This window comes from Ylistrum balloti, unplaced genomic scaffold, assembly GCF_031769215.1.
Source record: "Ylistrum balloti isolate Yb309-2 unplaced genomic scaffold, AGI_CSIRO_Ybal_v1 Utg369916, whole genome shotgun sequence".
In the NCBI taxonomy this organism is placed as follows: domain Eukaryota; kingdom Metazoa; phylum Mollusca; class Bivalvia; order Pectinida; family Pectinidae; genus Ylistrum; species Ylistrum balloti.
The window spans coordinates 942,385-1,045,612 of NW_026782036.1; the positions used below are offsets into that span (position 1 = coordinate 942,385).

General features: G+C 35.3%; 2 protein-coding genes across 4 annotated transcripts; one reads left to right on the forward strand and one right to left on the reverse strand.

The window, feature by feature from the left end:
* Positions 1 to 40,499: 40,499 nt before the first annotated feature.
* Positions 40,500 to 63,433, forward strand: LOC132546828 (zinc finger RNA-binding protein-like). 3 transcript variants are annotated; one of them, XM_060210544.1, is made up of 23 exons: positions 40,500 to 40,575; positions 41,337 to 41,555; positions 42,993 to 43,074; positions 43,464 to 43,718; positions 45,047 to 45,106; positions 46,856 to 47,046; positions 47,382 to 47,564; positions 48,427 to 48,748; positions 48,986 to 49,048; positions 49,585 to 49,724; positions 50,124 to 50,251; positions 52,627 to 52,762; positions 53,095 to 53,178; positions 53,578 to 53,651; positions 53,818 to 53,880; positions 54,148 to 54,328; positions 54,620 to 54,761; positions 56,066 to 56,166; positions 58,809 to 58,904; positions 60,376 to 60,487; positions 60,989 to 61,086; positions 61,588 to 61,729; positions 62,170 to 63,433. In XM_060210544.1, the coding sequence occupies exons 2-23, from the start codon at positions 41,355 to 41,357 to the stop codon at positions 62,232 to 62,234; spliced, it is 2,919 nt and encodes a 972-aa protein (XP_060066527.1). In that variant the 5' UTR covers positions 40,500 to 40,575; positions 41,337 to 41,354; the 3' UTR covers positions 62,235 to 63,433. The 3 variants fall into 3 exon arrangements, with proteins under 3 accessions (XP_060066527.1, XP_060066528.1, XP_060066529.1); XM_060210545.1 differs by having other exon boundaries at positions 43,464 to 43,667; XM_060210546.1 differs by lacking the exon at positions 45,047 to 45,106 and having other exon boundaries at positions 43,464 to 43,667.
* A 3,728-nt stretch (positions 63,434 to 67,161) lies between these two features.
* LOC132546829 (ras-like protein family member 12) lies at positions 67,162 to 97,632 on the reverse strand. Its single transcript, XM_060210547.1, has 5 exons — positions 97,225 to 97,632; positions 74,630 to 74,686; positions 72,618 to 72,691; positions 71,201 to 71,388; positions 67,162 to 67,575 (listed from the first exon to the last, which is right to left on the reverse strand). Exons 1-5 carry the CDS (start codon positions 97,310 to 97,312, stop codon positions 67,263 to 67,265), a joined length of 720 nt encoding a protein of 239 aa, XP_060066530.1. The 5' UTR covers positions 97,313 to 97,632; the 3' UTR covers positions 67,162 to 67,262.
* Between the last annotated feature and the right edge of the window lie 5,596 nt (positions 97,633 to 103,228).

A 103,228-nucleotide genomic window follows, 5' to 3' on the forward strand; every position in this document is an offset into this window, starting at 1 on the left:
AACACAAAACAATGTTCTCCACCAAAACATAAAAACGAAATTTGATTTAAATGATTCAACTACAAGACTTAATAAAATCATGTCACAGTGTCTAGCCGTTACTTGGACTAACTAGATTTCAGAGGTCCTGAACGAACAACGAAGATATCGTGTTATAGTTTCTTTATCAAATGTATACAATTACCTTATTAGGAAAGGCAAGCATGCAATAATGCCCCATTACATCATATAATTATTTCAAACGAAAAAAATGTGTATTCATGGCAGATTACGAGCGACAACTTTCGTCATTCAAATATGTCCTTTGTCAAGTACCTGCTTGGCACTAAATTGGATTGATTTTTGTATCTATAAACTATCTTAATCAGATAGTACATGTTAAACGACGATACCAATTTGTTATTTGACTGTAACACGCTACATAATGTCTTACCTTTTACATCACGTGATACATTATAACGACTTAAATGGGAATGCACTTGACCCTATTGGTCCGTTTCACTACTAGAGGCAACCTTTATCAACAATAAGGCCTCTGTTGCACAATGAATTGGTGTAATTACTGTGATGTAATAATAAAGGTAAAAGTTTCCGAGTGATTGAAAAACAAAGTCTTTTATCAAAGTTTACCGACATAAACTGATGAAAGGTAAATTGATGAGAACCAGTATCCTGCAAGTTACCAAAATCCTTAAAACTATATTAATATATAGATTTTGAAATTTTGAACACCGGAAAGAAAGGGTGATTTTTTTTTTCAAGCAAAACAATTGTTTTTTAAAACTAGCAGCGTGATTACGTGTCCGGCGCAGTAATACACACTAATGAGGACATATAACCAAGAAAATATCAATATTATATAGCAGGATGTATCCAGCCCATCAGGATATTGAAAATGATGTAATCACCATAAACATGCTTTTCAAATGAGAAGCATAACATTGCCAAAACATACGCCGGACATTTGTTTTCCGGACTTCTCTCTTACAGTAGAATAGCTGATGTGCACTGATGTTTTATTTATAATTGTTTTTAAAATTACAAGGTTTTTTTGTACGATAAAGCCAATGTTTGCATGTTATACAACAATGATATAGTGGAACTGAGTTTATATCCGATACAGAATATAAAAAAGAACAAGTTTTCCTAGTGATTTACACTGGCTTCCATTTATTTTCTCACGTTTTCTTTCCATGTGAAGGCAAAAAATACAAATGGAGTTGGGTTTTCCATTTATCTAACATGATGGGTGAACTTCTTTCATGCAGGCGATGTGGTTAAACAGCGCCACCTAGATTCTCCATACGTACAAAAGTATCAGTGTATATAACCGATATATGTCAAGCTTGTAAAATCTCTCTACGATATAATTCTAGAGACATGTCTCAGGACGCCCAGTTATGGCAGAAAAAATATAGCATTTTTTATCTTAAATACCAAAAATTCTATGACTGCGCAGGCTGATGTTAGCTACGTTCATGAATTAGAAATAACAGTAACATATTTAAAAAAATATATATATTAAATGTTCTAACTACCACGGACAACGAGAGAACTGCGACATATACGTGATAAAATTGATCCCATTTAGCCAAGTGTATTGGAATAGCCTATAGTTTAACAAATAACCGACAGTTGTCACGTGAAGAAAATACTGTACTGTTCTTATAAATTTCAATTTGATTAACATTATCTGTATGCATTGTGATATGTATAGTGATAAACCTATCCGATAGATCTGAATCAGCAATGTTCTTATCACTATAAACTATATATATAAACTATAAACTTTACATATATAACATGCATAGAGACAAAAATAAAAATACCAACAAATACAAATTCGATGACAGCAATATCAGACAAAATGAAATGTTATGTCGGAAACTCTTGAAAAAGTGCAATGAGAAAAAAGCAAGGTTTTCAGTAAGGGAAGAATCTTCTGCGTCATCAACAACACCCGATCCTAGAAGGTGATGTCACATTCTCAAGTGAGAACAAGGTAAACAACAACGAAACTGAACATTAAACGACCAAGCTTCACATTACACAGACAAACAAAACAGTATTCTTAGTGGGATCATAAAGATTTTAAAACTTTCTCATGATCTTCATCAATCTGCATCCGAGTTTTCATCGAGACTTGTCCGTTATAAAGTGGTCCGTCCAAAACACATTCATTCAGTGAATAATGCTCATGAAACAAGATGCCACGATTAACACAATTGCAGAGAGGAATGACTCTCCGCCACACTTGTAGCCAAACGCTTGGGATTTCATGTCAAGTATCAACAGGCTTGCTGGACGCTTCAAACATACGGGTTCTGTTTCTGACAACTCAGGCCTTCGTAACCGGACCCAGCCTGCAACTAGAACAGCAGCTACTATCAGACTTAGAAGACAGTGGTGTACAGGGATGACGTATCCATGCCTTACGTCGTTCCCTTGTTAGCTGCACAGTTGCAGTTTTACCAGCAGGACAACTCCCGTCGCCACACTGCTCGATTACATATGGGTTTCCTTGCACAGAATAAAGTAAATGCCATCCCTTGGCCGTCTTTTTCACCGGATATGACAACGATACAACATGTGTAGGATAAAATTGCGAGAAGAATCGCTGCTTGAGGAGTTCCGTTGACATTGGAACAGCATTAAAAGAGACTCCTCCAGGAATGGAACAATTTGCCGAGGACATTCTTTCAGACTCACAGCAATTGCATAAGACCACGTTGTACACCCTGGTCAATATTGGTGATTTTATTTTCAAGGGGGTATCTTCATTGAATAGACAATAAAAGATATAAATGTTATGAAATGATATCTAGCCATATTTTGTTTAATTTTAACAAACTATTGATTAAATCCGTAAAGTTTCAATTCCTGTTTTAGGATTTTTTTTTTACAAAAACATATCTTAAGTAGGACTTGCGTTTCTTTTCGGGCTAAATACACTATGGACATGGTCCAGATATTTCCAGTTAATTAAAAACAATAAGTTATCCATATATCTAAAATGAAATTGAAGGATTTCGCAAGGTTTTATTACCTGTTTTGATGGAAACAAAAACAAGTCAGCACAAAGAAGGGCACAGTTATTCCAAAATGCATGCGAGTAGTATGTTGCGAGATCTTACCATCCAACTCGACGAAGGTGTTGTTAACCAGATGAGAGTGCTGAAATTGGTCAAAAGCTCTTTGGATTTCTTTAAATCCACATACCACTGATTGCACATCCTGAGTAAACAGTATCGCAATTAGACCGTGACCCAAAATTGAGAATGCTAAGAATGGTAGTAAGAAGTTGGGTGAACGTTTGGTTGATCAACTAGACATCGAGTGTTTGTATATACTAAACAACAAAAAAAGAAAGATAACACTACTTTATTCTGTGATTAATTAATTAACCCCTTCATAAATCCTTACCAATCATGTACGAATAAAGTAATTGATCAATTCTGATAAAACTGCAGTCATGGTTCATTATAAAACTTTGCGTTCAGTTGATTTTATTCGACTGTAAAGGACGTAGGGGTCAATTTCAAAGGTAACACCATTAGTAACGGGTATGGCCACCGTTTGCGAAGTAAACAGCATTGCAGCGTCGTCGCATGGAACTGTAAACCGGCGGATAATTCGAGGAGAGATGTTGTTCCATTCAGCGATCAAGGCTTGGGCCAGCTCCTACACGTTTGACGGCTGATTTTGACGTTCTCTCACGCGTCGCGCAAGAACGTCCCAGACATGCTCAATCGGTGACAAATCAGGTGATTTAGACGCGACTGGTGTGCGCTGGTGCATTATCCTGTTGAAAAATGGAGCCAACGCCATGGCGTCTTAAGAATGGCAGAACCACTGGTCTTAAAATTTCGTCCCGATATCGAATGCCGGTTAAATGGCCATTTTACACAACAAGCCTGGTACTAGCCCCCCAACAAATACCACCCCAAACCAAAGCGGTCCCGTTCTGCGACGCAGCAGTTCGCAAAACGCTCCTTCTGCAGCTTCCGTTCCATTGTCGTAAGGCCCAACGACGGTGAACACGGGTCCAGTTACGCCGATTATTACGGTGACGTCGCATCAAATTGGGTCCAGTGTAGGGACACCGCGCTTTCAATTGGTAGGCCCTCAACCTGTTGCGGACTGTTTGGGGAGACACACGACGCCCAAACAATGTCCTTGTAGTCTCTACTGCGGTTACGAATCGATTGCGCAAGTGTATCAATCATATACGACGGTCATCCCTGGCGGTCGTTTTACGGGGTCGGCCGCTTCGTGGACGATCCGATGTTGACCCAGTTTGGTTTAAACGACTTACCAACTGGCAAATTGTCTTAACACTGCAACCAAAATGCCGTGCAACTCGACGGCGAGACTCCCCAGCCTGTATCATGCCTACAGCCCTTTCTCTCTGTACTTGTGACAGCCGGGGCATAATGATTAAGTTGATAGATAACAAGATTCGGTGATTTCTAAGTCCTAAGGATCTAAGGAACAGTTGTCAGTTTGAATGTTTATGAAATTCAAGCGAAGATACAAGTTAGTCGCAGAAAACCTCGTGCAGCTCTTTCGCTAATACAGACTTTCACGCTTGAATGATTTTGGTAACCCCCTTGGAATTTGTAATGTAAAAGATAACCATTTTCTAATATTGCACAAACGTCATTTTGTTTTCACTCATTTACAGGTATTCGCCAAGGAAACATGTTAACCTTTCTTTTTTGTGTATATATTCTCGTTTAGCTTAGACATCGAATATAAACGATGGAAGTCCGTAGTTGTTTGAAAATCCCTTAATTATCTATTTTCTTAGCTTTCAATAACCAGAACAAAACATTTGAGTCTAGAGATTTTGGCAATCTGACCTTTACACATATCTAATCATATCAATATTTATATCATTGTAACTAAATCTTCTATAAAGAGAGAATTTCCATTTGCTATTTTCTAACGTTATCATCCCATAACATAACATGTTTGACGTCATTATGTAAAGTTTGATTGGCCAATGTGGTGGCGTAAGAAAATAGAGTTAATTATCATTATTTTTAAAGATTAAGATTGTTTTAATGACTGAATATCATCGAAACAATTAAAGTCAATCCTTAATAATCAATGTAAAGTATGATAAATTCACAACAATTCCATTTGATATCAATCTTCTAAACATCCCTCTCGAATAATTTCGAACCTGCACCTCCTCACTAAAGTCATCATTAAAATGAAATCATCAAAATAAAAAAAATAAAAAAGACTAATTACACAGAACGGCATGTACAAAGTACATTGAATTTCAGATACAGAAAAAGTCTATAAAATTCAAGATGAAACGGAAATAGAAATGTAAAACGATGGTCTGATCAGCCATACAATGGGCAAATTGTTTTTCAGATTCATTTCCACCTTAATTTGAAAACATGAATTGCCAATTCTTAACAAAACACGTCTTTCAGAGGCATCAAGTCAGGTTGACTAGATGAAGAAAGGAACAAATGCTAGGAAAAAGCAAAAAACATCTTAAATTTAAGAAGCGATATACCAACTGTGTCGGATGAAATTAACAATAACTTGGACAAAATGTAAATTTTATCTGGACCTGTCACGCCCTCGAACAGAAGTAATATCAATGCCATCACAAGCTTTCTCCTCAATCTTAAAATAGTATAGGTAATCTAATAAATCTAGAAGTGACACACTGCGAATTGGATAAGTTCTTCAATCTAGAAGTAAGACATCTCTCAAAAACCAAGCTCCTCAATTTTACAAAATGATGACAGAAGACGAAGAGTGTGGGCGCTGAGGGAGCGGTTTGTGAACCACTGCGTCACAGAATGATACCACGTTGATGGCTGAAATTAACTGGTTAAAGGCGGTATTGGTGTGGGAATTGTGCAAGACTTTTGGTAAACGGCAAATTACCAACAGTCAATACCGGAATAAAAATTTTACGATCAGCTGTTCAACCATCCTTAAGACGCAATGGCGACGGCGCCAGTTCCCAGCAGAATAACGTACCAGCGCACACCAATCGCATTGACATACCTTACCTGTGACAAAATAATATGCAGGAATAAGATGGGTTATCAAAATCGCTTGGTATGTCACCATCTGAGATTGTTTGGGACTTTATTGGGTAGCGTTAGAGAGAAAGAGCTGTGCTGACCGAAGAAATGCCTCTCCTTGGCGCTACAATGATATTTCCCTTGCAAACGGCAGTTATACCCGTTAGTTAAATTAAATGTCAAATAAAATCTAGTGAACGCAATGTTTTGCACTGAACCATGACACTTGTTTTATCCAAATTTATCCACTTCTTTATTCCTACATGATTGATAAGGATTTTCAGGGTCATGATTGATTAATCGCAACATCAGGTAGAGCGTAATGAGAACATCAATACACCTTAATACTTTCCTATATCGCAATATCTTTGCTTCAAGAAATTTTCTATCTTGATCAGGAAAACACAAAGATAATTTGAGGGCAACAAAATGAATAAATACTACAAAATATGCTATAATGATTTTCCGTCCAGCAGATTTTATACATTATAGGCTGCTGATATTTTACTTATTCGAATTTGCTATAGTCTGAAGCTGCTATACATTTCGTAAATACATTTCAAGGACGCCTATGTCCCTGTGATCCCAGCGATGTAGATATGGCTCTGCTTGTTACCCCCATAAGTAGTTCCTGGCCACCCTTACATTCTATCTGTCACGTGTAAAAAAGTGACGGTGGAAAATGTTAATCACCGGTTTGGTCAAAGCGTGGATTTGTGACACGACCCATGTTGAACAGCCGAGATGAAGACATCCTAAAGTAGGTAGTTTACAGTATCTGTAATTGGACGTTTGCAGGTAATAAGATAGGTATATTACGTTGTCAGAAGTATTGGCCTAGAAGTAAAACAATCTTATCTGAAAGCTTCAACGTTATTCAGCAATTGGGGTTTTATGATTTTATATTATAAGTTGATAACAAGTTTAAAGTGCCCGTCACACCAGGACAGTTGATAAAAGGCGTCGTTTGGTGACCGCTCTCCTTTACTGAAATGATGTTACTCTCCAACGTTACGTTGCTTGCAACTTATATGTGCGTTAGTTGCAAATTACGGTAGTAAATACTTGTACAATAGATTACAAAAACTTTCTTTTACCACGTGTGTACAATTGACCTTGTACGATATCAGCAAGATTTAAAATGTTACCTTACTGTTGTAGGAACGTTTCCCTGGCTATGTTATACTACTTATATATGTCTGCTTAAGCCTAAGTGATTACCCATTTTGATCTTAGTATACTGGACCGGGAGAGTCAAGTTTCGATTAAAATTCACAATTGAATTTCGTATAAGTTGGCCTGGTTCAGGTAGACCATGCTCTCAAATAAGCTAAATGTATTAAAATGACGTTGACCATGCAGAACCAAGCAATCGACCAGTATAAGTTGCAAAATTTTACACAATTGTCCTTTCATGCCCCATGGTGGATTTCAAAAGGAATAGATTAGACATACACAAGATATGTTTGGTTGTTTTCAAAGCGATCGAAAGATTGCTATTCTGTTTATTTATTCAGAATGAATTTTTTTGTTATTTCATTGTTTCGAAATGTTTACTGAAGCAAAATATTTGTCAACGCCGTCATTTTTAGATACTATTAAAGTGGTCTAACATGCATTTATATTATCCTGAGTCAATGTTGTAACAACGTCACAGAGTTCTTAACACAGACATTAATGAGGTCAACATTGAAATATCACCGTAAAAAGGTCTAAATTAGAGACAACATAGATTCGTCTTCATCAGCCACTTTCGTTGATATTTTCCTGCTGCGAAACCTTCCAAAATGTTGTATAAACTTGTTGTTTTGTATTCCTTTTATTGAAAACTCTGTTTCTATATAGTATTATTTTTGCTTCTCGAAAATTGGAAATTAAGGTGCCTACACCCACTTTCACGACTTTTTGTGAAAGATATTCACAGCTGACTAGTTAAATTACAACACAGAATTCCGTAGACGAAGACTGTACAGTTGCCACCGTGATTTAATTTGGAAAGATGTTTCCTTCTACGATATGAAGTTATATAGGTTCGATGCTAGTCTGTCTGCCTGGTGGTTGTTGACTTTGCACTCATAAATAATACGACATTATATATATGGTTTGACTATTCACGTTCAAAAGGGTAGAACTGCCTTAAAGGAGGGGGTGATGTATACGGCACAATGTATAGACGGGCTTACATGTCTATATAGATGCATCTTATCGAGCAAAACGAGACCCTATGTAGCATTCTATATCAGCTTAAGATTTCAGAATATACACCAACATTTTAGATAACATTTTAGGAGCTAAGGCATTTCAAATCAGATATATATGTGTGGTTTACGTTTTGTAGGATACCCGGATATATATATATTATATCAGTAGAGCTAATGCCAAGGGGGATGTTAACTATATAAAAAAAAAGACTTGTAATTTGTCTTCAAACATAAGGACTTTTAATTGTAAGAAAATAAATTCATGAACAATTTATTTACTTTCCTGATAAACGGCATTGTCATACCATTTGTCCTTGGTGATAGATAAAAATATTCACAAAGATGGTAATTTTAAGACTGATAACAGTGTGGTTTATAACCTTTTTAACGGTGTTTATAGATGCATTGATATGCATTACATTGTGAAATAATGTTCAAACATTCGTTTGTACTCTACATCAAAACAATTAATTTCACAATCAACGTTTGCTTTTAAACTGAGTTTCTTTCCAATATGAAATGTATGCCATCTCTAACTTTCCAAAAAAGCATAACGAAAATTAGGTTATGAACACGCATGACCTTTCAGGCACTTGTACAAAAGAGCTATATTGAATTAATTCTTTTTGATATCCCTTTTTTCTATATTCTAGAATGAATTATGTTTCCTCATATCAACTAAAGGGCATCTTGGGATATATGATACAGCGACAGTTTTTTAAATTTTATTCTACCCTTGGGATGAACATGGTGCCTTATCGTTAAATTGAGTTTATCGATCTGGTCATGTGAAGGTCATACTCTGTAACTATATTTCAGTTGGATTTGTTATTCGGTACAGAGATGAAATCTTTTAGAGCACAGCAATATTGTCTGTATCCAAGTGTAAATAATACATCGGTGTTTTTTGTTTCTTAATTATATAAATAAGAAACGACATTTTTATTTCCTGGATTACGATAAGATAAGAAAATATAGCTTCAATATATTCCCTCTGATTTATCTTAACAATGTTGACTGACGGTTGTTAGAATATGTCACTGGAGTCGGTTTCCAGCCCTGAACTTAGAAGACTCTCTTCCAAAGTAATAAGTAGTGTCTGGACTTCAGCGGAACACCTAATGTCTTAATGTGTGGTAAAACGTTTGGAGACACTTGTAACAACTGGTTTTCCGGACCGCGTCCAGTAATCACTTACCTTGTTATGTTACATACACCAAATATCGATAATTCAATTTGCCGTAATAATCATGCATAAAAACTAGTTATTCATTTATTAAGTTAATGGAGAAATATTCGAATTCATGTGAACAAACATAGCGCAATATCTACTTTTGAAAGCAGCATAGAGCTTCATTGCAATCAGACAGGGCAATTATGACGTCACAGACTAATAAATAATTACATTGATCATAATGGTGGCCGATAATAATCTAACTACCATATTTTTGTACTTCGGAATGCCAATAGATATAAATGCTCCATTAGAAAAAAATCGATGTCTTTATGATAACAAGACGAGAGAAATATTGTTTAAAGTGAGTTTCCTAAACATCTATTTTCTATGATTGAAAAATTCAACTATGCCTTACAATCAGTACAAACCTATTCATAAATATTCATTTTAGCTTAATTATTATATTTAAACCTCCAGATTGACAGTCCTAACCATAGTTGTGATATATAAACCTCCACATTGACAGTCCTAACTATAGTTGTGATATATAAACCTCCATATTGACAGTCCTAACCATAGTTGTGATATATAAACCTCCATATTGACAGTCCTAACCATAGTTGTGATATATAAACCTCCATATTGACAGTCCTAACCATAGTTGTGATATATAAACCTCCATATTGACAGTCCTAACCACAGATGTGATATTTAAACTTAAACAATGACACTCTTTACCATAGTTGTGATATATAAACCTCAACGATGACAGTTCTAACCCTAGTGGTGATATTTAAACCTCCACAATGACAGACCTAACCATAGTTGTGATATATAAATATCAATACTGACAGTCCTAAACCACAGTTGTTATATCTTAACCACCACAATGTCAGTCCTATCCCTAGAGGTGACATCCAAACCTGCAGATTGACGGTCCTTACCGTAGTTGTGATATTTACACTTAAACAATGACACTCCTAACCATAGTTGATATATCTAAACCTCCACAATGTCAGTCCTAACCCTAGTGGTGATATTTAAACCTCTAGATTGACAGGCCTAACCCTAGTGGTGATATTTAAACCTCCATTTTGACAGTCCTAACCATAGTTGTGATATTTAAACCTCTAGATTGACAGTCCTAACCGTAGTTGTGATATCTAGACCTCCACAATGACAGACCTAAATTATAGTTGTTATATATAAACCTCCACATTGCCAGTCCTAACCATAGTTGTGATATCTAAACCTCCACAATGTCAGTCCTATCCGTAGAGGTGACATCCAAACCTGCAGATTGACAGTCCTTACCGTAGTGGTGATATTTACACTTAAACAATGACACTCCTAACCATAGTTAATATATCTAAACCTCCACAATGTCAGTCCTTACCCTAGTGGTGATATTTAAACCTCTAGATTGACAGTCCTAACCATAGTTGTGATATCTAAATTTCCATATTGACAGTCCTAAGCCATAGTTTTTATATCTAAACCTCCACAATGTCAGTCCTATCCCTAGTGGTGACATTCAAACCTCCAAATTGACGGTCCTTACCGTAGTTGTGATATCTAAACCTTCACAAATCTGTCCTAAATATACTTGTAATAACTAAACCTCCGGATTGACAGTATTAACCATAGTTATAATATCTAAACCTCCAGTTTGACAATCCTAACCATAGTTGTAATATTTAAACTTAAACAATGACTCTCCTTACCATAGTTGTAATATCTAAACCTCCAGATTGACAGTCCTAACCATAGTTGTGATATCTAAACCTCCACATTGACAGTCATAACCATTATTGTGATATCTACACCTCCACTTTGACAGTCCTAATCATAGTTGTGATATTTAAACCTCCACATTGACAGTCATAACCATTATTGTGATATCTACACCTCCACTTTGACAGTCCTAATCATAGTTGTGATATCTAAACCTCCACAATGACACTCCTTACCATAATTGTAATATATATCCTCAACAATGACAGTCCTAACCACAGTTGTGATATCTACACCTCCACAATGACAGTCCTAACCATAGTTGTGATATCTAAACCTCCACTTTGACAGTCCTTACCATTATTGTGATATCTATGCCTCCACAATGACAGTCCTTACCACAGTTCTGATATTTACACCTCCACAATGGTGACATCCAAACCTCTAGATTGACAGTCCTAACCATAGTTGTGATATCTTGACCTCCACTTTGACAAGTCTTACTATAGCTATGATTGTTATAGCTTAAACTTAGATGTGATAGCTATATGTACAGTTCCTTACATTAACAATCATAAGAACTAAACAATTGTATGGTGCTGTTGAATTCATGATTTGGCTACGCCTATCTGTATCGAAAAAGTCTATTATTTTTTGCATCTTTCGTAGAATCTACGATAACAGACCTAATCACAGTTGTGATTTTTTTTTCAAATTGAAACCACCTCATAAGAAATTCTGAAAAACTTTATATCTATTAGTCAAGAGAACAGCTGAACGGAGCAAGGTAGTGCACATGACAAATTTCTGTATCATTGATGATTGTAATGAGACTTATGTCTAACTAGTGCTAAGCCAAATGATCAAAATATATATCTTCTCTAGATTCTCTTTAATTAACAACCAAACAGTATCTTAAGTGTGATTATTGTAAATATTCGCAAAGTTCGAGACTAAAACAAAGTAGCTAAACAGATACAAAGAAGAATAACGCCTTCGGTGAAGAATGCATATCTTTTGTTTCCTCTAAGTATTCTGAACCATTGAAAACTTGTTCAGTTCTCACGGGCAGTTAGTTGAAACATGATATAAAATGAAGCATCGAAGAGACAAGAATGAGGTCAATTGGTTTCAAAGGAATATCAAACATTAGTGGCTTGTCTATAGATAACCTGACTACCTTATTGTAGGCTCCTGTATATGTTCTTAAAGGTCAATAAAAAAAAAACGTCTAGAAAGCTTACTCCAAAGGTCAGCGATGGTCACAACACCGTTCGTTGACAGAAGCGATCTAATAACACTTGGTGTTTATATTCGTACGAGTAACCTTACCGCGCGACGTCCTATAATACTGTTACTCTGATATACTTACATACCTGGGAACTTGTTTATCTTATAAGGTTCCCAGCAAACATGTTTACATCAACAATAAAAGTAGAATCTTGATCAATAAAGAATGGATGACAAAACAAAAGAAAATCCGCCATGGTATTTAACCACCAGAGGCAAAACAAGGAAGAAAAAAGGGATGTTCCGTAAATGTAAACACAACCCACGCTTAAAACTAATGAGTTTACTTGGTGGTTTTGTGTTGTTTCCCTTGTTCTTGTTACTAACATTACTTACTTGAATTGACCAAGATTTACATTGAGTGTATTTCGGAACAGTTGCTACGGGTAGGTTATGTCAATAAAATAGAATTTCTCATAACACAAACAGTAGAATATTTGAGTGTTTTGATGTTTACAACTACTACAACCTTATATACACTAACGTAGGAGCAAGTGTGACTAGGCGGTGCAAATATTTAGAAAAAGAACATAAGATGGCAACATTCTTCCTTAGTCGATTCGACTGCGCTTGGTCACAGATGTGAAAGAGTCTACCCAGATTACCTCCTTGACCAGCGGCCTGAAAATGTTTTCCCTGTCGACTGTTTTTTTTTTTTCAATTTTTCCAGTTACTGATATAATAGCCGATTTCGCTTCGTAGAATAGAATTTCACAATTTCGTTCTTAGTACTTAATGTAAAAATACTCACCGCCATCAGTAATAAAAAATTGTGTGGAAAAAGAAATCTGACGCTGACGTTGTAACCAAGAGTAACCTCGTTCCAACCCGTCGTAATGATGATTTTCAGCAAACGTTATTACTTACATTGAAATATTCTAAACTTTAAAGTTACAAATCATAACCTCTTGATAATAATCATATCACTAAATCGCTTTGAAACCAATAGTGTATGAACAATTCATGGAAATTTGATTTTTTTCATCATTTAATCGAGAGTTTTAAGAATAAGGCACGGGCTTGCCTTTAAACCGACAATAGGTAGGACTAACAGGAATAGCAACAATTGTAACGAAAAAACCGCTTCAAAATTGTGTGTATCTTTTTTAATTAGCTCTTATTGAGTCAAATAATACTACAGAAATGTTCATTGATTTGAACAAAAATAAATCAGCTCTGTACGATTTTACACTTTAATGTATGCCGATGGAGAACAGTCCTTTTGACATTGGAATTGACAATGATGAACATGGAAACATAATGTGACACCCTTTACTCTAGATTCCATCAAATATCGATATGGATTAGCTTTGAACTATAAATAACCATTTCCTTTTTTCATATCTCAAAATCCTCTTCCATCTGAACTCTTAGTAATTGACAATGAAGACTCCTAACGCCGTAGCATGTACAATTTATGGAAGAGGTTAATACCCGAAAACTAGGCAATCCCCTTAATGGAACGGAAATGACTAAAGACATTTCGGTGTTTCAAAAACTGTCACTTTTTTAAAATTCTGTGATGACTGTTAACGAAAGAGTTAGGTTTATGTAGCTCTATATGACATCACATGTAAATCATCTTTGTCTTCTGTAATGTAAATCCGGGCGTTAGTATTGACTGGATCATATCTCCATCAACAACATATATGTTATCTGTCGTTTTATGACCAAACTGATCATATCTCAACAACATATTTGTTATCTGTCGTCTTATGACCAAACTGGTCATATCTCCACCAACAACATATATGTTACCTGTTGTCTTGACCAGACTGATCATATCTCCATCAACAAAATATTTGTTACCTGTCATTTCATGACCAGACTGATCATATCTCCATCAACAACATATATGTTACCTGTAGGTTTATGACCAGACTGATCATATCTCCACCAATAACATATATGTTACCTATAGGTTTATGACCAGACTGATCATATCTCCACCAACAACATATATGTTACCTATAGGTTTATGACCAGGCTGATCATATCTCCATCAACAACATATATGTTACCTGTAGGTTTATGACCAGACTGATCATATCTCCATCAACAACCTATATGTTACCTGTAGGTTTATGACCAGACTGATCATATCTCCACCAACAACATATATGTTACCTGTAGGTTTATGACCAGACTGATCATATCTCCATCAACAACATATATGTTACCTGTAGGTTTATGACCAGACTGATCATATCTCCATCAACAACATATATGTTACCTGTAGGTTTATGACCAGACTGATCATATCTCCATCAACAACATATATGTTACCTGTAGGTTTATGACCAGACTGATCATATCTCCATCAACAACTATTTGGTATATGTCGTCTTATGACTTAACTTATCATAAACATGTTTTGGTCTTTTTACTATATAATTTTATATTTCTGTAGTTTCAGGCTTGCAACCTATTTTTTATTAGTATTCTGTCTTTCTAATAAATACGCTTTAAGCGTTCCACTTTCCGTCAGATCCTAACATCGTACATGGCTTGACTTCAGTGGAACTATTTCTGGTGTCTGTAATAGCTCTTCGAATTATGACTGACTAATGCGTTTAGCGAGATATTTGCATTATGTCATTACTGAACCTATAAATTACACAAAATTAAATGGCACTCATAAGACATTCATTTATCAAAACTTTAAACCACATTCTGCTGGTAACCATGGGTTTCCACAAATATCAATTATCCTGAACATTTTGCCGTCGTCTCTCACTCTGTTACAGCGTAATATAAAATAGGAATGGATTCCAACAATTAATTGCATCAAAAATACTACATTGTCATCGACGCCTCTTTCATCGGAGAGTCTTCGAAATATCTTCTGGAAGTTCAAAGAAAGTAATCAATCACGATCTTAAAAGTCGGAATCTCTCGGGAAATTACGTTCATGTAAAATGCGATCAATATGGCATGGATACCGATATAATAATTACATTTTACACTTGTTAAAGTAGTAAGACACCGATACGGTCTGTAAATTCACAAACTTAAACGTATGTCATTACGTGTGATTTACGTCTAATGATGCACATCGTATATAACAGATACATTGTGACCGATGTCTATAAGGTATAGTTATGGCCTTCCTGCGGAATATTAAAAGATGTTTTCCTAGACACAAGTAATTGCCTTTATCAATAAAACTGACATAAAAGCAAAGCCAAAAAAATAAAAGATGAAATAAAAAATGTATTGTCATGCAAATAAAAGATGTATCGTGCAACATAGCGTTTATCGTAGAATATCTATATACATATATATATACTTAATATTGTCTAATACATGCATTTCTATTTAGTATTCGTCTTTAAAGTGTATATCTCTCTCTCTATCCCTCCCCCAACCTCTCTCTCTCTCCCTCTCTCTCTCTCTCTCTCTCCCTCTATCTCTCCCCCCCCCCTTCTCTCTCTCTCTCTCGTCTCTTTTTTACAATCTTACGAGACTGAAGGTGGTAGACACTGCTGGGATTGTAATCAACGATGTTTGGCGTTACCTGCATGCCAAGTTTTAAATCAACAGAAAAGTGGCACAGTTCATAATATACTTGATAGTCTTTTGAAATCATCAAATATTGAAAGTTATGAAGTTCGATGAAGAAAATCACCTCCCTGTATCGATCTGGTTCATTTCCTTCCTCCAGTTAGGATTTTTCTTGGCTGCTTCTCGGTTTCAGTGCTTTAAGGTCTGAGCCATAGCAGGACGAAATGGCTGCATGAAACAGTTTAATTCTTTATTTAGATCTACTCTTCCTTATGCTTTTCATAACTGACGAGTCCTAAACGGACGAAACGGCTGCATGGAGCAGTTTAATTCTTTATCTGGATCTATTCTTCTTTATTCTTTTCATAACTAACGAGTCCTAAACGGACGAAACGGCTGCATGAAGCAGTTTAATTCATTATTCAAATATGTCGTATCTTTCTATAGCTTGCATCTCATGTTTTAATCTATTTGAAACGTGGCATTGCTCAGATTATTCACTAGCACTTGACTTTTTCTTGAAAACATATTGAAATATGGGATGTATTTACCTGTCTGCCATAAATGGATTTTAATTTCCTCTATCCCCTTTCTAGACTTCAACACATTAGACCGTTAACTTCAATGCCGAGTCCTAGAAGGATTAAACAGTTGCAGTTTAGTTTACTATGTATATCTAATGTATCTTATTCTAAAGTTTGTATTGCAAGGTACTATTACATTATTCCCTTGTGTGTGTTTTATTCAGTCCTTAATTGTAGCGTACAATTTAAAAAGTATAAAGCAAATTAACTCCCAATATAACTATAACTGCATTGCTCAAGAATACTTACCTAGCCAATCACTCCTAACGACTGTTGAGGGTATGTTGTGAGTCAGTAGGACATAATATTGACAGTTTTATAAGGGATGGTTTCTTAGTAAGTCAAACAAAAACAATCATTCTCTCTGACGGACAATTTCAATTTCATTTCATTCCCATTTGGTCGAATTCTCCTCGTAACTACCTCATTGCTTCCCTTAAACGTTTACAAGGTCAGCGACATATTGTCTAAAGTCAGCTTATTCTATCTTACTTAAATGAAACGACATTCTATGTTGAAGATTGTACCAAATTCATGTCCTGTTGATATGATTATTTCGTAGGCCCACAAAATTCTTGATTCCGTTTGTGACCCCCTATACTTAAAGGTTAGAAGTATCACGTATTCGCCACATTTAAGGTCAGATGACGAAGGAACCATTGATTAAAGAACATGTGGTATTTTCTACAAAGAACCAAACACAAAATGTGTTGTGAATCTGTGAAAAAGAAAAAGCACTTTGTATAAATGTGACAAAAGAGATTTTTTCATCAATAAGTATAAGTCGTTCAGCGTTGTATAAAGTGTATAATGTTCTAGTGCTTACGTATCAAACGTAGCTTCTTCTGAAGAAATTGATTTATCTATTTATTTATTTGTTTATCTATTTATCATTTAGCTAAATTCAGTGCTGATGACGAGAATGAAAATCACAAAAGAATTGTTGTTTACAATGAAACATTATGTCTTCTCCCTCTAACAAAATTTACCAGGTTTTATTTTTTATTACGTTACAATATCCACTTATGATACATCCACATAATCCATTTCGATTAAAAATCAGTAATGCTGTATCCAATTCGAGGTTATATTGAAAAGTGTTATTCGCGTTTGTATTGTTTGCACTACACTTTGAGGTAGCGGGTGGTAAACTTTGATGGTCGACTTAAATCCCCGCAACTTGCCATAAACTGCATGCATAAATGTACATGACATTCGTTTGAAATTATTCAATTTGGAAATTTCTATGTCTTATTTCAGAGTTATTGTGCCTTTCCATCTGGTGTTTTTGCATTCCTTTCGACCAATTCTAATTTTCACGAATCTTTATTAAGTTTCCGAAAATTACATCCTTATCACCATTGACAAGTCATATAAGGACTAAACAGTTGAATGATGCAGTTAAGTTCAATGTCAATGGTTTTTTACACAAATATTTTATTATTCAAGCGATAATTGAGACTGCCAGGGTTGGGGCCCTGGGATCAGTCCCTTACAAATAATGCCCCCTCCACAGAAGTGTTCTCGCACATCACACACCATACACCATTCATACGTACAAAATATAAATATTTACATAGTCTATTTTACCATATTTTTTTCAAATATCTCCAGTCTTTTTTCACAACTTCTTCACACTACTTTCAAACAGTTCATTGTATAGTTTTGTTTTATACAAGTTGATCAAAATTTTCACACACCTTTCACACATAACACACACTAAATATCTTAAACAATAACAAACAAGGACCTTTGGACTGATGGAGGCCTTTATAGGAAAGGTTATGGTTTCTATTTCTTATGATTAAAGGAGGCTTTTAAGGGACATAAATCCATGTTATTACCTAAATGATGACACCTCAAAAACAAAAAACTGAAGAACTTTGATATCTGTAGATGAAAATGAAAATAAATTATGTCAAAGAAGACCTTGAAAAATTCCCCATGTTTGCTCAAAATCCCTCATAGTGTTGTTCTTTGAGGCAATAAATTTTTCAACGGTCATTACTTTTTTGAAAATAAATTTACATGCCAAAAAGTTTGGTATTAAATGATTAACTTGACTATAGTATATGTGTGGTTTTGTGAGGAGGAGAAAGTGGTTTAAAAGCTTATTGAACCGTTGATTGCCAAACAAGATGTCAATTTCTCTAAAATAATAATGGTCAATTGGATTATAGTGTGAACACCAGTGGTAAAGTTCCTCAAAAATTTGTACTGAATAAAAACATTTAGAAAAGATGTGTTCCACTGTTGCAGGTTCTCTTGACAGAAAGTACATTTGTTATTGGGAACAATCTGCATTTTATACAATAAATCATTGGTTGGTAGGATCCTGTGACATATCTTATACTGAAATGTTTGTAATTTTGTCTCCTGTGTATAATTGAATATATTTTTATATAAACTACTCCAATCCATGGGAGAGGTTTGCAAGTTTAATACGGATTGACATTTCTCTTGGCTTTTAACTGGTGTTTGAACATATTTGGCAGTAAACATGGAATATAAAAATTTGAAATTGTTTTTTGATAATATCATTGAAAGTATGTCTTTGCTTTTTAATGGCCTACCATTTATTCCATTAAGAAGATCTTCCCTATATTCTTGTTTCCATTTTCTATCTACTTTTCTGACTAGTGCATAATATTTTAAATAGTGTAAACCAGGTATTCCTTGGAAATCAATAAAATATTTAACATTACCATGATTATCAAAAATATCAGATATAGTCTTTAATCCATGTTGTTTCCATTGTGTGAAATATCTAAAAGATTCAAATGTTGAAAAATGTAAGATACTTTCCCCAAGATACTCATCAAGAGTTTTTGGTTCTGACTGTAATTCTGCTAGAGCCTTAATTACATCTTTCAAAAACAGTTCTTTTACATATCTTGCTTATTCTATTAACTTCGCACTGTCAAGATCAAACAAAATATCAGGATTAACTGGAAGAATGTTTTATATTATTGATTTTCAAGAAGCACTACACATGTTATAAATTTTCTTTATCCATTTCATTTCTAAATATTTATTAAATGATTATATATGCGTTACACTAAGACCACCTTCTTCCTTTTTACCTATAAGTATGCCTCTTTTAATCTTCTCTGTCTTAAAATTCCAAATGAAGTTGAAACTAAGTTCATTTAATTTGTCTAGAAACTGTTTTGGTGGATTTGGCAATGATGTGAATAAATGCACAAACTAAGAAAATAATAATGTTTTTACAACTGTGATTCTACCAACCAATGAGATATCTCTGTTTCCCCACAAATCTAAGTAATTTTTCTATTTGAAGTATTTTTGTTGCGAAAATTTATTTCAGCCATCTCCTCCAGATTTAAAGAGAATTGTATACCCAGTAATTTAAACCAAGATGAGGACCAATTTAAATTCAGCTTCGGACATATACGTTCCTCTGAAATTTTTTTTATTTCCAATCCAATATAAACTTGATTTCTGTAAATTTATTTTTAACCCTGAAATAATAGTAAATTGTTTTAAGAAATTAACGACTGATCTGAGGGATTTTTCAGAACCATCCATTAGTAAATAAGCATCATCAGCATACTGACTCAAACATAGATCCCTGTTATTAATAATAATACCTTTTACATCCTTGTTAGCTTTAATCGCTATTGATAAAAGTTCTACTCCTATTATAAAAATATATGGTGAGAGTGGGTCACCTTGACGACAACCACGCCCAAAATTGAAGAAATTAGAGAGATGGCCATTATTTATTATGCAACTTTTTAAATGTTTGTATAAAATTTCAAACCAATGGCAGCGAGAGGGACCAAAATTAATGTGTAGAGCTTTTTTGATAAAATTCCATTCGATAGAATTAAATTCTTTTTCAAAGTCTAACAAATATAAAAGTCCTGATTCATCATTTTCTTCTAATAAATGCAAGGTATCATATAACCGCCTTTTGTTGTCACCGATAAACCTACCTGTCAAAAAGCCTGTTTGAGAATCACTTATGATTTTTGGTAATACAACTTTCAGTCTATTAGCTATAGCAGCTGAAGCAATTTTATTGTCAACATTTAATAAAGAAATAGGTCTCCAGTTTTTTCAAATATCTACGATCTTTTTCTTCTTTTAGAATACATGTTATGATGCCCTGAGTCTGAAATTCTGAAAGTTGCCCCACCCTGTATGCATGATTTATAGATTTCAGTAAAAACACACCTAAATCTGCCCAAAAGAATTTATAAAATTCAACGCTAAATCCATCCGAACCAGGACTTTTCCCATTTTTCATAATTTTCAAAGCTTTGTCCATTTCCTCTAATTTCAGAATTCCTTCACAATTTAGTCTGTCTGAATCATCTAATTAAACCTGATGCTCAAAAAAAAATTCTTCTAGATCCTCCAAATCTAATTTTGACGAAGAACAGTTGCTGGAAAAAACTTACCTCCTCTTGCATAATATCATTCTGTTCCTTTAAGATATCTCCATTGTCATTAATTAGTTCACTCAAAGTTTTGTCAACGAAATTTCTTTTTTCTAAATTTCATAAATATTTTGTTGCTTTCTCCCCAATTTCATATTAGTTAGCTTTTGATCTTAACATTAACCCCTCAACCTTGTTTTTCCGTTTAGTTTCTAAGTGTTGTTTTTTTCTTCATACTCCTGATATAAGTTCTCTGTAGAATTCTTATTTATGCTTGTTGCTATGTTGCCTATTTCTGTCTATAGTTCTTTTTCAGCTTTTCTACTTTGTTTTGCTTTCAAAATGAAAAAGGATATTGTTTCTGATCTAATTTTCATCTTCAATAATTAAAAAAATTGTTGATCATTAATTCTAAAAACCAGTGACTGTTGCTTTTAGCATCTTCTGTATAGTAATCGTTAATAGTTTCATCGATGCACTCTTTAACTTTTTGAACATAAACTATTAACAATGATGCATTATGCTTCCAATATCCTTTCCCCCTTATATTGTTACTAAAACTTCTAATATTATGCAAGAGTGGTCAGCCTTATATCCAGGGATGATACTAGTATCTTTAATTCATGAAAATGTGTCTGTAGATATTAGAAAATCATCTAATCTGCTTTGACGAACAGGATTTTTTTGTCTCCATGTGTACTGCCTGGAGTCAGGAAAAATCTGTCGCCAAGGATCCACCAAATCATAGAAATTAATTATAGTTTTTATTTCCTGTTGGGCTTTAGAGTTATTATTGTGAATGATATTTTGAGTATCTATATCCTTATTCTGTATAACATTCCAGTCGTCATAGAGTATAATAGAAGTATTATTGAATACTCTAATAGTATTTAGGAAATTTGAGAAAAAAACAGGCGAATCTTTATTAGGCCCATAAACACATGCTAAAGTTAATCTGTTTTGGTTAACTGTTATATCTAACATAATAGATCTACCTGAATTATCAATCCTACTGCCATGTATTTGTTACATCTTGGAGTTTATAATGTCTCAAAAATCTCTCGCAATGTCTCTTCTGTTCTCCTCTCCAGGATCCGCTAGTTCCTGGAAGTCAATCATTTTTATGTTGTTGCATCGACTTTATTGTTCGTTGTAGCTGGATTTGATCACGCCCACTTCTGCCAGTTTTCTGATGTCCTGCATTTCTTTCTTTACTTCCTTTAATTCGATGCTTCTTTCTTCCTGTTGCTTTTTAAGTTTCTCTATTTCTTTTTGTTTCTCCTGAAGTGACTCCTGTAGTGTGTAATTGTGAGCATTCATACTTTCCACCTCCTCCTTGAGTTTAGCAGTAAGTTTCGCTGCTTGCTGTTTGAAGTCTTTCTCCCATTCTGCTTTTATCTCCTTCACTATTGAGCTTACTAATTCTTTCAGTTCTGAAATCTTAACCAACGTGTCTGTCATGGCCTTCACATCATTTTTCTTGGCAACACTTTCCAACTGTTCCTTTATAGGGAAAATATCAGTCCTGACTTCTTCTTCAAAAACGTTCTCAGATTACTTTCCTGTACTCTGTCCCAAAATACTCTGTCTCAACAGAGGCTTCTGTTGTCCTTGTCCAGAACTCATGATCAGCTTGATACAAATACACCACACACAGGCAAGTACAGGTAAGTACACCAGACTTGTGTCCAGGTAAGATCCCCACGTAGTGTCCACAAGTAAGTTCACACACTGTGTAGTGTATGATGAACACTGTTCACCAAGTTCAAATATATCCAAACTATCAAACTTTTTCTTCACAAAAGTCTCCAAAAACTACATTATACATGTTCCATAGAAATTCACCATTATTAGTACATTGATCTTAACTTCATGCCTACCAAAAATGGTTTTTCAAAAAAGTCCAGAGAAGGCATAAAATGATCAGGGCAGAATATGTGTGACTAGTCTACTCATTGTCCATGCTATTTCTGTATATAAATGTCATTCATTTTCAATGGCTCATGATATTTTTGAAATATTCTTATGTTTGCAAAGAAATCGCGAAAAAAAAACCCGGTTCGTGTATCACTATCATCATATGCAGTTGTCTAATACTTGACACAAACAAATTTTTCAACGACAAACATGAAGGCGTTTACTTCCACAAGTCCTTTTAATATTACGTATCATCCGTTAAATGTTAATATCATACTACTGTCATTATATCATGTCTTTTCTTGGATCTATAAACACATGCAAAGTGATTCCTATGACTAAAATTAAGTCATATTAGGAACAAACATTTCTACGGGAATATGATACTGAAGTGAAATTGTTGACGTTAATTGATTGTCAGATTAAAGTGGGGTGAGTGGGAGAGAATATGAGGAATGAAAGGATAATTCATGTGCTAGGGTTGTGTGAAAAAAAAGAATATTGATGGTTGCGAGGCGGATAGATCAAATAATATTTTTGGAAAGGGCAGAGACATACATGATTACGTAAGTTCATATAAAGTATCTGTAAAGGAGACGTAATTATTAGGTTTCATTGATGATAGACAGGACAAAAATTTAGAAATTTGTCAGTCGCGGAATTGTATAAAACATCCACGCAATATATTGATAAATTATGTCTGGTTTGTAGATAATCCGAGTCGTTGGAAGTAATAGGATCTACAATACTATAAAGTCTAAATATTGAATAATGTCATTAAAGCAATGTTACATACAGTTTCAAATAAAAATGTCCTGTGATTACAAGTACACAGTGAGTCATTCCAAAATCAATACATATCAATAATCATTTTAGTAGAGAAATAGATTTTAGTAGTCATCAATAGATGTGTCTGGTTTCTTTAATGAAACAAAAATGGCTTAAGGCTTTTATGGTGCATATCTAGATAAGGTTAAAAGCCAACTATCACATAGAACCACTATATAGAATTTAAACTGTCCAAGAAGGCAAAGACTTGGAAAATACGTTTTCACAGAGTAGTATTTTTCAAACCTTGTTCCAGGGGATTTGAATTGATTTTATTGGTCTTGTCATTCCTGGGAAATCCAGTGTCTTCAAAGCGATTTTCCTTATCGACTACATCTCGTTGTCAAAGAATCGATGCAAACTGGATACGACAGTCGCATTCGTATCTCCCTAAGCTTTCGGAACATCTCTGTCCTGATCTGAGTATGTCGAGGAGATTTCATAATTGTCCTCGCAAAAAAAAAATAAAATAAAATAAAAAAAACTAGTAGACATATCCTATTATAAGATATTAACCTTCCTTTGTTCTAAGATATAGAGATAACAGAAAAAAGCCATCTATGCTTATTAAACACTGACTGTAAGTTAACGTTTTGTATGTAAAAGTGTATTTTGATCTATAGCTTTAAAAAGTTACATTTCAGCAATCTAGGAAAGTGAATGTGACCGGAGGCAAATGATAAAACTCTAAAAGTATTTTAGAGGACAAAGATATTGAAGAAAATATTTCTAATCAGTTCGTTTTATGCTTGAAACATTAATTATTATTATCATCACTTATTGAAATAATGTCTCAAGGGAATTTTTCATTATCCATTTTTTCCGAAGTAGAGTAAGGCACAGCATTTGCAGGCTACATGGTCTTCCCTGATTTACATGTATATCCATCGAATGTCGCAGAAGTTAATTCCGTTTCGTTATTTCTTTTCTAAATTAAAGCATGTCGAGGATGCAGAGGACTAACAGTATTAATACCTTAAGGAAAATTGAAATAACTTGAAAATGTACTCTTGTCGAGAAGGAAAAACAAATTACAGAAGAACGGAATGGCAACGAACGAAATAGAATGTAATTAAAGTGGGTGCTCGTTCTGTTTGGGTCCAATTCCATAATGCATAGCCTGAAAATTTGAGGTTTCAATAGAATATAGCTATGAATGAAAATGCATTTTATTATCTTGATGTTAAATGTGATAATTCCACAATTGATATTCACATTTATTTTGCCTCAGTAACGAGCTCTATAAGTATTCAGAACACCTATGGAAGTGTCTGATGTTTTTGTTATAGTATGAAAGTACAATTAAATCGTAATTATAATTAAAGATAAACAAACAAAACAAAATGGTGGTTGTTGCGACACCAATATTGCTTTAGGGGCAGCTTACTTCGTTGTACAATTGTGATGTTGATGGATGGTCATAGCCAAACAGCTGTCGTCTCACGGCAGTTTGGCGTTACCCCGTATACAGTTAGCCGTCTCTATACACGTTTCTATGCTACTGGGTAAGTTTCCGATCGTCCAAGGAGCGGTCGTCCACGTGTAACGACCACACGACAAGACAGGGCGATTATATTATAGCACTTGCGCAACAGATTCTAGACAGCTGTATAGACTGCGTCGAATGCCTTAGGTACTCATGGCATGCCCATTAGTGCTCATACTGCCAAGAACCTCTTGCGTGCCGAAAACTCCATTGCGCGCCGGCCTTATGTCCAGCCACCGCTGACACCACGGCAGCGGTAAGTGCGTTTTGACTGGATGCGTAGACATGGCACGAATAGGTTTGGGATGCGTCGGTTGAGGCGTGGGATGTTCATCGACGAGTCAAGATTCTGTCGCTCAGACGGAAGGACAAGGGTATATCGCAGACGCAGTGAGCGTTTCGACGACGAATATATGGTTGAATGCGATAGATTCGGTGGGGCTTCTGTATTGGTTTGGAGAGGCATCTCCAATGGAGTTAAATACCCCTTAGTTGACATGGATCCAAACCTCAATGGCGTTCGATACCGTGAACAGATCTTCCAATCACATGTCCTTCCGCTTCTCAGACGTTATAAACTAATTTTTCAGCAAGACAATACTCGAACGCACTTTGCCAGAATCTGTCGTGACTTTATCACGGCAAACAACGTTCAGCCCCTGGAATGGCCCCCCATATAGCCCCGACATGTCTCCCATTGAGCATATATGGGATAAGCTGGACAGGCGTATTAGGAAACTTCCCCTCCCTTAACACAGACTTTTCTTCTACAGTATGGGAAAGAGTGAACGTGTCCCTTTACACTGATAAAATATTTTGTACCTTTCTCAATGCACCATAGGCTACTGATTGCATAATTGTGCCGGTTTTTTTTTTTTTTTTTTTAAGTATACACGTATTTGAGGCAGTGAACAATTTTAGCATATTACATGGCTTTTCATCTGATTCACGATCAGCAGGCGTTGCTTCGTCCCCTTACTCTAATTGTCTGTACAACGACAGTATCGAATTAAATATCTTGGGGGTTTTAGTCGTGGGTTTATTGTTCATCATCAAGGAAGTAGAGAAATCGTATAGCATTCTTTAACAAGAACAAGAATGACAAAAACCATGCTATGTATCCCTAACGGAAATAGCTACCTCAAGGTAACAATTAAGTGATCTCTGACATCGATATTATTAAAATAAAATAGTCTTCTTCGGTCGGCGTACAAATCTCAAAACCATCAACATGACACTGATGGCGACATCACTATCTTTATCGCCAAAGTGGCAAATATAAAAAATCAAAATTGTTCACTACCTGACGTCAGCGAAGAGTAAGATGTTTCGATTTCAGTATATTTTAGAATATATCAGCCAAAATTCCGTAGAGTATGTTGATGTTGTATGTTCCTGATGGTTGTATTTGACACACAAGTGAACAGTACGTTTCAATACCAATTTAAAAATAGTTACAGTGTAGCAAAATAATTGATACAGATATTTCGTCTGTGATGATAAGTGCCCGTACAGATGTTTCGTCTGTGATGGTAAGTGCCCATACAGTTGTTTCGTCTGCAATGGTAAGTGCCCATACAGTTGTTTCGTCTGTGATGGTAAGTGCCCATACAGTTGTTTCGTCTGTGATGGTAAGTGCCCATACAGTTGTTTCGTCTGTGATGGTAAGTGTTCATTCACTTATTTCATCTGTGATGGTAAGTGCCCATACAGTTGTTTCGTCTGTGATGGTAAGTGCCCATACAGTTGTTTCGTCTGTGATGGTAAGTGCCCATACAGATGTTTCGTCTGTGATGGTAAGTGCCCATACAGATGTTTCATCTGTGATAGTAAGTGCCCATACAGTTAAAATCGGTCAAAGTACATGTTAAAAACCTAATGGATTTAACATTTCAAAAAACTGTATACCAATATTGTTACATCATTATGAAATATTTGTATCATTACAATACTCATACAAGACAATACGTGGCAGGGAACTGAACTCTTTACAAACAGTGACACTACCATAGTACAGTAATAATTTGCTATTTTTTTTAAGTGAGTGGTATTGAGACTATAAAATGCGATCCACGGGAAGGATTTATCGGGACAAAATGTCATTTAATATGTAACAGAACATTGGGGACTCACAAAATTCAAACATTTGGGCATTCAAGTGGCAAACTAGTGATCAGGAGAAACACAACAGTCCCAGGCTTCTACTTCAGACTGGCATTAGCAACCATGACGTTTGTAACATGCAGGCCCGAAAAGGGGAAATTTCCATTTCATTGTGATAATAAAATCGAACAAGTAAAAGACTCTAGGTAAAAATATTAGTATATATTGGAAATTGATAGGTGCAGCAAATGTCAAAAAGCAATAAAAGTTGTTTTAAAAAGAAAAAATATAGGCATTCCTACTGATTTCTTATGATATATTAGAATGTATTTTGAATATGTAGATTTAAATGTGTAAAAACGGAAAATGGATTTCAAATTTTATATCATTTTGAAAGCATTGAAATGTCCTTTCAGATTTATTCCATATGTTTGATTCCATCCTTTTAGTAGATTATTCAATCCTTTTGGCAGTTTATTCAATCCTTTTAGTAAACTATTCAATCCTTTTAGTAGATTATTCAATCCTTTTAGTAAACTATTCAATCCTTTTAGTAGACTATTCAATCCTTTTAGTAGATTATTCAATCCTTTTAGTAGATCATTCAATCCTTTTAGTAGATTATTCAATCCTTTGAACAGTTTATTCCATCCTTTTGGCATTTTATTCCATCCATTCGGCAATTTTATTCCATCCTTTTGGCAATTTTATGCCATCCTTTTGTTAGTTTTATTCCATCCTTTTCGTAATTAATTTAATCCCTTGTGCAGTTTTATTCGATCCTAGAAAATCATGAAAACTGGAAAACTAGAAAATTTCTTTTACCGTTCACGTTAACGAAAATCACAAAGCATTCTCAATTTTCGTTAAAATTTTCGATTCGCTGTGTACTTGCATATAATAACATGCGGTACATAAGACACGTACTTGAGTAAGTAACGACATATAAGGTACACGTGTCCTGTTCTGAAAGCTGAAATCGTTTGCCGTTCGATAAAATGGTATAATCCTAGAGAGTATGTTTTCCGATATGGTCGTGATGGAATTGTTATTTTTTTCCCCTTGACCTAAGAGAAATGTGTTGTCAGTGTTTTCCTATCTACCCCATGTGGACAATTAACCCCTACCCCGACTAGATGAAGCAAGCGAATACTTGGACATCAGAGAAGGCACTTACCATGATCTTGTTTAAAACCAGACAGAAATCATGTGACTTTAAATGCAATACGTTTTCATTATTGGGCTATATTTATATAACCTTTGCTTGTGTTAAAATGTGTGATTATTCGTATACGTGAGGAGTGTTCTACATGCACATTTAGGAATTATGATACATTATACAGTGCATGGCAAGGCAACATCTTGTGGCTTGTGAAACCTAAATGGTATGGCGTGATGTGTGTACAATGTAGAGAAAAAAGGTATGACGTTATTATTTCTTCTTAATGTTTCCATTAATCAAAAAATAGATTTTATTCGCAACGCATGGCCGAAAATGAATTTAAGTAATCAAATGGAGTAACTGGTGAAAGGAAACCTATAAGCCTTACTATATTTAGCTTTGCTTGCAATCGTGTGGAGTGGTGGGTGGTGGGTTTACTGTAACATAGAGTGTTAGTCGGCTCATTATGAATCACGAAGTGATGTACCCAGTATATTAATTAAAGGCATGATGTCTCTATCTATAACAAATTTCCAAGCAGTTTAATGGACTTTCCCTATTCAATCTTTTATATTGCTTTATGTATCTGTGTATGCTTGTTAGTACTTATCAATCCGATTCTCATTTACGATCGTAGCATCACTTACCTAGATTGTCACATAAGTATAATTTGGGTGTCGTCGATGAAGCAGAGGACGCGTTCCCTTCCCTATCACATGGTATTGCGAATTAACCGTTAATATTTTCATATTTTGCTCTGGTTCCATCGATTCTTAGCTTTCATTAAGATTTTACTCTCATGACATTATTTTCTTTTATTTTTCCTTCTCTACAACATTTATAACACATCAGTATTCATTACATAAGGTATGTGTCTATCATTTTAAGCCCTTTGTATTATTACTATTAGTCCTAGCAGTAGGATGCAGCTCCTATTATGTAACTCACTATTTCAGTCTACTGTGTCTAATTCTAAATTTCTATCGAAAGATGTTATTTAATTTTTGTGTCTTTTAAACTATCATTTGAGTTACAGTAAATATATTTTGCAAAGAGGATTTAAGTCCGTCTCGAAGTCTGACGTAAGCTCGTACGCCACCTTTGAATCCATATGAATAGAAGTATGATTTTTAAACATCTAATGTTGGAAAAATTGCGAATCCATTATATGATTTTATTTAAAAATTCATTGCAACCAATTCCGATTTATCTTAATTGCCCGCAAGATGTCAGCACGTAATGCCTAGGTGTTGTTAGATTTGTCAACTTAGTTTACCAATCATGTGTTAAATACATTTGTATATCTAAATAAGGGTCCTAAATAAGATTTATACTTACAGATGAAAAATTTGGATAAAATTGTTTAGAAGACACGGGGAACACGTTAATCAATCAACGTAAATTCTAGACTATGTCCTAGAGCAACTGTCATTAGGTGAAAGCTTTGGACTCGTGTGGCGTTGCGGTATGGTATGATGTCTGTCGCACAAAGGGACAATTTTCTTTATTTGTATAACCTATTCTCAAAGGACCAAAATCCGTCTATGGAATCAGAACAAATTTACCTGTGGGGAGTGATCATCCACATTATCCCTTATAGTTTATGGGTTTACGTCACCATCTCTCATTGCTCTCATCGACTTTCTTAAACGATATTTGACCCAATGGAATTCTATACCATTGACTAGCCGACCTTCTGGAACCAACAAACAGTGTGAAAGTGTTCTATCATAATATGATAAGGAATAACGAGGAAATATAGCATGGATTCACGAAATCCTAACTCCAACAGATTGATATTTGTAGTTACAATACATATTTGATTTGTTAATTCTACTCTCTTAACTCCTATTGAATGATGATTAATACAGAGAATAAAATAACTACTTGGCAAATGTGAAAGAATAAGCATCACTTGTCTTTCAGCACTTGAATATGATTTTTACGGATACATGTACAACGTCTTGTATTAAACTGTTCACCTAAGATAGATATTTAACAAGAATTGTACAACGTCTTGTATTTAACTGAATATCTGTAAATGCGAAGTATAGTTTCTTCTTGGTTAAGTAATAAACAAACAAAAAAATAAAATGGAAATAAAGTCGATGTATGTTCACGCTGTCTGTGTATCAAAGTAGAAATTCACATTTGGATGATTAGAGTCTATATCGATCGATCAAGTACATTGTTATCGACAAAAATTACTCTAAGTGTACGTAATCTAGTTTTCTGTGTATCTGTAATCCAATCTGACAGCTCTGACAGTCAATGATACCTGCTTAATTAACGAATGATTTGCATCATTGTGTCTACCGCTTCTAGGAGCTTTGACTATTATCGTCACTCGTGATCCCTCAGTCATGATCTTAATCCAATCTATAGTCGTTTGATTAGAGGCATGTCGTTGGAGTATATGAGTTATCGATCCTTACTGATTGGTCATTATGTGTGGTATCTAGTGTGTTGTAATCATTGAATTTTTACTTTATATGTCACGTTGACATTTCCTTTAGAGTGAAGCTCAACTCATTACAAACTTTCAAGACGTGTACTTTATTGTTTTAAGAATCTCGTCGTCAAAAAAGTAAACGCATTGATGTGTGTGGATACTCATATAAACGGAGTAATGAGAACATTTCACCACTAATCGTGTCCTTTGTTAAACTGTGATACGTTTACCAGTGGTATCTTGTGTCATACTTGGCTGTTAATAAGTCGGTCATGATAGGAGTCATTCCACGTCTGCATGAAATGCGTAATTTCCAATACAGAAAAATATTATATTTTATATAATTGAATGTGTTTCAGTAATCGTTTAACTACATTTTCATTCCCTTTTTAGTGGTTTTAATAGAAATGCTTCTTTCTACAACAAAAACAAGAAGAAAACACAACAAAAAAAGACTTAATTCAACGTAAAACTTTATTAACACCTGATCTACACGGAGGCCATTGGTAAAGATTCGAGACTAGAGTTGTCCCTAAATAAAACGTTGGCAAGATATGTCCCATTCTGTCTACTTTAATAGGTTATCACTTAATGTGTGACACTCGTTAGTTTGCCTGTTGGTTTCGTTGTGGTCAATCTTTCTTTGGTTCATATACTAATGTTCAGATGTTGGTTATTTTTTATTCCAATGGTTTTTTTTAAATTTTTTTAAACTGAGAACTGAGAAAAATATATGTACGGAAATTTAGCTTACTGATTTGTGTATGTCAAGTATGGATTTAAAATATTGCTGTTTCAAAATATTCTTTATTATGGTTTATGCGCTGATTCCGTGATATTCAGTACTAATCAGAACTAGTAGAACGCAGCAAAAAAAGGAAATCTTAAATCTGTACCAAAGCTACCACATTAACTTATACTTCTATATACTAAAACGAATGTATGTTTTAGCAAAATGATTACTTTTCCCATATAAGCATGTGAGCGATGTCTGTATGATTTCTATGAGTGCTGGGTCGTAATAACTTCTGTTAAATTTTCTTGTCACTAATCAACACGTCACACTGAATGTAATTTACAAAAATGTTATGATGTTCTGTGTGAAGTTCATGGATACGGCCATGATCGACCGACAATGAATTATGATTTTTAAATCACAATTTTCATTGTATTACAATAAATCAGCATTTCTATCATTGAACCAGTTTGTATAGATCTCGGAGGTCAAGGCCATTTCAGGAATGTGCCAATATCGTTCATTCATGTGTGAAACAAATGTCATGATACCTATACAGAGAAAATTAAAACAAATGCCCCAATTACATATGATCGATGGAGATCAGACTCGCTGCTTATCGCAATTGTAAACGTTTCGCGAAGATTGATATAAAATGTCAATGTTCTGTTTGTGCTACGTCAAGGCAATAATTCTAAAGAGCAAATTTCTCGCTTTACTAGATGCTGGTGGCTTTCTAGTGGATATATTAAGAAGTATACTGAGACTGACAGCTAAAATGGAGTGTATTCTGTAGAAGCAACATGCCATATGCAGTTTTTCGAGCCTTTTTCCACATAACATTTCCAATAAGAAAGGGGTATTAAATTATTTTTTCTTGTAATCTTTTGTCAAAATCTTAGAGTCAATAAACTACACTGAAAACGTTCCTTCTACAATTTTTGCACGGAAGGCAATACACAGACAGGCTAAATTACATTTCTGCAATTGTTATGACGCCACAGTTTTCAAAAAGACCAGGACAAAATATTAACAGCAGAAAGGGTTACACAGAGCTCCTATAGAATAAGACCCGGTGTTCCGGAAGGGTAAGTATCTTCTGCTTCGTCGAGCCATATAAATGTTGGTCAATCAAAGTAAGTATGTGCTATTCCCAAATAAAAACAGGGTATACAACAACGGAATCAAAATTCATTCTGCAAGTAACTAACGAGCATCAAACACGTCTAGCTTGAAAAAGTTTATTTCTCGATTAAATTATTATTAAAACTTACCTGTAACCTTCATCAGTCTGTGTCTCTAGAAACCCTTTGCTGTACAATTTTCTCTCAGATGTCGACATGTTGATGAAAATTGGTTTATATGAAACAAGCCATTCAATATTGAATCCACAGCGACATGTAAATGCGGAGACTGGAGTGTTAAAACCAATGTAAGTATACGTATGTGATGTATATGTGTATTCCGTGTCCCCACTGACATATTTAGAATAAATCCTGAGATAAAATGTTTGAAATGTTTATATTCTTGCGTGATTGTGCCTGTTTGCGTGTGTTTTATTCGCTCGTCCCCGAAATAAGATCATAAACTCGATTTTAATCCCCAAGTGTCAGGAGATTTTAACGTTCGGAAGCATAATAGTATTGCTTTCGCGATTATATGTTTAAAACTTGAAACTTGAATGTTGTCTTATGATCTGTTACATGAAGTATTTATGAGCAAGGCACAAAACGACATTTAAATGACCCCACACAAGTAACCCAAAAGTCTTGTAGAACGTTTTAAGTATCATTGTGTATCATTTTGTCGTATGTCGTATGTAAGCAACCGAATACCCCGATCTCCAGTAACTTGTATCATAGAAGTTAACTAATTAAAAGAAGGATACGTTTTATTCCACTGGTTCGGGTTAAAACAATACTCCAGGCAAACATTTGATCGCTGACACAGCCGTTTATAGACTGACAATTTCTTGGCAATTTTTACACCTAAACCTATGCTACTGTTTATGAAATTGAATTTCGACATTTCCTGGAACACGAGGAGAAATTAAACCGTTAGTTTACTGTTTCTATTACTTATCTTTGTATTTGAATGATATTTGTGAGCACGAAGTCTGTACCAGATATACTTTAATATGATACAAGTCTTAAATTGAAATTTCAGAGAATTCTCCTTCACAGAAATTCTGTCTGCAATATGCTAGACATAAATGTTCATTTCAATGCGTTTATAAGAATGCAATGTAAATCAGTTTTTGAAGAACATATCCATTTGTACAGTGCTAATAACTTGGTGTTTCTTCTTTCTTTAAATATTTTTTGAGAATGTCGGTTATTCACATGTGGGCGTACAAGTACTTTAAACATTTGATGAACACGCTTTAGCATTGAAATGCTTGCAACTGACATGATGGCAAATTTAAGTGGAGCTTTAACCATGTGGCATTCATAACATCTATGAAAGTCTATATAAATACTATGCTGAAATTTGTATCTTGACAAAAGTTATTTCAACTTACGAAACGCCCTTCCAAGAGTGACTTCCTAAGTTTACACCATAGCAGTGGAAAGTATAAAGATTAAAAACATCCTTTAATGAAAAATGAGAAAACGAAAAACAAAGACAAAATAAAACCACGCAGAAACAAAAATACCAAACAAAACATAACAACTATGTACATTAGAAATCCCTATGATACAACAGTCTCCAAAGCATTAATGTATAACAACATCAATGCTTCAGCTGTGGCGATCAACAGAGCAAATGTATGTTACTCTATGTATCTTGCTGTTTCTCAAGGCGATCGTTAACGACATCTTCAGTGTAAACAATGGCATCATTTTAACAAAGGCTCCAACGGACGTTTTTGTGTACGAAACGTAAATTCCACAAGTAAGCGTCGTTATCTGCTGTCATACGTATAAAAATCATTGTTATAAGTACACCTACGCCGTGTTTAGAATCCAAGACCATATCTAGCGTGATTATGATTTATATCCTAAAAAGGCAAGTTCAATATAAAGCATGATTAACGACAGTGATCAACAAATATACATGGGTGAATGTTTGTTCAAGCTTGATATCAGGTTTGTTTTGTATTCATAGACTTACTAGTCACCTATACCTTAACTATACATATTTATTGTTTGACTCAATTATACCAATCCGGTAAAGGTATGGCACAGGCTGCACAAAGATTCAAGGTGATGGAGATGGATAAATCCAAGGTGATTCCGAAGTATCAGACCTTGGCCATGTTGTATACTTGTTTACTGAATCATTGATTTGAGATGCTTACTCTTCATAATATGGAAGCACAGATAACATCTTTGTAAATCTTTCTTCTTAAATTCTTGTTTTTTTTTTTTTTTTCAGAGATGGACTAATCGAGTCCTGTCAGAAATGAAAGATTATCTGCATTCCCGGTGTATTTATCAATGTCATATAATGTTTATTTAAACTGTAAATCATTTTTCTAACACGTTTATCATAGGTAAGCTGAGATTTGATTTATTTCCCAAGGTTGTGAGTGTGTTGTCTGGAGGTAAAATTGATGATGGATGTAGTATGATGAATGACGGCCGTAGAGCTACTCTCCCTTCAATAATTACACTGGCTAACTTCATAAGATTGCCCCCCGGAACGTCGTCCACTGTATCCGAATATCGACTGGGAAGTCAGAAGGAATGATTGATATACAGGTCGCGACTTCCTGTAGTCACATCCAAGACGTTTCTTTGACAATTAATCTATAGTAATCACTTAATCTATTAAGATGATAAAAGATAGACTTATATGAAATATTAACTGCCCACCAACAATAACATATGTCTCAAACCAGTACAAACTGAATCTTTTACTTCTCTTTAACTTTACCATTTATGTTACTGACGTAATATGTTCTTTTATAGATGATGATGGTAAATAACTTCTCCTTCATTAAAGAAATGTATAAGCTCACAAAACTCTTAACAGGATATCATTTAATCGTATCTTACCAATGTACATAAATTATAAAATCTGACATGTGATCAGCACCTATGTTACATTAACCAGACAATGTGATTTCTCCCTATTTTACATTAACCAGATACGTGAATAGTGCCAATCTTACATTAACCAGACACGTGATCACTACCGATCTTACATTAACCATTATTAGTACCCCAATCTTGCATTCACCACATATGTTATCAGTACCCCAATCTTGCATTAACCAGACATGTTATCAGTACCCCAATCTTCTATCTTACATTAACCAGACACGTGATCACTACCGATCTTACATTAACCAGGCACGTGATCACTACCGATCTTACATTAACCAGGCACGCGATTAGTACCAATCTTACATTGACCAGGCACGTGATTAGTACCAATCTTAAATTGACCAGGCACGTAATCAGTACCAATCATGCATTAACCAGACACGTGATCTGTCCCTATCGTACATTAAGCAGAGATATGATCAGTTCCTTTGTTACATTAACCAGACATGCGATTATCCCTTACCTTACATTAACCGCACATATGATCAGTCCATATCTTACATTAACCGGACACGTGATGAGTACCGGTCTTACATTAACAAGTGAAGTTGTTTATCACCGTCTTATATGTACTTATTAATTTTGTAGATGTAAAGTGATGTTATAAACTATATCCTTTGTAAAATAATCCCACATTCCCAACAGAGTTTGTCTAATCCCGATCACTGCTGAAGGAAGTTCGACCCCTTTCACAATTAACCTCTCGATTTGCTTGAAACATTAACATAATGATTAGGCTTGATCTGCTTGGGGGCTTCAAGAAAACAATGGAGGAGATCGGAAGCGTCGACAGTTCGTAAAATCTAGGAAAGTAATACACTGATTACGCTGACTGTAGGAAGACGTTTCTTTTGTAGTGTTCATTATACGTACATCAAATGTTCTTGTCTGCTGGCGTCACCTTATCTAATATGTCTTATAGTAAATTTAATCAATATTTCTATAAAGAGGGACGTTTATTTCACAGATGCGTTCAAAGTGAATTTAGGTTCATCTGTACATTAAGGTTATCGCTCGGAACCTGATATAATTCCATCAAGATTCCACTCCTCTTCATAATGACTGCAATGGCATTTAGATGCATTAGCATTTTTACGGGGTAAGGGAGACAACTGCAACAAATACACTTTATCATGGCGAATAGTGTATAGCGTGGTGTATAAGGACATTCACTAAACACGACGGATAACAAAGAAACGAAGTAACAACCTTATTACGTACATCCTGTGTTTCATGACATATTGTAAATAACCCAAACATTTTGATAATACTTGGGAAATTACAGCAGCGATTTGGAATCAACATTTTTTCTAAATCTTTTAACAAATACGTGTTCACACTTTAACAAATAATGCTATTCGTCACCAATTTCATTAAAATATATATTAAAAGCTCTGTTTTCTTTCGGAATTCCAACCTATCTTCAAGTCCCAATAGATAAATGTATATTCGATGTTCTTAACTTAACGATAAATTGTCTTTCTTTTGGCTTAATCTTCGCAAGATATTTTTTTGTTCAAAATGTGTTTTCAAAGTAGAATAAGTAAGTCCTCATGAAGAATTCTTTAAATCATTATACCATTGTTGGATAAACTGATCTAAGAATCTTTGTTTTTCAACTACATTTAGATTATCTCTACTAAACGTACATGTTTTCTGGTATTCCCAGATAAACTGGATCCAGTTTCAGTAAATATATTACCAATATTCTTCATCCATTTACATTCCACACCACCATTCGTTTGTAAAGTAACAATTAAGTTATACATTATGGTTGACAGATTATGACGTGTTAGCAACTGAAACCGAAATATAATTACTCAGCTTGTAACGTCTATATATAAAGGAAATCTCCCAATCTCTCCATAAACCGTGAAGTTTGGTGTACTTCTTTAAATACCCAATGTAATCTTACAGAGTTATAAACGTAGCTTTTTAAGAGAATTCTATTCTCAAATCCCATACTTCCTCTGAATAGAGAAGATTATCTACAGGTAGGGAAATATTTATTTTTGTAGACTGCAGTCATAATTTTTTGGACTATTATCATAATTTCATTTTCTTCTTTGAATAACATTAAAACATATTACGACACCCAATTAAGAAACTGATTATTGAATCTCAATCTTGTCATTGCATATAGTGAAATGAAACTCGGTTCGACATTTTCTCTTTAAAAAAAATAACAATTGTGGTTTTGCCGGTTTTTACGTCAAGCTTCCTTCCAAGTTTTACAATATACGTTGTAGTTCGAACTTATCGAGAGCAAATTGAAGTCCTTCAGCTGATTTAGACATTATGATAGTGTCTTCTGCATATTCTGATATCTTCACTCAACATCTGTATTTTTTTAGACAATCAACACTGTGTTATGCAAGAAAACCCTTGAGATCATGAAGTCAAATAGCAAATAAAAATGGCGATAGATTTTCCCCTTGTTTTACGCCGACGTTACATTTGAACATTTCAGATGGTTAATTTCGATTTTTAACACAAGGTTTAGTATTTGCAAATAAATTGAAAATTACTTTGAACATTTCCTCTCATAGTGACCTATTGCAGTTACCTCCGGCGCCTGTCGTGCGACCGTAAACAATTTCGACTTCTTCTCAAAAACCCCTGAACCGATTTCAATGAAATTTAGCAGAAACATTTCTTGACCTTCTTAAGGTGCTATATCAAAATTGTGAATATCATGACCCCAGGGTCTCACATTTCCCGCGGGGAGGGGTAAAGTTTACTATAGTTTATATAGAAAAATAGATATTTGAGCATAATTTGTTGAATTTCCATTGGAAATATTTCAAACTTGGTTAGAATTTTGAGCAAGGGATTTCAAAATATTCTTCTCACCAGCCAGGTACGATAGAATCAATTGCTCTTCGTCGGTGGAAGCGTCTTACATTACCAAAATGGGTCTCACATTTCTTTCTGTGGGTGGGGGGGGGGGGTTAACTTTACAGTAATTTTTATGGAAAAATGTATTTTTGAGCATAACGTTGTTTATTTCCTACTGGAAAGGATTATTATTATAGGATAACAGTTTTGACGGTATGCATGTATTGACACGTGCTTACTAGCATCAATGTCACCATTTATTTTACGTGACATTTGAAAGCTGCTTAACTTTAAACATTTATAATCAATATTGCTTATTTCAGATGACTGTCAAGGCTGTTAGGCCTCATGTTATATAACTGTTCTGAACTTTTCTCCGTACCCCAAGTCTCAAATCCTATTCAAACACCTATCTGAAAACTATAAATACAGAAATACTTTCCCGTTGGAAAGTAAATGGAAGTTAAGGCAAGTAGAATGAAAATGTTGTCAGCGGTAGAATGGTTTTTCCTGAAGCTAGTTTGAGTCCAACTTATTTAAAGCTAATATCTTAAAGTTGCTTATTATGTTATTATCCACTGAAGCAAAAACTTTACCAAGACATGAGGCCAGACTTATAGCTGTGTACTTATCATGACTTCCCGTATCATCTTCACATTTATACACAGGTTTACTTACATCTATCTTTCAAGAATCAGGTATGTTACCTGTATCATATAGAACTGGTTTGAATAATCCTACAGTATGTTTAAGATACTCAATCATGATTCTATTACAATATCATAATATTACTTAAGTAAGAAATGGATTCAGTTCTTTCAATTTCCATATTGTTTCCATTCCTCATCGAATCTTCCATCTACATGTACCATTTCAGTGTCATAGACTAAGTACTTTATATACCGGCATTTTGAAGAGAATTTTTGTTCGAGTGGTTGTTATCGGCATTACACATAACCACGTTTATCTTTGTGAAAATCTAGTCTCTTGATATGACATTCTCTTGTAAACCTAGGTTTGCTAACATTCCATATTCCAGAAAAGAGTAAGTTGTCTTTCATTAACCTGGTTTGTCGTTCTATAATTATCTCCCTTTGCAGACTAAATTCTTCGCTCGCCCAGTCCCTTTCCTGTTCTGATTATGTATCATTTCTTCGCTTGCCCGTCCGGAACACCTGGTCTTTTTCACCTTGAACTTTTTCAGGATCTCCGTGTAAATCTTTCTTTTGTTCATATTTTGCGCGGGTTTTATGGAATTTCAGATTGAATTATGATAATATTGCCCTGTTGGTATTTGACTTTTATTTATTTATTTATTTATTTATTTTTAATAACTGAACCCGTCGATAAACATATATGTGTTATAGTGTTTGCCTTACTGCCTTATTGTAATCATATGTGTATGCATCTACATTTTCATTGACTATGCTCATTTTAGAGCATAGTCATTAAAGAAATAAATTTCAATAAGAGCCCATTTTAATTAGAGTATGGTCAATAAAAATGTAAATATCAACAATAGCATAACTAAATGTAAATATACACGGATGTAGACATTAAATTATCATACTGAAGACTGAAATTTTCGGTCTAGCACAATGAACTGCTAACTGTATAATAAGAAGTAATTCGTTCGCATACTTTTTTATCATAAGTTCAAGTTTAAGTAATATCTTTCCTAAGCTGAATGGTATATTGGAGGCCGCGATCGGTCGTCAGATCGGAAATTTACCGGAAAAACCCGAGTGATGATTGTTTAGTACCGTGTGCAAAAATGTCTCGAACCCAACATGCTAAACAATAAACATGTTTTTTTGTTACAATTCATTTTCCCCGTCAATATTAAACTTTCAAATGACAGTTCGTAAAGTAAAAATATCGACCATTAACTGCCAATTTTGAGCGATAGTTTAATTTATGGTTCTTAAGAATGACGTCATTGTGTGAAACGAACGACCTTGCCCTTGTGTTACCGGACGCAAAGCGGCGAAGATAATACCAAAATAAAGACCGAATCACTGAGAAAATAAGGAAGGAGTGACTTCGGTGAGTTGCGAAGATCGTGTATATGGTATATTGTGCTTACATGCATTCCCCAGGCGTATTTGAGGCGCCCAGAATGGTTCAGCTTTAAGATGTCAAAGTTTCATTATATATGGCTGTTGATGAACAAAGATGGCGGGCGAATATTATTGGTGAAAACACGTGCTATATTTTTAATGAGAAATTACAAGCGTAGTTACACGTTTACATATCAACCTAACACACGATATCAAAATCAAAATAGTTAGATTCACTAACTAACAACTCCTTCGTCAAAGTCGCCTTATTGCATTGAAATACACTTTTTATGTTCGCCATTTCCACATTACTTGTATAGCCAGTTTTAACTGATAAAAAGATATAACACCCAGGGGTATAATCCTGAAACCAATAACTACACTTTCAAGATTTATCATTTTTACACGTTATATTAAAGACCATCTTAAAGCGCCCATGATAAGATCTTGTCAATGGAAAAAACAACTCTTATAATATGTTATGAACACAGAATGTATGTTGATACACAAGGGCTTGCCTAGATAAATGGTTTACCTTTGTGTCAGGAAATAAAGGTTGATATACAAAAGATGAAAAGTCTCAATTTTGTAGTATTTCAATTTTGGGTCCAAAACATGGAATAAAGGGGGTATTTTCATAACTATAAGGCCTGAGTAAGGATGTCAAAGTTATTTTTATCTATAAGAAACTATAAGAAAAATTATTAAGCATGATATAATTTTGACTATATCTCATTATTTTTCCAGGATTAGTAGTTGTCAACTATGGCACATTTTGTGTATCCGGCAGCCAATGCTCAGCCAGCTGCCGCTTACCCAACTGTCCAGACAGCGTATGTGGCTGCAGCACCCCAAGCAGCTTATGCCACTGCTGCCCCTAGAGCTGGACAGGCATACGATAGCTACCAAACAGCACATGCTACACCTCAATATGCATATACTACAAGAACACAAGTGGCTGTAACGGTTAGTCTGTGTAATTTATAAATCATCTCTGCATTTAAATTTTTTTTTTTTTTTTTAATTTAAACATTGTATTTACAGAATTCAGGGGTCACACCAGCTTTCAAAATTCTTGCTTCAAAAATTTTGCCAAATGTGCTATTTTTTTTCACAGAATAAATTTAGGAGCCACACATGATTTGATCAAAAACTATCTTTAAATAAAAGAGCTTCTTGTTTCAGTATGATTTATAAATATTTATATGAACTTTAATAAAGAAATCACCTTCAGTTTCAGTACTCGTTTCAATAAGGTCTTAAAAATACTAATTAGCTCAGGAAAAAAATAAATACCTGGTAGTATTGTCATGTACATGTAATTCATATCTTATGGGAAAATCCAGAATTAAAAATCATTTAAACAAAGAAATTGAGAATATATTTTAATGGGAATGAGCGGTATGGAAATGAACAAATTAAGCACAAAAATGTACCTGTATCTTTTTACTATTAATATCATAAAACTAAGATATAAACTGCCATATTGATTTCAATACTTTTCCAACTTGTTGATTGCAGATTTGGATATATTGATTATTCATGGTATTGTATGTCTTTCACTGATAAATGGGGGGATGGGTGGGGGAATACATTGATGTTAGATGTTTTCAGTGTGAAATATTAGATTGGAGGTTTTATCTAAATTGAGTCAAACAAATTTGGTTTATTTCAACTGAAAAAAAAAGGCAAAAATCATTCCTGAATTTGGGCCCAGATTCGTTTTGTGGTACTAGTCACATTTACTAACTTCTGTAAGTCAACCACTATGATTTTGATGGAGATAGAGGACAAATATATTGAATGATTGCATTAGAACTGCAAAATGAAGTTTTCTAGTAAGTGTTATTGAACTTCATACTTAAATTGCAGTTGTGTTTACTACATAGGCATTAATTCATGTCAAAAAGACCTTAGTTTGAATGGAAAGTGCTTCGCTATTAACTATTGAACATAAAGATTTTTTTTATCAAAACCAAGTGTTTGTTCGATGTGCTATTTATAGGTAGGTTGCTTATAACTCTTTTTAGTGATCTCTGTGATGACCTCAATGCACTAGGCTACTTGTTAGAGGCCTAGTCTGTTTACATACCAATCGGCCGACGAGGATTAATGGTTGTAGCATGACACTAATTATTTAATTATTAAAACTCAATATTTTATTGCAATTAAAATCTTTAATTGCAATGCAACATTTGTGACAGCTGATGTGAACCCTGGAATTTGTAGAAATCTAGGTTGAATATGATCTGTTCGTAATATTTCAAGATTCGCTAGGTTATTTTCATTTAGTTTTGACAAATATTTTGTTGGTCATTTCTAAATTCACATTTTCTGCAACTGATCATTCAAATCCTGCATAAATGTTTGGGTTGACTATTAACAAATTGACATGTTCCACAGCCTGCTGCTACATATGACCAGAAAGCATATTACCAGCCAGCGGCGCCTTCTTATACAGCGGCTGAGACACATTACCAACCAGGTAGAATCTAATGGCAAATCATGGAAACTTTAAATTTATCAGAGGATTCATAATTATCAATGGAAGTTTTGAAAAATTAGAAGTTCATAGACATGGTTAAAAGAATTCTTTGTTATTACAAAATCACAGATTTAACACACAATTATAATATGTTTGTTAATACTTGGCTATTTTCCAGACTTCGATTACACAAACAGGCAGAATATGCATTACTTGTCAGATTGCTTATACATTTGAATATTTATTATAATCAAATTTTATATGTAATTTATACAAGAAAGTACTCTATAAAAATATATCTTTCAAGTACAAATGATTGAATTGTTGCTATAATTTACCAACTGGAAATGTACGAAGATTATTTTTTTTATTAGCATACACTGTTTCAGCTGCGGCTGCCAAGCCAGTGTATACTACTGGTGCTGCCTACAGCACCCAGCGTGCTGCTGCTCCCAAGGCCCAGACGCAAGTCCAAGTGTCAAGTGCTCCAACCTATGTGTATCCTGCCAACTCCACACCAGCCGTTACCACCTACGCCAGCAATTATGCCACAAACACAACATCCAGCAACACAACAGCATATACAACAAAGGGTAAACATCTGGTTCCACCTCTTACAATGAAAAAACAAATATTTCAGGTCGGTAAGTATATATGTCAATAGAGTTTCATTTTCACCAGTAAGAAATTCTTGTAACATTTCAGTGACTTCACTCTGTCGCCTTTATACAATTAGTTTGGTGATGATGACCGAGTTTAGATATGAAACTCTATTCACATATGGATAATATTTCAATTCAGTGAAACTTCTTATAGAGCCACCAAAACTTTTTTTGAATTTTTGTATGACAGTAAAAAGCACTTTATAGGGCTTTGAGCATTGTTCATGCATTTTGTAGTGTTTACGTTTAGGAGTAGATGAATTTGCTTAACATATTTGTTTTATTTTGAGTGTTACATCAAACCATACACAGAGTCAATTTGCTGTATTATCAACATAAAATTCTAAGACTGATTATGATGATAATCATTTGATTATTGACATGTGGGAACCGTTTGCAGTTGTAGATATGAAGCTAGTTCGAGTCTGTGTACCTTGATGAATACTTGCGTCAGAATAATTGTTTAACTCATTATACAAGAAACAATTGTCCAAAATGGAGAGAAAAAAATATAAAGAAACAATGTAGTGAAGTTTCTAGTTATGTTGTTTTCTGTTTCTTTTACTAGTAGTACCAATAAGTGAATGAATTTGTTGAATTTTATGAAAAAATATTTGGACAATTACAAAAAATGGGTTAGAAATGAATATTCTGTTTTGGTGTTTAATTTGATATCAACTGCAAAAAATCACAGTCAGTTTTGCACATCTCTTGTTACCTTAATAAAATTTTGATATCATTATGGTCTTATGCTATATGTGCTGTGTCATTATCACAATTAAAAACACTTTACTGAGCATGCATCAAGGCAAAGTCAGGTTCATGCAATGTTTCTTTCCATGTTTGGTGTTTGTATTATCTGTGAGTCCCGAGTTCAGCTTAATGAGCATGGCACTCTTTAAGTATGGCCAATAGAAGAGATGTTTACCAAGTTATTTCTTTGAAAACATTGTTACTGTATTTCTGTACATGTGAAGTCAAAACTGTCTCTGATTCAGTACCCAGTTAGTCAATGTCTGTATATACTAGTTAATAGAAGCCTATGCTTTCTAAACATGACCATTTTTCTATTGCAATATGATAAGACTATTTGATATCCAAACAAAAATATAAAAAAATAGGACTATTTGACATCAAAAAGGGGAAAAAAATGTTGGAGAAGAAAAGATAAACATCATTATGATATTTGAAGAAGGCTCGTTATCAATGTACTGACAGAAGCTTAATGTGAAATATTTAGGTGTTTTATCACGGAGGCTGGCTGACAGAGACAACCCTGTATCCTACTCAATGCTGTGTTCATATTTCAGCCTCCACTGGTTCCAACTACAACACCATTAAACAAACAGTACAGCCTGTTGTTATTAAAGGTATGAGCAGGATCTTTCTATGGCAGACTGGTTATTTCTACACTTTTGTGATCTAACATATAAATATGTGTCTACAGACATAAGATAGGCCACAGTATACAAAATTATCAACCTTGTTTATACAGGCAAAAGTAAGGACATGCCACAAAACCATTGATTGCTAGAATGTAATTTTCTCTTCTTTATTAAGCTTGATGTACACGTATGTAAAATACTTTTTATGGTAGACTTTGCATGTCCAATTTTCTCTTTTGCATTTGCTGTAAATTTGTTTTATAGTATGATCAATTTTTAATGCCATGGTAGGTAATATTGAGTTTAAATTTGTTGATGATCGGTACTATTTTGATTCATTACTGAAATTCATTACTGTTCTGGTCACTTTCCATTAGTTAACAACTCCCATGACAAAAATGATCAGTTTTTGTCTAAAGTTTTGAAATTCTTGTGAATTTCCATCTTTTTACACACCGTGGGTGCTTACTTGTCTGATTTTAAAAGGCTTCCTAGATATCCACTGAATGTGACTATGTCAAAGCTTAAATATTCATCTAAATGTGGCTTTTGTGCGATTCACTCACATTCTATGTTGAAAACTTGTTTGAAAATTTTGTTTCGCTAGTACTTTTGTGAATAGTGAAGCATACATAATAAATGACATGTGCTGTGGGTCTAATAAGAATCATAAATGAATTTCCCAATTTGGGCCTTTGCTTCTACAAATTTTGAAAATATGTATTTAAAGTTTTTTTGAAAATTTCTGATAAGAATTTCTTAGACTTCTAGGATAGGTGACGGTCTTCCTTGTCTTTCCCATTCTGTTATTGATCTTTAACCCTCTGACTTTTTTCTTGTCTCTGCATTGAAGTTATGGATGAGAGAAAGGAGATAAATTATTATGAAACATCCGTTATATGTGAGTTTGTTGCACATACCGAGTAGTGACTATCACTCTTGACTGAACAAATATGGATAAAAATGTGATTCTGTTATATAGCCCCCATATTCAAGACTAGGGTCTCTTACTATTTGAAGTTTTTTAACCAATACAATGTCACTATTATCAATTGAGTGACTTCATTCAGAGTTTTTTATCAATGTTAACTGGGAGACATTATTTAAAACTCCATTTCAGATGACCAAAAAAAAGCCAATCTGTGGCAAAATAGTTTGTCACTGCTCAAGAAACTTCATTACTGTACCAAATTTACTAAAATCATACAAAAATGCCTTGATTGATGAATAAATTTCTTACTGTTTATTGCCATTTTAAAAATCACTTGCTGTTTATAGAAGATAATCTTGATAAACCTACAGTACAGTGTCATTTCACGTCAGCTTAGGCTTTATTAGCTCAGATATTACTATGCATCTTTTGTCTTTATATTTCATGGAGGAATGCCGTTGATAAAAAAATTTTAAAAATCGTAATAATCTCAGTGTTGTCGCTGTTTAATATTGATTTATGCTGCCCTGTCCTAACAGCATTTCAATTGATAACCCACTACTATTAACCTTTGGCTGCTTTTGGATATAATTTTTCCGATTTTTCTCTATACAAATAATTAACTATCAGAAAAATAAATTTGCTTATGGTATTGAGTGTAGGGTATGTTGGCACCAGTTTATTTGAGAATATTTATAAAAAAATTTATCCACAAAGTAAATAGCTTTGAATATGAAAAACAAGAGACTGAGAAAAATACATAAAGACATGATAATCATGCTTTTTTTTCTTGTATATTCTAGGGTATGATGCTGCTCTTTACTCTGCAGCAACATCCTATTACCAGCAACAGCAAGCAGCCAAAACTCCAACTGGCACTTGGCAACTCAAGAAACAGGGCCAACAGGTTGGCAAACCAAAGCCAAAAGTCCCCCCAAAACAGCCACAGCTTCATTACTGTGATGTGTGCAAGATCAGCTGTGCAGGGCCTCAGGTTTGTGCTGCTGCAAATTTTAAACTATGTCCACTATTAATGTTGCCAGTTTTGAGTGAATATTTCTCACAAAATGAACAAAGATGCTTTTTAAAGATGTAACACCTTTTCATGATACACAGTGACTTCGTTTCAGTGAAACAGGAACTTTTATACCAGTTATGCATTCAAAAAAACCAGTGAGGATAAAGTTTAATGAAGACTAGTCCTTGTTAAAGTTATGTCCATTTTCCATAACAACTATGAAAGCAATTATAATGGTGAATATTTCACAAAAACTTCTATGGATAATTGTCAAAAACTCGCTGTATTTGTACTTTGATGTGTTGTTGTAGACCTATAGAGAACATTTAGAGGGACAGAAACATAAGAAGAAGGAGGCTGCGATGAAGTCAGGAAACAACTCCCAACCTGTTGGACGTGGTGGACAGAATCAGCTACGCTGTGAACTATGTGATGTCACATGCACAGGAGCTGATGCCTATGCTGCCCACATAAGAGGCTCAAAGCATCAGAAGGTAGAATGGCTTTTGTTGGTATTCAGACATACTAATTTGACTTCAAAGTCTAAAGCCCACTTTAAATGTAACCTTCTTGACAGTGAACTTCTGTGTAGGTGAAGGGTAGTTTTAAAATGATTTTAAATTACCCCATGTATTATAGTGAGATGCATAGATTGTTTGCTGGTTACTTTACATAAGCATGTTACCAGTGTCCCAAAATGCAAGATTGCTGCCAGTCAAGAACACTATCACTAAAAAGGGAATAGGGATGTTGATTGTTAGGATTATCTGGCCCCACTTGTATAAAATATCTCAATTTCAGATTTCCTCAAGCCCAGATTTTCCTCAGCTAATATCTCCTTGAAAATATCTTGTATGAAAATTCCTCAAGGAATTTCAGGACATCCTAGCTGATGACTTCCTCCTGTCCCTTGAGAAAATGTTATACAAGCCGTTTTTGAGGAGATATCAGCTGAGGAAAATCTCGACTTGAGGAAATCTAAGTTGAGATGTTTTATACAAGTGGGGCCAGGTACTCAAAACTGACACAGAAAGGATTTTCAAGTTTTTGACATTCTATCATTGGTCTGACATGTTACATTGTAGCTTTACATTCTGAGATTGATTTCTTGGCTCCTGGAAATCGATTTTTACTGAATTTTTGGGTGCACACATTATATAAAATGAAGTATTTTTTTGTCATTTTCAGCCCCAAAAAGTATTTGTGCCCATTATGTAGGTGTGCACATTACATAGTATTTTACGGTACTTGGAATTCATCATCAAATTTACACCTTTGTTCCAAAATAACAGTGTAGCCTCTGCTTAATGATTATAAACCTGTAACACTACATTGAAATGATTTTTGTATTTTTAGGTCTTGAAGCTGCACACAAGACTTGGGAAACCAATTCCTTCTACAGATCCAGTAATTGTTTCCCCAACTTCTGCTGGGTCATCCACTACTGCAAAAGCTGGAACGTCTGCCACATCTACTGCTGCTACAGCCACCAAGCCCACCAGCAAGCCTGCCCCTGTGGTCACTGCACAACCGACCATCACCAAGAAGGTGCTTTCCACTCCCAAGATCACCTTTGTTGGAGGTACTCAACTCAAGACTCTAGGAACCAAGCCTGAGGAGGTCAAGGTGGAACCTAAGATTGAACCCATTACATCATCCGCATCACTGACAGATGATGGTAGGTGTACACAAGGCTCTTAAGTTTTGTCTTAAGGTTTTGATAAAAAAATAACATCCAACATAAATGAGTTTGATCAATGCCTCTACTTCGAAAACTGTGTATGATAAATAAACTTTAAAGGTATATTGAGATACCTTTTTGATTGTGCCTTTTGCTAATAGAAAAGTTTCTTGTATGGTATTTCTTTTGTGATAGTAAGTGGCTTCTGTTGTACTTTTATTATATTTTTTGCAGACAAAGACGATGAAGATGGAGACAAATTGAATATCCTTGGTGAGAAAGATGTGGCACCAGTTGGTAAGTGCTGGTTCTTAGTATGTTTCATTATGAAAAAGCTGAACAGGTCTTATAAACTTTGTTGGTATGAATTTCGAAAAGCTATTTAGTAATGTAACTCTAATAGTGATGCCCAATGTCATAAATTATCTTGAGTTAGGTTATAAGATTGCAAATGCATTTTGTCTGTAGTGAAGGCCTGCACAGCTCTTAAAGCGTATTTGTCATGTATGCAATTGATTTCATCAATTTATTTACCACTGAACCTTTGCCCTTTTTAAACACAATTACCTTATAAAAGTACAGTCAAACATTGTTACCTCAAACTCTGAAAACTCAATACCCTGCTTAACATACAGTACTTTGTCAGTGCTGACAAAATTCTCTTTATCTTATCTTTATTTTAGTGCTATAGACTCTGGGAGGGGGGTATATTTTAGAACTGCTTGTCATTTGAATATTCTTATATTAATCATTTAAGCATACAAATATTTGACAAATTATGGCTAAAAGATTCATTTTACTGCCAGATTGATTGTTATATTTTTAAATCGAAGGTCATGAGTACATTGAAGAGGTGAAGAATGAACAGGGAAAAACCATCAGCTTTAATTGCAAACTGTGTGAATGTAAATTCAATGACCCCAATGCAAAAGAGATGCACATGAAGGGACGCAGACACAGACTACAGTACAAGGTGTGTATTGTAAAGCAGGAAACGATGCTCTCTGTTCATCTATTGATGAGTCATACATCACTTTTAAAGCTGTTACTTCAAATTGAGAATTCCAGACATTACCAAATAGTGTAACAGCAGCACCAGTATTTCCAGTTGAGATTTTTTTTATGGATTAATAGACTGAAAAGACAATTTTATATGTTTTCCTTCTTTGTCTTCTTAATCTTTAAAATATTTTTGCTAGACCACACATGCTTTAAGCAGATATGTCATGATAAGGCTGTTGAATTTGGCACAATATTGCAATACCAAGACTAGATAATCAATAAATAATAATTATTAGAACAGGGGCATATCAAGGTTTTACGAATTTTCTCTAGTTTTATGGACAGCTAAATTGAGGTGTTTACTTTGTAGAAAAAAGTGGACCCAAGTTTGAATGTGGAGGTAAAACCAAGCATTAGAGCAAGAAAGATCCAGGAAGAGAAGATACGGCGACAAGCACAGAAAGAGGAATACTGGCGACGTCGGGAGCAGGAACAAAGGTGGCGAGACGAGATGAGGTACAGTGTACAGGATCTGTACACACCAGCTGCCTAGAACATCATCTCTGATAGGGTGTAATTACTGCCACACATAGGGAGTAATTACATATTGATTCCTGTCACAAGAATATTTGAAATCAGTTTTAATGAGGTTTTTGATAAGGGTGTTTGGAGAGAGAAAAAAGAAAGAAAAACCGTACATATTCATAAATAATGATAAAAATATTTTTTCAAAAACATCTTATAGAATGCATATTTATCATAGAGATTGTTTGTGCTTTTTGTAATTTTTTGTTGTCATGACGGCTGAGTTTTTATTTCAGTTGCTTTTCTTAGCAAACAGAAAGCTTAATTATTCTTTTTAAAAAAAAAGAAATACAGTTTCTAAAAAAGGAGCCATTTCTTATTTGGAACCATGGCCATTTCTTGTTAGTCAGATGCAGTACTTTGGTATAAGTGAAAAGGAATCCAGGCTGGTTTGTGCAAGGTTCTGTGTACTGTTTTCTCCTTTTGTAGATTTTAGCATGGTGTTTGGAATGTCTTTGTCATTGAATATATTTGCACTTATTTCCTTGACTAGCTAAACTTTTAGATACTAACATCATTTCTGTTTCTCTACAAGGCTTGTTGTGTGATGTAAAATTTGTTCTTCTTGACTGCACATCCGTTCATATAACATGTATAACACATGCAATTTATATGATCCTGCTTACACTTTCGTATACATCACTTTATCTTTTTAACAATAACATTGTGTATTTTAACACTTAATCAGTGTATTTAAACACTTGATCAGTATTACCAAAACAAATCAAAGTATACCTAAAAGCACTCCTCAATGGACAAATCTCGAGAGGAGGTGTTCTGGAGCTTGCAAAAACATTCTGAAAATGTCTAATTTAGAAACATCAAATTAGAAACATATTCTTATGTTATTCAATGATCCAAAAGTTTTATAGAAAATGAAAGAAAATTGTGAATAATTTGATTGGATAAAAATGTTAAAGCTCTAATGTTGGTTATTCAGTAGCAGCCCTCACTACCTAGAGCAATAATCAGACACGAGCTTAAGACCAAGGGACATAAATCTCCTATCTCCTGATAAAAAGCTATTTGGCATTAAATCATACCTTGTGTTAAGCAACATTACTGTCAACAGGCTTGGATGTAGGGGTAGATAGTAATCAACCTTATGGTTACAGCTGTGTAATATACCATCCGCACTGTAACCAAGGTAATGGTGCCATTATTTTAACTCTGCTTTTAGGAGTTATTCCCTATGTTTGATCCTTCAGATTTTGTGCATTATTGTAAATTTTACAATTGATCAGGAAATCAAAATGGCTGGCAAACAGCTATCTTTAATTAGTACAGTTAAAGTTTTTATCGCTATTTCTTGAAAAGTATGAGATGGATAATTCTGAAATTTCATATTTAGGTTTCTCTTGGACCTTATTCATGCATTGTTCATGTTAGGACTGATAAAAAAGACAAAATGGCTGACAGTTGGTTATTTTGAACTTGACTTGTACAGTTTATTATTGCTTTATCTTAAAAAGTATTTCCATTGATTATTGATAATTACATTAGTAATCTGTCAGTAAAACCTACATTGATTATTGATAATTACATTAGTAATCTGTCAGTAAAGCATACATTTAGAAAACATCTATGAAAATAAGGGAAAATATCCATTCTACAAAGATCATACAGTGATGGGTACTTAAATCCTTCTTGAATATTCTTTATTTGGGAGTGGCACTACTTATATAAGTCAACTTTTGGCTTGCAAGTCATTTGTAGAAACAACGAAAATTGAACCCAACGAAAATAAATGAATCCACAGTATGAAAATAAGGGAAAATATCCATTCTACAAAGATCATACAGTGATGGGTATTTTATATATAAGTCAACTTTTGGCTTGCAAGTCATTATTAATGGTGTTAAGTTGAAACAACAATGCTTTCCTCCCTAATGCATATAATGTTTCTCTATGTGTTCATCTATATGTAGTGGTAGAAAGATCGCACTCTTATGTCGCATGTATTTTTGATTTTGTTACTAACACCATACAATATGAATATGAAATTACATATTGTACTTAAGTGACTTAAGTTACCAAAGTTCAGCAATATTAAGCAAGAATTTCTATTTTTCTATGAGAACAGTAATGCTTTGATAATTATTGAAATACATGTATTTAATTTCATTTCATGCTGTTATCAATTTTAAGAAAATAAACTCTTGAAAGTCACATAATGTTACTTCAAATATTTTTCCTTGTGCAAGTTCTTTTGAAACCTTTGCTTTTGTCCCATCAAGTGACCAAAAAGTCCACAAGCTTCATGTTTGATTTATCTTTGTTGCATACAGGATGGAAGATGAGTTGTACTGGGAAGAGCGAAGACGATATGAAGACCAGGAATACTTTGAATGGCAGAGACAGGGTGGAAGGCCAGGAATGGGACCCCCAAGGCCATTCCTGCATGGGCCTGGTGGACCACATATGGTAAGAATAATAAATGACAGCTAGTAAATGTTCTGGTGATGTTTAACACAGAGGAGCTTTGAATGAAAAGGGACACTTGAGTCTCTTTAATAGGGTTAATTAATGTAATTTTGCATAGTTGTGGACTTCAGCATTGAATGTGCTGAATCTTTGTTAGCTATAAAGATGTAAAGGTATTGTCTGTCAAATTTTTTTACATAAGCATATCTCCTTTTCCTTAACTGGAAAACATGTAAAACCTGTAATGTACCAAGAACACTTAAGCAGTGTCAACATTGATAAATCTGTTATACTAGTCAGAAAAGATAACCATTCTTGCTGTGTTTATATAGTTCCAGCCTATGAGAAGACCAGATTCCTCAGATGATCGCCACGTAATGGCTAAACATGTTGCTATTTATCCAAATGAAGTAGAGGTAAACTGTTGTTTTTTATATACTTATATCTGAAAGAAATAAGATTTAGTTATGTCATTATACAACAGAACATTACCTAGATGTACGCGTGCATTGAACTAAAACATAGATATGTTTCTGTTTGTTTTAACTGATTTGAAACCGCAGAAGTATTTCTTGACAGCTGTCACTGATAGGGCTGGTGTTTTAAAATGAAATGTTTAAAGTAGAACTCTGAAAATAACACGGCATAAACTTTTTGATAACAAAAAGGAAGAGAACTAGGATAATTTGTATGGTTGATACACCAGTCTTACAATAGAGGTTAACAGAAAATTCCTACCAAGACTGCTTGCATTGATTATCTATTCAGCATGATTTGTATGTAAATGGAATTTCTTTCTTGTTTTTTATTTTTAGCTTCAAGCTGTTCAAAATATTGTATCTTTGTGTGAAAAGTCTTTAAAGCAAGTATCCGACTTCTTAACTGACAGGTGAGTTTGTATGATATTATGTATATTAATTTCTTGAATGCATCTAATGCAATGTTAGATGATTTCTTTCCTGTTCTACTGTTCATTAAGTTTCCCGTGTAAATAAATTGTGGAGTTGTAACAATTTTATTATTTGTTTACTGTATTATGTCTGTTACTTCTTCAGCATTAATCCAAAGAGCATGGATATAGATAAAGACGTAAAGAAAGAAGCTGATAGTAAGGAAGGGTAAGTAGATGACAGCACTGTAACTCAAGTTTGTAAATCTTGGAAAAGAGAAGGGAAAGGAAAATAGCTTTCAAACCTGCTCTAGTTATGAAATTATGAATGCAAACCGAGATGTCTTGTTTAAAACCCGAGATGTCTTGTAAAAACAGTAATATTGAAAATTGTTTCCTTTAAGTTTAAACATTTCAACTGCAGTTGAATTTTAATATAATTGTATGTACTTAATTTTGATATTTTGTTCTATTTTTGTTTTGCATTATTGTTCAGGGAGAAGAAAGAAGACCCAATGGCTAATCGTGTGTTGAAAGGTGTAATGCGAGTCGGAGTGTTGGCCAAGGGTCTGCTACTGCATGGTGATCTTAACGTACATCTGGTTGTCCTGTGTTCAGAAAAACCCACACGCACATTGCTAGAACGGGTTGCAGATGGTTTACCAAAGCAAATCGCAGTATGTTTGTTTTTCAATTTTGTATTGTGATGAATATTGAGAAAGTATAAACTTAAAAAACAGTATTTATACTGAAGTATATTTTCATCTTTTATCACATTTTATAATTGAAACATTAACCCTGTGCATGCTGGTATTAAAATACTTGTATCAGATAGAAATCAGTACAGAAATGATTTTGTTTCATTTATTCACTCGAAAATGATATGAAGAGAAGAAGTTCAATATACTTATCTAAAAACCAAGATTTTGTATTAAGGGCAGTTACTTGAACAAACATTCACTTTGCAGGCAGTGACAGAGGAAACATATGAAGTTAGACGATGTGTAGAGGAAGCTGCCATTATTGTAACAAATAACAAAGAACCAAAGACTACCTGTAGTATTACATTAACGTCACCGGTCATGCGGGAAGCTCAACTGGCAGATGGAGGTAAAAAAGAATGGCATTTCTAATGCTTTCAGTATATACATATAGTTCTACTCTAAAGCATCAAATCTTAAATGAACTCTTAAAGTATTGCTTCATGTTTTGAATCTGTTTGTGGAGTGGTCATGTTTTTTAGGAGGATACAGAAAATTTTAGTTTACTGTTTAAGTTAAATAATAATTGCACTGAAGATACTCTTTCTAGCATGATCATTCTACACTATACTGATCTATCCTAAATTATGAAGGAAAAAAAGGAATCATTACAGTACCATGTATTGCAAACTTGTAGCAAGTTGGAAGGCTTTACCATACATGAATGACAGTTTTGTGAACAGCAGATTGCCAAATAAATGCAAATGAAAAAAAAACACATTTGGAAATTCTCACATACAAGTATTCTTAATAAGGTTTTACTTGTATTGTTTAAATGTTTCATGATAACTCACATGTTTTCCTACCCTATTTCATATGCATAACATTTGGAAAGCCTTCTAGCCATCTCCTGCACAGGTATTCTGTCAGAGAATGACCAGGATCCATCACTGTTTATGGAAGGATTTTTGACCATGATGGCAGTACAAAATGTGGACTTCAGAGAATATTGGCCTTCCCTGCACCTAATCCCATTTTGTTTTTATGATTTGTTTAAAAAATTTCTTTTGTTTTTTCCTTTTGCTCATTCTGTCATTTTCACGTTCTCATTTGTGAAATACCAAAACTACCAATCGTGTTTGATAGCTGCATAATGATCATGTAATGTGTGTCTAGCTGGCTGGGCAGCTTTTATTAGACAAATTTATAAACAAAGTATTTAGATTTGATAAAACAGGATTCAAAATTGGCAATTTCGGACCTACTTGTTCATTTTTCGACCCATGTATACACATTTTGGGATTGGTTTCAGGAACTTAAAACCACTTATCAACTTCTACAGCATGCATACCCAAGATGTTAACTACCCATACAGTCTGTTGCCTTTTGCTTAAATATGTATCCTATTGAATCATATTTTGACACATATTTCCCTTCTTTACTTTGTCACTGATACTTTTTTACCTAAATCAGAAAACAATTTATGTTGCCTACCTTGTCAGCGAAAAGCTTACATTTTGGTAGCATCTTCTGTAACATTTTTTCTTCAATTGTGTTGCATGTATGTGTTTTGTGGGGGGAGGCTTATGTATACTTTGGGGTCCACTTTGACAGTCTGTGGCTACAGATTGTCTGTTGTAACTGTCATCTTTTCTGCCAATGGTCAAACACCCATTCCTGCTACACAACTGGTTCAATGTGTTAATACTACAGAGACATCTGCTACTGTAAGCGTCAAAGACCCACCGGATGTGTTGGATAGGCAGAAATGCCTCGATGCTCTTGCAGCCCTTCGCCATGCTAAATGGTTTCAGGTTCGAACCTTTTTATACTTACTTTGCAGCCTGATGGTCTGTTATTGTAATGCAGAAGACATTCTGTGTACCCTAAACTGCAGATTTGCACATATCAATGATCAATCTTTGAAATATAACTGAGGATGATATGGGAGCAAATCAGCATTGCATTGGTGTTGTTAAATACTTTGTCATTTGCCTTGTTCTTTTGGATTGGATAGTTAAGTTCAGGATCACGTTACAAATCAAAACGTTTAAACCCTTAGTCTGCTTCAATCACCATACAATGTTGGCCCTTGTTGCTAGGCAAATCCTCAAAGTATCTGTATCAGGAAGTGATAAGTCGTGTTGTAACTATAGAAAACTTGTTTCATCAAAATTTTCGCTACATGCTCCTGTTGAAGCAAGTAAATATGAAAGATTAGCTGGAGACCCCAACAAATACTTGTTCAAAAACATTTCCGAATGCATTGTGGTCAAAGCCAGTCAGGATGATCTGTGAATTCACTTCTCAATTTGTGATTTCGGTAAAACATAGAAGTTGGACAACTTAGTCAGCATTTATTACTAAATACACTCTCCTAATTTGAGTTCACATTTCTCTGAAATTGTGCAGAGTTTGGCCAATGGTCTTGAAACATGACTACATAGAAGCCTTACCTGAGAATCAGAGGAGAAGAGACGATGTCATAATTATTTTTTGTGTGTGAGCATCCTGTATTAAGTTATTTAAATTTCCACCTATGTTGTCATCTTCCTTCAACTACAGATCAGAATCTAAACCACAATACAAAACAGTTAAGAAGTAAGGAATAGAAAAGCAATAAATTTTATATATGTTATGATATAAATCAGCATTGAGTCAAGGGCCATATTTATTCAATACAATGCAGCAGCTTAAGAGTTTTTAATTTTTATTGTATCAAAGTCTTTCAAAATGACTGATATTTATAAGTCAGGAAGTATTTTTAATTTTTGAATATTTTTCTTATGCAATTTCTATATTGAGGTATATTTGGCAAAGTGTTCAAGCATCACCATTCTTCTGATTGAGCTCTAAGGTGGCATTGGGAAGGCAACTCTCATACCTTGAGTGGTGAATGAATGACAAGAGTGAATGAAATTTTGACATGTTTGCTGTTTACTGTGAACAATGATTGTTATCTGATGATAAATGAATCTTTAGTCTCAAAGCAAGGTCAAATGGATGCAGTAATGTAAGAATTCAACTGAAATTCTCAAATACTTCTCCCCCCGATTTCCAGAATTTATTGCAAGAATTATTTTCTCCTATCTTAAGTCATTTGCATAAGCAGTTCAGTATCAAGAAGTTTAAATAGAAATAAAGAAAGGTGTTTTACATTTTTTCTGTGTGATAACTGGGTATAAATGAAGAAGAGATAGTTGGTCATCTAATTTACAGTTGAAATATATTTAAACATTTGACATTGTTTGAATGTTCAAAATACATGAACACTCAGTTCAAATTGTTTCCTGGAAAAGGGAGATGTTATAGAATTTCATGTATTTGCTCTACAAAAAAAAAAATAATAATAAATAGATAAATAAGTAAATTATTAGATAAATGAATAAGATACCTGGAAACAAGATTGGACAGAGTGTTTTGCTTGAATTAAAATCTTTCTCCTGCACCTTACACAACAACTGATCAGGTAAGTAGGCTAACCCATGACACGGATTCATTTATGATGTACTTCATCTGTAAACAGCAGATTTTGATCGCATATATTCAATACTGTTAAGGCTCATTGGGAAATGCACTAAAAAGGTATGTGAGAAGGAAGCCTGGTGCTTATCTCTTCTTACAAGAGAATATTGGCATCCATTGTTTCTATTTTCCTGTATTTTTGGACAGGCAACAGGATTCCTTAAATTGACAGAAGTTTTATTTCCAACAACAAATATGTAGACTTGTTTTGCTTCTCAGATTTCTCTCTACATGAACACATTTTACAAGAATAACATCATCCAACACATCATTGAAAAGCAAAGTAACTCTCTAGAATTTGGATACAGTGAAATAAAACTTAATGAGAAAAATTCATGTTTCCACAGAACTGGTTGAAATGTGAATTGTCTTCTTAAATGAGAAGAGGGGATGGTAATAGTGTAAGGAACCCTTTTCACAGAAGAAAGATGTTTGACAAAGCATTTATTATGGTTTGATGTAATATTGACTATAAATGTTTGTAGATTTCTTTTCTGTGAAATGGGAGTCTTATTTTATCATATCAAGATAACACTGAAGATTGATCATAACAAGCATGTAGGATCCCTGATACATGAGGCTGGAAAGTTGTGAGGTCGTCGGCATGGTGTTGGTGTCACTGGCATGTGGACAATGCGTGTACAGTGTGCAGCACCCATGCCAATAAATCTTAGCGAACCTTATACAAATTAAACCAAGAAATATTCAAGAATCTGGAATAGAATTTAGAACATGAAACATGGTAGGTAAAGCATGATTCAAATATGTTGTGAATATATATTTTGGGAGTTTGAAATAGAGACATTTAAAGCAGGTTGTAAGGTTTTACCTTAGATGGTAAGGTCTTACATTTAAAATGACTCCAGATTCTTGAATAGGATTGCCTGAAAACTTTGTCTTATTTGGTTTTTCTCCCTGTTTGATTAAATAGGCTAGAGCAAATGGACTGCAGTCTTGTGTTGTTGTGATCCGAATTCTACGAGACCTTTGTCAACGTGTTCCAACATGGACACCTCTGAATGAATGGGTAAGCTTCTATTACCAACATGTTTACAGTAATGTATTCATGATCAAAATCAGACATAATGCAGCAGTATTTCAGACAGTTAATCCAAAACCAGACATAATGCAGCAGTATTTCAGACAATTAATCCAAAATCAGACATAATGCAGTAGTATTTCAGACAGTTAATCCAAAACCAGACATAATGCAGCAGTATTTCAGACAATTAATCCAAAACCAGGCATAATGCAGCAGTATTTCAGACAATTAATCCAAAACCAGACATAATGCAGCAGTTTTTCAGACAGTTAATCCAAAACCAGACATAATGCAGCAGTATTTCAGACAATTAATCCAAAACCAGACATAATGCAGCAGTATTTCATATATCAAAAACCAGACATAATGCAGCAGTATTTCAGACAATTAATCCAAAACCAGACATATTGCAGAAGTGTCTCGGATGATTAATCCAAAATCAGACATAATGCAGCAGTATTTCAGACAATTAATCCAAAACCAGACATATTGCAGAAGTGTCTCGGATGATTAATCCAAAATCAGACATAATGCAGCAGTATTTCAGACAATTAATCCAAAACCAGGCATAATGCATAATGCAGCAGTATTTCAGACAATTAATCCAAAACCAGGCATAATGCAGCAGTATTTCAGACAATTAATCCAAAACCAGACATAATGCAGCAGTATTTCAGACAATTAATCCAAAATCAGACATAATGCAGCAGTATTTCAGACAATTAATCCAAAACCAGACATATTGCAGAAGTGTCTCGGATGATTAATCCAAAATCAGACATAATGCAGCAGTATTTCAGACAATTAATCCGAAATCAGACATAATGCAGCAGTATTTCAGACAATTAATCCAAAACCAGACATAATGCAGAACGGATGATCAATCCAAAATCAGACATAATGCAGCAGTATTTCAGACAATTAATCCGAAATCAGACATAATGCAGCAGTATTTCAGACAATTAATCCAAAATCAGACATAATGCAGAAGTATCTCAGACAATTAATCCAAAATCAGACATAATGCAGCAGTGTCTCAGATGATTAATCCGAAATCAGACATAATGCAGCAGTATCTCAGATGATTAATCCGAAATCAAACATAATGCAGCAGTATCTCTTTGTCAACATTTGTATTATCGTCAACATATCATACTGATTTTCTGGCTAGGTATAAGTACTGTTGTTGAATTATTTCATTGATAGATATATATGCTATCTTCAAAATTGTCTTGTTGACTTATGGCTTAACCAATAAAGTATTTATACTGAAGTCCTTATGATCAAACTATGTTCAATGTCCACTTCTATAAAGCAAATGACTCTAAATTTTCCACTTCTGTTTGATGAATGTTGATAAAGCTTTTGATGATATTTACTTGTCAGTATTAAATGATACAACATAGAAATTTGTTTGAGTATTTTTGACATTATATATGAAAATATATCTACATAGGCAATGGAGTTACTAGTGGAAAAGTGTGTGAGTAGTGGAGGTGCCAAGATGAGCCCTGGAGATGCTTTACGGAGAGTCTTTGAATGTTTAGCATCCGGGTTACTCCTTCCAGGTATGTCAACACTGTTACAAACTTCCTTTCCCTTAAAATTTGTATAGTTTTTTTTCCTGTATAATGAAATGCTGTAAAAATGTGGCTTTGGTGTAAATTTTGTATAGATATGAAAGCGAGATTGCCGAAAAAAAGTATGTAAGAAGTGGAATAGGGGCTGTGATCGACCAGTCAGCAAAGCATCAGACATTTCAATCACAATGAAGATTGAAAGTGTGGTTTGATGTTCCCTGCAGGGGAGTAGTGTGTTTGTGGAGGTTGGGATATTGTTTCTCATGCAGCTAAGATCATGAATCCAATGCTGTTGTGGTTGTATCATGGAGCAAGATACTTTACACCAGTATAGTCAGGCCGTCTCTGAATTGTTCTGCATGGTAATCATCAGCTACTGCATAGTCACTGCTTAAAATTGACACTGGCTGTTCATGGAATGATGTTATGGATCCAATAGGGGTAAAGAAGATGAACTAAGGAAATTTGTATCCAATTCCATTGTTACAGGTGGACCAGGATTGTATGATCCCTGTGAAAAGGATCCAGCTGATGCAGCAGCATCACTTACACCCCAAGAGAGGGAAGACATCACAGCATCAGCTCAGGTTAGTCAACAAATATTCTCTAAAGGCCCTGAGATCTGGTAGATCAAATACTGGTTTTAACTAGCATAGATCTAATACTGTTTCTGGTCATTTGGTCATGTTGAGGTAGATCACAAAATATTGATACTAGGATTAACTAGGGTAAATCTAATACTGTTTCTGGTCATTTGGTCATGTTGAGGTAGATCACAAAATATTGATACTAGGATTAACTAGGGTAAATCTAAGACTGTATCTGGTCATTTGGTCATGTTGAGGTAGATCACAAAATATTGATACTAGGATTAACTAGGGTAAATCTAAGACTCTATCTGGTCATTTGGGAACATGGACCTACATTACAGCAACTCATTTTGTGAGCTATAATGGACTGACTGTTAAAAATTGTCATTGATTATCTTTTTGCCTAATTCTGTAAATAGTCCGTTCATGAGCTGAAGTAGGTTTGGAATAGTGTTAATGATCTGGTCAGATGTTCTGAAGTATCATTTTGTTACACAGCATGCTCTAAGGCTGATAGCATTCCGACAAATCCACAAAGTGCTGGGTATGGACCAGTTGCCAGCACCAAAATTCCAACGACAGAGGATGAATCCTCGCAAACGAAGGAGAATGGACAGTGCTACAGGAGAAGGGGATGAAGGTAAGCTAAGAGTCATTATGAAGATGTTTCAAACAGAAGCTCAGAGTACTAGTAAACAGGTCATTTTTCTTGATACCGGAAATTGGACACAAAATTGTAGTGTTATGTGAATATACAATTTGTAGGGGCAGGATTTGTAATGCTTAAGTTGATACTGGTGGGAAAAAGTCATGATTGTGTCTTGTTAGTCCTTTGCTTTAAGATGATCTGTTTTTAATGCCATGTTTTCATTTGAAATGATGATGCTTCTATTTGGTAACACCTTGCCTTTTTATAGGGAGTATATAGTGTTGCTGATGATAGAAATCTAGACAAGAAAAAAAAGTCTTATTTGTAATTTTTTATTCTCTCCTATAACATGAAATAATTCAATATTTTTTATACTTTTTACATCTGTATTATGATTAAATGTTTACATATCAATGACCTATTTCCAACAGTTGGAGAGAAGAAAGACAAAAAGGATGAAGATCAAGTTATGGAAACCGCTGATGGAAAACAATAAAAAGTGTGTTCTGTGTGAGGAGCGAGAATCTGATACAAATTATAATTCATACAAGAACAGCATTTAATATTGAAAGGATTTAATAGTTTATGGCCATACATTGCTCAATAATATTAGCATTGTGTTCTTTGATGAAGATTCCATATGGATATGTCCTCTCAAGGAAGGCCTTGAAAAAAGGAACTCTTGACAGAGATAGAATGGTGAAAAATCCTGTGGTACGATAGACTACTTGTTACAAAAGGAGACTGATGTATACATAAGCGTGTGATAAAAATGTGTTCATATTTGCTTTTTCTGTTATAGGACTCCTCACTCTAACTTCTATTTTAGCTTATCAACATAAAATGTCTCTTGATGTTGTGATATTTTTCATTACTGTTTTTTGTTACTGTTTCTGTTACACTTTTATCTCCTAAATCATGTTTAAATTTTCACATGGTTACTTTCATTTTAGAAAAACGGCATTGTATTATTGGTACTGTTGAAAACATATTCTGCAAATCAAAACCTTCGGTTTCTATGTTTCATTTCCCATCATTTTTAACATGTTATCTCTTCTGTAGTATGTAAATATATTTTGATCTTTGACTTTATGCTTTTTAATAACATTGTCCTTGATTTCCTTCTATTCGAATTTCTAAATTTAGTCATCAATTTGCATGCAGCTGCTAGTCTTCATATTCAATCGCTATATTCATAATATGATAGGTTTTGCGGTGAACAGGAAGGTCATTGTTACCCAATACAAGTATACTAATACATAGTCTGTCTGCCTCGTCGAAGTATTTGTAGTATATTGTGAGGTTTAATTGGGAACTAAATGCAGGTGTGTTATTTTGTCAGTATTTACATGTGTCAGTGTATGATACGGTGTGGAGTTCAGTCCCTTGATGTAGGATAACTGGTTTTTACTGATTGCTTCTGTACATGTATCTGTATCAGGTGCATATACAGACTTTTATCATTTATTATGTATTTTTCTGCAACAAAAATGATTGTTGTGCTGTGTCCAGAAAGGACATCATGTGACAAATGCACACACATTGATATATTGACACCGAGCAATTAAAACACCACTGGTACCTGGCTAATTGTAGTCAGAATGTTGTGTACCATTTATAGTCAAATATATTGTGTACTTATTATGCCAAGAATGTTTATTGGTAAAAAATAGATCAATAAATATCTTGTGTGTATCTTGTGTGATGAGTTGTTTATTGTTTCAGGATATCAACATATCTACATACATCATTGACAGTGAAATTGAAAGAGTTTGTCCTGTTATACCGTCACGATAAGAAATTGAAATAAGGTAATCCTACTTCTGTGAAATATGAAACATCACTAAAGAAAAGTCTCAATGCAGAAGTTATGTCCAGATCTTGTTGTTGTAGATGGGATGTTGCTTATGCTAGAGATTATTGATTATTACTTGCCAAGCAAGCTTTCCAACAATCCTGATTTTAATAGGCATTGTAACACTGAAAATGTGTGCCTAGCTCAATTTCTTTACATGATAATGTTTATTCAATTTCCAAAGATCAAAAATGGGACTCAGTGGGTAGTTTGCCAAGGTAACCATGGGCATAACCTCTGAGGAGGACCACCCTTGGTGGGATGTATTTCTCAAGGAACTGAGAATGGACCAGTCTGTGATGTGGTTGTGTCCTGTAACAAGACACCACCCTAATTGATCTGAATGACATTCTACACTCCATTTCCATCATTTTAAGACTATCTTCTACAAACATCATTTATGTTGAATATTGGTGTTTATGTTTAATTACCAATTATTTCATGTCTTCATTCTGTCTGTTGTTAAATATTGTTTCAGTACAAAACGTTAAAATGAATTATATTTTTCTGGTTCACAAATAAAGACCGTCATATGATTTTGTGTTTTATTCATGAAATCAAGAGAGCTCATGCATCCCCTTCACATTCAAGACTATAAACCGTATGATTTCAATTACATTCTAGTAGGCATTTTGAAGCATTCTACCAAAGGAATGAAGGAGCTATTGTAGTTACATTTGGAAAAAAACTGTTTCATTCATATACTAATACACATTTTCCAAACAAATTGGTGGTATACAAGAAATACAAATCATCTGAAGATCACCAACAAAGTCAATTGTTTTACAAGAAATCATTTTATTTGTGGTACAATGAGTTGGCGACAAGAATGATGGAAATGACAAGGGAGAGAACCTGTACAGCTCTATATGATGGAAGTAGTGGCAGAATTATAGTAAAACGTGGCCCTGCGTAACAATATTTCGTAATGATCAATTCACTAGATTTAATTTTGCTATTTGATTAATCAGTTACATGTGCTAATTGAAATCAGAAGCAACACACTTGCACCATAAATAGGATATCGGGTTATGAAATCCAATTATGTTACCAGATTATGAACTCAACAGCAGTAGTTATAGAGCTTTTCTAGAAAATTTGACATTATAGTAAATAACCCTTGTGTTTTGATAATACTAGGGTAAGTACAGTAGTCGTTTGTAATAAATGTCTAATTTGTTTAACAGATACGTGTTCACATTTCAATACAACATCCACTTACAAATTCTGTTCTCACTGGACATTCCTATCCATCGTCCTGATTCTAGGTAAATGCACATTTAATGTTCGAATTTTAGCTATCATTTGTTGTTCTTTTGACTTCAGTTTTACAAGGTATTGTTAAAGTTCAAAGTTTGTTTTCAACATAGAATTGGTTTTGTCCTCTTGAACGTTCCCTTTACTTTGGATTATACTCCTCTGGTTGGTAATGTCAATAGAAGTTCATATGGCACAACCGGTAGAAAATTGGATGTGTGGCGTCACCTTCATCAGACAAATGACCTCGTCACACTATTTACGACCTTAGTGATCACAGGATTATAGTACAGCCGGGATTCCTTACCAACTCGCGCACTATGTGCGTTAGTTCTAGTACGCTCCACACAGATCATTTTTCTGATGAAGGTGACCGCGTAGTCAACAAAACGTCACACTCAATCTTCTACTGGTTGTGTTATAAGAACTTCTATTTTATGTTTTCTTTATGTTAAGCCATTTTACGATAAATTGATCTGGTAAACTTTATTTTACACCAAGTTCCAAATAGTCTCTGTTAAGCCTGCACGTTTTCTTATACATCAAGAAAAAAAAAACTCGTTTCTGTAATTACATCATAATCATTCTTTAACATCTGTAAATGAAGTATTAAGTTATAACATAATGATGGACAGATCGTTATTTGTTATTTGTCTATATCTAAAAGACTCCAAACAAATTCAGCGCATTCCTGAAATCTATAAATGAAAAATAAATATAAAAAACAGGCATTTAGAATGAAAAATGAAAAAAAATGCCAGTGGTAGCTTTTTTTCTGATTCTGAAACCAGTCTGGCACTAGTTTGAGAGTGATATCACCGACCACCCTGTTTAATCTATTAGTAAGTATTGATATAAAAACACCGGCATGACATGAAACGAGACTTCTTGCTCAGTAATATTTAAATTTAGGTTAGACAACACCTATCTTCCAATAATCAGGTACATTACCTGTATTAAGTATAACATCAAATAAGCAATATATATAGGACATTAAAGGAACTTTCATTTCACGGAACAGGTCTTCGAGGATATTTTTGCGAGCCTTGACGAGCAAAAATTAAGACTTTGAGACGGACTTTCATAAAATCTTCCATGAAACGAAAACAAATTGAAGATATTTTTATCAGATAACTCAGTAAAATTACATCATGACTGATTTTAAAGTTGGTTTTGAGGACAAAACCAAACGGAGACCACCATTATGGTTCGTCATTTTCAGCCCTTTGTTCATATTATGACATCACAATCATTTGTGAATTGCACAGCCAATGAAAAACGATCCATGATATATTATACTAGTGACACGTGCACAAAATATTGTTGATTTCGCTAGATTACCGGCGGATTGGATGATGAAAACGGTTTACATTCATTCATGATTCCATCAAATTCTGTAGAACATTAACCCTGACTAAATAAATAAATGATGGATGCAACTATGGCTGCCAAATAATGAACGACGACATTAAATGCTATTTACAAGTGGAAAACTATTATCCAAATTAGACTAAAACTAGCATAGACCTGTTTCGTGTATATACATATTGTACCTGTGTCAGGAAAGGGGCGATTGGGAGTGTATTAGACCCATCGTCGGTTCCCCCACCCCAGACAAAGACGGTATGGTAACAATTAAGTTTTACATGATGATTACCCTTTTACTTGATCAAACTTCTTAATTAAGATATAAATTATGTGTAATTCTGTAAACTGTACCAGGTAATTTGTCTTTAAGTCGGTACGTAATGTAACCTGGATTATAATGATGCGCATTCAACAGGTACATTACATTATTATTAATGGATACTTCTAATAAAGACGGTAACTTTAGTTTATTATTAATGGCTATTTGACGCCATTCTAATCATCCTAGTAACTCAAATATTATTTCAATACATCCAGATAACATGTTTGAAATTTCATGCTTAATAAGAGTCTTAAATTCTTACTGATCACGGAGCTAACGGTAATATCTACTATAACGATCTCAGGAGAGTTGTTTAACATCAACATACTGCAGGTTTTTAAATCAGCATTATCAATATACTGGGAAATGCCCTTCGTTATTGATATATTATGGTATACATGTAGTTTTAATAATGAGCTGCTCCGGTGTTTAGATTTAATTGGAGTGAAAACATAACTTATGAATATATTTTGCTGGAAATGAAACAACTCCCTTGCGTCCTGAACGAAGCCTGCTAAGTCCTGGACAAATAAGCTGATGATTTCCCTGTCTGTTTAAAATCGTAAGACTAAACACGAATTGAGAACACACACGAACAAAACATAGGAGTGAAATAAATAATGATATTAATACACACAATAATTTAATGATCGTATCACAGGTTTCTGACACCACACAGAGCAGTGTCTCTGAATGTTTCGTATAATCCACCAAGCTAAACCTTAATTAAATATCTTAAAGCTTTTGTTGAAAAGTTTGAAGCTAGAACTGTTTTTCTTGGTAGGTCCCTTTTCATCCTTTTTGTCAGGCCCAGCTCGAGGTGATTTCGGTCGCCTCTGGGCGGCATGGAATTTTTCTTCAGAAATGAACAAAGGTTGAAAGTTCATGTGGCGATCTCCTTTTTCACGTTGTATCTCATGTATGATCCCATGGAAAACATCCTCTACGTATTCGAACTCCTCAGCTGCCGTCGTCTCGAAAAACAGACTCTCAAACTCTTGTGCTAGCGAGTTTCCTTCCACTTTACTTATTTGCCTAAAATATTATTGAAATATAGAAATGTAAGTAGATGAATTAGAATACTGAGGTGAAGAAATTATACACCAACATTATACCATAGAAAACAAAAGGAAGATATCACTGTTGAGAATCTGAGATCTCTCTAAGACCACTATAACTGTAAGAAGTACACTGGTATTATCATTTCAATCGATCAGAAATAGATGTTTTTTCAGATAAAAATATATTCATGCCATGTTTCTACAGGGGCAAAGATGCCTTCTTGAGTAACTGTTGGCGAGGTCGACCTACCACAGACCAGACCAGACACATCTGTTTCGAAGCTATCCACTAACGAAATGTTCATCAACAACCGTATGTAATCGGTAGATATAAACACAAACACCACATCTTTATCGGATACCAGACAACCATCGAAAGCAGGGCAACATTTTCACTCACAAAGTACAGCTGTCTACGAAATCTTGAAATCGTCAAACAGAAAGTTCAACTGAACCTTTCGAAGTGTCTTTATTTGAATACTAAAATTATTAAGTGTATTTGATAACCATTTGGTTCCTAAAAAGCCAGAGGGCAACATATCAACCGCGGAAAAGTGTCGAACGACAATGAGGCAGAATACAACATTGTGGCTGAACATCAGATAGGACTTCATAGACTTAAACTTGGTATCACCTAATCAGTACCGTGTGAAGAGGCAGGGCATCATACCCTTACACTAGACATTGGTACCACCTAATCAGTTCCGTGTGAAGAGACAGGACATCATACACTTACACTAGTACCACCTAATCAGTACCGTGTGAAGAGACAGGACATAATACACTTACACTAGACATTGGTACCACCTAATCAGTACCGTGTGAAGAGGCAGGCATCATACACTGAACATCAGATAGGACTTCATAGACTTAAACTTGGTATCACCTAACAGTTCCGTGTGAAGAGACAGGACATCATACACTTACACTAGACATTGGTACCACCTAATCAGTACCGTGTGAAGAGGCAGGGCATCATACACTTACACTAGACATTGGTACCACCTAATCAGTACCGTGTGAAGAGGCAGGACATCATACACTTACACTAGTACCACCTAATCAGTACCGTGTGAAGAGACAGGACATCATACACTTACACTAGACATTGGAACCACCTAATCAGTACCGTGTGAAGAGACAGGACATCATACACTTACACTAGACATTGGAACCACCTAATCAGTACCGTGTGAAGAGACAGGACATCATACACTTACACTTACACTAGTACCACCTAATCAGTACCGTGTGAAGAGGCAGGGCATCATACACTTACACTAGACATTGGTACCACCTAATCAGTACCGTGTGAAGAGGCAGGGCATCATACACTTACACTAGACATTGGTACCACCTAATCAGTACCGTGTGAAGAGACAGGACATCATACACTTACACTAGACATTGGTACCACCTAATCAGTACCGTGTGAAGAGACAGGACATCATACACTTACACTTACACTAGTACCACCTAATCAGTACCGTGTGAAGAGGCAGGCATCATACACTTACACTTACACTAGTACCACCTAATCAGTACCGTGTGAAGAGACAGGACATCATACACTTACACTAGACATTGGTACCACCTAATCAGTACCGTGTGAAGAGACAGGACATCATACACTTACACTAGACATTGGTACCACCTAATCTGTACCGTGTGAAGAGGCAGGCATCATACACTTACACTAGACATTGGTACCACCTAATCAGTACCTTGTGAAGAGGCAGGGCATCATACACTGAACATCAGATAGGACTTCATAGACTTAAACTTGGTATCACCTAACAGTTCCGTGTGAAGAGACAGGACATCATACACTTACACTAGACATTGGTACCACCTAATCAGTACCGTGTGAAGAGGCAGGCATCATACACTGAACATCAGATAGGACTTCATAGACTTAAACTTGGTATCACCTAACAGTTCCGTGTGAAGAGACAGGACATCATACACTTACACTAGACATTGGTACCACCTAATCAGTACCGTGTGAAGAGGCAGGCATCATACACTGAACATCAGATAGGACTTCATAGACTTAAACTTGGTATCACCTAACAGTTCCGTGTGAAAGAGACATTGGACATCACCGTGTACACTTACACTAGACATTGGTACCACCTAATCAGTACCGTGTGAAGAGACAGGACATCATACACTTACACTAGACATTGGTACCACCTAATCAGTACCGTGTGAAGAGACAGGACATCATACACTTACACTAGACATTGGTACCACCTAATCAGTACCGTGTGAAGAGACAGGACATCATACTGAACTTACACATAGACATTGGTATCACCTAATCAGTACCGTGTGAAGAGACAGGACATCATACACTTACACTAGACATTGGTACCACCTAATCAGTACCGTGTGAAGAGGCAGGAATCATACACTTAACAAAAGATAGGACTACATAGACTGAAACTTGGTATCACCTAACAGTACCGTGTGAAGAGACAGGACATCATACACTTACACTAGACATTGGTACCACCTAATCAGTACCGTGTGAAGAGACAGGACATCATACACTTACACTTACACTAGTACCACCTAATCAGTACCGTGTGAAGAGGCAGGCATCATACACTTACACTAGAACTTAGTTACCTTACCAGTACCGTGTGAAAAGACAGGAAACTATAATTTACACTAGACATTGATACCACTTTAACAGTAACCTGTGAAGAGACAGTACACCATAACTTTTGCCAGCACCGTGTGAAAAGATAGGATATCAAAAATAAACTACTATACATCTTACAAGGAAGACATTGTTGCTCCATCAAGACTTTTTTGCAAACTTGAAAGCATATCATTAGTACTTGCACTATACAAAAATCAATATTCCGCACGTATTGTTTGCATGCTACAGGCCTTGTATCAAGAACCTTGACCTTTCGCTTATCGAGAAAAAGTTACTTCAGTATTTCAACACATTTGATCCCTGTGACCTTGAAAGCGGGTCAATGTCATTCATATTAAGTAGGGGTCGAGTCAACTCTCGGAATCTAAGAAATAATTTTCCACTCTCAATGATGTTTCACACCAAATTTGGATGAAATCCATTCAAGCTTTAAGAAGAAGTTCCTTGGGTCGAATCAGATTTCGGAATCAAGGAAATGATTTTCCATTCTCAATGATGTTTCATATCAAATTTGGTTGAAATCCATTCAAGCATTAAGAAGGAGTAGCGTTTTGAAGTAAAGCATTTGGGTCAGATGACCTAAACAGGCATCCTAAAATCTGAATGAAACGTCATTTCACACCCTGCAACCAAAATACATATTGTGACGCGACAATGTCTTTGCAAACTCCACCTGAGTAAAAATCAGATTTTAATTATAGACGAATGTATCTATGATCTGGCTCAGATACACCAACAGCTAAAACTTGCCATAGATTCAGTGCTAAAGCAAAATTCAACATTTTTGAGGAAAACACTTATCTTTTTTTAACCATTTTTGTCTTCAAAATCAAGAAATATCCGAGTTTAATGTCAATATATATTCAACAGTTAAAATCAGAATTTGTATACATACTGCATGACATAATTAATATTTTATAATACGTACCGATACCGTTCGAGATCGATTTTGTTTCCAACCAGAGCTACAGGCGAATCTCTCGAGTTAGCCTTGAGGTATTGTGTGACACTTTCTAAATATTCCCGCGCTTTATCAAAACTTTGTCGACTCGTGATCCCGTACACCACCATGAAGCCGTCTGCCCATCGAAGATACCGCAAGGGGTCGCTGTCCTCCTAGCGGTAAAACAAACAACTAAATTGTTTTAGACTGTTATTCTAGAATTTTTCGGTGTTTTACCAATTGTTACTGTCTCTTCCACTTTATGAATGTGATAATACAATTTGTTTTCCGAAAAAGACTAGTGTTAATTCTGGTATTTATTTGTACCAAATGTAGATAAATAATTTCGTGATGGAATGGTCTTGAGTTAACGGTGTTATTTTATCCCACTTTTATTGAATTTGAATTGTATAATCATTCTACTGACATCTTGATATTTTCGTTGTTGTTTTAAAACAATTCGAAGTATGTTCCAGAACTTAAAAAAAATCAAAATTCTACTATGGACTTTTTTCCAGTTAAATGATTTAAAAGTTCACAAAAATGGGGCATATCTTTTAGGCTGTTTCCATTTCTAAGGCTTTGCTTGGTACGTTCGCCATGGCATGTAAGGTTAAAAGATCGATTCTATTAAGACTAGTTACAGCCATAGATTCGTCTCTATGTGTACGTCTGTTACTTGAGTTACTAGAACCCGTAGCATTTCAGAAGTAGGTCTATTCATAGCCGCTGAAAAAGTTCATGTATCAACAAGTCCTTAGTGAAAACATATTATTTAATCATTCTGAGGACGTGGAACTTCAAAAACAAAGAATTTCAACATGAATACTTTTAACATGAACATTACAAATGGCGATGAAATTGACAGAATGCTCGTAAATACCAAATTCAAAACATAATTTTTCTAAACAATAACCCCATTTCTAGAAATACAATATAATACTTTAACAGTTTATAACAGTGTGTTATAATAATCAATTTAACGGTAACAGCTTTAGTCAAAATGATCACCTCTAAGTTTAAAAAGACTTTCAAATCCAGTCGGAATATCGAGCGCATTTATCGTAAAACACAAATTTTAGGTAAAGGACTGCGTTATATTTGATACGTGTAACGAGATTTTGTTGTCTGATTATTATGCAGCAACCTCATTGCCGCTCGGTTATGAAACTGAATCAGTCCGAGATTCGGATATCCTCACATGTGACCCCAAACTTTGAAAAAAGAGGAAGTATGCGGGGAAGTGGATCTGTGGATGGGTAGTTTAACTGGCTACATTCTCAATGTCATAGGTTCGAATCCCGAATTAGCCCCGCTGTATTAATTGCTACAAATAAACAATGATATGACATCAATGCTATGATAGGTCTTAATCCCGTATTTACTCACTAGTATTACGTACCTTGTCGTAAGTATCCATGACATGAATGCACATTTCCGTTCCGTCTATGTCCTCATGCTTGGTGTATGTGTCCTCTGTAACAAAGATTTCAAAGATTAACTAGTGTGGTGCATTGCGAATTATTCTTGTTGTAAGGAAGTTGGGATTATAGACTAATACAACTTTTGTAACAATAGGATGTTTGGAGTAGCGATAAAAACCGAGGGGCCCTGACTACATGGATGTATTGATGTTCCGAGTACGGATCCTAGACTAATGTATAATGGTGTCCTGAGTACAAGATCACATACGATATGGTTATTGGTGTCCCGAGTATGGGATTCTTGACTACATTACCACTGGTGTCTCAAATGCGAATCCCATTGGACGAAGTTCTATACTACATGGTATTCATGTCCCGAGTTAGAGGCTCTAGACTGCATGGGTATTGATATCACAAGAATGGGGTCCTGGAATACATGTGTATGTCCTAGACGACATGGAAATTTGGTGTCCCGAGTACGGGTTCCTAGATGACATGGATATTGGTGTACCGAGTACGGGGTCCTAGACGACATGGAAATTGGTGTTCCGAGTACGGGGTCCTAGACGACATGGATATTGGTGTCCCGAGTACGGGGTCCTAGACGACATGGATATTGGTGTCCCGAGTACGGGGTCCTAGACGATATGGATATTGGTGTCCCGAGTACGGGGTCCTAGACGACATGGATATTGGTGTCCCGAGTACAGGGTCCTAGACGACATGGATATTGACGTTCAATGTTACATCAGTATGGATGACGCGAGGACAGTGTTTTTGACTACATGGATATTGATGTACCTGATACAGAGGCGTAGACTACATGAACACTGTTGTCACGATGGTGGATCCCTACACAACATGTACACTGTTGTCACGATGGTGGATCCCTACACAACATGTACACTGGTGTCACGATGGTGGGGCCCTACACCTACACAACATGAACACTGGTGTCCCGAAGGTGGGGCCCTACACAACATGAACACTGTTGTCACGATGGTGGAGCCCTACACAACATGTACACTGTTGTCCCGATGGTGGAGCCCTACACAACATGTACACTGGTGTCACGATGGTGGGGCCCTACACAACATGTACACTGTTGTCACTATGGTGGGGCCTACACAACATGTACACTGGTGTCACTATGGTGGGGCCCTACACAACATGAACACTATTGTCACGATGGTGGGGCCCTACACAACATGTATACTGATTGTCTCGATGGTGGGGTCCTACACAACATGAACACTGGTGTCCCGATGGTGGGGCCCTACACAACATGTACACTGGTGTCACTATGGTGGAGCCCTACACAACATGTACACTCGTGTCACGATGGTGGGGCCCTACACAAAATGTACACTGTTGTCACGATGGTGGGGCCCTACACAAAATGTACACTGTTGTCACGATGGTGGGGCCCTTCACAACATGTACACTGGTGTCACTATGGTGGGGCCCTACACAACATGAACACTGATTGTCTCGATAGTGGAGCCCTACACAACATGTACACTGTTGTCCCGATGGTGGAGCCCTACACAACATGTACACTGGTGTCACGATGGTGGGGCCCTACACAACATGTACACTGTTGTCACTATGGTGGGGCCTACACAACATGTACACTGGTGTCACTATGGTGGGGCCCTACACAACATGAACACTATTGTCACGATGGTGGGGCACTACACAACATGTACACTGATTGTCTCGATGGTGGGGTCCTACACAACATGAACACTGGTGTCCCGATGGTGGGGACCTACACAACATGTACACTGGTTTCCGGAGTATAAGGTCCTTGACTACATGAACACTGATGTCCCGATTAACAAATTTTCGTTTTCGTCACAAATATTTCATATATTATATACAATCCGAGCTTCAATACAATATTCGGTTATCAATTTCTTATACCTTACATACAGTGTTCAGAAATCAATAAAAAGGATAGTTTATAGGTAAGAAAATCCTTAGTTACCTATGTTAGGATCATACTCCATGATGAATCGTCTGGTTATGTACTTCACTGTTAAAGCTGCAATGGAGAGAACACGGGTATTAGGCATATATTACTGAGGAACACAACAACATATACATATGTATCTACACATATCAACAAAACCTTAAAGGGCTCTTTTGTTAACTACTACATGAACATTTCCACAAGAAATGACATTCATAGAGCTATGAATCAGCGTTATTTTTGCATTTTTAATCTCACATCCTATAACAAGAATTAATGATAAGACACATTACAGAAGTTTCCAACTAAGTTTGAACTACGTAACTATGTCCATGCTCCAAGGTCACTGCGTCCATACTCCAAGGTCACTACGTCCATACTCCAAGGTCATACTAATGTCATTGGTCATACCATACATATCTTTTAACGATACCACCTTTGGTCACTTGATGTACTTCACATTTCAGTAACATAACTTCTTAATAAAGAAATGTTTATCCCTATCGTACCAATCAGACGTAAATGTGACCATTTTGGGCCACCGAAGAAACCGAAGAATATCTTGTAACTTTACAAGGTGATTCTAATGCACATACAAGTGTATATTTTCTGTAATTCAGCGCATTGTTCAATCCTAATACTGACAATGACAATGTATTATAGATAATGTTGAATCATACACTCTTATAGAAAAGCTTATTTCATCGTACACTTGTAATTAATGTAAAGTTTGTAATAAGTGGAGCTGTAGTTAAACTCGCACGTGCACCATGTACATGATACAGTTCGTGCGAGTTGATACAAAAGATAATGTCATGGCTTGTTGTCCTTTAGGTTCGTAAACGTCCTTGAAGTCAGGTTTGGCAGAGAATAGGAGTTATGAATTTCCAGCTTATCTCTAGGGAAACCACACGTCAGTAAAGGTCGCCAGTACTCTGGCTAGCCTTGAAGACTTGTTATCTTTAATTGTAGTTTTAACATTTATAGCTGTGTTGCCACACGTGTAATATTCTGTTGCACAGACGGTGTAAGCGTTGTACGTGTATTGTATTACACACGTATCTGATTAACTGTGGAATCACGTGTTAGAGAGTTTGAGTAATTTTATCTGTTATATTGAGCAACTGACAGTTCGTGCCGATTAGTTTTGTTTCTATATTAAAATTGTTAGTTACCAGGTTCAAGAAAGATATATTTCTGCCCCGTTCCGATATCTCTAAAAGATACTTCCCGTGTATTTATACAAGTCTCAGACGACTATGTGCCGGAATCTGACGATTAATGGGGGAACATAAATCGAGACTATTTTAGCTAAACGTCTCTCCTCGAAGTCGGCGGGGGTCCACTGCCTTTATCACCATGTATCAGATACAAGCACCATTTGTAGACTTCCGAAAAGTTTGATATGATCTCTGTGTTAGAAAAAAGATCAGAATGTATGGTTAACTACCCTGTGTTGTGATACATTAGCGTGGGATTGTATTGATGTTACTGTGATAATCTAAGATACCAATTTAGTCCAATACCTCAAGCAAATAAGTTAAAAAAAAAACCAAATAAATATTATTCTTTTTTTTTCTCATATTCGTTATGTGTAATGTTGTTGGTAAACTTTAGAATACTGGGATGGAAGTCCTAGTATATTGCTATATTTTTTCAGTATTTGAATAATATACTAGATATGTTATTTTATGTGACTGTATATTTTTCGTTCGGAAAATGATTATTTCATATTCAATTATTCCAAACTTTGTGAAAAGAAGTGAAATATATTATCTTGAAAGATTGGGTCATCCTTGACACTATGTTGAACTGCTCTGTTAAATTTTCGCTGTTGTCATTGTTTTAAAATCAGTTTATCTTCGCGATGACATGTTTTAGTGAATCAAACAGGTATTAATTATTTCTAACAACTGTTCCGAGAGGCGAGCTCCGCGTAAATAACTCCCTCGCGAAAACTGATTGGTTTACAGTGTTAATCATGTCCAATCGTCCCGGCACCAAAGTAGTTCACGCACGGTCGCCATTCTCTACCAGGCACCGCCATGCTTTTTGTGTGAAATTAACTAGCAACGGGGAATTTTGGTCACCTTGGTGGTGAGCGAGACCGAAGGGTACGGTTTCTTCGAAGCGACAAATAGATATTGAACATTTGTAGCTCATAGGTACAATTCGATATCCAGACTTTTATATTTTGTGGATTTTGTCCACTCTGATATTTCATTCAAATCTTCCTTTAAAATATTTTGTATTTTGTAAGTAACCTTTGTATTCGGCTATCACTTACTCTACACCCGAAACAACCCCCCCCCCCCCCCCCCCCAAAAAAAAAAAAAAAAAAAATGAACACAAAGAAATCTTGAAATCAAGCACCTCTGAAAATTGTTCAACTCTAATTGAAAAGAAGTAGAAATCAAACACTATACTTGGTATTAAATATTTTTTTCGGCAAAGTTGATGCATTCAAATTCCGGACGATAAGTTATTTAAATACTATTTTATTTTCAAAGATTGTTGTAGTGCAAAAGCACACGTAATTCAATAGTTAAGAAACCAAGTACGAAGTACAGTATGCACGTATATTTACCAGTCTCCGCAATATTCCTATCATCCTCGTGTAGAAAAAACTACTACTGCTCATCTTAATGAATTATATCAAAAAAGTTCACTTAATACTGCCTAGTATGTATTTGTGCAGTGATAAGTTACAAAGGTGTGTTAGTCTGTGTGTTAATAGATACGTGTTACTTATCTGTTGTCATGACACCTAAACATTCATCACCTGTAGAAATCGTCAGATAAACAACACATTATTTATACCCTATAAACATTATGGGATAGATATTTCACACATTATTTACCTCCTTTAACGATAAGAGGTTAAGCTGCCCCAGTTATCTGTGTGGACTGATGCATTTGACAGAGGTAAACTAATGCGTTTCCTAAAATAAACATAAAAGTGTAGATATTTTGTCTAACAATTTTATTTGAAAACCTTTTCACAGAAACACAAAGGCACACATCACATACTGAACAAGAATCAGTGAAATAACACTGTTTGCTTTGATAAACATGTAAAATGTTTGTGTTTTATCAGTCAAGTTTAACTTCCTTACAACAAAAGGTGACAATGATTTTATTTCCGATCGATGATAGTTGTGTCACAAAACCTTTCGACTTCTATAAATGTAAACACGTATCACCCGAATCGATACAGTTGTACTGCTAAGAAGACATAGAACATGTTTCGAATTGAAAATGGTAATAAAGATTTGAAGATGGATTTCTAAACGAAATGCCTCTCCAGTATCATGTTTGTTTTGTCACAAATTTTGTAGAGTTTTAACCACATCGTTTCCCTCTTGAAATCATGCAGTCGGTGGTAGTGGAAAAGTTATATTCATATACTTGTAATACAAGGACGTCGCTCGCACGAAAACGTAAGATAGATAGGTAAATCATGATAGGTAATCTTACCATTCAGTTAAAGAATATCCCAATAAAGATTTTTTCTACAAAGTATAAGATTCCAATTAAAAGTGAACACTTTGTTAATTAAAAACACATATTATATTTGTTTTAATGGGCATTTCTCAGTTTCGTTCTACGAGACACAAGAACGGATTATTTCAACACAGAGATAGTTTTTCGGGAGATGATAGGTTTATATAATGCGGAATGCCAGTTACAGACGGTAATGATATGGATGTGTGTTTGGGAAAATAAATTGCGTTAGGCCTATAGTTCTTGTCAAAGAAAACCGAAAAAAAATGTTCTGAGGACCATTATAATCTAATTTAATTAATGAGGTTTCAAAGTCATGAAGTGGACGTTTATAAAACCAATTGTGTGTGATTAAATTCAATACCATTGTTAGATTAAAGTTACATTTAGAATTATTGGACATTTGCAATGGAATAGAGAAAGTGAGATTTGCTAGAGATCAGAGATTGAGTTAATGTCAGTTAATTATCTAATACAGGGAAGTCATTCATGTTAATCCTTTCATACAGTGATTCATTGTTTAATTAAATTGTCGATCAGTTGTTGTTATAACGATCTGCTTTCTTGAATGGGTGTTGAGGAATTTGTGACATCGTTTTAAAAAGGGCGTTTGATATACAAGGTGAACTAGCGTTTTTGGATGAACGGCATAATTCTAAGGACTGATTCTGAAACATCTGTAAAATGAAATAGAATTAGCGGCGTAGTTAGAAAACTTGATTTTATTATCCTAAAAAATTACCTCCCCTTGACACCGAAGGACGAATTTTAACAGGCTGTGGGGTGTGGATCTGGGACATGCCTCTGTGATATAAACCAGCGATTCCCACTTAACAACTACTAAAAAAGCAAGAGAATATTTGAGGTTGTTTTTTTTTCTTATATAGTACGTGTAGTAAACACGATCCGTCGTATCCACATACAATTCCTTACTACCCCTTCCTGCCAGCATTAACAGGGCGTGTGGCGCTCTAATTCTGAAATTGACACTATCTATCAGCACGAGATAGTACCCCCCTCTGGCTGTCACTTTCCTCCTAGAGATATCCTGAACGGAGATTGTGAAATGACCTCTGCTGCACATCGTTTGTTAACGTTACAGCACGTGGATTTCACGTGTAAACTACGTTCTTAAACATGCTTGATCTTTTTGTATGAAGATGACATACAAACTTATACTCGATCAACAGAAGAAGCTTTAAGCATCATAGCTCTTATTCTATTTGTGTAGAATGTTTGGTTGATGCTATCTTGTCTAGCTCTCGCATGTTTTGTGTTCACCAACGCCATTAAATGTTATACTCTTGAATTTGTAAGTGTTGCGTTTGGCTGACTAATATTTAGGCATCATCAGGGAAGTTGAGTATTAGATATAACATACTCGCCTTTTTTTATTTGGTTGAGAAGGTATGTTGTTGATCAAGATGGATTGTTTCTAGGGTATTGACCGTTTGTTTCTGTTTCTAAATCAAACATTTAGACAAGTTCTATTGACACCGAACTAGCGCCAATTATACAGTCATGATAGACACTGTGCCGACCCAATCTGTGGAGCACCAGCTAATACGCCAAAGATGTCGATATGCTTATAGCCAAGGCGGTGGCTAATTCATAGCTCTCACAGATAAAGCAGTTGCACACACTATCAGAAGACACGATGGGTTTCCTGTAATGCATACCAGGAAGTATGAAAACACATTTTCTGAGCGATAAAATTCTGTGGTATAATTATAGAATAGTTAGAGGAAAGGTGGCAAGTATACAGCACCATACCACCTCGGTAAATGTCATGCGGGTCGATTTAGAATACATCAATTTGGTAAAAAAATATTTTAAAACCACAAGTAGATTGAAACTCTATTAGAATAGAAACAGAAAAAAACATGATTCAGAAAGAATTTCTGAGAATGATATTAGAAATGATTTTTTTAACATCAAATAAGTTATTCTACGTCACATATGTAAAACTCCTTACGGCTGAATTGTATAGCTTATCTCTAGTGCGACTACTGATATTTTACTCTCTCCGTCTCCTATCTCAGTAGTAAACACGGTTAGACATAAACAGATACAATTATGACGTTATCTTAAATTGGTGTTTCATTTAAGAGCCATCTTGATCATCTTGCTGACCTGAACATACCTCCATTGCTAAAGAGTTTCATCGCGCACGTATGTAGGATGTAGAAGAGAGATGCAGTGCAAATTGATTTGTAAGTTATTGTTGTTTATAGACAAGCAAGCATTTCACTGCATACCTTTTTTATATTCATTCGCTGCTATTCTTTGTCAGTTTATTTATACGATATTTTCAGTTTTAGGTTGCTTATCAAGCTGACGTGATAACCATAACTGTGGGCACTTTGGTTCTATTGAAGAAGTTGCTCAAACATTATAACAAGTCGCGCACTCATTTTACCTAAGTAAGAAGTGCAAAAAATACACCTCGCACAAGGAGTTATTTGAGCTTTTTATGATGCTTCATGGAATTCACAGAAAAAATATCAGACTTCAGTATTGGCTAAATGAAGTAGGAAATGTACTCTAAACCTACATTCCTAATTTTGCTTGTACACTTCTAACGAATTTAGCCTTCATAAGTACAATAAGGTCGCAACAGCCGCATATAATGTTTAGCATATGGAAATGAAAAAAACAGTCTTCTCAGTCGGGAAAAATTGGTAAACAAGAGTTTGGCAAAGTCGCTATCTTTAGCGATCATGGAGGTGCCAACAACGTTATCTCGGGAACACTTACAACAATTGGGCTGTACCTGTAGGTAAACGCACCAATAGCCTTTGTTTTTCCAGGAGAATTCTGCCAGTGTTTATGAGAAAAACCTAATTCCGGTTTCTGTTATGTTTTCATTGCCTTGTTATTAATATTGCATAAAACAAACCCTATAAAGAGTGATTGCTCAAATCAGAAAGATGTAAACAATATAATAATGTTTTGAACAATAACAAAAAGTTTATAATTAAATATGAAAAACAAAATTTCAGAATGTAGTTTAATTATCAAGATCTGCCATAACATGTATACCATGTTAATGTTTTCATTTATTCTGGGTGTAGGCGGTAGGTGCGGGGCAATCGCTTTTTATGTGTGGGAGATCTCTACAGAGGATTTTGCAGAGTGTGTTGGTAAGGTTTGATGTTAATTTTTTTAGATTGCCTTGTAATATAACAAAAACATGTACGCCATAAAAATTAAACTTATCTTTTCATCAATTCCCGCAGATGTTTCAAGTCCCGTTGTTTTTCACTCAAGTACGGACAAACGACTCCCCACTGTACCGCCTACTCTGATAACATTCAATGTTTAGAATTTCGTGCACCGTATGACACTTCTGCGTCTGTTTTTTACATTCATTCCGAACATTTTCACCTTTTCTCAGTCTGGATTTCCTAAGTTTCAATCATTTAGACCCTTAACGTCACTGACGAATCCTAAAAGGTCGAATCACAAACAGCTGCATGTAGGATGCAATTTACTTCAATGATTGGTTATACAACATCTTATTCTAAACTTCTGTTGAAAGAGTTGTGGGTAGCTGATGGATATAAAATTAAATATGGGAGGACCAGCGAGGAATATGAAAAGCGAATCAATCCCAACAGCACGAGACAGGTTCGTGATGTGGGTTTTCTGAGAGTGACCGCACTCCTTGATACTATAGTGGGGTATGATGACGCCGACTCAATTGTATCAAAATAGTACATACGTTTTACCCCTCCCGAAATACAATTAATGTATCCCAGTCTTCACATCACATATCTCATTCTATTTGATAAGTACATCAGAGAAGCGTTACACCATAACATATATACACGGGCTCATGTTTCATGTCTGATAAGGGGACTTCATTTGTTTGTTTATGTGTATGTTTGTGATAGTTAAATACCAGGCTAGTGGTAATGTTACCTTTCAGGAAGTTCTTTACATTTCCAATACAGCGTCTCATTACATTTGCACTTCACCGAGAATGTTGCTTTTCTCCCATGGTTCAATGTTCGCGGTTACATTAAAGTTTTGATTTAAAAGAATGATTTTTCTGCGGGAGACAATGTCTTTTTCAATGGAAATATATATAGTTATCAGTATCATTCCTTCCTTCACTATTAACTGCAATGACAGGATACTAGTGGCGATTCTACGTAAATAGATTAGAGACACAATATTTTGTAAATAAGTATGTTATATTAACAAGAAAAGAAGATTCATTCTTATGATCGTTTTCGTAGTCATCAATTCGGCTCATGAAATTGGTCATATCTAAATTAATCTATAGTGTTTGCAAAATGGAAATTGTCAAATATGTTTTTGATGAATGAAGCAAATTCATTAATATCGCCATGGATATTTTTGAGGTAATTGAGCACAGATATAAAAGGCGATATTAAACACCAGAGTTAAAACTGATACCTACATGAAATAAAGAAACAGGTATACACATACATCAATAGAGATAATGACGTCATGTCTGCAATGAAACTCCTCCCGCAAAAATTCTATTTTCATTTGTGAGATAAATTCTCCAAATGAACTTATTACAAAACTGGAATTTCGGGAGTGTTAACTGTGGGAAGGGTTACATTTAAGAGCTTATATACATCTACATTTCAAAAATAGAAAGTGATATCGCCAGGTATTCACGTTGTTTCATTAGCGAGTGTGGGAGTGAGAGGTGTCTGTTGAAGTAATGTCACTATGGGATAGTGTACACAGGGTGTATTTACAACCTATTTCTGGCACTCCACAGAGGGGTTCTACAAGTGCAAAATCGTCAACATGGAGAATATCTAACATGTTTTAATCATCAATTTTACATTTTTGTACTTAAATAATAAAGTGAGACACGATCATGTGCTGAAAGTTATCACGTTTACATGTTATTCCTAAGTGTCAAAATGAAGATGGCAAATGCAACACGTGTGATGTCCACGTTATCGTGTATAAGGAAGGTCAGGTCTAGCAACAGACTGTCTGTCTATTACCAAACAAACGTGTTTCAAGAGTCAAGAATACACTTCCGTCACTTACATATATCTAGTGATAGAAAGAGCGTTTGTGTGTTGATTTCATTACTGGTGCTAATAACATGGGGAAAGTTCCCAATAAGTGCTTGTACCGTATGCTATCTAATAGAGGGGTACGTTTATACAACTATTTACTGGAGGAACCGACTGAAATGTGTTGAGGGAAGAAACAGCATTGGAATTTGAAATGAAAATAATAAAATCCAGCCATATATCTCTGTTTACTGAGAAAGATTGGCACATTCATCCTTTTTTCAAGTAAGAATGAGATATATGTGTTCTTGATGGTTTTATTCTTACAGTGGTATCAAGACACAAAAGTCACATTTAGTGTCAGAGATAGCATGCTCTGTGGATGCTATTGGCGGTACCCAACTTCTGGTAAAATGTCAGGATTGTATTTGTAAAACCGAAATAGCATCTGTTTTTTTCCTTCCTTTTTTCGTGTTTCTATAATATCCATTATGTTTGTTTATTATTTAAAGCTTTCCTTTTAAATGCATTTTATCGTGACATACGTTGATGGAGCATGTGCTGTATACGATATGGTTGTATTTACAGCCCGGTGTAGTAGGAATAAGAATTATTGCTAAAGAAGAAGTTATCAAAGGTATTTGGTTTTGATAAAAATATGTTTTCAACAAACAGCCTTCGCATTACGCTACATTTCCAAAGTGACAGTATAATGTGAAGCTTAATAAAACATATTCTTTTTGTTGTAGCCAAATGTTTTTTCCACAACTTTAATGTAATATCTGATGCTATCAATGCTTAACAAACATCAAATACTATGTGTATTTTATTGTTCTATACATCAATAGTAGCTACATCGCAGGTATATTTGGTACCAAAAATATCTCATCCCTTCCAACATTGAGTTTTTCAGAATCACATCGTGTATTCCGGAATTTCGTACACAGAGTTCATACTGTTTCCTGTTTTATATAAAAAAAAAAGTGCTTTAATGGCACAAGAAATGGTCTGTTCACTGGTGAGGAGGCCTAATTAAGTTGTACTAATTGGGGTACCGATAAGATGACAGAGGTCATTAACTCGCCACTAACTCTACTTCCTTTCGGTAATTAGTGCATAGATAACACATAGTCTCTTCTGGTACTAAATTTTACATGTCAGTATGATCAACATGCTTTTGTTTATGTAACGGTCCGAGGTGACCCGATTATAAAAGAGGCTAAAGTTAATGTACCATTCACGGGAGAGTGCGAAATTGCGAAGGAAGCAGGTCTGAATAAAGCACGATTTTATACCTGCAATTGAGATAACGCCAACACGTGTATTTTGCTGACGTGCATTGGAAATTGCAAAACAGTGATATGTCCGAAGTAAGTATGTACTCACGCGAGTATAAATAACTATAAATAACAAGAGAATATTGAAATGTACATAAGTCGTAATTCAAACTCAAACTTAACAAATTTCAGAGTTATTTACAAAGGCGCTTTGGTAGACATTGCTGGTGAACTTGGTATTGAAGGCACTATTCATTGTCTTTTTACACTATTTAAAAGGGAAATTAAATTGTTTTGATGAAATAGAAATCGTTTGTCATTGAACTGTGTCCCTATAATTGTATAGCGTACCTGGATAATTCTGTGTCTCTATTTTGAACATTAGATCTTCAATCAACTTGGACATTTTGCTACTGTTGGCAATATGAAATGTACATGTAAACGCGGGGATTTAACAATTAAGAGAGAGAGAGAGACTGGTGTTAATCATCGTTTGTGAAAGGGTGTTCGATGGATATGATTTTGAGTTCCATTGGCACCACAAAACAAGAAATTTGTTCAGTGACCAATTTTTCAAAGTTTCAGAAACCATTACAAATGATGTTTATCTGTAGACTTATCATTATTAATATTCCGAAAATTTTCTGCAGACACACTCACCTAGTTAGAGCATTTAAATTAGGAAAAATACATGTCTTTTATTTTCCAAATAATTTGCTACTGTATTTCTGAATAAGTGTATTGAGAGATAATCGAATTTCGTTAAATCTATTTGAATTTGTTGCCAGTGTCAATTGTAAAACTGTCTAACGCAAAAACCTGACAACAATAATACATATTGATACATCGCAGTCCAGAATTCATGATGCTTGTGTTAACATCTTCTTTCAGATTTAGCTGCGTGTGCAGAAAATAATTGAAATCTTCTCAGTATGCAAAACACATGGGTTGTGGTCGATCAAATTTCCCTCCCTGCTTACCACAAATCAAATAGAGTTGTTGCAATAAAATAATCCTGATTTTTCTTAATGTGAACTATTTTTACGAATCCTCTGCAAAGGCTGATTGAAATGCTAGCAGACGGTGTCTTTGGCTTCAATTGTTTTTCCTACGAATGGTTTATAACACAATGGTATAAACATGTATGACTGAATTCTGTAACCAGTACACGCACTAGACGCTCCGGAAGACACGTCGACAATATATAAAAACAATGGTATTGTGCTGCCGTCAAGATTCTTGTCCAAAGCATGTCGGACAAGATATCTAAAGTCACTCCAGCTGGAGCTAATTATATTGTCTGCTGCACTAATGGAGGTGCTTGTCAAATCAAGAGGGGATTACTCGGCCTAAGTACCAACTTCATCCACAAGGTTGAGAAGAAATTACTCAAATCAAGTACCCCCGACACTGAGAACGTTTACCACTTCATGTAGTTTACACAAGTATTACCTAGTATGAAACCGCTCTTATAGTTTGCATGAAGGAAATATAATAAATTATAAAATCGAAATTTAATTGCAAGTTATTTGTTAGAAATTGGGATTTCCCCGGGTACTCTGCTATTAAAACCACTCGCATGTTTCCATCTGGGCCAAGACTGATTAATATAAGTTAAATAATTTGTTTTGCAATTATTGTTAAACCCTTAAATTTGATTAAATTCAAAGTCTTCAAATATTTATTTAATTGTAACAATTTAGATGTACGATTATTTATCTTTAATTTTTATTATTTTTTAAAGACATGATAGTATGATTTATCATATTCTTAATTTCAAGAGAAGATGTCGATTATTTACATTTTAAATAATGAAGTATGATACACGTACGGCGATTTGGATTTCTTTAAATTTTTTTTAACTTTAAAACTTATATAATATACAAAATACCAAATGATGTGTGTTTTGATTTGTGAGACGTTGTACATGTATGTGCGATTTTTTCATTATGAGAATAGTGTGTTTAATGGTTTATACTTCAAACAGTACGAGTTGCATCGCTCAACTTTGAAATCGACATCGTTTCACCTGTGTATCACATTTCTGTTTTGTAACTAATTGAAATAGTAAATCTTTATCATTGCTATTCTTTTCTTTTCATCTCTACTGTTTATTAGGTAAGTTGTTTCAAATCTGACTTACATTGTAAAACATATTTCGTTTTGTAGGTGATTGTATAAAGATCCTTTCAGTGATAACAGTTGAGATTTAAAGACTCTGCCGAATGTAAACATAGAAGAGAATTTCTCCCTCGATAAGCTAATTACTTGTCTAGCCGTCTAGCCTTGTATGTGACGTTATTTCATAGTTTTCTGTTGTGGCTTAAATGTAAGGCATCAAACGAAAACGAAGAGAGAAACATTTCTGTTTTGATCAGAGGAACGTAGTATTCAGATAAATAAATAGGAAAAACCCGATTGCGTACTAAATCACTAAAACGACATTTCCCATAAAAGTTACCACTCCTTGTTGTAAATGTATAGATCTGGGCATCTAGTGGCGATAATTCGGTCAGATATTTCCCCACCTTGCTACCTGTAGCTCGTCACTATGGCATAACTGTATACATACCCACTTCTTGAGATACCAAGTTACGACGTCGGTATGTCTTATTCGTGGCTGATAAATAGCAGAAAATCTCTGCGCGAAGTTTTCATTGTCTAAGCTACTATTTTTAACAGACACCTGATGCTATATATATATACCGCCATAGTTTTGGAAGATTCTATAAAATCGGTCAATGTTTGATTTCTATCCTTGCGAACTATTGCTTTATCGGGTAAGCGCACCTCTGGATTTTTACATTTTTTTTTAATATTAATTTTGATTATTCCCTATCGTCTCATATCACGGACACGTGCTACAAATAGGAAACAGTTGTATGGTGCAGCAGAATTTATTCTCTCATTACTGTACCTCATTCTGTATTTGTATTGAAAGGTGTTAATCACCTGTTGGTCTTTTCTACTCGAAATGAAACCAAACTAATACGCCTTTATTGTCATCAGAATATACCAATTTATTATCACGAGTGCTTGCAACTTATCCATTCATCTCAACAGTTTATTCTGCTCTATATCTGTCTACCTAAGTAGAATTTTGGTTTGTGTCACAGAACATAATCATAACATAAACCGCAAGTTTGTTTTTTAACTGTACATTTTGAAAAAAACAGTAAATTACAGAATAGTTTTGTATTTAAGTACATCTCCACTTATTTGCATTTATTGGAAAAATCCTATTTGGCCTTCATACAACAGCATGATAGCAGGTTGGAACGATTTTCATGCTATCACAAATAACTGGATTGAGTATAAAATTGATATGTACACTAAAACAGAAGTACTTAGTTCTTTGAACCATTTCCACTGTTTTAATGGAGAAAGCATCCGCCATGTTGACTTAGTTACACCTCAGAATAACATATGAACATAAAGTTTCGTGAAGATAATGGATATATATCAAAGTATGTAAGTATACATAGATGGCGTGCCAAGCAAAACCATACTAGCACCTGCATGAGTAACTTGCGGTGCCACTCAAACACGGGAATTGGATTTCTTTGATGTGTTGTAAACATGCACGTCTTTCACACGTGCACACGTGGGTTAAGTGTAACGCGTCCGTTGGGGATATTTATATAGATAACGCTGTTTTGGTGATTTGTTTACAGAAGTACACGAACGGAATACAAATGTACAACAAATTTTAAATCTAAACATATGGCATGAGTTTTTCTGTTATCACAATGCGCTTCGGTGGATTTTAGCCACTTACATAACTGTTAGGCAAAATCATATCATTTAGCTAATTATGGCGTCAAATTGACGACTTTAGACAACTCGTGACATCACCGACTTCCAGATGACATTTCGAAATGGAACTCTTCTGATGAATAGTGAGGGAATTTATTGTAACTGATATATACAACGAGGAATTTCAAACGAAACAAAACTTGTAATTTCAATAAGACCATTCACACAATGAATCAAAGTTGTGTAATCATAATTCAATAGAACTTTTACTTTTCAAAAGATAGATTCAAAAGATAGATATACAGGCATTTTTGTACCACTGAATCTATCACATCAAACCATGTCTCCTTCATAGTTATATACATCACAAAGTACCCTAAGGATTTTTCTGCTTCTGTATTTTTAACCCCTACATAGATCACTGTCCACTGTTGATAACGCTGTAGTCTTTGGTCTGTAACGCTACACTTACAGATTATATTCGTTATGCTTGTATTTTAAAGCAATTATATCTAGGAAAACAGTTCTCATCACAAATCGTAAATCTCTCTTTCTTTAGATAACAGATGGCTCCACATGACTGACAAGTATAGTGAAGAGTTTGATTTAACGGATAGGCTACTAGCGAGTTTTCTTTGGGCAATTTGCAACCGGTTCAATTCATTAATTTACAACTTAATGATTTAATGTATATCATTATGAATATAGAAAAGAGTCATTACAGTTTCCTCAAGACATCGATTATATATTCGTTTTGTTTTTGATTATTGCTTTTAAGAACAAGTCATTTTTGTCTGATATAAACATATTTTTAGGAACTGTGATCACACCAGATAACACATTATCTTGTTTGGATTGACCAATACTTACATGGCGGGTGTCGTCGATGACACAGAAGGCACTTACACCTTGTACTTTATCAGGAATATCCGTGTAAATCTTCCTTTTATTAACATTTTGCCCTAGTTTTATTGAACTTGAGTTTACATTATGATTATGTTGACACGTTGGTACTGTTATTTTTTTAACTGACGGAAAAACTCATAACACAGGGTTTCGACAGATACAAGTTTATAAAAAATATAGGGTAGTTTTACGGTTGTCAAAGCGATCTCATTGATCTCATTGTTAGTTTGGTGTTTGTCTTTTTACCTTGTTCCCATTTGAGAAAGTATTGGATTGACTAAGATTAACATGGCGGGTGTCGTCGATGAAGCAGAATACGGTTTGTCTTCCAGGACATCTGGTCGTATTCTCATAAATGTAAAGGCATTTTTTCTTTTGTTTATATTTTGTGCTTGTTTTATTGAATATAATTTGGATTACGATTGTAATCAAATGTTGGTATGTGCTTGTTGCTCTTGTTATAAATATAATTGTCTGGAGGCATAATACCTGGCAACGAAGTAATTTTACACTGAAATTGTTAGTTTTTCTTTCTGTCTTCCGATGGCTTTCTCATTCGCGTCCTAGGTTTAAAAAGTTAGCCCCTTGGCATCACTGACAAGACCTAGAAGTACAAAACAGCTGTATGATACAGTTCAGTTCATTTGCAACAGTATGGTGTTCACAATTTGTGTTGAAGGCGCTATCTTATTGCAGAGTCTAATGGCATTCACCGTATTTCATTTATACCTTTATACTTATGTTTTTTACCTGTATATCTGACATGATAAAGTAGGCCAGGTATCTGATACCAATTATACATGAACATAGCTGCTAATTGGTAAGGTTAATTGACAAAACATGTGTTACTTCATGTGTACATGTTTCGTAATACAATCATATCCTCATGTTTATATAGTGGTACACTGTTCTCACCGCACGTGTTTTCAATTACGTCTGACCCTAAAATGACTCTTTAACCTTTTGAGGTCAAGACTCTTTGCTTCTGTCCGTCTAAGATTTTAGTCAGAGCCTAAAGACGGTGTTACGAATCACACATTATCTAACCAGTATCTTTCCATGGTTACTAGCTGGGCACATATGCATGGCGTAACCAAGGTTACTCGGTCACGCCCAGCACCCTGGAGACCTCGCCTATGAATTGTATAGCTATCTGTTGAATAGAAGTTTATGTCTTGAAAATATGTTCCTGTAACTATAGAACTGGTCTGTCTCCATCTGTGGCCTAGCTATTGAAAGGAAGTATTACTTTAACAGGTATCAGTAATTAAGTACGTCTCTTTATGTTGACATTATTTCGATTTATTTTGATTTTCCTCAGTCACCTAAAAATTTTGCATTACTCTAGTTTATGACACATTTGGAAATTATTTCTTCTCAAAAGAAAATCGGAAAAAAGTATATCTGAGTGCAGACTTTTCAGACTGAAGTTCTCAATTGTTATATAGAACGATCAAGAATTATTTTGCTGAAAGAAAGAACATATTTCTTTTAATCCGATATGACGTAGGACTCTAGAACTACTGATAATGTGATTACAATAAATTCGTTTGGGGTATTATCTCATCCCTCAAACACGAAAGGATGTAGTTATAATCTTCCCTAATATATATCAGCATGATAGCTATTAAACCAAAGCCGGGTCCTCAAAGGGAAATTATGATCTACACGGCCATGTGTGCATCTTTGAAATTTAACTTTTATATACAAAATATCGGTGCATCTCTTGTGAACCTAAAAGTTGAGTACATCACATGGATTTGGTGATGATATCTCTTCAAACCTGTCTGTAGTACTGTCTGTTGAATGTTCATTTCTAAAGAGGAATGTACGTGTAAGGTAATTAGATTTAATTCACAATCATTCACATGTGTAACTTATCCATTATAATTTAGTTTCCCCTCATCTTTTGAGGAAGGCATTGCTTTTTGTTTTTCGTTCCATGTTTGAAGGTGTACCAAGATTATGTTTAAATGTGTACCAAGACCATGTTTGAAGTTGTACCAAGACCATGTTTGAAGGTGTACCAAGACCATGTTTAAATGTGTACCAAGGTCATGTATGAAGGTGTACCAAGACCATGGTCGAAGGTGTACCAAGACCATATTTGAAGGTGTACCAAGTCCATGTTTGAAGGTGTACCAAGACCATGTTTAAATGTGTACCAAGACCATGTTTGAATGTGTACCAAGATCATGTTTAAATGTGTACCAAGGCCATGTTTGAAGGTGTACCAAGACCATATTTGAGGGTGTACCAAGGCCATGTTTGAAGGTGTACCAAGAACATGTTTAAATGTGTACCAAGACCATGTTTGAATGTGTACCAAGATCATGTTTAAATGTGTACCAAGGCCATGTTTGAAGGTGTACCAAGACCATATTTGAGGGTGTACCAAGACTATGTTTGAAGGTGTACCAAGACCATGTTCGAAGATGTACCGAGACTATGTTTCAAGGTGTACCAAGACCGTGTTTGAAGGTGTACCATGACCATGTTTGAGATATTATATGTTCATTTAAATTTTAACAATTAATGTTTTTTCCGAAAATTAGGCTACAATGAGGTATTAAATATATGAAAGCTTCAGAGAGTAACTCCAGGTCGAGCGAACACTAACACGAATCATGGTAAATCTTCAAACAGAACATCACAACGGCGCCACTAGACTACAGAATATATTGTATGATGCTCCGTGCTGCCGTTACACGTCCAGTAACAAGCCGTAAAAGATGGATTGCTTCTGCCCCTAATTACAGCTTACAGCCTCCGACAATTTCCACGGGTTTTACTTGACCATTAACGTTTGAAGTAATAGACACTGACAACTTTGGGAGTTGTATAGTAAAAGGTGATGTATTGCTTAACCTTCTGATATTCTCTGACATACAAGGTGAAACTTTATACATGTTATCAACAGAAACGTTTATTCAGTTGCACTCGACAAAAATATCATAATGTGTTGATAATTATATGGATTTTTATTGACGTATACATACCTAACACAATGTAATGTTTTATCGGGTAAATGAAGACAAGGTTTGTATTGACATATAAATACCTAACACGATGTAATGTTTTATCGGGTAAATGAAGACGAGATTTGTATTGACATATAAATGCATAACACAATGTAATGTTTTATCAGGTAAATGAAGACAAGGTTTGTATTGACATATAAATACCTAACACAACGTAATGTTTTATCGGGTAAATGGAAACAAGGTTTGTATTGACATATAAATACCTAACACAACGTAATGTTTTATCGGGTAAATGGAAACAAGGTTTGTATTGACATTTAACACATGTTTTTCGCATATAATTACCTAACAAAGTGTAATGTTTTATCGATTAAATAAAGACATATATTACCTAACACAATGTAATGTTTTATCGTAATGATTAAATGGAAAAAGGTTTGATTGACATATTACCTAACACAATGTAATGTTTTATCGATTGAATAAAGACGATATTACCTAACACAATGTAATGTTTTATCGATTAAATAAAGACGATATTACCTAACACAATGTAATGTTTTATCGGGTAAATGAAGACAAGGTTTGTATTGACATATAATTACCTGAAACACTATATTTTTAAAGGGAGACGACATTTCCATTCGCATATAATTACCTAACAAAGTGTAATGTTTTATCGATTAAATAAAGACGATATTACCTAACACAATGTAATGTTTTATCGATTAAATAAAGACGATATTACCTAACACAATGTAATGTTTTATCGATTAAATAAAGACGATATTACCTAACACAATGTAATGTTTTATCGATTAAATAAAGACGATATTACCTAACACAATGTAATGTTTTATCGATTAAATAAAGACGATATTATCTAACACAATGTAATGTTTTATCGATTAAATAAAGACGATATTACCTAACACAATGTAATGTTTTATCGATTAAATAAAGACGATATTATCTAACACAATGTAATGTTTTATCGATTAAATAAAGACGATATTACCTAACACAATGTAATGTTTTATCGATTAAATAAAGACGATATTACTTAACACAATGTAATGTTTTATCGATTAAATAAAGACGATATTACCTAACACAATGTAATGTTTTATCGTATTAACTTCAAGAAGAAAGTACCATTTTTATAGATTCTGGTTTGTTTTGATCTGGGGAAAGAGCATCGCTTTCCTCACTTGGCCGATCGCTTAACTGAAAGACCAAAAACGATGAGGAGTTAAAAGAAACTTTCAGAAAGATAAAAACCCAAAGCTTTGCCACTCTATACAATACAGTAATAGACGCAACAGGTACACTCTTTATACTGCAGAGCATAGGTAAATAAATCTCTTGTTCGGTAGCCCACTGTAAAACATGGCACGCTGTCGGGTATGTAATTGTAGGCCAACATACTTCATTAATAGATATAAAATTTTACTCATGGTCTGATAAGTCATTTAAGCAATACTTTTGAGTATATACACTGGAAAATTTCGTTTAAATCGCTGGAAATTTGCGAAGTACTTTAATTTTAATTAGATATATCGATGATGTCTTGTTTTTGAATGTCAGGCCCTTTCTTGTTTATGTTTATCGCATATCTCCACTAGAATTAGAAATCAGGGATACTTCAAACTCTTTTAAGTTAACCATTGAAGTCTATATTTACTTACAACGCAACCACAACGAATGAAATAAAATTATGCTGTGTGATGACCGTGATAATTTAGAGTACCTTACTGGGATTTTTCCATTTCTAGATAGTAACAATTCTGTTCCCGATTTAAAAATGTCTCAGTTGGTTCGATGTTCAGGAACTTGTTTTCAGTATAACGATTTCCTTGAAATATGTTGAAAATGACACTGATGCCTCATTGGGAAATACTCTATATCTTTGTGCGATATCAAGTTTACGTTCGTTAATTGTTAGTATAGACTGGTTCTCATTTACATATTGATTTCCTTTTTTTATAAACTTAACGAAAAATGCAATAACTCCCTGGCTTGATTTTTATAAGTCTAATTTATTCAGACTCAAAATCTCAACACAAAATTAATCAATGGTCATTATCTGTAGTATAAGCAAGGAAGTTTTTATTAATCTTCTAACATAAATGTTCATGAAGTAAAGATAAACGACGAGCAGCAATCATTGTTAGAAATAACCCTTTTCCATTTTCCCAAAGGATTTCAGCTAGTTTCAATAAGAAACAAATGTGGTTAACTTGTATATATCAAAACACGAAAAGCCAATTAGTTCTATATTTACATGGCAGGTTGTTTCATTTCTACGAGATATCTTTATGTTGCATTCACTTTGAGACACCGACAAGGAAAGACTAAAGTGCATATACTTAATACTGCTTTCAATTACCTACATTAAGTGTGGTGAAACACAAGGAAGTAATATATGAAACATATTTTATTTTATTCTCTTCTTATCATTTGTAAGTGCTTGTCATTAAACAACACACAGCGGTTATTAATTAGATAATACATCACGCAATTTATGGAAAGAAAATAATAGAATAATTAGTGTAGAAACAGAGACTAAAGTTAACCGTAAATAACGACCGAAACAGACGAGAATGAACCGAGTTATTGTACCAACGATTTAACAATGAGGAAATTTTCATGTCAGATTTTGTCAATGCGGAAGTAGACACGTAAAGACGTCAACGCTTTCTGTTATTTATTTTACTATAAACAAAACATAAAAAATCCACATCGACTTGGTAATGTTTTTATGATGCTAAGGACGGCATAATATTTATATTCAATATGGATTTATGTTATATTATTCATACATTTCGCTGAGCTGATATTTACATTGAACTCCTCAACACAATATCCCGGATGTTCTTCATACCAAACACTGCGTTATATCTATTGTCATTTGTAACCATTATCTTGACATGTGTTTTAGTGTAAGGAATTCAATTTGATATGTTCTGTAATTACAAAATCTATAAAGGTTTATGGATGACGTCTGCCATTTGGAATGAAGGATCGACAATGACGTAATGTGTGTAATTGTTCAGGCTTGGAGTTATTACGACTTATGTCATACAACGACTGTGTACAAAGATAATAGAATTAGTCACTTTAAATACGATCTCACATACAAAGCCATGACCCCGAGACTGCAGTATAGTGATAGACCAAGTCTTAATGACGAGAAACAGAATAAAGGTAATACATACAATCTGAAGTATCGCTAAGGAAACAAGGGACATTTTTGTAATTTTTTGTTTTAAATGGAACGGAGTTTGTGAGAAGAGAAATCAGAAATATAATTTGGTATGAAGTATTTAGATACGGTCATACGGTCATATTATCTAGTTAGTGTGGAATTACTACCACGATGCCTTTATCTATATACCAAAATATCAACTTCTGGAAAGTAGGTTGCGCTATATATATGTTACTCCAGACACACATCTTTCTATTAAAAGGAGGAAACATATACATTAAATGCCGAGAAACTTTTATCAAAACATTCCATGTAGGACCAAGATTAGCGTTTAAAGATTTAAGCTGTGATTCAAACATCCTGAAGACTTCCATATACCACGACCATTAACTAATCATAACCGTTGCAAGTATGGAATACACAGCTTTGTGCGGAATCTGATTGAAGATATTTGTGTGATTCTTCTACACACATACATATTGATGTGCGTACTAGCGCTGTCGAAACCTGTAAACATTTTGGCAGGTTATAGATGTTCCCAGCAGGACAACCATATTAATAAAGTACTAGTGTAGTGTCTGAACGGCACAAACTGTAGCAAACTTCAGAAGTACAGCAGCTAATTTGAGTGAAAGAAAAAGATTCTCTAAAGCAGCTGCTTCAAGGATTCCTATCAATCACTGCATGTGTTGAAGAATAAGGAGTGGAGTCAGTTTAGTACCTTGTTTTGTTTTTTGGTGAAAGTCGTCCACTTTTTATTTATCCAGGCTATTGGTTGATTTGGATATCACTTGGAGTACCATTGAATATAGATACTATGTAAAGATGCTGTTAGTAAAGATAACTTATACTAATCCTCATTGTGACACATGTTACACGTGTCCTTAGGTATTGTAGCCAGAATTTGAAAAGCATTTTTATTTACGGGCAAATAACACAGCACATACTGGTAGATATAATTTATGTTATCCTATGTCTGTAATCCATATCATAATACATATATGCCAAAACAATCTCCAACATCTGTACATCATCATCCGTTTGTAAAGTACACACATAGAATAATACCTCAAACGCCTTGATGTATAAAACAATTACGAACTGTGTTCCTTCTGCCACAATGTAAAAAGCTGCCGCCGACAAAATCGGTCTGAAGTGAAAGTAAACAATGCTGACGGGTTTTGTGTTCCTCCTATCAGCATTGGATCAATTCTTAATAGACTTTTCGATATTTCGGCATTACTATAAGGGAACTCGAAAACAATCACATTTTTTCAAACATACTGTCCATCAATTCGTTTTAAACTTCCAAAACTCACGTTAATGAGACTTTTGATTGCAATTGACAAGGTAATGTAAGAAAACATAGACATGCTACACATCTGGATGGTGTCGAGAACTCGACAGGTGTAAGACGTGCGCACAAGAGTTAGAGAGATTGACAAGACAAGTGATAGCAACGAATCACTCAAATATACCCGTGTCTCTGTAATTACTATTACATGTGTGGAACAGCTTCAACACAGTCTGCATCCGATAGAGAACCTCGGAGCGTTACACTACAGATGATAATCAGCTCTCAGTATATATAAACGACCTACATACGAACATCTTCATGACGGATGGTCTACACACATGTAAAGTATATATAATGACTGTTGCATTAGGTACAGGAAGAGAATACAAGACCACTATTTAATTTACAACTGTTGAAACGACTGCCTTCGTTTACCTAGCGCTGAAGTATATACATTTATATGCAATTTTATCAAAATCAGAATATTAAATAACCTGCAATAGTGAATTATAAAGTTATATATAAACAGTGCAATTTGACGAATCTAACAAAAAAAAAAAAAAACAAAAGGGAGAGGAAAGGTAGACAGATAAAAGGAAAACAGACATACACAAGAAAGTAAAAGGAGAAATCCATAGAATGATAGACTGAGAAGGAGATCGTTACCTGATTTTCCCACTCCAAGTTCTCCTAGAAGGACAATGTTGTAGTCAGGACTATTTCCGTTCCGGTGGGAAACTCGTTTTCCACTCATAATGACAATAGTTTCCTCTTTACAACCTTTCAATAAAACATTTGTTAATCTTTACAGCAAGTGCTAAGATCCATTGAAACAATGAAGAAACATTTTCACCACTTAAGATGTGTCCCGAAGTCTTACGTGTGAACCGTACCAGGGTATGAATGAGACCGCGACTGCGTGTACCTACACCTCTAACTAAAACTGTACTATCTTCCGGCAGAGTTTTTACTGGGATCTCACTCGCTGATTGCGCTCAAGCCTGGTGCATTCATGTGGAATTTGGCACAACAGACCTTAACATATGAAGTTTCCATCTGCACGTGAACAGCAGAGGCTGTTGAAGGCCAAACGCATGGTTATGGTACATCCATTTGCCTGCCCTGAAAGTGTGGTTTATTATGCGAGACATGCTTCACTACACATCACAGCCAACACGGGGTCTGTGAACTTTTAAAGCATCAGTTTGTTGAGAAGTAAAACTCCACCAGAACTATTATTGTACATTATATTGTTCCTAAATGTACATCGTCTCTGTTTTACTTAAGTAGGAGACATTTGTGTTATTACTGCAAAAATATGTGGAGTTATCGGTCCTTTCTTTTGGATTGCTGATGAAGGCCGTTTATAATCATATGCTCATCGATTTATTTGGAACATTTGTTTTCAAATTAGTCTAAAATCAAGTCCATTGCATGTGGTACATGTTTTATATATCAATTCAATACGTTTGAAGATAATATCGGGTTGTAAGATTCCTAAGGTGTAACATTAATCCCTTTGAAGCATTTGAACCCATTTTATTTCGGGGGGTGGGGGGTGGTAGGTGGGGATTGTATTTTGTATCGCCGTTCTTTAAACAGTATCAGGTAATGTTACATAATGTTAATTATTTGCAGTTCGTTTTTAGAAATTTTACCTTCATTTTTTATAACTTAAGCTGTATACAGTTATTCAGGTGTTGAGTTTGAATTAAGGTTCTGTTAACATGTTGATATCTCCTTTGTTGTTCTCGTTACTGACAAATCGACAATGTGTACCAAACATAATAGGTGACGAGAGTGAGATACCGGACTCATAATGTGTATCCAACATAATAGGTGACCGGAGATTGTTACCGGACTTACAATGTGTACCCAACATAAAAGGTGACCACAGTGTTTTACCGGACACACAATTTGTACCCAACAGTTACCGGACACACAATGTGTACCCAACATAATAGGTGACCGGAGATTGTTACCGGACTCAAAATGTGTACCCAACATAATAGGTGACAGGAGATTGTTACCGGACTCACAATGTGTACCCAACATAATAGGTGACAGGAGTGTTTTACCGGACACACAATTTACCGGACACACAATGTGTACCCAACATAATAGACTCACAATGTGACCCAACATAATAGGTGACCGGAGGTACCGGACTCACAATGTGTACCCAACATAATAGGTTACCTGAGTTTTTTACCTGACAAACTATTTACCGGACACACAATGTGTACCCAACATAACAGGTAACCAGTGTGTGTTACCGGACACACAATGTGTACCCAACATAATAGGTGACCGGAGATTGTTACCGGACTCACAATGTGTACCCAACATAAAAGGTGACAGGAGATTGTTACCGGACTTTCAATGTGTACCCAACATAAAAGGTGACAGGAGATTGTTACCGGACTTACAATGTGTACCCAACATAATAGGTGACCGGAGATACCGGACTCACAATGTGTACCCAACATAATAGGTGACCGGAGTGTTTTACCGGACTCACAATGTGTACCCAACATACTAGGTGACCGGAGATACCGGACTCACAATGTGTACCCAACATAATAGGTGACCGGAGTGTTTTACCGGACACACAATTTACCGGACACACAATGTGTACCCAACATAATAGGTGACAGGAGTGTTTTACCGGACACACAATTTACCGGACACACAATGTGTACCCAACATAATAGGTGACAGGAGTGTTTTACCGGACTCACAATGTGTACCCAACATAATAGGTGACCGGAGGTACCGGACTAACAATGTGTACCCAACATACTAGATGACCAGAGTTTGTTACCGGACTAACAATGTGTACCCAACATAAAAGGTGACCGGAGTGTTTTACCGGACACACAATTTACCGGACACACAATGTGTACCCAACATAATAGGTGACCGGAGAGTTTTACCGGACACACAATTTACCGGACACACAATGTGTACCCAACATAATAGGTGACCGGAGATTGTTACCGGACACACAATGTGTACCCAACATAATAGGTGACCGGAGATTGTTACCGGACTCACAATGTGTACATAAAAGGTGACAGGAGATTGTTACCGGACACACAATGTGTACCCAAAACATAAGGTGAGGTGTTTTACCGGACACACAATTTACCGGACACACAATGTGTACCCAACATAATAGGTGACCGGAGATACCGGACTCACAATGTGTACCCAACATAATAGGTGACTGGAGTGTTTTACCGGACACACAATTTACCGGACACACAATGTGTACCCAACATAATAGGTGACCGGAGATTGTTACCGGACTTACAATGTGTACCCAACATAAAAGGTGACCACAGTGTTTTACCGGACACACAATGTGTACCCAACATAATAGGTGACCGGAGATTGTTACCGGACACACAATGTGTACCCAACATAATAGGTGACAATACCGGACACACAATGTGTACCCAACATAAAAGGTGACCACAGTGTTTTACCGGACACACAACATAATAGGTGACCAGGAGATTGTTACCACACAATGTGTACCCAACATAATAGGTGACAGGAGTGTTTTACCGGACTCACAATGTGTACCCAACATAATAGGTGACCGGAGATACCGGACTCACAATGTGTACCCAACATAATAGGTGACCGGAGTGTTTTACCGGACTCACAATGTGTACCCAACATAATAGGTGACCGGAGTGTTGTACCCAACATAATAGGTGACCAGGTTTTACAATTTACCGGACACACAATGTGTACCCAACATAATAGGTGACCGGAGTGTTTTACCGGACACACAATTTACCGGACACACAATGTGTACCCAACATAATAGGTGACCGGAGTGTTTTACCGGACACACAATTTACCGGACACACAATGTGTACCCAACATAATAGGTGACCGGAGTGTTTTACCGGACACACAATGTGTACCCAACATAATAGGTGACCGGAGTGTTTTACCACACAATGTGTACCCAACATAATAGGTGACCGGAGTGTGTGTACCCAACACACAATTTACCGGACACACAATGTGTACCCAACATAATAGGTGACCGGAGTGTTTTACCGGACACACAACGGATAACAGGACACAATGTGTACCCAACATAATAGGTGACCGGAGATACCGGACTCACAATGTGTACCCAACATAATAGGTGACCGGAGGTACCGGACTAACAATGTGTACCCAACATAAAAGGTGACCACAGTGTTTTACCGGACACACAATTTACCGGACACACAATGTGTACCCAACATAAAAGGTGACCACAGTGTTTTACCGGACACACAATTTACCGGACACACAATGTGTACCCAACATAATAGGTGACCGGAGATTGTTACCGGACACACAATGTGTACCCAACATAATAGGTGACCGGAGATTGTTACCGGACTCACAATGTGTACCCAACATAAAAGGTGACAGGAGATTGTTACCGGACTTACAATGTGTACCCAACATAAAAGGTGACCACAGTGTTTTACCGGACACACAATTTACCGGACACACAATGTGTACCCAACATAATAGGTGACCGGAGATTGTTACCGGACTCACAATGTGTACCCAACATAATAGGTGACAGGAGTGTTTTACCGGACTCACAATGTGTACCCAACATAATAGGTGACAGGAGTGTTTTACCGGACTCACAATGTGTACCCAACATAATAGGTGACCGGAGATACCGGACTCACAATGTGTACCCAACATAATAGGTGACCGGAGTGTTTTACCGGACACACAATTTACCGGACACACAATGTGTACCCAACATAATAGGTGACAGGAGTGTTTTACCGGACTCACAATGTGTACCCAACATAATAGGTGACCGGAGATACCGGACACACAATGTGTACCCAACATAATAGGTGACCGGAGTGTTTTACCGGACACACAATTTACCGGACACACAATGTGTACCCAACACAATTTACCGGACACACAATGTGTACCCAACATAATAGGTGACAGGAGTGTTTTACCGGACTCACAATGTGTACCCAACATAATAGATGACCAGAGTTTGTTACCGGACTAACAATGTGTACCCAACATAAAAGGTGACCACAGTGTTTTACCGGACACACAATTTACCGGACACACAATGTGTACCCAACAACATAAAATAAAAGGTGGTGACCACAGTGTTTTACCGGACACACAAATTTACCGGACTCACAATGTGTACCCAACATAATAGGTGACCGGAGGTACCGGACTAACAATGTGTACCCAACATACTAGATGACCAGAGTTTGTTACCGGACTAACAATGTGTACCCAACATAAAAGGTGACCACAGTGTTTTACCGGACACACAATTTACCGGACACACAATGTGTACCCAACATAATAGGTGACCGGAGATTGTTACCGGACACACAATGTGTACCCAACATAATAGGTGACCGGAGATTGTTACCGGACTCACAATGTGTACCCAACATAATAGGTGACAGGAGTCACAATGTGTACCCAACATAATAGGTGACAGGAGTGTTTTACCGGACTCACAATGTGTACCCAACATAATAGGTGACAGGAGTGTTTTACCGGACTCACAATGTGTACCCAACATAATAGGTGACCGGAGATACCGGACTCACAATGTGTACCCAACATAATAGGTGACCGGAGGACACACAATGTGTACCCAACATAATAGGTGACCGGAGTGTTTTACCGGACACACAATTTACCGGACACACAATGTGTACCCAACATAATAGGTGACAGGAGTGTTTTACCGGACTCACAATGTGTACCCAACATAATAGGTGACCGGAGATACCGGACTCACAATGTGTACCCAACATAATAGGTGACCGGAGATACCGGACTAACAATGTGTACCCAACATAATAGGTGACCGGAGATTGTTACCGGACACACAATGTGTACCCAACATAACAGGTGACCGGAGATTGTTACCGGACTCACAATGTGTACCCAACATAATAGGTGACAGGAGTGTTTTACCGGACACACAATGTGTACCCAACATAATAGGTGACCGGAGTTACCGGACTAACAATGTGTGCCCAGCATAATAGGTGACCATAGTGTGTTACCGGACACACAATGTGTACCCAACATAACAGGTAACCAGTGTGTGCTACCGGACTCACAATGTGTACCCAACATAATAGGTGACAGGAGTGTTTTACCGGACTCATAATGTGTACCCAACATCATAGGTGGGCGGAGTTTGTTACCGGACTTACAATGTGCACCCGACACTGTAAATTCAGAATATTTAGTTACACTTTTTCATCAAATACGGGATACAGGATGCATGACTAGAAATCTATTATAATAATATTATATTCTTGTAGAATACCTTGATGGCTTCCATTTATATTGATATTATGAAAGGCTTAACCGATGAAGATATACCAGTTTCTGATTTACTGTTTAATAGGCACAGTGTTTAAAGAAAACTGACACAAAATTAATGTCATTTGGTCCCAGATGTTCAGAGAAAATATCGATCGAATTGTGCTACATTGATAATCCTTTATCGATCTTATGTGAACAAACGCGTGGAAGCCTATGACGCAGAAGACATTGCTCTTTCGCAAACCTGATGTTATTATTCTTGTGCTTTTTCAGGAGTCTACGTAAAATCTTTCTTATATTCTTA

Bases quoted from the DNA above. Each gene is read 5' to 3' on its own strand.
- LOC132546828 (XM_060210544.1), top strand. From the start codon at position 41,355: ATGGCACATTTTGTGTATCCGGCAGCCAATGCTCAGCCAGCTGCCGCT. The intron at 60,488-60,988 runs GTATGTCAACAC...CCATTGTTACAG, and splicing joins ATCCGGGTTACTCCTTCCAG to GTGGACCAGGATTGTATGAT. The intron at 61,730-62,169 runs GTAAGCTAAGAG...TATTTCCAACAG, and splicing joins TACAGGAGAAGGGGATGAAG to TTGGAGAGAAGAAAGACAAA.
- LOC132546829 (XM_060210547.1), bottom strand. From the start codon at position 97,312: ATGAGTGGAAAACGAGTTTCCCACCGGAACGGAAATAGTCCTGACTAC. The intron at 74,687-97,224 runs GTAACGATCTCC...TCTCCATTGCAG, and splicing joins ACTTGGAGTGGGAAAATCAG to CTTTAACAGTGAAGTACATA. The intron at 72,692-74,629 runs GTAACTAAGGAT...TCTTTGTTACAG, and splicing joins GGAGTATGATCCTAACATAG to AGGACACATACACCAAGCAT.